Source organism: Oncorhynchus keta, chromosome 34 (genome assembly GCF_023373465.1).
Source record: "Oncorhynchus keta strain PuntledgeMale-10-30-2019 chromosome 34, Oket_V2, whole genome shotgun sequence".
Lineage (NCBI taxonomy): Eukaryota > Metazoa > Chordata > Actinopteri > Salmoniformes > Salmonidae > Oncorhynchus > Oncorhynchus keta.
In genome coordinates, this window is record NC_068454.1 from 52,381,236 (window position 1) to 52,496,155 (window position 114,920).

Consider the following 114,920-nt stretch of genomic DNA (forward strand, 5'->3'; position numbering starts at 1 on the left):
CCTGGGTCTCGACACCGCCCTGTGCAACTGGGTACTGGACTTCCTGACGGGCCGCCCCCAGGTGGTGAGGGTAGGTAAACAACATCTCCACCCCGCTGATCCTCAACACGGGGGCCCCACAAGGGTGCGTTTTGAGCCCTCTCCTGTACTCCTTGTTCACCCACAACTGCGTGGCCACGCACGCATCCAACTCAATTATCAAGTTTGCGGACGGCACAACAGTGGTAGGCTTGATTACCAACAACGACGAGAGGGCCTACAGGGAGGAGGTGAGGGCCCTCGGAGTGTGGTGTCAGGAAAATAACCTCACACTCAACGTCAACAAAACTAAGGAGATGATTGTGGACTTCAGGAAACAGCAGAGGGAACACCCCCCTATCCACATCGATGGGACAGTAGTGGAGAGGGTAGTAAGTTCCTCGGCGTACACATCACAGACAAACTGAATTGGTCCACCCACACAGACAGCATCGTGAAGAAGGCGCAGCAGCGCCTCTTCAACCTCAGGAGGCTGAAGAAATTTGGCTTGTCACCAAAAGCACTCAAACTTCTACAGATGCACAATCGAGAGCATCCTGTCGGGCTGTATCACCGCCTGGTACGACAACTGCTCCGCTCACAACCGTAAGGCTCTCCAGAGGGTAGTGAGGTCTGCACAACGCATCACCGGGGGCAAACTTCCTGCCCTCCAGGACACCTACACTACCCGATGTCACAGGAAGGCCATAAAGATCATCAAGGACAACAACCACCCGAGCCACTGCCTGTTCACCCCGCTATCATCCAGAAGGCGAGGTCAGTACAGGTGCATCAAAGCTGGGACCGAGAGACTGAAAAACAGCTTCTATCTCAAGGCCATCAGACTGTTAAACAGCCATCACTAACATTGAGTGGCTGCTGCCAACACACTGACTCAACTCCAGCCACTTTAATAATGGGAATTGATGTAAAATGTATCACTAGCCACTTTAAACAATGCTACTTAATATAATGTTTACATACCCTACATTATTCATCTCATATGTATATACTGTACTCGATACCATCTACTGCATCCTGCCTATGCCGCTCTGTACCATCACTCATTCATATATCTTTATGTACATATTCTTTATCCCTTTATACACACAAGTGTAAGGTAGTAGTTTTGGAATTGTTAGTTAGATTACTCGTTGGTTATTACTGCATTGTCGGAACTAGAAGCACAAGCATTTCGCTACACTTGCATTAACATCTGCTAACCATGTGTATGTGATAAATAAATAAAATAAAAATTATTTTTTTTATTCACTTGTTATTTTAATTTTTTAAACTCTGTTTATTAAGTTTTACACACACACACACACACACACACACACACACACACACCACACACCACACACCACACACCACAAAGCAATATAAATAATATACTCAACTAGAAAAAAAAATACAAATAAAAAAACAATAAAAAAATTGCTTTAAAGATACCATACTTTAGACAAGTTAAGCATACCAGGCAGAAGGCTACAGAGGTTAAAGGGCAATCTATAGTACAGGGAAAGAGCAAACACCTCACCATTGTTCCTGTAAACAGTCAAGTGATAAGGGTGGAGAAATGCAACCACTTACAGAGAGTCATGGCCACAGACAGACCATTCACTGGACATATTTTTCTTTACAATGCTTTAAAATAAAAAAATAAAATTATTATTCATGTAGGCGTGAACAAAGTGTAAAAATAACTGGGAAAAACAAGCTCACACTTCAGTCTCTGCCCGAGCAAGATGAACAAGGCATCTGCGGATCACAATCAATAAGCACATGGACCTTAATGCCCCCCCCCCCCAGCAAAAACAGAGAGAGGCTTCTCCAACCCTTAAGTCACAGACTTATTTTAGTATTAATTGGAATGCCATCAGAGGATGGACTGCTTAAAGTAAGACCGGAATGGAGCCCAAGCCTCATTAAACAGTTTGGGGTTCCCACATGAATTGAATTTGATTTTTTCTAGTTTCAGAGAGCACAACACATCCCTCACCCAATATTTATAAGATGGGGGAGCTGCCATCTTCCAGTTCTGTAGTATTAGCAGTCTAGCTAAAAGAGTTGTATAAGCAACAGTGTTCGACTGGATTCTTGATCGGGGGGTACCCATGGGCAGTACTCCAAAAAGGGGAGACGGATCTATAACAGCGTCATATATATCAGAGAAACATTTAAATATTAATTCCCAGAAACCTGACAGTTTATGACAGCCCCAAAACATATGCAACAGTGTGGCTGGTTCCTCTTTACATCTGACACAGGTAGGATCAAAATCAGAGAATATTCTTCCAAGTTTGGCCCCCGACCAGTGGATACGGTGAACCACCTTGAATTGAATGAGGCTGTGTCTAGTGCTAAAAGAGGACGAGTGCACCCTGTGCAGCACAGATTCCCAGGCGTCTTCCCCAAGTTCCTCCCCCAAATCCTTTTCCCATCGAGTCTGTAAAGGCACCAAAGAAGGGTTCTGTAAGTCATGAATGATTGCATATACATCTGAAATTGCGCCCCTAGGAAGCTTGTTCAGCTCCAAGATGCTCTCTATAGCTGTATTCGCAGGCCTATTGGGAAATCCAGGTGTGTTAGCCCTGACAAAGTTTCTAGTCTGGAGATAGCGGAAAAAGTGGGATTGGGGAGATTGAACTTTTCCTGCAGCTGAGAAAAAGAGGCAAATATATCAAAGAAAAAGTGCACTCGAAGAATTATGTCACGGGGCCTCTCCCCATCCCGGGGCTTTGGGCGCAGCGACCGGTGGGCTCGATCAATCAGGGGCTTTTCATCTAAGGCAAGAACATCCTTCAGCAGCCCCGAAACTAAATCCGTGGCTCGATGCATTTCCACGGACTCTGGGACTGATACAAGTCTCAGATTATTGCAGCGAGAGAATCCCTCTAGACTCAAGCAGCTCTCCTTCACCTTTTTCAAATCCGCAGCTAGGCGTTTAACTTCAGCCTCCAGGGATGTAGTTAAATCGGAGACATGTAGTGTGTGACGCAGTTGTTGTTTTGAGTATTGTGATTTCTGGCACAGTCTCGTTCCGCAGGATGGTTAAATCTGCTTTTAAAGTATCAGAAACCTCCTGTATTCTGGCCTCAATCGTAGCAACCACCTGTGTTTTCATTTCAACTATCTCAGAGCGTAGTAGTTTGATGGCCTCGAGAATGTTAATTTCAGCTCCGCCAGGCCAAGCCGCGCCCCCGGGCCCTCAGACTCAGGAGAGGGCGGTGATGAGAGCGGATCTTGTAGGCCGGGTTCTCAAAGTCATGCTTTTGGCCTTATGTTTGGTCGACATGCTGACATTCGGAAGCAAAGTAGTCTTGTTTTTTACAGAAAGGGATCACCAAATTAATATTTGAAAATAAATACGGTTCTGCTGCAGAATTCACATAAACTTTAAGAATACCACGGGAGCAAACGGAAAACACGTCTGTCGCACATGGCGTCCCCTACCATCCCTGTGACAAATAAATTTGATTTGAACAGTTGATGTTGAGATGTGTCTGTTAATTGAACTCCGTGAAGCATTTATTTGGGCTGCAATTTCTGAGGCTGGAAACTCTAGCGAACTTATGTATGTAAATGTAAACTTATCCTTTTCCTGTGGTCATCCTCACAAGAGCCATTTTCATCATCGCGCTTGATGGTTTTTGCGACTGAACTTGAAGAAACTTTCAAGTTCTTGAAATCTTCCGGATTGACTGACCTTCATGTCTTAAAGTAATGATGGACTGTGGTTTCAATTTTCTTATTTGAGCTGTTCTTGCCATAATATGGACTTGGTCTTTTACCAAACGCATTAAGAAAGAAAGAAATTCCACAAATTAACCTTTAACAAGGTACACCTGTTAATTCAAATAACATTTTATTTGTCACATACAAATGGTTAGCAGATGTTATTGTGAGTGGAGTGAAATGCTTATGCTTCAAGATCTGACAGTGCAGCAGTATCTAACAGGTAAGATCCTTATTATTCTCTATGTTTGGTTAGATCAGGGTGTGACTCGGGTGGGAAAGTCTATGTGTTCTATTTCTTTGATTTTGGCCGAGTATGGTTCCCAATCAGAGGCAAGCTGTCTATCGTTTGTCTCTGATTGGGAATCATATATAAGTTGTCATTTTCCTTTTCGGTTTTGTGGGTTCTTGTTTTCTGTTTAGTGTTTTTCACCTGACAGAACTGTGCGCTTTCATTTTCACTTTTGTTTGAGTGTTTTTGAATATTAAAATCATGAACACTTTCCACGAGGAGTGGACATGTGAAGAAATCCTGGATGGAGAAGGACCCTGGACGCGGGCCGGGGAGAATCGCCGTTCAAGGAAGCAGATGGAGGCAGCGAGAGAGGAACTGTGACGATATGAGGAATTAAGTCATCGATGGAAGCCCGAGAGGCAGCTCCAAAAATATTGTTTTGGGGGAGGCACACGGGGAGATTGGCGGAGTCAGGGTTTAGACCTGAGCCAACTCCCCGTGCTTACCGTGGGGAGCGTGTGACCAGGCACCATGTTATGCGGTGATGTGCACTGTGTCTCCAGTGCGCATTCACAGCCCGGTGCACTCTGTGCCAGCTCCCCGCAGTTGCCGTGCTAGAGTGGGCATTCAGCCAGGACTGATTGTGCAGGCTCAGGCCTCCTGGTCTCCGGTGTGTCGCTTTTGCCCAGGATATCCTGCACCAGCTCTATGCATGGTATCCCCAGTTCGCCAGCACAACCCAGTGCGGCCTGTGTCAGCTCCCCGCACTTGCCGTGCTACAGGGGGTATTCAGCCAGCTCTACGCTCCAGACCTCCAGTGCGCCTCCACGGCCCAGTATATCCTGCACCAGTATGTCTTCTCAGTCCGGTGAGACCTGTTCCGGCTCCACGTATGAAGCCTCCAGTGATGATCCATGGCACAAAGCCTGTCACGCCCTGACATTAGAGATCCAATGAGAGCCGTTACACTAACAAATTCCACAACAAAACCTAATACACACAATCTAGGGAATGGGATGAGAATATATTCTATAAAATATATGGATGCGCAGTGATAGAGGGGCTAAGATGCAATAGATAGTGAAGGATACAGTATATGCATATGAGATGAGTAATGTGAGATATGTAAATGTTCTTTAAAAAGTAGCATTATAAAAGTGACTGGTCCATTTATTAAAATGGCCAATGATCTTGTCATGTCTCGACTATCATTAAATGTGAAGACTGTATATTATCAAATCAATAATCGATGTGTATTTTAATTACGCCATTAAACATTTAACAAGGAAGTCGGGGCACCACGGAAAATGTGTTTATCGTGCCAATTTCCCAAAATATAACTCTTCAGATGTTCTTATCAAAACAGTTGCTTATTAATGAATTGTATTACCTCAGTGTCATTACTGAACGTTGCAAACCCTTGGATATCTGCACGAACCGTAGCATAGAATCATGAAGCAGCAAAAAAACAAATTGGCCTCATTTATTTTCTAAATAACTTAATCGATCACGGAATTACTTAAAACACACACAATTAGTTCATACATGGGTTACTTAACATGACGCAAAAAAAGTCCCGTAGCGGACAAAACTGATATGACTGTCGGAAGTTTACATACACTTAGGTTGGAGTCATTAAAACTCGTTTATCAACCACTCCACAAATTTGTTGACAAACTAGTTTCGGCAGGTCGGTTAGGACATATACTTTGTGCATGACACAGGTAATCTTTTGAACAATTGTTTACAGACAAATTATTTCACTATCACAATTCCAGTGGGTCAGAAGTTTACATACACTAAGTTCATTGTACCTTTAAACATCCTGGAAAATTCCAGAAAATTATGTCATGGCTTTATAAGCTTCTGATAGGCTAATTGACATCATTTGAGTCAATTGGAAGTGTACCTGTGGATGTATTTCAAGGTCTACCTTCAAACTCAGTGCCTCTTTGCTTGACATCATGGGAAAAATCAAGGGAAATCAGCCAAGACCTCAAATAAAAAATAAAAAAAAATTGTAGACCTCCACAAGTCTGGTTCATCCTTGGGAGCAATTTCCAAATGCCTGAAGGTACCACGTTCATTTGTACAAACAATAGTACGCAAGTATAAACACCATGGGACGATGCAGCCGTCATAACGCTTAGGAAGGAGATGCGTTCTGTCTCCTAGAGATGAACGTACTTGGTGCGAAAAGTGTAAATCAATCCCAGAACAACAGCAAAGGACCTTGTGAAGATGCTGGAGGAAACACCTGACAGCTGGGAAATGTACACATTAAGAGATATAGTTGTGTTTCCTGTCCTTCATGAGATCACCAAATTAAACACTCGACATGACTGTCCCTTAAGTGTCCACGGACCGTTCCCACATTCTCAAAAATATAAATATTGTTTAATTCTCCCATTTTTGGGGATTAGGAGATTCTCTCCCTCAACGAGACCCGTAATCTGCTCAATACACGAAAGCCAAAACACCGGTACTCACACAACCAACGGGCAATGGAACAACAATCGACAACCCAATGGTGAAACAAAGGGCATTTATACAAATACAGTCAGTGGGAATGGGGACCACGTGTGCATAATGACACAGTTCTGGATGGATCCTTGATAGACATTTCTAAGTGACCCTAAATGTTTGAATGGTAGTGTATGTATGTAAAGCTGTGTAGTAAGTAAGGCTAGTATTACTAAAGCATCATTTTAGGTGAACAAAAAAAAAAATCCATACCAGCAGTGGCCAACCTTGCGCTACAGATGCCTGATCTACTGGGTGAGCAATCAGTCAAATTTATTTATAATTTTTTATTTATTTAACCTTTAACTAGGCAAGTCAGTTAAGAACAAATTCTTGTTCACATCAGTAGATGTCACAACGTGCTATACAGAATCCCAGCCTAAAACCCAAACAGCAAGCAATGCAAATGTAGAAACATGGTGGCTAGGAAAAACTCCCTAGAAAGACAGGAACCTAGGAAGAAGCCTAGAGGAACCAGGCTCTGAGGGGTGGCCAGTCCTCTTCTGGCTGTGCTGGGTAGAGATTAAAGGAGTACATAGCCATTAATTCCAGATTATTCTTCAATATGTTCAGAAGGTTAATAGATGACCAGCAGGGTCAATAATCACAGTAGTTGTAGATGATGCAACAGGTCAGTACCTCAGTTGGCTTTTCATAGCTGAGCATTAAAGATGGTCGAGACAGCAGGTACGGTAGAGAGAGAGAGAGCGAGCCAAAAACAGCAGGTCAGGGACAAGGTAGCACGTCCGGAGAACAGGTCAGGGTTCCATAGCCGCAGGCAGACAATTGAAACTGGCGCAGCAGCACAAACGGGTGGACTGGGGACAGCCAGGAGTCATCAGGCCAGGTATTCATGAGGCTTGGTCCTAGGGCTCAGGACCTCCGGGAGTGGAGGGAGAGAAAATTCAAGGGAGCATACTTAAATTTACACAGGACATAAGACAGGAGAATTACACCAGATATAAACAGACTGACTCTAGCCCCCCAGCACAAACTATTGCAGCATAGATACTGGTGGCTGAGACTGTGGGAGGGGGACACCGTGGCGCTATCCAACGATAACCCCGGAAAGGGCCAACTAGGCATGATATAACCCCACCCACATTGCCAAAGCACAGCCTCCATACCACTAGAGTGATAAACAGACCACCAATTTACTACCTGAGACGAGGCTGAGAATAGCCCACGAAGATCTCCACCGCACGAGCCCAACGGGTCGCAATACCAGACAGGAAGATCACATCAGTGACTCAACCCACTGAAGTGACACACCCCTCCTAGGGACGGCATGGAAGAGCACTAGTAAGCCAGTGACTATGCCCCGTAATAGGGTCAGAGGCAGAGAATCCCAGTGGAGAGAGGTGCACCAGCCAGCCAGAGACAGCAAGGGTGGTTTGTCACTCCAGTGCCTTGCACCTTCGCACCCTAACAGGACAATGAGTCTCACATTGATAGGCAGACCATTCCATAAAAATGTAGCTCTATAGGAGAAAGCTCTGCCTCCAACTGTTTGCTTAGAAATTCTAGGGACAATAAGGAGCAGACTTCTGTTCCACCCCAGCAATAGCACACTTGATTAGGTTTGATGAATTGAATCAGGTGTGTTATAGCTGGTCTGAAACAGAACCCTGCACACCCAGCAGATCTCCAGCAAGGGTTGGCCTGCTCCAACTGTAATAGGTGTATACATTGTGTGATGTTTAACTGTATTTTTGTATACAACATGTGCTAACATGAGACTCAATCATGGACACTCTTACTGACCGTTGTGGCTGCTTCACATGATCTATTGTTGTCTCTACCTTCTTGCCCTCGGTGCTGTTGTCTGTGCTCAATAATGTTTGTACCATGTTGTGCTACCATGTTGCAAAAGTATCTATATCCACAGTAAAATGAGTCCTATATCGACATAACCTGAAAGGCCTGCTCAGCAAGGAAGAAGCCACTGCCAGCCAAAACCAGCCAAAATTCACCCAACTAATTGTAGGAAGCTTCTGGAAGGCTCCCTGAAATGTTTGACCCAAGTTTAAATAGTTTAAGGCAATGCTACCAACTACTAATTGAGTGTATGTAAACTTCTGACCCACCGGGAATGTGATGAAAGAAATAAAAGCTGAAGTAAATTCTCTACTATTATTCTGACATTTCACATTCTTAAAATAAAGTGATGATCCGATCCTAACTGACCTAAGACAGGGAATTTTTACCAGGATTAAATGTCAGGAATTGTGAAAAACTGAGTTTAAATGTATGTAAACTTCCGACTTCAACTGTATGTACAAGAAATGTAATTAAATGCATTTCAAATGCAATGGAAAGTGGCAGGTTATGTTAATTAGGTTAGGGTTAGGGTAAAGCTACAATGCACACCGACCAAATCAGGTAGCCTAACCGAATCAGGTCATGACAAATAATCATGAACATCAAATTGATACTTACTGTCACGGGTTTCTTCCTGGGAAGGAGAGGAGGACCAAAATGCAGCGCGGTAATTGTCCATGGTTTTTAATGAGAAAACCTGAACTCATAACCAGAGTAACAAAGAGAAACCAGTCCCAACACAGGAAACAACCACCCACAAAACCCAAAACAAAACAGGCTACCTAAATATGGTTCCCAATCAGAGACAATGACTAACACCTGCCTCTGATTGAGAACCATATCAGGCCCAAACACAGAAACAGACAAACTAGAAATCCAACATAGAATGCCCACTCAGATCACACCCTGACCAAACAAAACATAGAAACATACAAAGCAAACTATGGTCAGGGTGTGACACTTACAATGCAGATTCCTTAACTTCCTGTGTCCAGACTCACAAATTGACAGTTACCCTGTGGATAATGCAGAGACAGAGTCAGTAAAACAATTCCACACCAGATGAAGAATAAGGTGTTCATGTTCAGGAACTAGCTAGCTAAATTATTCGAAAGACTAACTTACATTGGCTGGGGTCTCTCCATAGGGAGTTCATATTTGCCCTGCTGTGGATCCTTATTATTTTTTAGCTATAAATAATCTAGCTAGCTAGCCTAGCTACAGTGCATTCTAAAAGTATTCAGACCCTTTGACTTTTCCCATATTTTGTTAAATTACAGCCTTATTTTAAAATGGATTAAATAGTTTTCCCCTCATCAATCTACACACAACACCCCATAATGACAAAGCAAAAATAGTTTTTTAGACATTTTTGCAAATTTATTAACATAAAAATAAAACTGATATCAGTTTACTTTGTTGAAGCACCTTTGCCAGTGAATACAGCCTCGAGTCTTCTTTGGTATGACTCTTCAAGCTTGGCACACCTGTATTTGTGGAGTTTCTCCCATTCTTCTCTGAAGATCCTCTCAAGCTCTGTCAGGTTGGATAGGGAGCATCGCAGCACAGCTATTTTCAGGTCTCTCCAGAGATGTCCAATCGGGTTCAAGTCCAGGCTCTGGCTGGGCCACTCAAGGACATTCAGAGACTTGTCCCAAAGCCAAAGCCAATCCTGCATTGTCTTGGTTTTGTGCTTAAGGTCGTCGTCGTCGTCGTCGTCCCCCCTCTGAGGTCTTGAGCGCTCTGGAAAGGTTTTAATCAATGATCTCTCTGTACTTTGCTCTGTTCATCTTTCCCTCGATCCTGACTAGTCTCCCTGCTGCCACCACCGTGCTTCACCGTAGGAATGGTATTGGCCAGGTGATGAGCGGTGCCTGGTTTTCTCTGGACGTGACGCTTGGCATTCAGGCCAAAGAGTTCAATCTTGGTTTCATCAGACCAGGGAATCTTGTTTCTCATAGTCTGAGAGTCCAATAGGTGCCTTTTGGCAAACTCCAAGCAGGCTTTCATGTGCCTTTTACTGAGGGTGGCTTCCGTCTGGCCACTCTACCATAAAGGCCTGATTGGTGGAGTGCTGCAGAGATGGTTGTCCTTCTGGAAGGTTCTTCCAACTCCACAGAGGAGCTTCGGAACTCTGTCAGAGTGACCATCAGGTTCTTGGTTACATCTCTAACCAAGGCCCTTCTCCCCCGATTTCTCAGTTTGGCCAGGAAACCAGTTCTAGGTTGGGCTGTCAGCTCATTCTCCAAACACAGAGTTCTAGGCTAAATAAGTAAATGGGTTGACATTATTTTGGAGACTAAATAAACTGGTAATTAGCATAGGCCTTACTATTCAAACACACTGCAGTGAATGTTGTATTGGACATAAAGACTTACCAATTTCGATAGGCCCCATTTCTTAGCCTGGTTTCCAGTCTGTTTCTGTTCTATTGCCAACTCTTTATGGAATGTTTAGCTTCACAATGACAACAGAGTAGGCTAGAGGACCACAATGGAAACAACTCGACTAACCTGTTCCCCGCACATTGACTCAGTACCTGTACCCCCTGTACATAGCCTCCTTACTGTTATGTCATTGTCAACTTTTGTTTATTTAGTAAATATTTTCTTAACTCTATTTCTTGAACTGCATTGTTGGTTAAGGGCTTGTAATGGGCATTCCACGGTAAGGTCTAATACAATTTGATTTTAAGTATTTACTTTTTTGTGTGTATATAATCATCACCACTGTAGGTATATGTAAATGCCTGGTTTAACATTTTCATGTATTTTAAATGGTAAAATCACATTTAAAAATCGATTCAAATCAAGAGCACAAACTGGGACCATTTCTCGATTGGACCCATAGACTATCACTAGCCTATAAAATATAACGGCTAAGCCCCATAACCTACTAGACGTACTCATACAACAATTCCACCACTTGATGGCGCTGTATACCACATGACCGAATGAATGCATGTGACCACATCAAGAGGAGGGGTTTGAATGTGACAATTTAGTACAATTTAATACAATGTAACCATCTCAAGTGTCCAAGTCAACTGACTGCAAAACCGCAGACCAACTTGTTTACCAGCACTCGTTTCAACTGCTCACCACAAATGCAACACGAACGGATATCAAATGGGAGAAAACAGATTGTCAACAAAACGGAACCGCTGAGGGGACAGGGCCAGAGAACAGTCGTATGAGGTGCGTAAGCTCGTTGGGTGTGCATGATCAGGAGAATCTTACTGCATACGTGGTTTGGGTGGTTATTAAATGAGAAGTGCATATTTATACCGGGAAATATGTTTTGGGTTCAATTCGGAGACTAGGTTTATGCGGTCAGGACACTTTGGTGAGACCGGGGTTTATCCCAAATACCCCGTGTTTTTTTTCTCTCTCGGCCGAACGATCCGCTGCCTTGTTGCTAGGAAACGTTTGACAGCTCTGATATTTAAGATGGGATGACCAAGGCCTGCGGACTCCTCGGCTGAAACGGGCTCAAGCGGCACTGATTAAATACTCACCACCGCCGGCCTGCTTCTATTTAATCTACCAGCGCGTACTTTTCATGCGATGTCAATTGTAGGCTACGTTATCCATGTATAAACATGGCCATATAGTGTTAACCATCAAACATCGTTCAATTCGCGAGTCATGGATGGACATTATGTTTGGCAATAAAATATGGTACAGCAAAGTAGGTTAGCATATATCCAACCTAGGCTACTTGTCCAAAGCTTGAAAAACGAGAAGTGGCATTTTCACTGGAGCAGCATAAAAGGCAGGTATTGGACAGGACAGATGTGTAATGTGGTATCCCGTCACTCTCTCTCGTTCTCTTGATTCCTATGGTCATGCATCTGAAGGTCACTCCGTGAACCAGTGGTGTAGACAGAAATCTATTGGTGCCAGGGCCAGCAAAAAAATGTAGGTGGGTGGGCCAAAATTGAGGCACTCAGATAATCATTAAATTATCACAAATGCATAGCGTATCCTACATTAATGTAATCGATCGCACACAACAAACCATCTGACGTGATTTCACATTACAGGCCAAATAGTATTGTAGGCCTTTGTAAATCCATGACTCTTGCATTTTAACATGATTTATCAATGATTTGATGGCAATGCAAGGACATGTACCTCCTGCAATGCAGCATGGGCAGCCAAAATTACTATCTCCACCCTGTTGCCACATGGAGATGTGCCCTTCCACATTATTCCGAGCAACAAAGCTGAGCTCTCTTGGACAATGTTTCCCTAAAGAACAATCCCTTTGATATTCACCCCCAGCTGATGTACGACCTAGTACACTTGAAAAAAACAGGTGTCAACATCTTTGCTAGGAAACTGAAAGAAACTGCTCTGGGACAAAGCAAAAAAACAAAATAAGAGGAACTCTGCCATACATGCTCCAAGATCATGACCATCAGCCACCCAGAGAGACCAGCACCACTTCACCCTACACAATCGGGCCCCATCCAGAGAGGCCAACACCAGCCCGCACCATTGGGCCCCTTCCAGAGTGGACAGCATCCCTTACCTCACTACCCACCCATGCTAACAGGAAAACACCCTGGTCAGAAGAGACCAACAGTCCAGCAAGGCATCTATGCAGAAGTGTCACCCTGCTGCAGCTGAACTTAACCAGATAAGGCATCTGCTGAACATTATCTGCAATAAAATCAGAAATAGAATTTGTTATTGTGAGAAATACAATGATTAGAAATATAGCGTATTATAATGATTTCAGTTTTATATAAGCTACCCAGGAAAGGGTTTTATTTATATATATATATTACTACACAAACAACATAAGAGGATAAAAAAACAAAATAATAACAAGAAAAACTAGCAAACGGAATAATAAAAAATAAAAAAAAGTACCCTAAGTAAAAGCAAAGCTAAAAAGGTGTCCCTTTTAAATGTGTCCACAGTTTCAGCCCCCATCAGATTCTCTGGCAGGCTATTCCAGAGGCTGGGGGCATAGTAACTAAGGGCTACCTTTCCATGCCTCTTGTTCCTAGGCTTTGGGATAGCTAAAATGCCAGTGCCAGAGGACCTGAGCTACCTACTGGGTACATAACTCAAAAGCATGCACAATTGTGTGATGATTTAAAAACCAATTAGAATCATCTTAAAATCTATTCTAAAATGCACAGGCAGCCAGTGCAGAGACTTTGAAACCAGTGTAATGTGTGTAGCATTCTGTATGTTTTGCAGTTAACCAATGGCTTTCTTGGTTAGACCAGACAGGAGAGCATTAACATAGTCAAGCCTGCTTGTAATACAATCCTGGATGAGTCAGAAATGGCTCTGGTGATACAGAAATGGAAAGCTGTGTATCGTCTAGGTAGCAGTGAAAATCAATGCCATGCTTTCTGATAACGCTGCCAAGGGGTAACATACAGTGGAAGTCAGAAGTTTACTTACAGCTTAGCCAAATACATTTAAACTCAGTTTTTCACAATTCCTGACATTTAATCCTAGTAAAAAGTCCCTGTCTTAGGTCAGTTAGGATCACCACTTTATTTTAAGAAAGTGAAATGTCAGAAGAATAGCAGATTGAATTATTTATTTCAGCTTTTATTTCTTTCATCACATTCCCAGTGGGTTAGAAGTTTACTTACACTCAATTAATATTTGGTAGAATTGCCTTTAAATAGTTTGACTCAAACGTTTCGTGTAGCCTTCCACAAGCTTCCCACAATAAGTTGGGTGAATTTTTGCCCATTCCTGCTGACAGAGCTGGTGTAACTGAGTCAGGTTTGTAGGCCTCCTTGCTCGCACACACTTTCTCAGTTCTGCCCACATATTCTCTATAGGATTGAGGTCTGGGCTTTGTGATGGCCACTCCAATACCTTGACTTTGTTGTCCTTAAGCCATTTTGCCACAACTTTGGAAGTATGCGTGGGGTCATTGTCCATTTGGCAGACCCATTTGCAACCAAGCTTTAACTTCCCGACTGATGTATTAAGATGTTGCTTCAATATATCCGCATAATTTTACTTCCTCATGATGCCATTTATTTTGTGAAGTGCACCAAACCCTCCTGCAGCAAAGCACCCCCACAACATGATGCTGCCAACCCCGTGCTTCACGGTTAGGATGGTGTTATTCGGCTTGCAAGCCTCCTCCTTTTTCCTCAGAACATAACGATGGTCATTATGGCCAAACAGTTCTATTTTTGTTTCGTCAGACCAGAGGACATTTCTCCAAAAAGTATGATCTTTGTCCGCATGTGCAGTTGCAAACCGTAGCCTGGCTTTTTTTATGGCAGTTTTGGAGCAGTGGCTTCTTCCTTGCTGAGCGGCCTTTCAGGTTATGTCGATATAGGACTTGATTTACTGTGGACATAGGTACTTTTGTATCTGTTTCATTCAGCATCTTCACAAGGTCCTTTGCTGTAGTTTTGGGAATGATTTGCTCTTTTCGCACCAAAGTACGTTCATCTCTAGAAGACAGAACCCGTCTCCTTCCTGAGTGGTATAACGGCTGCGTGGTCCCATGATGTTTATACTTGCGTACTATTGTTTGTACAGATGAACGTGGTACCTTCAGGCATTTGGAAATTGTTCCCAAGGATGAACCAGACTTGTGGAGGCCTACAATTCTTTTTCTGAGGTCTTGGCTGATTTCTTTTGATTTTTCTCATGATGTCAAGCAAAGAGGCACTGCGTTTGAAGGTGGGCCTTGACATACATCAAAAGGTACACTTCCAATTGACTCAAATAATGTCAATTAGCCTATCAGAAGCTTGTAAAGCCATGACATCATTTTATGGAATTTTCCATGCTGTTTAATGGCACAGTCAACTTAGTGTATGTGAACGTCTGACCCACTGGAATTGTGATACAGTGAATAAAATAAAAAAAATCTGTAGCAACTTCAGAGGTAAGATAGCATTTCTTAATAGTGCATTAATTATTACCCTGAGCTATGGGCAACAAGGTAGTGAAAAATCCACTGTGGTGATCAGATAAAGCAACATCAACAATAGAGGATATGTCAATAGAAAACCCCTTTGGTAATAACCAGGTCCAGAGTATGGCCACGGTTATGGGTGGGCCAGGTCACTTGTTGGATAAAGTCCACAGAGTTCAAAAGATTTATAAATTCAGTGGCCTTGAAGTCAGTCTCTTTGTCAACATGAATATTGAAATCACCGTCCGGGTTAGGCGAGGGTTTGACAGGGGAAGCTTTACTTGGCTCATCGTGCTCTAGCAACTCCTTGTGGCAAGCCGGGCGCCTGTAGGCTGACCTCGTCGTCAGTTGAACAGTGTTTCCTCCGACACATTGGTACAGCTGGCTTCCGGGATTAGCGAGCAGGTGTTAAGAAGCGCAGTTTGGCAGGTCATGCCTCGGAGGACTCATGACTCGACTTTCGCCTGTCCCGAGCCCGTTGGGAAGTTGCAGCGATGAGACAAGATCGTAATCACGAAATTCTGATGGTGTCGGAAACACCAGGAAGGTTGAAGATGGCCCAAGACCCTTCTGTCTTGAGTCAGCAACCTCCTGAACTGTGGTGGCCATGGGGGAAGGGTGCCACTAGGCGGCCACCGGCTGGTGGTATACTCCCAGGATCCGTGCTGATTCCCGGGGCTGGTAGGTCCGTCTCAAGTGGGCCAAAACTTTGATAGCTGGATTAGATCTTCTCGGATAGATGAAGGGTGGCCAGACTGCCTTACCTATCTCCTCTGCCTTGCGAGTGTCCAGTCTCACAAGAGCTGCAGAGTTGAGCTTAACATCTATCCGTTGGATTGGGGCAGATCTACTCCACCCGACTCAACAGCTTTGCTATAGGAGGCATTCATAACTGAGATTCGGTTTGCCTGGCCTACAGCAAGGTTGTGTACTTAGAAAGCAGGTTATCCTTTTCTCGCAGCCCAGCGAGCAGTCGGAGGATCTCTTGGGAGTGCTCGTCCTCTTTTTCTGCTTGATGGTGGTGCATATACCATCACCATCATTAAGTTTGCTGATGACACAACAGTGGTAGGCCTGATCACCGACAACGATGAGACGGCCTGTAGGGAGGAGGTCAGAGAACTGGCAGTGCGGTGCCAGGACAACAACCTCTCCCTCAATGTAATCAAGACAAAGGAGATGATGGACTACAGAAAAAGAGGACCGAGCACTCCCCCATTCTCATCGACGAGGCTGCAGTGGAGCAGGTTGAGAGCTTCAAGTTCCTTGGTGTCCATATAACCAACAAACTAACATGGTCCAAGCACACCAAGACAGTAGTGAAGAGGGCATGACAAAACCTATTCCCCCATAGGAGACTGAAAATATTTGGCATAGGTCCTCAGATCCTCAAAAGGTTCTACAGCTGCACCATCGAGAGCATCCTGACTTGTTGCATCACTGCCTGGTATGGCAACTGCTCGGCCTCCGACTGCAAAGCACTACAGAGGGTAATGTGTATGGCCCAGTACATAACTGGGGCCAAGCTTCCTGTCATCCAGGACCTCTATACCAGGCGGTGTCAGAGAAAGGCCCAAAAAATGGTCAGTCTCGAGCCACCCTAGTTATAGACTGTTCTCTCTGCTACCACACGGCAAGATGTATCGTAGTGCCAAGTCTAGGTCCAAGAAGCTTCTAAACAGCTTCTACCCGCAAGCCATAAGATTCCTGAACAGCTAATCAAAGGTCTATTATTTGCATTGCCCCCCCCCCTCCCCCTCTCCCTTTTACGCTGGTGCTACTCTCTGTTATTACCTATGCATAGTCACTTTAATAACTCTACCTACATGTACATATTGCCTCAATTACATTGACTTTGTACCGGTACCCCCTGTATATAGCCCCGCTATTGTTATTTACTGCTGCTCTTTAATTATTTGTTATTCTTATCTCTTACTTTTTTTGTGTTGGTATTTTCTTAAAACTGCATTGTTGGTTAAGTCCCAGCCTTAAAGGCTAACCGCGTCTCAGAATCCATAGCAATAACTTTAGCTATGATTTAAGAGAACTATTTCATAAAAACAACAAACCGAGTGTAGACAGTACACTGTTCTGTTGCGTGCACTGATTATGTATGTAGCCTCAAACAAAGTTCATGAAATTAGTCATTTGCTAATCTTAGATAATATCAATATTTAGTGTGAGACATTTCCGAGACTCACTTTTACAGCACCTTCGATGATATAGCAGTAGGAATACAAAGATATAACATCTCTAAAATGTCTACGGGGGAGGTGTTGCTGTATATATTCCGAGCCATATTCCTGTAAAGCTCAGAGAGGATCTCATGACAAAATTTAAGTAGAAGTGCTGTGGTTGCAGGTTCACTTGCCTCATCTGAAGCCTCTTCTTTCAGGCTGCTGCTATAGGCCAACAAGTGCACCAAGCGTTCAAGAGGAACTGTGACTAATAACTGTAACATGACCCAGTTTAATCACTCAACCAACTAGAGTCTATTCTAATAGTGTTGGATCTGTGATATGATCAAGCGGATATCTTCACCAATGCTACAGAGCTTTGCTCCAAAGTGGGTGATAGTGCACAAGTTCAAACACCACAGGGAACTGTTTCTGAGGAACAGGGGCATTCAGTGGCTCCAGGAGAGGGTGATGGACTCTCTTTCAAACACCCGACCCACTCCTGTGCCCTCAGAGCCAGCTCCACTGGGACACGTCTCACCTGTGTCTCGTGGGACACCAGGAGTACGGCGCAGATCACAGCGTAGTCACACGGCTCCTGACAGACCGACGCTGTAGTTGAGACTCGGCGACTCATGGTGTTTTTGAAAAGCAGACATAGTTGAAAGAAAAATGTCTTGTCTTTGTTTGTTTACAGTTGCAGTCACACTAGCACACGTTCTTAAGTATTGTGAGGAAAAGAAAAGCAAACACTGTTGTTGTTGACTTGTATGCTTAATTTCAATCCCCCTGCGAGTAAAAAATACATTTAGGGGAGAGTAGTGGTATGGTGTGGACGCTATATAAATAATTCCTACTGAGTAGGTGGTGTACTTAACTGAAGTATAGTAGTATTACTATTCATGGGAGCATGGCTATTATGGACACGTGTTTACCTGGCTGTGATGTCATCACCCAGAGTTGGCACAGGATTAACCTCATGTTAGGTATATCGCTCTCCCGTTTTCTACCGTTTGTACACGGCTGTACCCCTTTATTTTGTAGCTTGCAAGAAAAGGCAATGAACATTGAAATGCGTGTGGATAATCAATGAACATTGAAATGCGTGTGGATAATCCTTGAAATTTACCACAATTATTATTCGGTTATATGGTCAGGTGAAGCAAAGGAAGACTATCATGCTGCAGCTGTCTCAAAACAAAGCAGCACACCCTGCCCTTAACTGCACACACAGAACTAACATCAACTGCACACACAGAACTAACATCAACATGCATGATAGTCTTTCATGGTTGTAGAGAAATTGACTACTTCTATTCTAGTCTTTTTAAGAAACATTTGTGAGTTCAAAATGCCTAACCACTTGTATAATCTATTTACGTACACTTCAAACATATTTACGTTACATTCGGAAAGCATTTGTTACGTTACAGCCGTATTCTGAAATGTACTAAAACACTATTTTTCCCTTATAAATCTTCACACAATAATGACAAAGCAAAACAAATGTTTGCTAATTTATTTAATTTAAAAAACTGAAATATCACATTTACATAAGTATTCAGATCCTTTACTCAGTACTTTGTTGAAGTACCTTTTGCCAGTGATTACAGCCTCAAGTCTTCTTGGGTATGACGCTACAAGCTTGGCACACCTGTATTTGGGGAGTTTCTCTCATTCTTCTCATCAGATCCTCTCAAGCTCTGTCAGGTTGGACGGGGAGCATTGCTGCACAGCTATTTTCCAGTCTCTCCAGAGGTGTTCAAGTCCAGGCTCTGGCTGAGCCACTCAATGACATTCAGAGACTTGTACCGAAGCCACTCCTACGATGTCTTGGCTGTGTGCTTAGGGTCATTGTCTTCTTGGAAGGTGAACCTTCACCCCCAGTCTGAGATCCTGCTTCAGAGAACTCAGGACTTCATCATAGATCTCTCTCTACTTTGCTCCGTTCATCTTTTCCTCGATCCTGACTAGACCCCCCCCGTCCCCGTCCCTGTCGCTGAAAAACATTCCCACAGCATGAATCTGCCACCACCATGCTTCACCGTAGGGATGGTGCCAGGTTTCCTCCAGATGTGACGCTTGGCATTCAGGCCAAAGAGCTCAATCTTGGTTTCATCAGACCAAATAATCTTGTTTCTCATGTTCTGAGTCCTTTAGGTGCATTTTGGCGATCTCCAAGCGGGCTGTCATGTGCTTTTTTTCCCTGAGGAGTGGCTTCCGTCTGGCCACTCTACCATAAAGTTCTGATTGGTGGAGTGCTGCAGAGATAGTTGTTCTCCCATCTCCACAGAGGAACTCTGGAGCTCTGTCAGTGACCATCGGGTTCTTAGTCACCTCCCTGACCAATGCCCTTCTCCCCCAATTGCTCAGTTTGGTAATGCGGCCAGCTCTAGGAAGATTCTTGGTGGTTCCAAACTTCTTCCATTTAAGAATGATGGAGGCCACTATGTTCTTGGGGTCCTTCAATGCTGCAGACATTTTTTAGTACCAATCCCCAGATCGGTAACCTTAAGCATTTTTTTGTTGTGATGATGATGATAGGTTATACTCTTAAGGCTGGATTTATGCATTTTTTTCCAATGCTACATTCATTTGGCAGACCTAACTTGATTCACCCTCTTTCTAAACGGCCTAGTCTGAGAGGCCTAATCATATTTGTATGAACATTTTGTTAACGCCTAGGAGATGCATTCAGGTAATGAACTCTTTATTATGCGTCAACATTTGAATATGATTACAATTATTTGTCAATCATTCTTGAATTTGTTAGGCTATACAATTAAGTAGATTAATGAACTGATACATTCATACATTACTTGTATTTTCTAAATGTTTTAACATGATAGGATGTATAATAGAATGCAATTTCTATGTGAATGTTTATGAATGTTAATTTGTGTATTAATAATAATACAAAATAATCAGAAAATCAGTCTGAAATCGAACATTTCTCCTATTGTTCATGTCCATATAGCCTAGGACAATGTGGTAAAGTACTGTTATTCCTTATCCACTTATTGTATTATAAAAAATATAAAAAATTGCCTCACTTTTCTGGGAGGGAATTCCATTAAACAGTGAATCAATTTTGTCTGGCCTTATTTATCTAGGCAAGTCAGTTAAGAACAAATTCTTATTTACAAAGACTGCCTACTTCGGCCAAACCCTAGTCCGGACGACGCTGGGCTAATTCTGTGCCCCCCTATGGTACTCCCAATCACGGACGGTGGTGATACAGCTTGGAATTGAACCAGGTTATGTAGTGACGCCTCTAGCACTGAGATGCAGGGCCTCAGACCGCTACGCCACTCTAGAGCCCTATATATAGATTTTTTTTTTCTTTACATAGTTGAATGTGCTGACAACAAAATCACACAAAAATGATCAATGGAAATCAAATTTATCAACCCATGGAGGTCTGGATTTGGAGCCACACTCAAAATTAAAGTGGAAAACCACACTACAGGCTGATCCAACTTTGATGTAATGTCCTTAAAACAAGTAAAAATGAGGCTCAGTAGTGTGTGTGGCCTCCAGCTCCCTACAATGCCTGGGCATGCTCCTGATGAGGACAACTCCTGGACAGTCTGTGGTGCAACGTGGCGTTGGTGGATGGAGCGAGACATGATGTCCCAGATGTGCTCAATTGGATTCAGGTCTGGGGAACGGGCAGGCCAGTCCATAGCATCAATGCCTTCTTCTCCACGGCGTCTCCAGACTCTGTCACGTCTGTCACGTGCTCAGTGTGAACCTGCTTTAATCTGTGAAGAGCACAGGGCGCAAGTGGCGAATTTGCAAATCTTGGTGTTCTCTGGCAAATGCCAAACGTCCTGCACGGTGTTGGGCTGTAAGCACAACCCCCACCTGTGGACGTCAGGCCCTCATTACCACCCTCATGGAGTCTGTTTCTGACCATTTGAGCAGACACATGCACATTTGTGGCCTGCTGGAGGTCATTTTGCAGGGCTCTGGCAGTGCTCCTCCTGCTCCTCCTTGCACAAAGGCGGAGGTAGTGGTCCTGCCTCTGGGTTGTTGCCCTCCTATGGCCTCCTCCACGTCTCCTGAGGTAGTGGTCCTGCCTCTGGGTTGTTGCCCTCCTATGGCCTCCTCCACGTCTCCTGATGTACTGGCCTGTCTCCTGGTAGCGCCTCCATGCTCTGGACACTACGCTGACAGACACAGCAAACCTTCTTGTCACAGCTCGCATTGATGTTCCATCCTGGATGAGCTGCACTGCCTGAGCCACTTGTGTGGGTTGTAGACTCCGTCTCATGCTACCACTAGAGTGAAAGCACCGCCAGCATTCAAAAGTGACCAAAACATCAGCCAGGAAGCATAGGAATTGAGAAGTGGTCTGTGGTCACCACCTGCAGAACCACTCCTTTATTAGGGGTGTCTTGCTAATTGCCTATAATTTCCACCTGTTGTCTATTCTATTTGCACGACAGCATGTGAAATGTATTGTCAATCAGTGTTGCTTCCTAAGTGGACAGTTTGATTTCACAGAAGTGTGATTGACTTGGAGTTACATTGTGTTGTTTAAGTGTTCCCTTTTATTTTTTTGAGCAGTATATATTTATATATATTTACATGTATATTTATATATATATTTATATATATTTGTGTATATATATTTGTGTGTGTATATATATATATATATATATATATATATATATATATTTTTTTTTTATTTTTATATATGTATATATATATATTTTTATATATGTATATATATATATTTATTTATTTATTTATATATAAGAGACAGGTGGACTCCAAGTTGTAGAAACTTCTCAAGGATGATCAATGGAAACAGGATGCACCTGAGCTCAATTTCGAGACTCATAGGAAAGTGTCTGAATACTTTTTGTAAATAAGGTATTTCTGTTTTTTATTTTTTATAAATTTGGAAACATTTAAAAAAAATGTTTGCTTTGTCATTATGGGGTATTGTGTGTAGAATGCTGAGGATTTTTATTTAATCTATTTTAGAAAAGGGCTGTAAATGTAACAAAATGTGGAAAAAGTCTAGGGGTCTGAATACTTTCCGAAGGCACTGCACATACCCCACCGGACACGCCACTACAGGTTTCTTCACGGTCTCCAAACCAAAAACTGATTTAATGCATCGCTTAGTTATGTAATGAGCCATATCATCGTGGAATGCTCTGCCACAAGAGGTTACTTGGGCAAAAAGCAAGTTTAGCTTAAAAAATTTAACTGTAATTTAATAATTTAATAATTTAACTGTACTGCATATAAGAATATGTGTATACACTGAGTGTACAAAATATTAAGACGCCTTCCTAATTTTGAGTTTTTCCCCTCAGAACAGCCTATATCTTTGGAGCATGTACTCAACAAGGTGTCGAAACCATTCCACAGGGAATGGGATACTGGCCCATGTTGATTCCATTGCTTCCTACAGTTGTGCCAAGTTGGCTGGACATCCTTTGGGTCGTGAACCATTCTTGATACACACAGGAAACTGTTGAGCATGAAAAACCTAGCAGCGTTGAAGTTCTTGACACAATCAAACCGGTGTGCCTGGCATCTTCTACCATTCCCTGTTTAAAGGCAGTTAAATCTTTTGTCTTACCCATTCACCCTCTGAATGGCACACATACACAATCCATGTCTCAATTGTCTCAAAGCTTAAAAATCCTTCTTTACCCTGTCTTCTCCCCTTCACCTACACTGATTGAAGTGTATTTAACAAGGGACATTAATAAAGGATCATAGCTTTCACCTGGATTCACCTGGTCAGTCTAAGTCATGGTAAGAGCAGGTGTTCGTAATGTTTTGTACACACAGTGTATATGAGTAGTGTGTACATTGTATTTTTGTTGTCTCTTGGTGACTTTCTTGTAACTCTCTTGTTTTTACTTAAATGTGTATCTCTCTTTTGTTCTTGTCCGTTACTGCTCTGTAGTTTGTCATGTATTTGTATGTTTTATGTGGACCCCAGGAAGAGTAGCCGCTGCATGTTTAGTACCTCATTGGAGTCTTACTAATCTAAACATGCAACCAGACACATAATAAATCATAGGCCTAGTTGAATTAATGAGACTGAGACTAGAACATAATGCCCTGATATGACTTGGCAACCTATCAGATCACTGGCTCGGCGACCAGGAGATAGCAGGCTAGATGGCCACAAACGTAATCATGTAATCACTGTCACGGAGGCCAATCAAAGTAGATCAGGTTTGCGTTAGGTTTCATGCTGCATATTAAACAACATCAAATGAACCGCTAATTCATACATATAATAGGTCATACTGTATAGACTACAACAGTGGCCAACAACCTTTTCTTAGTTAAGATCACTTTCTTAGTCAAAATGCAAGACAAGTGCAATTCTCTGCAGGGCGCAGGGGATCATGTGCGCCTACAATGTATTGTGTGACATCAATTAAATGATCAATGGCCTAACTATGGTGCGTGGGCAGAGAACCACAGGGAAAAGTTATATTTCCAATCAAATTTGCTGTGGGCTTGTGGTAGCTGCTGTAGACACAGCGATCTAAGCTATCTGATTGGCCAGCGATATGCCTACAGGTGCACCTGATTTTGCTCTCTGGGGAGATGAAATGATTTAAAAGAGATTTTAAAGAGTTTGTATCTTCAGACAAAGAAAATGGTTCAAAATGGGAACACTTCACCTCCCCGGGATGCAGGGAAACTGAACAGTGAAGATTTTAAAAACTCTTTATGGAACAGCGGGGACTGTGAAACAACACAAACATTGGCCCAGATACACACACACATGATAACATACGCACTATACATACACATGGATTTAGTACTGTAGATATGTGGTAGTGGATGGAGTAGGGGCCTGAGGGCACACAGTGTGTTGTGAAATCTGTGAATGTATTGTAATGTTTTAAAATTGTATAAACTGCCTTCATTTTTCTGGACCCCAGGAAGAGTAGCTGGGGTCCATAATACATACAAATACAAAAATTTTCCAATGGAACTCTAACCTCTCACCATTGATATTTGTGCGTCTAACTTTCTCACTCATCCTTATTCACAATTCATTCTGGACTATCCGTAATCATGGTAGCATCCACATTAACGTAGAGGTGTTTAGAAATATATTCTATTCTTAGCCACAGAGTCTCAGTTGGAAGCCCAGGTTGTGGTCTTTCTTGGCTGATGGCTAATTCACGCAGCGTCTTCGTCATTCTATTCATTAAGCTGAAGTGCCTCTCAGTTTCAGGTTGACTTTCAGTCTGCTTTGTATTAGGGGTTAGCAGTAAGTTGATTGAAATGTGCCTTCTCTGTTTCTCTTTCCAGGCTAATGCAGGAAGTAACTGCAGCCCTCAGGAATCACAGAATACTGTTCCACCTCTTCTCTCCTTCTCTGGGAGCATGCCATCTGAACCTTGTGTCAGGTAAATCTGTAAACTGGTGAATCTGTACACGCACATGACCACAAGTGAAACACACACACACACACACACACACACACACACACACACACACACACACACACACACACACACACACACACACACACACACACACACACACACACACACACACACACACACACACACACACACACACACACACACACACACACACACACGCGCGCCCACAGCTCTACAACCGTTTCCAGCATTTTGTAATCGGGTGTGAGATTCATTTTGCCCTTCGAGAGTTTGCAATGCCATCAGCAGTGTTAGCTCACCCCATATACTACAGTTAACTAACCTCTGACCAACCTTAGTTTGGCAACCTTAGTCTGGCCTGAGCTTCAGTGGGGCAGCATGTTGGCAGGTGTGGTAAGAGCAGTCAACCCCCCCCCCCTCCACACACACACACACTTCTCTGTCAGATTAGAATCATGACTCTACCTCTCAGCCTGTGGCGACCTGTTCCTCATTCCTGGGCTATTACTCTGTCAGGCCACACACACTGTAGGTAGAGGGGCAGGCTGTTCCTCAGGGCCTTGTTAGGGAGGAGCAGCCCGTTGACAATCTTGAACTACAGCTGCTGGGCCTTAGAGATGGCCAGCAGGGGGCTCCAGTGCTTCACCACGAACCCTGATAACACACACACACACACACACACACACACACACACACACACACACACACACACACACACACACACACACACACACACACACACACACACACACACCAGTCTTGTGTTCGCATACCTTCAATAGTATTTAGTTATTTGTAGTGACAGACCAAACTGCAAACAGGCAGAAAAAGGACTGACAGCTAGTTGACTAATAAACAGACATATGAAATGGACAGCTAGGAGAACAAGATATACAAACAAGGAGATTGCGGCAGGAAGCCTAGCGATTAAGAGTGTTGGGCCAGTAACGAAAGGTCGCTGGTTTGAATCCCTCACTTGAATAGGTGAAAAAATCTGTTCATGTTCCCTTGAGCAAGGCATTTAACCCTAATTGCTCCTGTAAGTCACTCTGGATAAGAGCATCTGCTAAATGACTGAGATGAGACGAGAGACAGAGATATTCCCACAGCCTTGACTGATATCTCTCCCTTTCCCTCACTCTCTCTCCCGCTCCTTTCTTCCCTCTGTCCCTCCCTCCCAGTGGGCAGGAGCTGGTAACAGACCAGAGGCTATGCCAGTCCAAGTCTCACCAGGACTCCGTCCTCTCCGCCCTCAACCAGCAGAGGAAGGATGGCCTACTCTGTGATGTCACCCTGGTCGCCGGCGACCAGAAGTTCCACGCCCATAAAGCAGTGCTGGCGGCGTGCAGTGATTACTTCCGGGTGAGTTTGGGCCTGGGGAGGACACTACACTCTTAGAAAAAAATGTTATTTGTCTGTCCCCATAGGGGAACCCTTTGAAGAACTCTTTAGCTTCTAGGTAGAAGCTTTCCACAGAGGGTTCTACATGGAACCAAAAAGTGTTCTACCTGGAACCAAAAAGGGTTCTCCTATGGGGACAGCCGAATAACCCTTTTTGGAACCCTGTTTTCTAAGAGTGTAGTTTCAAGTTGTATTGTCACGTGCACAAGTACAGTGAGATGCCTGTCTTGCAAGCTCTTTCCCAACAAAGAAATAATCACTAGTACTATAAATTAGAACAAAAACACACGAGAAATAGAAATAATAAGAACAGGAGAAAGTGAGTAAGCTACATACAGGCTCAGTTCCAGGGTCAGTGCCAATACCATACAATGTACTGGATACTGGAGTTGTAGGGGTAAATATGTATAGGGTGTTAGGTGACGAGGCATCAGGATATATGATAAACAGAGTAGCAGCGGCGTATTTGATGATTGTTTGTGTGTGTAATGTGCACGTGTGTATGTGTGTGTGTGAGCAAATGAAGCGTGTGTGTGTGTGTGTGTGTGTGTGCATAGAGTCAGTGCAAAAATAAAAAATAAAATAAAAGGGTCAATGCAGAAAGTCCGTGTAGCCATTTTGTTAGCTATTTAGCAGTCTTATGGCTTGGAGATAGAAGCTGGTCAGGAGCCTGTTGAGGTCAGACTTGTTGCTCCGGTACCGATTGTGATGCTGCAGCAGAGTGAACAGTCTATGGCTTGGGTATCTGGAGTCTCTATCACACACCGCCTGATATAGAGATCCTGAATCTCAGGGAGCTCGGCCCCTGAGTGATGTACTGGGTGTTCTGCACCACCCTATATAGCACCACGCGATCGAGGGTGGTGCAGTTGCCATAACAAGCAGTGATGCAGCCAGTCAAGATGCTCTCAGTTTGGCAGCTGTATAACTCTTTAAGGATTTGAGGGCCCACGCCAAACCTTTTCAACCTCCTGAGGGGGAGGTGGCACAGTTGTTCCATCTTCTTGACTGTGTGCGTGGACCATTTTAAGTCCTTTTGGACACAGAGGAACTTGAAGCTCTCGACCTGCTCCACTAGTGCCCTGTTGATGTGGATAGGAGCGTACTCGCCCCCTGTTTTCTGTAGTCCACAATCAACTCCTTGGTCTTACTGTCATTGACGGAGAGGTTGTTCTGGCACCACACTCCTCCCTGTTGGCCTTCCCATTTTCGCCGGTGATCAGGCCTAACCCCGTCATGTCGTCAACCAACTTGATGATGGTGTTGGAGTTGTGCATGACCACGCAGTTGTGGGTGAACATGGCGTACAGGAGGGGAGTAAGCACACACCCCCTCCTCTACTCCGTGTTCAAATGTTGTGGGTTAGCATGGCGGAGGTGTTGTTGCCTACCCTCACCACCTGGGGTCTGCCTGTCAGAAAGTCCAGGATCCAGTTGCAGAGGGAGGTGTTCAGTCCTAGGGTCCCATGCTTGGTGATGAGCTTGAAGGGGACTATGGTGTTGAATGCTGTAGTCAATGAACAGCATTCTCACGTATTCCTCTTATCTAGGTGGGTGAGGGCAGTGTGGAGTGCAGTTGAGATTGTTGGGGCTTTATGCAAATTGGAGTGGGTCAGGGGTGTCTGGGATGATGGAGTTGATGCGTGCCATAACCAGCCTTTAAAAGTACTTAAATCAAATTGTATTGGTCACATACACGTCTTTAGCCGATGTTATTGCAGGTGGTGATTGTGATACAGGGTGGTCGTCTTTGTGGCAGGTAGCCTTAGAGTTCTTAAGAACAGGAATATTGGCAGTCAGCTTGAGATGTGGGGGTTACAGACTGGGACAAGGAGAGGTTGAACATGACTGTAAATATGCCTGCCAGCTGTTCTGTGCATGCTCTGAGAACACGTCTGGCAATACTGTCTGGCCTGCGATCTCGGTGATCGAGATCACCTAGTCCTCTGGGTGGGCGGGGGCCCTCATGCACGGCTTGGTGTTTTGGTCGAAGTATGTATAAAATGCATTGTGTTCGTCTGGTAAAGAGGCATCGTTGGACAGATCACTGCTGGTTCTTCCTTTGTAATCCGTAATGGACTGTACAGTCATGGCCAAAAGTTTTGAGAATGACACAAATATTAATTTTCACAAAGTCTGCTGCCTCAGTTTGGATGATGGCAATTTGCATATACTCCAGAATGTTATGAAGAGTGATGAGATGAATTGCAATTAATGCAAAGTCCCTCTTTGCCATGCAAATGAACTGTATCCCCCAAAAAACATTTCCACTGCATTTCAACCCTGCCACAAAAGGACCAGCTGACATCATGTCAGTGATTCTCTCGTTAACACAGGTGTGAGTGTTGACGAGGGCAAAGCTGGAGATCACCCTGTCATGCTGATTGAGTTTGAATAACAGACTGGAAGCTTCAAAAGGAGGGTGGTGCTTGGAATCATTGTTCTTCCTCTGTCAAACATGGTTACCTGTAAGGAAACACGTGCCGTCATCATTGCTTTGCACAAAAAGGGCTTCACAGGCAAGAATATTGCTGCCAGTAAGATTGCACCTAAATCAACCATTTAACGGATCATCAAGAACTTCAAGGAGAGCGGTTCAATTGTTGTGAAGAAGGCATCAGGGCGCCCAAGAAAGTCCAGCAAGCGTCAGGACCGTCTCCTAAAGTTGATTCAGCTGCAGGATCGGGGCACCACCAGTACAGAGCTTGCTCAGGAATGGCAGCAGGCAGGTGTGAGTGCATCTGCACGCACAGTGAGGCAAAGACTTTTGGAGGATGGCCTGGTGTCAAGAAGGGCAGGAAAGAAGTCACTTCTCTATAGGAAAAACATCAGGGATAGACTGATATTCTGCAAAAGGTACAGGGATTGGACTGCTGAGGACTGGGGTAAAGTCATTTTCTCTGATGAATCCCCTTTCCGATTGTTTGGGGCATCCGGAAAAAAGCTTGTCCGGAGAAGACAAGGTGAGCGCTAGCATCAGTCCTGTGTCATGCCAACAGTAAAGCATCCTGAGACCATTCATGTGTGGGGTTGCTTCTCAGCAAAGGGAGTAGGATCACTCACAATTTTGCCTAAGAACACAGCCATGAATACAGAATGGTACTACCAGATTCTCTGAGAGCAACTTCTCCCAACCATCCAGGAACAGTTTGGTGACAAACAATGCCTTTTCCAGCATGATGGAGCACCTTGCCATAACTAAGTGGCTCGGGGAACAAAACATCGATATTATGGGTCCATGGCCAGGAAACTCTCCAGACCTTAATCCCATTGAGAACTTGTGATCAAGAGGTGGGTGGACAAACAAAAACCCACAAATTCTGACAAACTCCAAGCAGTGATTATGCAAGAATGGGCTGCCATCAGTCAGGATGTGGCCCAGAAGTTAATTGACAGCATGCCAGGGCGGATTGCAGAGGTCTTGAAAAAGAAGGGTCAACACTGCAAATATTGACTCTTTGCATCAACTTCATTTCAATTGTCAATAAAAGCCTTTGACACTTATAAAATGCTTGAAATTATACTTCAGTATTCCATAGTAACATCTGACAAAAATATCTAAAGACACTGAAGCCGCAAACTTTGTGGAAATTAATATTTGTGTCATTCTCAAAACTTTTGGCCACGACTGTAGCCCCTGCCACATGCGGTGGGTGTTGGAACCTGTCTAATAGGATTCCACCTTGTTTTTATTTTGTCCTGTTGCTTGTTTGATGGTTCCCGCGGAGGTCGTAGCAGGATTTCTTGTCCTCAGCCATAGTCTCTGGGTTGGCTGCAACCTTGGTGTTAATCTAGGGCTTTTGCTTGGGGATCTAGGGCTTTTGATTGGGGAAGCAGCGACCCTTCACTGCGGGGACAACATTGGTGATGCATTTCCTAATGAAGCCGGTGGCGGAGGTGGTTAGTTGTCGACGGTATCTGCAGAGTCCGGGTACAGTCAGCGCTAACAAAGCAGTCCTGTAGCATAGCCTTTGATTGATAGGACCATTTATCTACGGAGCACGTCACGGGTATTTCCTGTTTGAGCTTCTGCTTGTAGGCAGTAGTATAGAGTCATGATCTGATTGCCAAACGGGGGATGAGGGAGGGCCTTGTATGCTTGCTTGTGAGTAGAGCAACCCTGGTCTAGGACTTTATCAGCCCGAGTGGCAAAGGACACGTGTTGATGTAAGTTGGGTATTTATTACCGGTCTTAATGACGCAGAATTAAAATCACCGGCAACCAAAAAAGCAGCTTCATGGTTTTCTGCTTGTTTATAGTCTTGTCCAGTTTACATGGCAGCTTGTTGTTTTTCTTTTCCTGAGGTGGAATATATGCAGCAGTCATGATAACAGCTGACAACTCTCTCAGGTGATAGAATACCTGATTGTTAAAAGTCTTCTAAGACGGGTGAACAACGCGTCAAGGTTTCTACTGGGCTAGAGTCAGCACACCATTTGCTGTTGATGAAGAGTCATACCCTCCCCCTCTAGGATTTCCCTATATGCAATGTCCTGTCCGCTTGGTGAATGGAGAATCCATTGAGTTGGATAGCCATGGGGGGTATCTTAACCAAGAGCCATGTTTCAGAAAAGCAGAGAATATTGCAGTTCGAGGGTCCTGTTGATATCAAATTCACAATTGGAGGTCATCCATCTTATTATCAAGTGTCTGGCAAATAAAATGGAGGGAAGAGGTGGCCGGTTATCCCTGCACCTAAATCTTGGCAGGACTCCCTCTCTCCTGCAATCTGTTTCGTCTTGGGTAGCCTGAAAATTGTGTCGGAATTAAACTAACAGCCCAGGGCAGATGAGTTGAAGTTGAAGCCAGAATTGAGGTTAGTAAATGCCGATCTGATGTTCAAAAGTTATTGTCGATCATAAGAACTGGTAGCAGATACATTTCATCAAAAAAAGTCAAGATAAACGCCAAAAGAAGCAAAGTTGGGTCAGAACTCGAAAGACTTACAGTATGACGCTATCTTCTGTGCCAGTATGTAATGTCAGTGTAATGTGCACATCTGGCTTCGGAGGACATGGAACATATACAGTACAGTCCGCATGCACAGTATATCTACACAGTATATCTACACAGGATATCTGCACATACACTATATATACAAAGTATGTGGACACCCCTTCAAATGAGTGAATTTGGCTATTTCAGCCACAACCGTTGCTGACAGGTCTATAAAATCGAGCACACAGCCATGCAATCTCCATAGACAGACATTGGCAGTAGAATAGCCTTACTGAAGAGCTCAGTGACTTTCAATGTGGCACCGTCATAGGATGCCACCTTTCCAACAAGGCAGTTAGTCAAATGTCTACCCTGCTTGAGCTGTCCCGGTCAACTGTAAGTGCTGTTATTGTGAAGTGGAAAAACGCGAAATGGTAGGCCACACAAGCTCACAGAACGGGACAGCCGAGTGCTGACCGCCAACTTTTGGTCATGTAGGTCCTTCTGTAGCACAGTTGGTAGAGCATGGCGCCAGGGTAGTGGGTTCGATTCCCGGGACCACCCATACGTAGAATGTATGCACACATGACTGTAAGTCGCTTTGGATAAAAGCGTCTGCTAAATGGCATATATTATTATTATTATTAGTGTATATTAGTCAATCAAGCAAACCAGCTTCATGAGATCACCTGGAATGCATTTCAATTAAAAGGTGTGCCTTGTTAAAAAAAAATATTTGTGGAATTTCTTTCCTTCTTAATGCATTTAAGACAATCAGTTGTGTTGTAGATAGCCCTAAATGGTAAAAGAATAGCTCAAATAAGCAAAGAGAAATGACCGTCCATCATTACTTTAAGACATGAAGGTCAGTCAATCTGGAAAATTCCAAAAACTATTAACGTTTCTTCAAGTGCAGTTGCAAAAACCATGAAGCGCTATGATGAAACAGTCTCTCATGAGGACCGCCACAGGAAAGGAAGACCCATAGTTACCTCTGCTGCAGAGGATAAATTAATTAGAGTTACCTGCACCTCAGATTGCAGCCCAAATAAATTATTCACTGAGTTCATGTAACAGACACATCTCAACATCAACTGTTCAGAGGAGACTGCGTGAATCAGGCCTTAATAGTCCAAATGCTGCAAAGAAACCATTGATAAAGGGCACCAATAAGAAGAATAGACTTGCTTGGGCCAAGAAACACGAGCAATGGACATTAGACCAGTGGCTTTTTTGAAGAATATAAAATATATTTTGATTTGTTTTAACACTTTTTTTGGTTACTACATGATTCCATATGTGTTATTTCATAGTTTTGATGTCTTCGCTATTGTTCTACAATGTAAAAGTTCAAACTTTTTGACTGGTACTGTATATTTTTTAAATGATCTGAGAAGCACGACAATGCATTGGCAGGGCAATTCAAGCAAAGCCAATATGCAGTGATAAGCTTTTGGGCCTATAGCCTACTGCGAAAACCTCGTTACGAGGGAACTGTGTTGAATAGATTCATGTTGAAAATCACATTTGCCGTAAAAAAACAATAAAAAACAATAATAATAATCCCCATGTGAAAATCATTGGGCCGGCCCCATGTAGTTGTTTGGTCGATAGGCTGTTTGGTCGACCGAGATTTCTTTAGTCGAGACATCTGTCTGATTCGCGCATGTCTCAGTGGACTACTCCATTGCGGAGGCCACAGGGAAGGAACAGTCCATCACTTCTTAAACGTGTATGGTTATATTATAAATAATGGTGTAACACTAATAAACCGAATAATAATATTTTTTATAACATGAGCTTTCTGCCGCGTTGGATATGGTCGTTGTCCGTGATTATGAAACATCGTCTTCAGTGCGCGGTAGAATTGGCGCCGATCCCTATGTTGCCATGTGCATAATAGCAAAATGAACCAGCATATTTGGATTGAGGACAATGGCAGAGGCATCAGCGTCAGAGACGAGGAAACAGCCCTTGCCTTAAACCCTATTCATATGGGATTAGTTTTACTGGGGGTGGTCGGGTAATGTAATTATGTACACAAGCACAAAACACCACATCTGTCATTTTCTTTGGTCTACAATAACTGATTTGATCAATTGAACAAAGTTGCTCTGCATAGCCTATAAATGAAGGGCCCACATGTATCAACTTTCTCAGTGAATGCTTTTGTTCATATATTTTTTTGTGCGTATGAATTGAATAATGCATCAATAAAAAAGATATAGCGCCTGTAGCGCCTATTTAATATCCTAATGATTATGCTGTTAATAGATCGCAAATCAGCATACAACTGACTTAAACGTTTGGAAATGATGAAAGTTCACTTTCGCATCCATAATCTTAACTCATCTCATGTGCAAGTGCACTGTTTAGCTCACTTCTGAAGGCTGGGGGCATTTAAGACGTCTACTGGGGATCGCTAAAATATTCGAATGATTATCACATTTCCTCAATTCAAATATTTAGGCGACACTATACCGAAGATGGTTTGGTATGGTTTAGAAACTTGGGAACCAAGCTCGAGTTATCACTGTAGCTCTGTTATCACCTGGACTTGTTGAAATATCTTAGCCTAGAGAAAAACCCTCCAGGGTATAATAATATGTAATGTCATTATCAATAGTAGGCTTTGTATAGTAGCCTTGTATAACCACCATCAAGCTGTAGACCTAAGAGCACGTCCTGTTTAGACGAAATACCGTAACTTACTTATTACTCTTATATTTCAATATATAGGCTACTGTATTAATCAATCAGTCATTTGTTCATGGCATCACACAGCATAGGAGACATTCATGCTTTGAAATGCAATTGAGCATTTAAGTTTTCAAATTAATAACATAAGGGAGCTTTGGATAATTAGCCTAGACAATTTAATACTTTTTAAGTTTTAGAATGCATGCAACTGTTTTTAGTCTACTGACAATAACAGCCACATATGCATCTAAATCAGGCCTTGAATGCAGAGCAACAGGCCCAACCCCCACTAATACACCCGCCTAAGCCCCATCCTGCGACCGAAGAGATATATATCAGATGCTCAGCATGCTCTGCTCACACCTACTGTAATGATCCGAGCCTAAACCACACGAAAACAACACTAGACACTGTGGAACACAAAGCTTTTACTATCTCATCCTGGAATATACAAGGTCTGAGGTCATCTGCATTTGGCCTAAAGAGCAGGAACCCAGACTTCATCAAAGAAAATGGAAATACAGACATTGTCATCCTACAAGAAACATGGTATTTTACATCTGGCTAGAAATGAATAAGGAAATGATCTCAACAGAGAAAAATCTCCTTGTGTGCTACCTATATCCCCCCCAATAGAATCCCCATACTTTAACGACAACAGCTTCTCCATTGAAGAAGGAGGAGATAAACCATTTGCAGGCCCAGGTACTAGTCTGTGGTGACCTAAATACCAGAACTGGACAAGAGCCTGACACCCTCAACACACGGGGACAAACACCTCCCTCACATGCCCCCCTAAACACAACGACAACAACAAAAACGTGTCACAACTCCTGCAGCTCTGTCAGACTCTGGGTATGTACATAGTCAAAGGTATGCTTCGAAGGGACTCCTATGGTAGGTACACATATAGCTCATCTCTTGGCAGTAGTACTGTAGACTACTTTATCACTGACCTTAGCCCAGAGTCTCTGACTGAACGCTCTCAGGTCAGAGCAAAATCATACTCTACTTGAACAGAGCTTTGCTCAATCATGAGGCATCAAAGCCAAAGGAAATGAATAATATTAAGAAATGCTATAGATGGAAGGAAAGTTAGGCAACAACAAATTCAATCCCTTCTAGACAATTTCCTGGACAAAATGTTTCACTGTAATAGTGAAGGTGTAGACTTGGCAGTAGAACATCTAAACAGTATGTTTGACCTCTCAGCTTCCCTATCAAATCTAAAAATGTCAAGCAGACATCCTAAGAAAATTAACAACAATGACAAATGGTTTGATGAAGAATGCAAAATCCTAAGAAAGAAATTGAGAAACCTATCCAACCAAAAACAGAGACCCAGGAAAACTGAGCCTAGGCCTTCACTATGGTGAATCACTAAAACAATACAGAAATATACTACGGAAAAAGAAGGAACAGCACGTCAGAAATCAGCTCAATGTAATTGAAGAATCCATATAATCTAACCACCTCTGGGGAAAACTCTAAACAAAGAGTTCTGTCTAAAACGGAGATGTATGGATAAACCACTTCTCCAATCCTTTTGGCTCTATAACAAAGTGCAAACATCAAACACATATACATGAACAAATACAAATCTTAGAATCAACTATTAAAGACTATCAGAACCAACTGGATTGTCCAATCACATGTTATGAACTACAGGACAAAATACCCTCCAACCCAAAAAGGCCTGTGGGTGGATGGTATCCCGAATGAAATTATAAAACATAGAGACCACAAATTCCAATTGGCTATACTTAAACTCTCTAACATCAGCCTCAGCTCTGGCATATTTTGGAACCAAAGACTAATCATCCCAATCCACACAAGTGGAGACAAATTTGACCCCAATAACTTCTGTGGGATGTGCGTCAACAGCAACCTTGGGAAAATCCATTGCATTATCATTAACAGCAGACTCGTACATTTCCTCAGCAAAAACAATGTAATGATCAAATGTCAAATTCGATTTTTACCAAATTACCGTACAACAGACCACGTAGTCACCCTGTTCAGCCTAATTGACAATCTAACAAAGCAAAACAAAGGCAAAGTCTTCTCATGCTTTGTTGATTTCAAAAAAGCTTTCAACTCAATTTGGCACGAGGGCCTGCTGTACAAATTGATGGAAAGTGGTGTTGGGGGAAAAACATACGACATTATAAAATCCATGTACACAAACAACAAGTGTGAGGTTAAAATTGGCAAAAACCACACACATTTCTTTCCACAGAGCTGGGGGATGAGATAGGGATGCAGCTTAAGCCCCACCCTCTTCAACATATATATACCAATGAATTGGCGAGGGCACTAGAACAGTCTGCAACATCTGACCTCACCCTACTAGAATCTGAAGTCAAATGTCTACTGTTTGCTAATGATCTGGTGCTTCTGTCTCCAACCAAGGAGGGCCTACAGCAGCACCTAGATCTTCTGCACAGATTCTGTCAGACCTGGGCAATGACAGTAAATCTCAGTAAAACAAAAATAATGGCCTTCCAAAAAAGGTCCAGTTCCCAGAATCAGGAATACAAATTCCATCTAGACACCGTTGCTCTAGAGCACACAAAAAAAAACATACCTCGGCCTAAACATCAGAGCCACAGGTAACTTCCACAAAGCTGTGAATGATCTGAGAGACAAGGCAAGAACGGCCTTCTATGCCATCAAACGGAAGATCAAATTTGACATGCCAATTAGGCTAAACATACTTGAATCAGTTATAGAACCCATTGCCCTGTATGAGGTCTGGGGTCCGCTCACCAACCAAGAATTCACAAAATGGGACGAACACCACATTGACACTCTGCATGCAGAATTCTGCAAAAATATCCTCTGTATAACGTAAAACACCAAATAATGCATGCAGATCTGAATTAGGCCGATACCCGCGAATGATCAAAATCCAGAAAAGAGCTGTTCAATTCTACAACCACCTAAAAGGAAGCAATTCCCAAAACTTCCATAACAAAGCCAACACCTACAGAGAAATACACCTGATTTTATTAATTGTTCAGCAGTCTTACGGCTTGGGGGTAGAAGCTGTTGAGGAGACTTTTGGGCCTAGACTTGGCACTCCGGTACCGCTTGCCGTGCAGTAGCAGAGAAAACAGTCTATATACTGAAGTCTCTGACAATTTTATGGGCTTTCATCTGACACCGCCTATTATATAGGTCCTGGATGTGAGGAAGCTTGGCCCCAGTGATGTACTGGGCCATTCACACCACTCTCTGTAGCGCCTTAGTCAGATGCCGAGCAGTTGCCGTACCAGGCGGTGATGCAAACGGTCAGGATGCTCTCGATGGTGCAGCTGTAGAAACATTTGAGGATCTGGAAACCCATGCCAAGTCTTTTCTGTCCCCCGAGGGAGAAAAGGTTTGGCGTGCCCTCTTCACGACTGTCTTGCAATGTTTGGACCATGACAGTATGTTGGTGATGGACACCAAGGAACATGAAACTCTCGACCCTCTCCACTACAGCCCCGTCGATGTTAATGGGGGCCTGTTCGGCCCACCTTTTCCTGTAGTCCACGATCAGCTCCTTTCTTTTGCTCACATTGAGGGAGAGGTTGTTGTCTTAGCACCACACTGCCAGTTCTCTGACCTCCTCCCTATGGGCCGTCTCATCGTTGTCGGTTATCAGCAAACTTAATGATGGTGTTGGAGTCGTGTTTGCCACTCAGTCGTGGGTGAACAGGGAATACAGGAGGGTCTACTGAGGGGCCCCAGTGTTAAGGATTAGCTTGGCAGATGTGTTGTTGCCTACTCTTACCACCTGGGGGCGGCCCGTCAGGAAGTCCAGGATCCAGTTTGAGGGAGGTGTTTAGTCCCGGAGTCCTTAGCCTAGTGATGAGCTTCGTGGGCACTATGGTGTTGAACGCTGAGCTGTAGTCAGTGAATAGTATTCTCACATAGGTGTTCCTTTTGTCCAGGTTAGAAAGGGCAGTGTAGAGTGCGATTGAGATTGCTTCATCTGTTGGGCCGGTATGCGAATTGGAGTGGGCCTAGGGTGTCCAGGAGGATGCTGTTGATGTGAGCCATGACCAGCCTTTCAAGCACTTCATAGCTACCGACGTGAGTGCCACGGGGCGGTAATCATTTAGGCAGGTTACCTTCGCTTCCTTGGGCACAGGGACTATGGTGGTCTGCTTGAAACATGTAGATATTACAGACTCGGTCAGAGAGAGGTTGAAAATGTCAGTGAAGACACTTGACAGTTGTTCCGCGCATGCTTTGACGACACGTCCTGGTAATCCGTCTGGCCCAGCGGCTTTTGTACATGACATGTGGTTGTCCCAATCCCCTATAGAGTAGAGACTGCGTTAGCTATGGAAACACAATTTACCTAGAACAACACTAGTGCTTACACCCCAAAAATACCAGTCCTAATAAAAAAAAAGGGGGCAGGAGTATCCTCTGCTCTGAGGTTGTAGTGGTGTGACTGTAGCCTGGTCCCATCATGTCAACTCCCTCGCATGACAAGGTGTGGCATGAAGGCGCAAACAAATTGGTACCCAGGCTAGTGTGATTTAGGAGTCCTTGATTATTTTAGTTGTGAATTAAAGACATGACTAATCCATCAGCCTGCCGCTTCCCCTGTTCCTCCATCCCTGATCAATGGCTCTGCCAACATCTCATACTGTGACACCAATCAATTGCTTTGATTGGGGAGCACCCGGCATCAGGCACAGCACAGCAGGCTCGGGGCCAGGCGACTGCTCTCTCTAGGGCTTCGATTTCACTTTGTCTTTGTTTGTGTGTGTGTGTGTGTGGGGGTGTTCATGCAGTGTTTCCCAGAAAAAGATCAGGACCAGGAAGTAACCAGTCTGTGTGTCGGATAGTGATAAATATAGCTTGTAAAATGGGTGTCAAAGAAACACATGATCTCTACGTAATCTCTATCTCTACGCAATGAACTCTATGGATAGGCCAAGAGTGAGCTTTCAACTGGAGGGCAGTTGCTGTGTAAAATCACATGCTAGTTCTTGTGCTTTCAACCCCTTGGGGGGGTTGTCTCCTGTCTGTGTAACGGATGTGAAACGGCTAGCTTAGTTAGCTGTGGTGCGCGCTAAATAGCGTTTCAATCGGTGACGCCACTTGCTCTGAGACCTTGAAGTAGTAGTTCCCCTTGCTCTGCAAGGGCTGTGGCTTTTGTGGAGCGATGGATAACGATGCTTCATGGATGACTGTCGTTGATGTGTGCAGAGGGTCCCTGGTTCGCGCCCGGGTATGGGCGAGGGGACGGTCTAAAGTTATACTGTTACATCTGTCTGTCTGTTCGTTTCTGTGTGCTGATCAAGCAAAATAACTGTTCTCTCTAAGACAATGGGCAATAAAGTATTTTTTATTTTTTTGCGGAACAGATGGGGGTGTAAGTCAGTTGTGCTGTAGCCTATTCATAGCTCAGGTTTGCTGTGCCTATGTCTCAAAGGTGTGTGTGTGTGTGTCTCTCTCGGTCTGTCTGTCTGTGTGTGTTCTCAGGCCATGTTCAGTCTGTGCATGGTGGAGAGTGAGGCAGATGAGGTGACTCTTCAGGGAGTGACCAGTGTGGGACTGAAACATGCACTAGACTTCGCCTACACAGGACAGGTGAGTCTACAGTAGCACCTTCATCTACAGCTAGCCACCCCACACATGTCCTCAAGTCACACACAGGCACAGAACTGTACACACAAACATATCTCACAACTATCCAGGCTTACACTAACTAAGAGTGACAGTTTCCAGCTTTTCATTAGCTGATTAAAGCTATAGCCCAGCCATACTGGCGGATCACGGTCCTGATAATTGACCCCTAGGGTGCCCCCATTTGATTTAGTTGAGTCACTTAGGTATCATATGAACGCACATAAAACATGACAAAATGTATAGAATTGCAGGAAATTTGCTTTAAAATGCTGAAGTTTTCTCTCCGCCAAGGAAAGGGATGTGAACAGTTTGAGCATTTTGGGGTCATGCGAGTCGCGATGTGGGGGTTTGTTACTATGCCGATAAATGACAATATCCTCCTGGACCGTTGCCATCTAGTACATTTGTGTGAATGGACCTTCTTAAATAGTGGTTGAGTCCACCTGCTATAGCCTATACATGGATGTGATATCTAACCTAGCCTGATCCTACAGTATGCCAGTGACCCCCCCCTCCCACTCTTTCTCCTTCCTCCCTCTCTCTTTTGCCTATCTCTCTTGCCTATTTCTCCCCCCATCTTTCTCTCCCTCTCTCTCTCTCTGCGGTGAGGAGTCAGGAGATCTATGCCCTGTGGCCCAGCAGTGAGAGGCTGGCTAGCTCGTAATTATTCCTAATTGCATTTCCACAGTGGAAATGAGCAGGGGGGAGTTGTGTTGATGTAGGTCAGCAGCTGGCTGCTGGTCCGTTTCCGTCTGCTGAGATGATGAGACGTGAGCAATATGCTTATTTCAGTAAACAACCACAGAGCTAGTTGCTGAAATCCACGGGCCACATGTCAGGGACCATGGGGTTAGCAGACATGCTGTTGCTATATAGTCTACACTGAGAGGACGCACACACGCATATTATAAATATTAGTCATACTTTTTATTTGATGTTGCTAAGATCATGTATTTTGCATGGCAATGACATCGAAATGTGGTATATATCACAGCTGTAAGAAGGATAACTGTGTGTGTGTGAATAACAATGTATAATACCACTCTAACTGCAATGTAATGACCCTTTTTAAATTCATGTTTTATAGACATGGAATATAAAGTGGGACACACACATGTAGTCTATTGAAGAGCACACAGCGCAAAGAATGCCTCTCAAATGCTTTCAGTAGCACATGAGTGAAATCACATTAGTGTGAAATGCTATTGCACACATAAAAAACACGCCTGTCCTGAGACCACAGTCACACACCCACACACATGAATCAGCAGCATTATATAAAGTGACCACTGGTCCCTGAGGGCTTCTGTCATTTGGTTGCATCCCAAATGGCACCCTATTCCATACATAGTGCACTACTTTTGACCAGAACCCTATGGGCACTATACAGGGAATATGGTGTCATTTGGGATGGAACCTGTCTGTCTGGGGAGGTGAGCAGTGTGTGAGGTGGACAGGACGTGGTCTCACTCAGGTCCTCTCCTCAGATAATGCTGGAGCCAGGGGTGATTCAGGATGTTCTGTCGGCAGGAAGTCACCTTCAGCTGCTGGAGCTGCTCAGTCTTTGCTCACACTACCTCGTCCAGGTGAGGAGTCAAGACAGACATGGACACACACACACACACACACACACTCACATATATTACATACACGCACATAGTCATATACAGTAGTACAGTCAAATAAGCACATACGTATCACACACCCACACCTACACTGGAATTTCTTGTGTATATGGAGGGTCTACTCTCCACATGTCCAAGGTACTTCCTAACAACACAAGACCACACATTAAACCCCCCCTGTCACTACCAGTATGATACATTAGCATGGCTGTGGGCAAACCGTTACATCACCTTATGGTCAACAGTGCTGTCATACACCGTCTGCTGGTAGAGAGAGAAATGGACACTGTGTTGCACACCATTGATTTCACTGCACTGTCCCTATAGACATGCTCACTGTAAACACTGTATTATACAATTAGATAGCAGCTGAAGATGCAGAGAAAAGACCCAGGTTAACATAAAATATAGATTCACTAGCTTTCTATATGTATTTTGTCTGTATGAAATTGGGTATTGAACAGGTTATTTTTTTGTGTGCGAGTGTTTGTTTGAGGCGATTACTCAGAACCATGCAGTTTATTGCACGTGGTCCTGCTTACTGCCAGCAGATGGCAGTCTTATTCCACTCTCGATCTCCATGTTCTGTTCTCTTGCCTCCTCTCCTGTTCTCTCTCTTACTCTCTTACTCTGTGTTCTGCTTGAATAACAATGTGGTCTCATCTCCAATAGATTCAGTGGTATATAAACTGCAGTTCAAAAACACCCCAAGGAAAGTGTGTGACCCAGAGTGTGTGTGTGTGTGTGTGTGTGTGTGTGTGTGTGTGTGTGTGTGTGTGTGCGTGTGCGTGTGAGGGATACTCAACTGTATGTCTGTGTGTGCTACTGTATGTAAACCCCCCCCCCCCAAAAAAAATATAAATAAATGAACAAAAAACCTGTACTTGTCTTTTCCTGCTACTTTATTGTGGGAAGATCGGGAAGACTGCGGGAAGATCCCGCAGTCGTCGCTGCTCAACTCCACTGAGGTGGTATATATCTTGGCGTTTTAGAAACTCTGCTACGAAATGACTCTAATGTAAATGTATTTACCTTGTGAGTCTGTACCTGCCGATGTGTCCACAACAGGAGCTGAACAGTGTTAACTACCTGGACCTGTACCGTGTGGCCGATCTGTTCCACCTCCCTGCTCTGGAGGAGGCTGTGGTCAGCTTCCTGGTAGAACACCTGTGTGAGCTGCAGCAGAGCCGCCAGGAGGAGGTGCTGCTGCTCCCCTACCGCCTCCTCAGGGAGGTGCTGAAGAGCGACCGCCTCACCTCCCTCAACGAGGAGGAGATCTGGCAGGTACACTGCACTGGCTCCTCACAGTCACACACGCACGCACACAATGGAAGGAACACACATGTTCGCAAATGCATGCACATATACAGACACATGCACGCACACACACACACTATATATGCACACCATAAACCCATGCAGACTTTGATATACTACATCACACAGTGTGTCATAAAACGTCAACTGGGCAACATTCATTGCCTTCACCAAAATACACTCTTTATATTTATGTATAGGAGTGAATAGGAAAGGAAGGCGTGTGTGTGTATATATGGAGTGGGGGGGGCTATGCGTTTCGACTGTTCATTTGCACCAATCAGGCCCCCCTCTCCACCTCTTCTCTCTCTCTCCCCCCTCTCTGATTAGGCCCACCGCGGCTTCATCAGCGCCCCAATCACCCAGCTGTCACTCCGGCCGCCCGTCTGATTGAAAACAATCAGGCCTCTGATGGCACAATTACCCTGACCCTTTAGCCAGGCGATGCTGCCATAATCAGACCCCGATTAGGCTGCTTTGGGCCTCCTTCACTCTGCCGAGGAAGGTTAATTTGGGCATCCGCCCGAAAAAACGCGAGGGCGCCAATACACAGCCGATATAGTTTGCCCGTCAATCATCGTCACACCGACTACTCTCAGAGTCTCACGCTGCTCTGGAAATCACATTTTCTTGGGTCTTTGTTTTTTTTTCTCCCCCTTCTTTGCGCGTTTGTCTTTTCTCTGGTTGCTCTCTCCTTCTCTCTCTATCTGTCTCCCTCTTTGGGGAAGAGGGGAGGGTGGGGAAGTTGATTTATTCTCTGCCCCGAGGAAGTTCTCTGATCCAGCGTGACCTTCACAGTCAGCCTACCGGAGCGCACACACACACCCCTCTGCCACTTCAGAGGTGGGAGGAGGAGGAGGGAGAGAGCGGGAAAGAGAGAGAAAGGAGGAGAGGGGTGTAGATAGCAAGACCGAGAATAGGACAAAGCAGAGAGTGGAAAGGTGGGGGGGGGGGGTGTAAATACTGTTGTGTTAATACTGTTGTGTTGGCATAATTTTAGGATGAGAGAAAAGGGAGTGGCATTGACAGTAGTAGGACAATATATACAGTGCATGTGGGAATATGTCTGCTTCTATGTAAATGGTGTTCTGGTGTGCTGTTTGTACAGAATATGGTTTGAGCGCATCTACAAGCCAGTGTAATGTTTGAATAGGATTTCAGTGTGTATCTAGTGTTCCTGCGAGTCAGGAGGAGGTGCTGACAGTGAACCGCTCCAGCTCAGTAATCTTGCTGTGCTGTAATAAGTTCCCTGTCTCTGTACTGATTGTGTTGAAAGCCACTTTGTTTCCCTGATAATGGTATCAGTGATCTTCAGCCATCTCGCCCACATTCACACGCCACCGCCGCAGCTAAACAGCCTCCGATTGCTCTCAAGTTCAATTAAATCCCCCCTCTGCTTCTCTCCTCTCCCGGTCCTCAACAAAGGAATGTACCGGTGGATATTCATGATGTGTGTGCGTTTGTATAAGTGTGTGTGTGTACGCGCGTTTTGTATAAGTATGTGTGTATGCGTTTTGTATAAGTGTGTTTGTGTAACACACTCGTCTTGATCTTGCAACACTGCTCTGTAGGCATTTAGAATACTAATAAGTATGAATCGCTTCCCTCTGTCTTCCTCTTCCCCCTCTCCTCTTTAGCTGGTGGTGTGCTGGTTAGAGCATGACTGTCGGTACCAGTACACCGAGGACCTGATACAGCACGTTCGTTACGGCCTTATGGACGTAGCCGCCCTGCACCACGTGGCACAGTGCCACCCGCTGGTCCAGTCCAGTGCCACCGCCGCCGCCCTAGTGGACGAGGCTCTAGAGTACCACAGTGCCACCTACGCCCAACCCCTCCGCCAGACCGCCCACACCAAGCCCCGCTTCCAGTCTCTCACCCTCTACATCGCCGGCGGGCGCAAGCGCGAGGTGAGCCGGGTACGGGAGCTGCGCTACTTCAACCCGGCCGCCCAGGAGACCGTGCGCGTGGCCGGGTGCTCCAATTGGAGCGAGCTGGCGCCCATGCCCGCCGGGCGCAGCCACCACTGCGTGGCCGTCATGGGTCACTTCCTGTTTGTGGCAGGCGGCGAGGTGGAGCATTCCACGGGGAGAACGTGTGCAGTGAGGACCGCTTGTCGGTACGACCCCCGGGGGAACCGCTGGACGGAGATAGCCTCCATGAAGGCGTGCAGGGAACACTTTGTCCTGGGGGCTCTGGGCCAGTACCTGTACGCGGTGGGGGGGAGGAACGAGCTGAGACAGGTGCTGCCCACCGTGGAACGCTACTGTCCGAAGAGGAACAAGTGGACCTTCGTCCAGTCCTTTGACCGCTCGCTGTCCTGCCACGCCGGCTGTGTGGCTGACGACCTGCTCTGGGTCTCAGGTACACACACACCCAGATGGAGAATAGAGCAGAACAGATTGAACACACACACACACACGCCCGCCCGCCACCTGTGCGTAATACTCTTCTCTGTTACAGGTGGAGTCACAAACACAGCTCAGTACCAGAATAGACTGATGGTGTACGACCCAGAACAGGTAATTGAAGAACAGATAATACAGAGAAATAAGCCAAAAGCGAGACAAATGCCATCAAAACATTTAAAAGCGTGGTTTCAGAACAGTTTCTGTTTGTGTGATAGCTGAGTAATGCGCTTCTTTACGGCAACTTTGAGGATGTGTGTTTGGGTGCGCACGAGACAGGGGGCCCGTGCGCAAGGGGGAGTGCAAGAGGTAGAGAGGGAGAGCAAGAGGGAGAGCAAGAGGGAGAGCAAGAGGGAGAGCAAGAGCGAGGAAGGAAGGAAGGGAGAACAACAGAGAGCGAGCAGGAGGCTGAGAAAGTCTCATTTGTATTCACCGTGGAGCTACATTCACCTGCCAGGAACACCAACCCCCCCCCCACCCAACACTACCCTCAACAGATGGCCACCCGTCAGCTCCTACCAGACATACGCGATTGCGCACATACACACACACACACAATCGCTCAAGTACACACACAAACATGGTCACGTACGCTCACCCCCCCACACACACACACACACACACATACAAAACAACCAGACACACTTAGTCAAATGTGCACAGTCGGATACATCCGTGTAAAATGGAGAGGGTGAAGTATATTATAAGGAAGGGGGGCGAAATCATGAGGAGGAATCATAGCCCTGGTGTCACATTATTTATCCAGCACTGAATATACATCAATTACCCAAGCAGGGATACGCTAAAATATTAATACATCTATTCAACATCTTCCCACTGTCCTTTTCCCTCCCCACCTTCTCTTTCTCTCACTCTCTGCCCCCCCTTCCCCTCTCTCTCTGACAGAACCAGTGGCTGGCCCGCAGTCCCATGCTACAGAGGCGAGTGTACCATGTCATGGCCGTGGCGAGAAGGCAGCTGTATGTGCTGGGAGGAAATGACCTGGACTACAACAACGACCGCATCCTGGTCCGCCACATCGACTCCTACGACATAGACATGGACCAGTGGACCCGCTGCACCTTCAGCCTACTCACGGGTGGGTGGGCTGCGCATACACACGCTCATGCATACGCACGCTCATGCACACGCAGGCAGGCAGGCAAACACACACACACACACACACACACACACACACACACACACACACACACACACACACACGTACGTACTAGATCACTGTCCTCCTTTTTTTCCCTTGTGACTCTCCACCCCTCCCGACTTGATTCCCCGTGAAGTTGTCAAATAAGTTCAAGGTGAAGTCGGAAGTTATTTTCTGAACTTTCCCAACGCACCCTGTGTCTCAGATGACATTGAGTCATCTGGCCTCTCTTTGGCACAGTGAATCATTGTTTTCGCTCTCTCCTCTCTATCCTCCGCAGGTCAGAATGAATCTGGAGTGGCAGTCCATGATGACCGAATCTATGTTGTCGGTGGATATTCTATCTGGACCAATGAGCCCCTAGCGTGTATTCAGGTGAGTGACCTTAACCGATTTAAGTAACCTGAAAAATTGTCTTGTTAAACTATGTTGTACATAAATCATTTATGCATCGTTTTTAAAGGTATTTTGAATGCTCTTATAATCCATGATGAGGAAAGAGGGTATTCATAGCAAATGTTATCTTACTAAAATCTCTTATTATTTCATGTATTTGACTTTTTTATTTATTTAACTTCCTGTTGTCCAGGTGTTGGATGTGAGCACGGAGGGGAAGGAGGAAGTGTTCTATGGACCAACTCTACCGTTCGCCTCCAATGGAATAGCAACGTGTTTCCTTCCTGCCCCATACTTCACCTGCCCCAACCTCCAGACTCTACAAGTGCCCCATCACAGGATAGGGCCTGTCTAACACACTAATATAGACTACAGTAAATGTCTACATAGATACATCATGCAGCTCTTATGGACATACAACTATGTAACACAAAATAACTAATTTACAACAACACCACTCCCCCCTCTCTTCCTCTAAATGCATTCACACACTATTGCCACCCAGAAAAGATTACCCATGTCTTCCCCAGTTTCAGGATCCCAACCTAACCACTCCCAAGTGCAGGTGTCACTGCCCATCCTTGACACTACCCATAAACTGAACAAAAACGTGGCCCTGTATGAAAGGAGGGTCCTCAAGGACATTGAGGAGGTTCCCTATTCAGCTACCCTGTGATGATGGACTGATCTTCCATCAGCTGCAGGGTTTGGGTCAATTCCATTTCAATTCAGTCAATTCAGGAAGTAAAACAGAAATTCTGATGACAATTTTGCTCATTGAAAAGCATTGAGAATAATAGATATTCGATTGGAATAATATATCCCGAACTGCCATAGAATTGACCCCAAACCCTGCTCAGATGACTGGTTGAAATAAAGGGGCTGCACTAGTCAATGGTGCAGAACAGGAGATCGCAATGCTGGAGCACTCAAGGAGAGCAGAGCTCTCTACGGAGTGAAATGGCTCCCTCTTTTACTAATGCCCTCTAGGGCTATTGGCACTCTAACTAGCTGTACTTACTTACTACTTACCATAACCCATCTACTCCATACAAAGCCAATGGACCCATCCAAGGTAATTTCAACTGAAACCGGTTGTGTGAACTGTGGACCCAATCTTACTCTTTTCTTGAGCGTGTGTTTTCTATTCAAGCTCAGGATTTAAGACTGTTTAACAGTTCAATGAATGTCTGACCACTGTTATCATACAGTGCATATACTCAACATACTGTGTGTAGGAGAACATAAGCTATGTGTTGCCATTTTCAAAACGTCTTGTTTTACTTTGAGCAAAAAAATAAGACAAAAGTAATTCTGTAACTCCACCAGCCTCCAGCAGTGAGAGGAAGTGTGAGAAAAAAAATCATGTCTTGTTTTCAGAATAAAGAGGTACAGTACTGTATCAATAAAGCCCATAAATTGAATCGAGCAAGTTAATCCGCTGTATTTTCTTAGTATGAAATAGGGGAGTGTTTAAAAAAATACATGTTTTGCTTTTGGGAGGGTTGTTTTTCTTTCTATTGGGCACAGGGGAGGGTAGTGTGCTTTTTCCCTGGTTTACATTCTCCCCTTTGCAGGATTTACTATATCATTTATTCTATCCTTAGGAAATGGTCTCATCTGCTTGCACGCACATCCCCTATTTCGAGGTGTTTTGGTACTTCCCTTATGCAGTACGCTTTTCCACACACTTAACTATTATTATAAACTGGGTGGTTCGAGCCATGAATTCTGTTTGACTGACAGCCATGGTATATCAGACCCTATACCAAGAGTATGACAAAACATGCTCTAATTACTTGGAAAGTGGTGTATAATAGCAGTACGGCACTTTGGGGATTGTGATATATGGCAAATATACCACGGCTAAGGGCTGTATCCAGGCACTCTGCGTTGTCGTGCGTAAGAACAGCCCTTAGCCGTGGTATATTTGCCATTTACCACACCCCTTATTGCTTAACTATACCACAGGTATACAAAACACGAATGATACCTGCTCTTTCCATGAGACTGACCATGTGAATCCAAGTGAAAGCTATGATCCCTTATTGATGTCACTTGTTAAATCCACTTCAATCAGTGTAGATGAAGGGGATGAGACAGGTTAAATAAGGATGTTTAAGCCTTGAGACATGGATTGTGTATGTGTGCGATTCAGATGGTGAATGGGCAAGACAAAAGAGCCTGTGAATGGGTTTAGGTGCCAGGCGCAGCGGTTTGTGTCAAGAACTGTGATGCTGCTGGGTATGAACAATGGTCCCCTACCCAACTTGACAACTGTGAGAAGCACATAATACCCATAAAAAATGGAAACGTTTATTCCGCCATTTATTTGTCATATCGTGAAGTTTACAATTAAATGCAATTAATTGTGAGGTTTTGAGAGCCGTGTAATTCTCGGACAAGGAGAGATTGATCAATATATTCGCCTCAATCTAATTATTGATAAACATGACCTCGGTCCGAGAGATTTGAGCTGTTATCAAAACGCCACGTCACGTAAGTCTACACGAAACAAAGACCTTATATGAAGTAGTTCTGAAATCCCAGATGGAAAAATGGATGGTGAAAAAAACGATTGGAACCATTTCCTGGGTTTTATGACTCGTACACAATAGGCTAACTAGCCATCATGACACACATATAATCATTCAAAGCTGCACCAATATCCAATATAAATCCACATGAAGAGGAAGAGCTGATAGGAAGTGGATAGGCCAGGTGCATCAATAAGCATGAAAGACGAGACACGCAGCTCAAAAAGCACCCCTATTGATCTTGTTAAGGGACAATGCAATTATCCTACCTAGACTATAGTAGCCTACAACACCACAATGCAATGAATATTTGTTTTCAGGTAGGTACAAAATTCTACTATAGGCTGCGGTGAAAATGTAATTTGAATAATGGCGCAAAAGCCCCGTGATTTGAATGTTTCATTCCATTTGGATAAGTTGTGAGTCTACTCTCGACAGTTTATAAGGTCGAAAGGTACAGTAGCAGGTCAGTCTGTCTGTATTTCTACTTCTGATACTGAGACGCGCTGTCTTGTTGCGGATAATCGTTTTCGCATATCGTCCTATAATAATGGGACTCTCAGCAGGCCGTTATTCAGGAAGGCTCAACACATGCTCTGCCTCCTCTCTGATCTGAGCAGCTATTCTAGGCTCGTCTAGAATCGTAACGCTTCAGTATAGCCTAAATGTTTGTCATTTTACTTTTACAATTTATTAAATTACCGTTTATATGTGGCATGAACACACAACCAATGACAATGTTTCAATCTGATTACTTCAACGTGGTGCATTGGCACAGTAACCCGTTGGTGGATCATTCGTTGCATATATTTAATAGAATAATAGCATCACCATTTTAAAAAAAATCAGATTTCCAGGCCTCTCGAATGGCGCAGCGGTCGAAGGCACTACTGCTTCGCAGTGCTTGAGGTGTCACTGCAGACCCAGGTTTGATCACAGGATGTGTCACAGCCGAGCGTGACCGGGACACTCATGGAGGCAACGCACAATTGTCCCAGCGTCGCTCGGGTTAGGGGAGGGTTTGGCCCGTCGGAATTTCCTTCTCCCATCGCGCTCCAGCGACTCCTCTGTTGGCGGACCGGGCGCCAGCTTGACAGTGTACAACAGACAGGGAGAATGAGAATGTCCCGTAGCCCTGCGTGGCATCAACTGTGCCACAACAGCATGCTGACATGGAAATAGTCAATATGCACATCTATAAACACATGGTTGCTATAGTTATTTATTTTTTGGTTTCTAAACATTATTTTGAGTTAATTCTATGAGGGGGGAGGGTATCCAACAAGTAACCTACAGTACAAGGGGAGGGTCATGTGAAACTATGTTTTATGTTGGGGGAGTGCGTTTTTTTTATGACAAGATCGACCAGGCATGAAATTCTGACAAAATGAAGCCTGATTGCATGAAGATTGCAAAGGAAAAAGGGAATGGAAAGAGCAGAAGTAATCTTTCGGACTCTGGCTGTATCTTGATGAGGGATACAGTGTTAGGAAAGGAGGAGGATTTCTGCCTGTAAAGTTGGGCCAACAAAAGAGTGCATGAGCATAAAGAGATCCTATTTGTCTACTATCGGTAGTTACTATCACAACATGGAAGAACAAAATATTATACATTTATCTCTATGCATCACACACTCGTTCCATGCCTGTGAAATTAGGAAACAGAAATACAACACGAGCACTTCCACATTATCTTATTTCATCACATTTACTTTATTTCGTAACACCTTTTTTGAAAAATATTTCAATATGAAGATGGAAACTTGACCATAAATTATGATCTATATCACCAACAGGACAATTTCTATACATGATGTACATCTATACATGAAGCCCAGTGGTGTTGAGGTCAACAGCATGGTGACATGGTTCTGGGGGTCAAGGGTCAGTCCTCCTCCAGGCTGATGATCTCCGCCTGACCACCGTCCCCCAGCAGAGTCAGCAAATTCCTGTATGCATTCCTGTCACACATGCAGAGACATTGAGTGAGTGATGTCACAGCACATGATCTAGTATATTTCATACAGAGTTGACTGTGTCACTGAACACTGTATAAATACGGTGCATTCAGAAAGTATTCAGACCCCTTTACTTCTCCCCCCCAAAAAATTACAGTACAGCCTTATTCTAAAATGGATTTTTTTTTTTAAATTCTCTCAATGTACACACAATTCCCCGTAATGACTAAACAAAAACAGGTTTAGACATTTTTGTAGATAAAAAAAAAAAAAAAAAAATATGAGTACTTTGTTGACACACCTGAGTGGGAGGCCCCGTGCATAATTGAGCAAGAGGACAAGTACAGTAGAGTGTCTGTTTCCTCCCGAGAAACTGCCCGTTCCATGATCTCGCCTCACGGTTGACAAGTCCTCACAGAGTGGCTTTTGATCCTGGACAACACCCTTCGCAACTCATGCCGGTGGCCCGAAGGTTCAGCATCCGCAGAGTCACCCTGCCTCACACAGTTGACAAAACATTGAGACTGGTGTTTTGCTGGTTACTATTTAATGAAGCTGCCAGTTGAGGACTTGTGAGCCCGTCTTTCTCAAACTTCCCAGACTTTCTAATGTACTTGTCCTCTTGCTCGTTTTCCACTGGCCTCCCAGTTGAAGCTCCTCTTTCTATTCTGGTTGAGGGACACCTCATTTGTGCTGTTCTGTGAAGGCAGAAGTACATCCACCTCTGGCCTGCTTCCCTACCACTGAGATCTTCAGCCCAGTTTCTTTGTCAATTTCTCACATGGAATAGCCTTCATTTCTCAGAACAAGAATACAGAAGAAACCCACAAATGCTGATGTAAAATATGCTCACTTATTGTAAAGTGGCCAGATACTCAACTAGTCTAAAAACAGATGCCTCAGGACCAGTTTTATTGACAAAACATTCTTTAATCAAACAACAATTGAAACTTGTGAGGGTTTTCTAATGATCAATTAGCCTTTTAAAATTATAAACTCATCTGGATTAGCTAACACAATGTGCCATTGGAACACAGGAGTGATGGTTTCTGATAATGGGCCTATGTAGATATTCCATTTTAAAAAGAACTGCTGTTTCCAGCTACAACTAGTCTAAAGGAGGACATTTACAAAGTAAACAACAATATTTCTGATCAATTTGATTTAAAATTATAAAAATGGACAAAAAATGTGCCATTAACACAGTTTTTCTTTCAAAAACAAGGACATTTATAAGTGACCCCAAACTTTTGAACATTAACACATTTCACAATTTGACATTATAAAAATGGACAAAAAAACACACAAACACACATTTCACACACCAAACACACACACACACACACACACACTGCATTCAGAAAGTATCCAGACCCTTTCCCTTTTTCGACATTGTTACATTACATTACTCTAAAATTGACTAAATTATTTTTGTGTTGGGGGGGGGTTATTAGTGATGTGGTTTGATATCTGGCATGTCATACACTGGCTTCATGGTTTTATGACTACTGTAAAGCATTTCAATAGAATCAACATTTGGACGAAAGTCCCATTCCCTATACTTCAGATGTTTTCCCCATGTAGGCAAACACGCAATTTATACCGTGCGATAAAGATTCCTCGTGGTGTGTGTAGACGTAGTGTTATAATCAGGTCGGGTGACAAGATTCTCTGAGGGGAAACTGATTTTTTTTTAAAGGCATCCAAAAAAAGGCAACAGTACTTAGTTGTTCCGCATCTCTCCAAATATAAATTAACCTTAACAAATAGGATTATGTCTAGGTTAGGTTAGACTAGAGACTGGGATACAGTCAGGTTTAAAACTCTACCTCAGTGTGGTGTTCTTGCCCAGTCCTCTCTTGTGTTCTGTGTTCCTCAGACTCAGCGACAGAACAGGGATCAGGACCTGGACCACATGACTGTCCAGAACAGCTATCGTCTCCAGAACACTGTACACCTGTCTGTCATACAACCCCTCGTTCTCCTCCACAAAGGACCTGAACACACAGAACACAGTAAGACAGAGATACTGTAACACCAATGTATATGCTTTATACACACAAAGCGCCGCAGGATATGTACATTTCTAACCGTGACGGTTCAAAAAAAGCATGGCTGCCCTAGAACAGCGTCGCGCGTTCAGCCGACACGAAGCGGAAGGAAATGTTCTGAACAGAGTGAAACAGGGAAGCATTCCACGAACTTGTCCGACGTCTGAAAAACGTTTTTGCTACGGTGTACATTAATAGACACCACCTAAGCGCTGAATGCAGAGAGAAGGAAGAGTAAAGGCCACGGCAGTTGGTGTCGCTCACCGTAGGACAGTGACGGTCTGGTCACATGGTGCACCCCCTGCGGCGGCCGAACATCTCTCCACCACCAGCTGCAGGGCCTCTGTACTGGTCCTCCTCACTGTTAACGCACAGCTGCTTTTAGACTGGTTACCACACGCACATTGCACACACGAAAAACCTAGAAGAACCCCCCCCCCACCCATAGCAGCAAGCTCGTTCGGCATATTGTTCACAAATAGGATTACTGCGCGTACGCGTCTTTCTATGTGTGGACTCTCACCGTGAGGCTCGTTGACCAGCTTCAGGCAGCGGAGCAGAGAGGGGAGGGGCATGGTGAGCAGGGCGGGGTCACTGTCATTGTTCCGTCTCAGCAGCTCCAATAGGAAGGCCAGGACCGTGACCAGGCGGGGAGGAGGGGCGTTGCCTTTGAAATGCAAGAAGTTCTCACTATGGAGACAGAGACAGACGAAGGTATGACACAGAGCCATGTCATGTCTGGCCATTTGGTAGATGTTCATAGGTGGATTAGGATGAAGTTGTCCTGAGACACTACTCCAAGGTCAGTTTGGCTTCGCATTCCCTTACCTACTTATGTGGGCAGGGTTAACTCCTCCTGGATCTGTGCCTAAGAGCAATCTCTACCCAGAGCGTCAGAACCCTACCTGATCACCTGCAGGATGCTCCTTCTCAGTGCTGCCCCACGCGGGGTGGGCGTGGCCTCGCAGGCCGCCAGCAGCACCGGGTGATTGGCTATGGCCCCAACCGATGGCGTGGCAGGCAGGAAATGGTCGAGGAACTTGGAGATGACATCCCGGAGCTGTTTCTTCAGGTAGGCACCCTGAGACTGAGACATACTGGTTGCTATAGACAGACCCTGGAGGGAAGGAAAGGAGAGACGGAGAGAGAGGTCAGTTCGTATACTTCTGGATTTTTCTTTCCTCCCCTCCAACCCTGCTAGTACGTTCAGAAGCGTCAAAACAATTATTTTTGTCAGAAGTATTCAAAGTGGGAGTGTGTGTGTGTTGGCGGGTGTGTGTGTGTGCGGGTGTCTGTGCATGCGGCCCACCTGCAGGTAGAGGGGCAGGCTGTCCCTCAAGGCCTTGTCCAGCCCGGACAGAGAGTTAGGGAGGAGCAGCCCGTTGACAATGTTGAACAGCAGATGCTGGGCCTTAGAGGTGGCCAGCAGGGGACTCCAGTGCTTCACAACGCACCCTGAGAACACACACACACACACACACACACACACACACACACACACACACACCAAGGATGACAGACATTCAATGTGTTTGAGGCGATAGGCTCGAAGCAAGTCGCTGGGCAGAATTGCTAACCCTGATCATATCCTGATCCTCGTAAACACGCCGATTCCTTCTCATCCAATACCAAATTAACCTCTAGCAAATATATCTTCTATGCCCTTGTAGAGATCTGAAATATTTGGATTAGGTATAAGCAATATGGCCATAGCTCCACCTTATACCTATCCAGTCCTTAGAGATTCACACACCAGCCTAAGGGGATAGGGGCAAACCTCAGTGATGCATACACCCACCCACAGCCCAGTAGACCAGCAGCAGCCCCTCCTGAGGACTCTTATTGACCAGGTAGTGTTTGATATACTTCATGATGTCCCCTGTGTAGTCCAGAGCACGGGTGACCATGGCAGAACGCTCAGACAACACCTGCAGCCCACTGTACACACGCCCCACAGCCTGAGAGAGGAAAATACAAAACGACAACGTATTTAAACTGTCTTTGTATGGAAATTCGGACTTGCCTTTCAGCGTATGCTGTTGATATACATGTTAATGCCAAAATAAAGGAAACACCAACATAGTGTCTTAATAGGGCATTGGGCCACCACAAGCAAGAACAGCTTCAATACTTCTTGGCATAGATTCTACAAGTGTCTGGAATTCTATTGCAAGGATGCGACATCATTCTTCCCTGAGAAATTCAATTTTTCAAACTGCTGTATTTTGCAAATAAATTAATTAAAAATGCTACATTTTGATTTTCTGGATTTTTTTTCTCATTTTGTCTGTCATAGTTGAGGTGTACCTATGATAAATTACAGGCCTCGCTCATCTTTTTAAGTGGGAGAACTTGCACAATTGGTGGCTGACTAAATACTTTTTTGCCCCACTGTACTTGCATGTATCGTGCATGTTGCAAATATCTTTGTGCACATGCGTGTGTGAGATGACAAGCTACCCTGTGTGTGTGACGAGGTGTGTGTAGTACCTTGATGAACATCTCCAGAGCAGACCTGGGAACGAGCTTGCTGCCGGCTCCAGGCTGCAGCCCGGCCCTCTGCAGTAGGGAGTCTACCTCAGGGAGCCTTAATACGAGCCTAGTGAGCTCCGACAACTGCTCCTCCAGAGCCCTGCCTGGAAAAAGTCAGTAACGCATCATAAATAATCACACATGCCACTTAGCAGATGTGTAAATGCAGTCCTTGGATAAACATGTTTACCAATTCTGATCCTTTGCCCGATTTATTGGCAAAATATCTGATCTGATTGGGCAAAATATCAAAATTGGGCTGCCCTAAATGCTGGCCATTTTTAGAATGTGTATCAGTAATATAATAATAATATATGCCATTTAGCAGACGCTTTTATCCAAAGCGACTTACAGTCATGTGTGCATACATTCTACGTATGGGTGGTCCCGGGGATCGAACCCACTACCCTGGCGTTACAAGCGCCATGCTCTACCAACTGAGCTACAGAAGGACCCCTTATGGGAACTGAACCCACAACCTTAAGTGTTTCTAGCGCCACTCCTTCCAACTGAGCCACACATATACACACTTACATCTCCATAACAAAACACTGAAATAAACTTACAGAAATACACATACTTAAAAAGGGGAAACTAATGGGAAATTATCATAATATGGTAATAGACCAGAAGTGTAAGTGTAGTGTTTTAATGTGGCCTAACTTACTGAGGATGTCTTTCCATGGCTGACTGCTGAACAGAAACCAGTGAGGCCTGGCCAGTGTGTGCACGCATGACTACGCATCTTCGGATAAGAGCGTTTGATATAAATGGTCGGATGTCCAGGGTTCTAGGTTGAGGTTCTGTACCTGCTCTGCTGTCCGTGCCATCTGGGTTCTTGTGGATGTGCTGCTGCAGAACACAGCGGAACCAGGCTCTCACAGACAGGGTCTGGGCTGAGCCCGACATGGAACCTCCACAGCCGGAGCTCACTGAATACACCAGCTCACTGTGGAAGAGAGGTCAGCTTGACATAGAACAAACAACAAATATGTTTAAGGGAATCACAAGTTAGAGAAAGGTGAGGCACAGAATTTATAATCTTAATTAGTTATTGTTTGGGATGCGAGGTGATTTGAGGATCAGTGATTCTGTGCAGTCTGACCGCAATGTAGTGGATCTCAATCTCTACAGTCGTGGCCAAAAGTTGAGAATTACACAAATATTAATTTTCACAAAGTCTGCTGCCTCAATTTGTATGATGGCAATTTGCATATACTCCAGAATGTTATGAAGAGTGATCAGATGAACTGCAATGCAATTAATTGCAAAGTCCCTCTTTGCCATGCAAATGAACTGAATCCCCCAAAAACATTTCCACTGCATTTCAGCCCTGCCACAAAAGGACCAGCTGACATCATGTCAGTGATTATCTCGTTAACACAGGTGTAAGTGTTGATGAGGACAAGGCTGGAGATCACTCAGTCATGCTGATTGAGTTCGAATAATAGACTGGAAGCTTCAAAAGGAGGGTGATGCTTGGAATCATTGTTCTTCCTCTGTCAAGCATGGTTACCTGCAAGGAAACACGTGCCGTCATCATTGCTTTGCACAAAAAGGGCTTCACAGGCAAGGATATTGCACCTGAATCAACCATTTATCGGATCATCAAGAACTTCAAGGAGAGCAGTTCAATTGTTGTGAAGGCTGCTTCAGGGCGCCCAAGAAAGTCCAGCAAGCGCCAGGACCGTCTCCTAAAGTTGATTCAGCTGCGGGATCGGGGCACCACCAGTACAGAGCTTGTTTAGGAATGGCTGCAGGCAGGTGTGCGTTCATCTGCACGCACAGTGAGGCGAATACTTTTGGAGGATGGCCTGGTGTCAAGAAGGGCAGCAGAGAAGCCACTTCTCTCTAGGAAAAACATCAGGGACAGACTGATATTCTGCAAAAGGTACAGGGATTGGACTGCTGAGGACTGGGGTAAAGTCATTTTCTCTGGTGAAATCCCTTTCCGATTGTTTGGGGCATCCGGAAAAAAGCTTGTCCGGAGAAGATAAGGTGAGCGCTACCATCAGTCCTGTGTCATGCCAACAGTAAAGCATCCTGAGACCATTCATGTGTGGGGTTGCTTCTCAGCCAAGGGAGTGGGCTCACTCACAATTTTGCCTAAGAACACAGCCATGAATAAAGAATGGTATCAACACATCCTCCGAGAGCAACTTCTCCCAACCTTCCAGGAACAGTTTGGTGACAAACAATGCATTTTCCAGCATGATGGAGCACCTTGCCATAAGGCAAAAGTGATAACTAAGTGGCTCAGGGAACAAAACATCGATATTTTGGGTCCATGGCCAGGAAACTCCCCAGACCTTAATCCCATTGAGAATTTGTGATCAACCCTCAAGGAGGCGGGTGGACAAACAAAAAGCCACAAATTCTGACAAACTCCAAGCATTGATTGTGCAAGAATGGGCTGCCATCAGTCAGGATGTGGCCCAGAAGTTAATTGACAGCATGCCAGGGCGGATTGCAGAGGTCTTGAAAAATAAATATTGACTCCTTCCATCAACTTCATGTATTACCAATAAAAGCCTTTGACACTTACGAAATGCTTGTAATTATACTTCACTATTCCATAGTAACATCTGACAAAAATATCTAAAGACACCGAAGCAGCAAACTTTGTGAAAATGTATATTTGTGGCCAAAAGTTTTGAGAATGACACGACTGTATGTTCCACCGGAGCAAGGCTCTGCACAGATGTGCTAAGGGAGGCTCACATGATAGATAGTAGCTTGGAATGCAAAGGTGATTTGTAGATCAATGATTTTGTGCAGCACCTTGTTCAGAATGATCCTTTCGGATGTTTGCCACCACACATGGTTCATATTCATTAGTGCACTCCGTAGCAAAGTGTTTTGCAACAGAAAATAAAAACAAGCATTCCTATTGGACAAGTTCAGACCCTGCTTACTAGGGTAATGTACTGGAGTAATGTTACCTGTTCTGGAGCAGGTGGGGTAGGTAGCGAGTCACTAGCAGGGGGTGAAGCATGTCGTCCCAGCTGAAGCACTGCATGATGGACTGGATGGGGTTGGGCTGGAGGTCTTGGGGGGCAGAGCTAGGAAGGTCAAAGGCCAGCAGTGTAAATCCTGGAAAAGAGAGTCAACATTCATACCATGTTAAGGTAACTACCGTGGAAAATATGTTTGAGAGAGTCATACTATAATGGAAAGATTTTTCACTGCATGGTCAAGACAAAGCAAAGATGCAAGATGTTGAGAGTAAAAGAGCTGACAAGAGAGCACGAGAGAGCGCAAGAGAAACGTTGAGACAAAGGCAGACAGTGTATATTATCTTATGAGAAAGACAACTGTTCATGTGTGCAACCCAGTGCGAAATTGTTGTACACACTCATTTATCCTCCTCCCTCCCACTCTCTCCCTCTCTCAGTGTGAGCCTCTGACCTGCGGCAGCATCAGCCAGTTGGGCAGGAGGGGTGTTGGAAAGGCGCAGGCTGCGGAGGAAGGGGAAAAAGTGGGCCCAGAGAGCTGTTGCAACCGCTAGGTGGCGGTCTTTACCCACGCTGGCACTGGGAGGAGGCAGCCAGGCACCGGGGGGACATGCCGAGTGGCCAGGCTGGACATTGCGCTGATGGACCCTCCTGTAGGACACACATACACCAATAACATCATTATTCAACAGAACCACAGCATCTCCCTCTCCATCATACCACCTCTCCACCTCCATCCCTATCTATACTCCACTTCCTTCCTCTTTCACATTCTCTCCTTCCTCTTCCTTGCTCTCTCACTCTTCCCATCTCTGGGGGTATTAGGTCATGCGGTGCAGTGCCGGGTAGAGAGGAGCAGGGCAGGGCAGATCCCCTGTACACAGACTGGGCTCTGGCTGCTGTGTCTGCCTGGCCCCACGGCGGCTGGCATTAGCCCAGATAAGCAGCTGAAGGAGCTGTAATCTCATTTAGACTGAAGATGATCCTCCTGTCCCCTCATTCGCCCGGATGGAGCGAGGGATGGAGGGGAGGGAGGCAGGGGTGAGTACTGGCACTCCCTCAGCTCCCCACTCGTCTCTCTCACACACACAGACACACACCTCTGCCTGCGCCTTCCAGCAAGGTTGCATCTAATCCAGAGAGAGCCGAGACAATCGATTAGAGTCTGAATTCATTAGCCTCGTTACTACGGCGGAATGGGCCTTTCACACCCATCAAGGCTCATTGTACAAGACATAGTCAGAGACCCCCCTTAATCCTTCCCACTGCCGCTTCTTATAGCTGTACACACACACCATTAGAGACCCCACTTAACCCCTCTCCCAAATGCAGCCACTATCACACACACACACAGACTGACTTGCCACTCGGACAGCTGATGAAACTGTGGGTTTGCACAACCGATGAATGTCTGCACAAACTCTCAGAAACCGTCTCAGGGAAGCCCATCTGCATGCTCGTCGTCCTCACCAGGGTCTTGACCAGACTACAGTTCGGTGTCGTAACCGACTTCAGTGTGCAAATGCTCACCTTCGATGGCCACTGGCACGCTGGAGTGTTCTTCACGGATTAATCCCGGTTTCAACTGTACCGGGCAGATGGCAAACAGCGTGTATGGCGTCGTGCGGGCGAGCGGTTTGCTGATGTCAATGTTGTAAACAGATTGCCACATGGTGGTGGTGGGGTTATGGCAAATTTGAATGCACAGAGATACCGTGTCGAGATCCTGAGGCCCGTTGTTGTGCCATTACTTCATATTTCAGTATGATAAAGCACGCCCCTATGTCGCAAGGATCTGTACACAATTCCTGGAAACGGAAAATGTCCCAGTGCTTCCATGGCCTGCATACTCAGACATTGAGCATGTTTGGGATGCTCTGGAATCAACGTGTATCACAGCGTATTCCAGTTCCCGACAACAACCTCTGGCAGTCTATGGGGGTGCCACATGGTTCAATTCTCGGGCCGACTTTTCTCTGTATATATCAAATGATGTTGCTCTTGCTGCGGGTGATTATTTGATTAACCTCTACGCAGACGACACCATTCTGTATACATCTGGCCCTTCTTTGGACACTGTGTTAACAAACCTCCAAACGAGCTTCAACGGCATACAACACTCCTTCCGTGGCCTCCAACTGCTCTTAAATGCTAGTAGAACGAAATGCATGCTCTTCAACCAATCGCTGCCCGCACCCGCCCGCCCGACTAACATCACTACTCTGGAAGGTTCCGACTTAGAATATGCGGACAACTATACATACCTAGGTGTCTGGCTAGACTGTAAACTCTCCTTCCAGACTCACATTAAGCATCTCCAATCCAAAGTTAAATCTTCACTCATGCTGCCAAACATACCCTCATAAAACTGACTATCCTACCGATCCTTGACTTCAGCAATGTCATTTACAAAATAGCCTCCAACACTCTACTCAGCAAATTGGATGCAGTCTAACACAGTGCCATCCGTTTTGTCTCCAAAGCCCCATATACTACCCAACACTGAGACCTGTATGCTCTCATTGGATGGTCCTCGCTACATATTCGTCGCTAAACCCACTGGCTTCAGGTCATCTTTAAGTCTTTGCAAGGTAAAGTTCCACCTTATCTCAGCTCACTGGTCACAATAGCAACACCCACACGTAGCACGCGCTCCAGCAGGTATATTTCACTGGTCATCCCCAAAGCCGCCTTTCCTTCCAGGTCTCTGCTACCAAAGACTGAATCACTGAAGTTGGAAACTTATATCTCCCTCACTAACTTTAAGCGTCAGCTGTCAGAGCAGCTTACCGATACCTGCAGCTGTAAATAGTCCATGCAACCAACCACCTACCTGCCTCATCCCCATATTTGTTTTTCTGCACACCAGTATTTCTACTTGCACATCCTCATCTGCACATATACAGTTGAAGTCAGAACTTTACATACACCTTAGCCAAATACATTTAAACTCAGTTTATCACAATTCCTGACATTTAATCCTAGTAATAATTGCCTGTCTAGGTCACTTTATTTTAAGAATATAAAATGTCAGAATAATAGTAGAGACAATTACTTATTTCAGCTTTAATTTCTTTCATCACATTCCCAGTGGGTCAGAATTTTAGATCCAAATACTAATTGAGTGTTAGCATTGCCTTTAATTTGTTTAACTTGGGTCAAACGTTTCAGGTAGCCTTCCACAAGCTTCCCACAATAAGTTGGATGAATTAGAGCTGGTGTAACTGAGGAGTCAGGTTTGTAGGCCTCCTTGCTCACACACGCCTTTTCAGTTTTGCCCACAAATGTTCTGTAGGATTGAGGTCAGGGCTTTGTGATGGCCAATCCAAGACCTTGACTTTGTTGTGCTTAAGCCTTTTTGCCACAACTTTGGAAATATGCTTCGGGTCATTGTCCATTTAGAAGACCCATTTGCAACCAAGCTTTAACTTCCTGACTGATGTCTTGAGATGTTGCTTCAATATATCCACATAATTTTCCTTTCATCTCTAGGAGACAGAACGAGTCTCCTTACTAAGCTGTATGAGATCAGGTCTTGGCTGATTTCTCTTGATTTTCCCATGATGTCAAGCAAAAAGGCGCTGAGTTTGAAGGTAGGCCTTGAAATACATCCACAGGTACATCTCCAATTGACTCAAATGATGTCAATTAGCCTAACAGAAGCTTCTAAAGCCATTACATCATTTTCTGGATTTTTCCAAGCTGTTTAAAGGCCCACTCAACTTCGTGTATGTAAACTTCTGACCCACTGGAATTGTGATACAGTGAAATAAGTGATAAGTGAAATAATCTGTATGCAAACAATTGTTAGAAAAATGACTTGTCATGCAAAGTAGATGTCCTTACAGACTTGCCAAAACTATAGTTTGTTAACAAGACATTTGTGGAGTGGTTGAAAAACTATTTTTAATGACTCCGACCTAAGTGTATGTAAACTTCCGACTTCAATTGTATCTCTCCAGTGTAAATTGCTAAATTGAAATTACTTTGCCACTATTGGCCTATTTATTGCTTTACCTCCTTACTTCATTTGCACACACTGTATACAGATTTTTCAATTGTGTTATTGACTGTAAGAATGTTGATCCCATGTGTAACTGTTGTTTTTGTCGCACTGCTTTGCTTCGTCTTCGCCAGATCGCAGTTGTAAATGAGAACTTGTTCTCAACTGGCCTACCTTGTTAAATAAAGGTGAAATAAAAAAAAATAAATAAAAAAAAATATCCAGCAACTTTGCACAGCCATTGAATGAGAGTAGGACAACATCAACTATATGTGAAGGAGATGTGTTGCACTGCATGAGGCAAATGGTGGTCACACCAGATACTGACTGGTTTTCTGATCCAGCCTCCACCTTTTTTTTTAAAGGCATCCGTGAGAAACACATGCATATCTGTATTCCCAGTCATGTGAAAGCCATGGATTAGGGTCTAATGAATTTAAATAAATTAACTGATTTCCTTATTTGAACTGTAACTCAGTAAAAATCCTTTTAAATTTTTGCATGTCGCGTTTCTATTTTTGTTCGGTGTAGTTAAGGCATACCGTAACCTACACCGGTTGAATGTGTTTGTTATTGTCAGCTCATCAAAGGGGCACTGTCTACAGTGGCTCCATGTGTAGCAAACAACATAGATCTTTAAATCAATGCAAAGTTGAATTTAAATTATGGAATTAAGTTAGTTAAATGATAAGGAGTAGGCTACAATGAGCAACCATCAGGTAGGCTGTTGTTTAATCTAAATGGAGTTGAAGACAGCAAGCCAGTTCCCAAGCTTTTTCTCCCCAATTTCGTGGTATCCAATTGGTAGTTATAGTCTTGTTCCATCTCTGCAACTCCCGTACGGACTCGGGAGAGGCGAAGGTCGAGAGCCGCGCATCCTCCGAAACCCAACCCAGCCAAGCCACACTGCTTCTTGACACAATTCCCGCTTAACGCGGAAGCCAGTCGCACCAATGTGTCAGAGGGTACACCTGACGACCGTGTCAGTGTGCATCGCGCCCAGCTGGCCACAAGAGTCGCTAGTGCGCGATGGGACAAGAACATCCCTGCTGGCCAAACCCTCCTCTAACCCGGACGACGCTGGGCCAATTGTACACCGCCCCATGGGTCTCCCGGTCGCAGCCAGCAGCCGGCAGCAACAGACTCGAACCAGGATCTCTAGTGGCACAGCTAGCACTGTGATACAGTGCCTTAGACCACTGCACTACTCGGGAGGACCAGTTACCAAGTTTTTTAAACATTTTTAGATATTTTAAATACTATTTGGATATCTAAAAAAATGTAATATTATTGTAATAGTGAAAATATTTAAAATACCCATCCATAAAAATAAACAAAAATTGCTTCTCAGCAAAGAGCAATTTTGCAAGGACTGTCTGAGTGAAGAGGGAAAAACTGAAAACTAGCAGTTATTGCCTGAGAGGTTTGGAACTCTCTTTCTTATTGGTCTATTAACTAATGTAATTAGGCAGGCCAAAACGGGCTGAAATTTCAGGTGGTATCTTCAAACAGCTCTTACACTATACGGGCATTTTCATTATTTTTCACAATTACAGTATTTTCAAACCTCGGTGTGGAAATACATATAAAACACAGGAAAATTATGTTTATGATTGCACTGGGCATTAAATAATGACAAGGGGAAAACAACTATTGCCTCCCACCACCCCCATAATGCCCATCCACTGCTCCTTAAGAGAGCAACTCAAGGGCCAATGGAGGGCCAAGGTGTAGGGACGTATAGGGTCTAGATACGGAGGAGAGCACTTCATTAAGATCTCAGATAATTGTCCACCACCCGCCCCCCAATATAATACTGAATGTGTACCACTGAGACCTCACACACCCCCTCTGGCAACACAGGGGTCTCAAGCTCCCACGCGCAGGATCATGGGACGGAATGAAATGTGAGGAATTAGCCTCCTGATTGGCTGTTGGGCGGGCGGCCGGCCTTGGCGACGGCCATCCGAGTCAGTGGTTGTCACACACACACACACACACACACACACCTCTCTCGGTCGCAGCCTCTGGCAGGATAATTCTCTTAATGTGTGCAGATTCCGCTCTGCTCTTAATAAACATAATGACGGCGAGGCACAATTTGCCGGACTACATAATTACCTGTTAATTGTGTCACTGAAAACGCATTAAATCACAGAGATACCAAGTACTGCCAGGAAGGAGAATTAAGCTTCATTTGGCAGGACGAATTCGAGAAAGCGTTTTTTTATTTAGTTAAATGGGTCAGCATGATCTCAGCCATAACACTGTCCCCTTTGAGAGTTTGTGCAAATGAGTGCCCTCCAACCCCGAGATATGAGATGGGGAAGTTTTTTGAATTAGTGAAGCTAACGAGATATGCCGTGTTACGGGACCCTGGACTGAAATAAGAGAAGAGCACACTTTAGTGATGGTGGAATAATCTACAGTTACATATAAGGATTTTTTTAAACGATATATATCGCATCGACGATATCGCAATATTACTTATACATCGTATATATGCACTTAATTATTGTGAAACCGTATCGTGAGGCCCCTGGCAATTCCCAGCACTAGTGCACTTAGTGTTTATGGGAATGTGTGCATGCATACACAGGAGAGTCAAAGCAAGCACGCACTCATATAAGTTATGAGTGAGGATTGTTGCAGGCTGGCAGCTTACTGCTACATTAGCGCTGACTCAGGGTAATCCAAACTGAACAATAATACAACACTGTAGTGGTCCGGTCCATTCAGACAGCACCAGACACCCTCTCCCTCCTGACGCCACTGTCCTACCCTTTCACTTCTTCTCTCACCAGACCTGTTACACCTGTGCCTTTCTCTCTAAACCTTTGACCTCTGATCGGGTTGTCCGTGTAACACACACCCGTGTCCCGCTGATGACCTCACCCAGACTCGTCTCCACTCCAAACTCACGACCTGCCGCTATACCCATGGTGACCGCACTGGGGCCCCTAGAGGCCGTAACTATACTCAAGCCTCTGCCAACACCTGCTGAAGGTGACCTGGGGGCCACAGGGTCCCAAGAGACAGAGAGGGGCCTCCATACACAATGGATGGGCTGGGTTTACCATAGGGATGGAGGGGGGACAGAGGACGGCACAATCCTGCCTTTGTAGGTGTCAGTACAGGGGCCTGACTGCCCCGTTTACTGCTTCTAGATCTCAGCATTGATAGGTAGGGCCAAGAGTTTTTTGACATGATCATGCCAGCAAAAACTCCAGGCTCTAGTTCTAGGGTCTAATGCCTGAATACGTCAGTCTGTCCGTCACTCCGTCTGTCTGCTCGTCAATGTGTAGAGTGTGTGGGCATTTGTGTTACGGGTGTCTCAGTGAGTTGCTGAGTGTTTGTCCCCCCTCCCTCACCGTAACTCCCTCAGCACGATCTGCAGAAAGCCCAGGGTAGAGCTCAGCTCCGACTGGCGGCAGGCAGGCAGCAGCAGACCGAACCCCTCGTTGAGTAGCTTCTCCTCCGACAGACCGAGACTTGCGCTCGTCTCAAACACCTCGGCCACGCCCTCTAGGTAGGACCCCAGGGGGCCCCAGAGGGCCAGGCGGCGAGACGGTTCTGTGGTCTTCAGGTAGAACTCCCTGGCTGTCTGAGAGAAGGAGGCGGCCAGCCAGCTAGCTTGGGCCCCCACGTCAAGGCCCCTCTCCTGGAAGAGCAGTAAGAGAGCCAGCTGGCCCCTCCACACCAGGCTCCGCTGGGCAGGGGGGGAGTCCGGAGGGAGCAGGCCCAGCAACTCACAGGCCCGGCCGGCCACGTCCTCCAGCTCGGCCTGCCGGGCCACCACTACGAACAGCAGCAGGAAGTTCATCAGCCCAGCCTCGGATAGTTCCTGCATCCGCCGCTGGTGGAACTTGGAGTACACCCTGGAGAGGCACGCGAGAGAGAGATGGATGAGAAATAAGGGACATGAGTTCCCATTGGTCATAGTAAGATGACGAGATAGTAGTGTCACAGTTCAAATAGAGTGTGTGACATATTATTCATCTTTCACTGATAATTTGCATTGCTCTAGATCAGACTGCACCGCCCAAACCAAAATTCAAGTCTTCAAATGTTTATTGGTAGATCTCCCCACCAGCACCTTCCTCCATCACTCCTTCTCTGGTGCTGATGAGAGGCGTGCCAGGTGTGTGTGTGTATGAGAAAAACACCAAGCGCATCATTGTTAAATCCTACGAGCACCGTGAACCAATGCCTTTAGAGATCATGTCAAATGTCAGACACTCAGCAGTAGGCACACAGTCACCCACTCTGCAGTCAAACCAATCTACTGCAACACCAGTTAGAGATCAATAACTATCACACACACACACCACCCGGGGCTGTGGCGGTCATGAAATTTTGGCAGCCAGTGATTGTCAAGCAAATAACTGCCGGGCTCACGGTAATTGCCCGTTAATTTAAATAAACACATTTAGCATCTCCTGGCTTTCATGCATAGCCTACAAGCCACTGATGCAGACCTTTGGAAAATCTACAGTACCAGTCAAAAGTGTGGACACACCTACTCATTAATTTCTACATTGTAAAATAATAGTGAAGACATCAAAACTATGAAATAACACATATGGAATCATGTAGTAACCAAAAAAAGTGTTAAACAAATCCAAATGTATTTTATATTTGAGATTCTTCAAAGTAGCCACCCTTTCCCTTGATGACAGCTCTGCAAACTCTTGGCATTCTCTCAACCAACATTTATTTTTTTAAATTGTACCTTTATTTAACTAGGCAAGTCAGTTACAAACTGCTTGGGATAGGGGGCAGTATTTTCATGTTCGGATGAAAAGCGTGCCCAGAGTAAACTGCCTGCTATTCAGGCCCAGAAGCTAATATATGCATATTATTAGTAGATTTGGATAAAAAACACTGACGTTTCTAAAACTGTTTGAATGTCTGAGTATAACAGAACTCATATGGCAGGTGAAAACCTGAGAAGAATCCAACCAGGAAGTGGGAAATCTGAGGTTTGTAGTTTTTCCAAGTCATTGCCTTTCGAATATACAGTGTAAATGGGGTCATATTGTCTTTGGAACCTTGTTTCAGGCTTCTACTATGAAGGGGGAGCAAAAAAGAGCTGTTTGACTAAGGGGTCTGGCAGAATGCCTTGAGCTAAGTCACGCTCGCAGCCGTGAGCGCGAGCTGCGTTCCTTTTCATTTCTAAAGACAAAGGAATTGTCCGGTTGAAACATGATTGAAGATTTATGATAAAAAGATCCTAAAGATAGATTGATTCTATACATCGTTTGACATGTTTCTACAAACTGTAATAGATTTTTTAAAAACTTTGTCTGGACTTGCCCGCGCCTTGTGAATTTCAATTGGTGAACTAAACGCGCTAACAAAACGGAGGTATTTGGACTTAAAGATTAACTTTATCGAACAAAACAAACATTTATTGTGGAACTGTGATACCTGGGAGTGCATTCTGATGAAGATCATCAAAGGGAAGTTAATATTAATAACGCTATTTCTGACTTTTACTGACTCCATAACATGTCGGGTATCTGTATGGCTTGTTTTTGTGGCTTAGCGCTGTACTCAGATTATTGCATGGTGTGCCTTTTCCGTAAAGCTTTTTTGAAATCTGACACAGCGGTTGCATTAAGAAATGTATCTTTAATTCTATGCATAACACTTGTTTGTATCTTTTATCAAACTTTATGATGATTATTTCTGTAAATTGATGTGGCTCTATGCAAATTCTCCAGATGTTTTCGAGGCACAACATTACTGACCATAACGTGCCAATGTATACAAATGTTTTAATATAAATATGAACTTTATCGAACAAAACATACATGTACTGTGTAACATGAAGTCCTATGAGTGCCAGCTGATAAAGATCAAAGTTTAGTGATTCATTTTGATCTCTATTTCTGCTTTTTGTGACTCCTCTCTTTGGCTGGAAAATGGCTGTATAATTTTCTGTGACTAGGCGCTGACCTAACATAATTGTATGGTGTGCTTTCGCTGTAAAGCCTTTTAGAAATGGGACACGATGGCTAGATGAACAAGAAGTTAAGCTTTAATTTGGTGTATTGCACTTGTGAATGTATGAAAGTTAAATATTTCCCAAAAATATTTTTGGAATTTTGCGCTCTGCCATTTCAGCGGATGTTGTCCAGCCTAGCCTAGCCTAGAACAAATGGTTATTTTCAATGACGGTCTAGGAAGTGGGTTAACTGCCTTGTTCAGGGGCAAAACAACAGATTTTTACCTTGTCAGCTTGGGGATTCGATCTTGCAACCTATCGGTTACTAGTCCAAGGCTCTAACCACTAGGCTACCTGCCGCCCTATGAGGTCACCCGGAATGCATTTCAATTAACAGGTGTGCCTTGTTATAAGTTCATTTGTGGAATTTCTTTCTTTCTTAATGTCTCAAACACAATCATTTGTGTTGTGACTAGGTAGGGGTGGTATATACAGAAGATAGCCCTATTTGGTAAAATATCAAGTTCATATTATGACAAGAACTGCTCAAATGAGCAAAGAGAAACGACTGTCCATCATTACTTTAAAACCTTTTACGGCTAGGGGTTCCACTAGAGGAACGTTTCGACAACATCCTGTGAAATTGCAGGGCGCGAAATTCAAATGAAATTATTAGAAATATTTAACTTTCATAGAATCACAAGTGCAATACACCAAAATACAGCTTAATTTCTTGTTAATCTAGCCACCGTGTCAGATTTCAAAAAGGCTTTACGGCAAAAGCAAACAATGCTATTATCTGAGGACAGCACCCTATCAAACAAACACATGACAATCACATTTCAACCCGCCAGGCGCGACACAAAACTCAGAAATAACTATATAATTCTTGCCTTATGTTAGAGCCGATTTGGACATATTTGTATAAAAGACTAAACATACGGAGCTCCATGTACATTTGTGTAAATATATTAATGTATATGATGAAATATTAGGTACCTACCTTTATGATTTATATTTACCTGATTGAGATATATTAATTTGTTGTTAGTTAGCCCCCCCCTCTTGCCTATTCATTGTATTGTGGTAAGTGTGTTAGGATAAAGGCAGGAAGTTGGGCCTTCGGGAGAGGGAGTCCTTGCTAGATGCGGGAGCGGTAGTTTTTTGACCATACAGACAGGTCATAATATGTATTTTCCATATCAAGTATTCTATGCTTTAAGTTGATAGGAGAATCATTTATTTGTTAGATATAAGAAGAATAAACATTTTTGTTGCACCATATCCCCTGGATGTCATTGAATGTTTGGCCGTTTGGAAACCTTGAGTGTGGACTGTATGCGTACCAAACAACCCCGCTTCAGGCTTGGGCAGTGGCTATGGTAAAGACGAAAGGAAGCCACTACATTCAAGTCAATAAACTCCATGAAGGATTACTATCGGAAGGAATGTTCTATTTGTAATTGCATTCGGATCGTAAGGACAGCTCGCTTGGAAGGATTTGAACTCTGAGAATTCGCCAGCCGTGAGAAACCACTGCGAATGAATGAGCTGCCCTGTTCAATGCGATCGTTTGATCATGCATATTATGGAAGCGCAAATGTGCTTTTAATTGGAATGTTTAATAAACTTGGGAATGGAATTCAAAACACAGCGTTGTGAAAACAATTAAGAAGTTTAAGTTTGGGAAACACTGAGATCCTACGCACAATGTAGCCTAATCTTATGTCTAATATTTGGCCTAACGTGGAAATGCAATGCATCAACGCAACGAATGCAATCTAAGGATCTAAAGATACTGCGTGTTTAAACTTCATTAAAGAGACAACTTATAATGGGATGAAATGTTTAAAACGCATCTAAAATGCCGTACTTGCACGTGTGCAATTCAAAATGGGTCAATATGCTGAAATGGAGGACTGTGTTTTAAAGCATTAATGGAGGTCTAAAGGGGCATTACGTTTAACAATCAAAAACCAACAACTGTATCATTGTAAATTGAGTGAACTAAAAGTGAATGATGGAGGATGAGATCCCAAATAAGACTCCACTGGAGAGGGCAGAGGAGCATCTAAATTCACTCTATGCAGCCCGGAGAGACAAACTTGGAGTGTGTACACGCAAAATGAATGAAATAAAAGCCCTTCTTGTTGATGGAGGAAACATTGAAACTGTGGATGAGTCTTGAAGCATTTCATGCTGTTCTCAATGACTTTAAGAATGCTCATGATTCTGTGCTAGAGCTGGTCACAGAGGAGGAACACGAACAGGAGAGCATTAACTATTATCAACCAAGAATGAGAACTTATGAACATTTCCTGAAAGAGGTGGAAATATGGAAAAAGGCTTCAGCCTAATCGAGCCACTTTGAAGATCTTCTGTCTCGTGCAACATGACTACAAAATATCTAATAAATTACCTGTAATCTTGGTCCAAACATTTCAAACAACTTTCCAAATACAACTTTAGGTATTTTTAAACGTAAATAATCGATCAAATTTAAGACAGGATACACTGGGTTCAATAGTGGATAAAATGAAAGTGGAGCAAGCTCTCAGGTCACACGCCCCAAACACAACAGTACACTTGGCTGTACACCCAGATAGGAAATGGCTACTTCGTCATTTCTCAAAGGAAAAACAACCAATTTCTAAAGACTGTTGATATCCAGTGGAAGCCATAGGAACTGCAAGCAAGTGCCTTAAGAAATCTAAATCCACATAGAAAACACATTGAAGGCACTGTCACCTCAAAAGAAAATCCTGGATGGTTTGTCCTCTGGGTTTCACCTGCCAAATAAGTTTTGTTATACTTATACAGACACCATTTTAACAGTTTTAGAAAATGTAGAGTGCTTTCTATCCAAATATACCACTTATATGCACATCCTAGCTTCTGGGCCTGAGTAGCAGGCAGTTTACTTTACTGTGAAGAACAGTAGGAACTGGTGACACTTGTGATTTATTTAGAATTCTAGGCACACTTCACCAGCACGGCTACCACAGCCTTCTGCAGCAATACGCCATCCCATCTGGTTTGCGCTTAGTGGGACTATCATTTGTTTTCAACACACCTCCAGGCTGTGTTAGGGCTATTTGACCAAGTATGAGAGTGATAGAGTGCTGCATCAGATGACCTGGCCTCCACAATCACCCGACCTCAACCCAATTGAGATGGTTTGGGATGAGTTGGACTGCAGAGTGAAGGAAATCTTGTTTCTCATGGTCTGAGAGTCCTTTAAGTGCCTTTTGGCAAACTCCAAGCAGGCTGTCATGTGCCTTTTACTGAGGAGTGGCTTCCGTCTGGCCAAACTACCATAAAAGGACTGATTGGTGGAGTGCTGCAGAGATGGTTGTTCTTCTGGAAGGTTCTCCCATCTCCACAGAGGAACTCTGGAGCTCTGTAAGAGTGACCATCGGGTTCTTGGTCACCTCCCTGACCAAGAGTGTGCAAAGCTGTCATCAAGGCAAAGGGTGACTACGCTGAAGGAGACTGGTACTGTATATGTTTGATTTGTTTGACACTTTTTTGGTTACTACATGATTCCATGTGTGTTATTTCATAGTTTTGATGTCTTCACTATAATTCTACAGTGTAGAAAATAGTAAGAATAAAGAAAATCCTTGAATGAGTAGGTGTGTCCAAACTTTTGACTGGTACTGTATGTGTGAAATTAGTTTTGATTTAGAATGGACTATTATCACGCACCGGTCATCTATGCACTTAAATAGCGAATGGAGGACCCTTTTCCCGTGGTTCATTTTCATGCCAGCAAGGTCGGCTATATTCCTGTTGTAAAGTGAAGCGATGTGCTAAATATTAGGATAAGTTGAGAAATAAATAGAGGCCTTGCCTATAGAAAGCTGATGAGATCCTCTTTTTAAGAGGCCATCAAAACGATGTCCTCACGCAATTGCATAGCCTATTTTGAGCTCTCATTAAGTGTTTGATTTGATTTTCAATCACTTTTGCATTGATGTCAGAGTGAATCGAGGTACAATAGAGTGCTGACGACCAGGCAGTTAGTAGCCTACCAAACTTGCTAATGACCATCAGAGCTTGGAGAAGCTTAGTTACCGTGACCGGAATTTGACTGCGGTTATGACTCGTGACGGTAATATGGTCACCGTAACAGCCCTAACCATGACTGGTTCTAAAGTTCTGCTACATGTTACACGGAGAGAGAGTGAGAGGAGGAGAAGGAAAAAGGTGAGGAAGAGAGGTGTATGGATGGTATTCATGTGGCAAAAACCTAAGGCAGGAAGAGAGTGAGAAGAAGGGAAAGATGAGAAAGAGACAGAAGGTACATTTCTAATTTTTTATTTAACTAGGCAAGTCAGTTAAGAACAAATTCCTATTTACAACGATGACCTAGGAACAGTGGGTTAACTGCCTTGTTCAGGAGCAGCACGACAGACTTTTACCTTGTCAGCTCAGGGATTCGATCTAGCAACCTTTTGGTTTACTGGCCCAACGCTCTAACCACTAGGCTACCTGCCTAGTGGTTAGAGAAAAGGAAAACAGCAGTGGGAAACGGATTTATAGCTTGTCTGTAACAGGTTGGGAGGCTTTTTCCTGTGTTTTCTGTCTGTCAGACAAACAGTCCGTCTGTGTGTTTGTTTATCCTGGACAGCTTTTTCCAGAGGTGAGCAGATGCTCAAGACTCCCGGCATAAGAGGTCAGCGCTCTCCCAGTCGATCCCATTAATGCAGCCACCACAGGCCTCCCACGGAGCCAGCGGGAACGCTGCCGGAACGCTGTAAGCACGCCCGGCTCTTCTCGAGGGAACTGGAGCAGAGAGAAAGGGAGAGGGGGTGTTCTAATCTGGACCAGCCCCAGCCCAGTCCGGTCCCTGCCAGCAACCTTCCTGCCGCTGCCCACCCCCATCCGTGCTGGAAACCAACACTGCTTCGTTAAGGGGAATTAACCGCCATGCTCGTTAGCTAATTAGCCTTCATGTCTGCGGAGCGGCTGAGCACGTTCCAGACAGTGAAGTCATTAGGCGGACTTATCCTCCTCGCTAGCGCCCAGCCGGGCTCGTCCCAGGCCACGTTCTGAGGTTGGGATCCATGGGCTTATTGTCTTTGGTCTCCCCCCGAAAGAGGAGCCATAACTGGGGGAGTTTGGGAAACAGCTGTGGGTTTTATGTGGGACTAGGCTGGTCTCTACTGGGAGGAGAGGAGAGGCAGGTGGAGGTTCCTCCTGAGACACCTGCTCTCCCTGGGAGTCTGAGCAAATAGCAAAGCATCAGAGAGGGGCTGTGCCACACCTGGCAGGCACACACACACATGCACAGACACGTCAAGGCACAGAGAGTCGTGTCTGTGAATGTGGACTCACCTGTATTTCGTATCAACATAATATTGAAGTAAACTAATTTAGCTCCATTTAAAGAGTACCTTAGGGGTATAACTGGCCTCCTTTTCTGTACCCCATCCCTACACACACACGTGCGCCTCACCTGCCCTTGATCTGCCTCCAAGGGGCGCCGCCTGCGTTCTCCTGGGCCAGGTAGAGAGCCAGCACTCTGAGGAAGATCTGAAAGGAGTTGGCTGAGCGGTACAGCTGGGTGTGGCCGGAGGAACGAAGGGGGGAAGGGGAGCAGCAGCTTCGGGCCTGGTCCAACAGGGCCAGGGGGGTTCTGCTCACGCTGCCGAGCCCCGACACCCCTAACCAGGGCACTGTGAACAAACCGCTCTGAAGGGAAGGGGAGACGGAGGGGAGAATGTAATTGGGATATTTGGGGGGGATTAATGGGCACATAACTCTGCTGTATATAATAGACATAACATCTCATACACATCAAACATACTGTACATGACATATAGTCCATGTTTTAGAGTGGTGTGTTAAGAGGTATTCTTTACCAGGTTTTTGCTGTAGTACTCCCAGAGTGTGGCGACAGTACCATTGTTAGGTTTCCATAGCAGAGACAGACTCAGGCAGCAGTGGACGTGCATTCTGATCTGGTCCTCCTGTAGCGCTCTCTGCAACACACACAGATCAATCAACAAAACAAATGATAACTGTACACAGAAACCATGCACCCATCCATAACCCATATCCCCTTTGCGCGAGAGCCTACCTTGGGGTTACAGGTGGACTTGAGCAGCTCACACACAAACTTCCAGTTATCCTCCAGCTGTATCTGTGAGACCAGAGCATTATATTACCAACAAAAACATACAGTCTAATACGCTTGGGCAAGAAGTCAAAACTGCAGGGGATGCAATCGGGACAAATCAGGATTTTGACCGTTATGGAAGACACATTTCAGAAATTCAGCTATATCTGATTAATCAGGGGGGGAAATCACACCCCTTTACAGTTTAGGACATCCCTCCTTATAGCCCCCTAATCTCAGGTAGATTACCCCGTTTTGGAAGGCCCCGTTGCGGCTGTATTGTCCCAGCTCAGCCAAGTGAGTGACAAGCCACCAGGTGAAGCCCAGAGGGTCTTTACAGTGTGTAGGGAGCACACCGTACTGCTCTGCTACAGGCTGGCCACTGATCAGAGACTGCAGCAGTGTGTTCATGTAGTTCCAGAAAGACTGGGGGAAACACACACACACATTTGTAAATACAAACACTATGTCAAATTTGATTAATTGCAGATAAAATCCAAATGGTCACTGAATCATAGAGTTACACCAAGTGTGAACGTGTGTATGTTCACCTGTGTGTGTAACACTTTGCTCCTGTGTTCCAGTAAGTGTATAAGTAGTATCCACAGCTCTTTGGTGCAGGTGCAGTAGTAGTGATGGCTGGTCAGGGCCTCAGTAGGCCTTACCTAGAACAGAGGAGAGTTAGGAATACCCTCGGAAGAGGCTACCAACTCTTACGGAGATGTAAATGTTGCCTGTAGGTTTTAAATTACCTATCGATTTCACCCTTTCCAGGCAGTATTATAACCATATGAAAAGTTGTTAGGAATTTTATTTTTTTGGTTTTTCTTCACACCCAACTCTTAGACACAACCACATTGCTTACATCCGCCATGACAGGCTCATTGTCCACCCTTCTTCACAGAAGCCTGGAAGGGATGAGAGAGCCACGCCTATGGGTTCGTAGCTTCAACCCCGCAGCACCCACACCAATTGATTAATGGACTGCTGAATGTATTTTTATTTTTTTGTACCTTGCTTTGTTTGCTCTTTTCACTATTATGTCCATCTCTGATAAGCTACCAAGGAAAGGGCTGAAAATAGCCTATATTATATGTAGCCTTAGGAATAAGGTTCAAGACATCAATAACTTGCTAACATCAGATAACATTCATATACTAGCTATTTCTGAGAGTCACTTGGATAACTCATTTGATGATACAGCAGCAGCAATACAGGATATAATATTTATAGAAGTGGCAGAAATGCTTATGGGGGAGGTGTTGCTGTATATTCAGAGCCATATCCCTGTAATGTTTACAGATCTCATGTCAAGTGTTATTGAAGTGTTGTGGTTGCAGGTTCACTTGGCACATCTAAAGCCTTTCCTTTTAGGGTGTTGCTATAGGCCACCAAGTGTGAACAGTCAGTATCTAAATAATATGTGTGAAATGCTTGATCGTGTATGTGATGTACACAGAGAGGTCTACCTTCTTGGGGACTTGAGTATTGACTGGTTTTCATCAAGCTGTCCGCTCAAGAGGAAGCTTCTTACTGTAACCAGTGCCTGTAATCTGGTTCAGGTTATTAATCAACCTACCAGGGTGTTTACAAACACTACAGGAACAAGATCATCCACATGTATCGATCACATTTTTACTAATACCGTAGAACTTTGTTCTAAAGCTGTATCCGTACCCATTGGATGCAGTGATCACAGTATAGTAGCTATATTCAGGAAAGCCAAAGTTCCAACAGCTGGGCCTAAAATAGTGTATAAGAGATCATACAAAATATTTTGCTGTGACTCTTATGTGGATGATGTTAAAAAATAGTTGTTGGTCTGATGTGATTAATAAGGAGCATCCAGACCCTGCAGTTGATGAATTTATGAAATGTCTTCTTCCAATTATTGATAAACATGCACATGTTAAAAAAACTGACTGTTATAACTGTTACGCCTCCGTAGATTGATGAGGAATTGGTTCAAAGAGGATGGGGCAAAAGGAGTGGCTAATAAGTCTGGATGTACATCCAACTGGCAGACTTACTGCATATTGATTACTTAATTGGCAAAGTGGTCAACAACGAACTGTGAGCCAAGAAAACAATTAATGAAAAGAAAAGAATTGCATGTTTTAATTTTGTAAAGTTAGTGTGGGAGAGGTGGACAAATTATTGTTAGCGATCAATAATGACAAAACCTGGCATTGACAACTTAAGATGGAAAGCTCCTGAGGATGGTAGCTGACTATGGACACTCCTATCTGTCATGTCTTTAATCTGAGCCTAGAGGAAAGTCTGTCCTCAGGCCTGGAGGGAAGCCAAAGTAATTCAACTACCCAAGAGTGGTAAAACAGCCTTTACTGGTTCTAACAGCAGACCTATAAACTTTCTGCCAGCTCTTAGCAAACTGTTGGAAAAAACTGTGTTTGACCAGATACAGTGCTATTTCTCTGTAAACAAATTAACAACAGACTTTGAGAATGCTTATAGAGAAGAAGGGCACTCAACATGTACTGCACTGACACAAATGACGATTGAAAGAAATTGATAAGAAGAAGATTATGGGAGCTGCACTGTTAGATTTCATGCAGCCTTTCATATTATTGACCATAACCTGTTGTTGAAAAAAAAACTTAAGTTATATCGTGGATTCAGAGCTATCTATCTAACAGAACTCAAATGGAAGCTTATCTAATGTCAATCATGTAACGTGTGGTGTACTGCAGGGCAGCTCTCTAAGCCCTCTACTCTTTTCTATTTCTACAAATGACCTGCCACTAAACAAAGCATGCATGTCCATGTATGCTGATGATTCAACCATATAAGCATCAGCAACCCCAGCTAATAAAGTCACTGAAACCCTTAAAGAGTTGCAGTTTGTTTTGAAATGTAGTAATGAACCAGTAATGAACTGGTCCTGAACATTTCTAAACCTAAGAGTATTGTATTTGGTAAAAAAATAATTCCCTACATTCTAGACCTCAGCTGAATCTGGTAATGAATGGTGTGGCTGTTGAACAAGATAAGGAAACTAAATTACTTGGCATTAACTGTCATGGTCAAAACATATAGATGCAATGGTTGTAAAGATGGGGTGAGGTCTGTCCGAAATAAAGAGAAGCTCTGCTTTTTTGACACCACACAGAAAAAAGCAAGTTCTGCAGGCTCTAGTTTTGTCTAATCTTGATTATTGTCCCGTCGTGTGGTCCAGTGCTGCACGGAAAGACCTAGTTAACCTCTTCAACCTATGGGGGCGCTATGTCATTATTGGATAAAAAACGGGCCCGTTTTAAGAGCAATATTTTGTCACGAAAAGATGCTTGACTATGCATATAATTGCCAGCTTTGGAAAGAAAACACTGACGTTTTCAAAACTGCAAAGATATTATCTGTGAGTGCCCCAGAACTGATCTTACAGGCAAAACCAAGATGAAACTTCAAACAGGAAATGAGCAGGATTTTTGACACTGTTTTACTATCGTCTCCTTATAAGGCCGTGAATATGCTGTGAACGAGCTTATGCGCTCTGCCATTCGTCCAAGATGTCTGCAGCATTGTGACGTGTTTGTAGGCATATCATTGGAAGATTGACCATAAGAGACTACATTTACCTGGTGTCCCGCCCGGTGTCCTGTGTCGAAATTATTGCGTAATCTGTAGGTCCATGCACGTTCCATTTCTTCAGAAGAGAAAGTCAACTGCCACGAAGGATTTATCGTCGATAGATATGTGAAAAACACCTTGAGGATTGATTCTAAACATTGGTTTGCCATGTTTCTGTCTATATTATGGAGTTAAATTGGATAAAAGTTTGCGTTTTAATGACTTAATTTTTTTTTCTTACCCAAACGTGATGAACAAAACGGAGCGATTAGTCGACACAAATAATATTTTTTTGTAAAAACGGAACATTTGCTATCTAACTGAGAGTCTCCTCATTGAAAACATCTGAAGTTCTTCAAAGGTAAATGATTTTATTTGAATCCTTTTCTGGTTTTTGTCAAAATGTTGCATGCTGAAAGACAGGCATAATCCTATGCTAGGCTATCAATACTGTTACACAAATGCTTGTTTAGCTATGGTTCAAAAGCATATTTTGAAAATCTGAGATGACAGTGTTGTTAACAAAAGGCTAAGCTTGAGAGCAAATAGATTAATTTCATTTCATTTGCGATTTTCATGAATAGTTAATGTTGTGTTATGCTAATGAGCTTGCGGATAGATTTACACAATCCTGGATAGAGGTTTTTTTCATAACTAAACGTGACGCAGAAAACGGAGCGATTTGTCCTAAACAAATAATCTTTCAGCAAAAACTGAACATTTGCTATCTGAGAGTCTCCTCATTGAAAACATCCGAAGTTCTTCAAAGGTAAATGATTTTATTTGAATGCTTTTCTGGTTTTTGTGAAAATGTTGCCTGCTGAATGCTAACGCTAAATGCTAAATGCTACGCTAGCTATCAATACTGTTACACAAATGCTTGTTTTTCAATGGTTGAGAAGCATATTTTGAAAATCTGAGATGACAGTGTTGTTAACAAAAGGCTAAGCTTGAGAGCAAATAGATTAATTTCATTTCATTTGCGATTTTCATGAATAGTTAACGTTGCGTTATGGTAATGAGCTTGAGGCTGTAGTCACGATACCGGATCCGGGATGGCTCGACGCAAGAAGTTAAGATGCAGCTAGCCCAGAACAGAGCGGTACATCTTGCTCGTAATAATTGTAATCAGAGGGCACAGTCCCCAAATCCAAAACAAATTCAAGAAAGCATACAGTATTATAGAGCCATTATTGCATGGAACTCCGTTCAATCTCATATTGCTCAAATAAACAGCAAACCTGGTTTCAAAACACAGATGAAGCAACACTTCACAGCACAACGCTTCTCCCCTACTTGACCTAGATAGCTTGCATGTATGCATTGATATGTAGGCTACGTGTGCCTTAAACATTTTATTATTTTTACGTAGTTTTGTCCTTGAGCTGCTCTTGTCTATTAATGTTCTGTATTATGTCATGTTTCATGTGTACCCCAGGAAGAGTAGCTGCTGCTTTTGCAACAGCTAATTGGGATCCTAATAAAAATACAACAATACACCACCCACCCACAGAGAGATGGGAGCACAGCGTCAGCCATAGTGTGGCGCCCCTGGAACATTCTTAAGGGGTTTACCTCAAGGCTTACTCAATGGTTAGTGTTGTTAAGGAACACAACACACACGTATAACCCCATGCACAGTACCTTGCTGTATTTGCCCATGGCCATGCCTGTGAGGTCAGAGAGCAGGTTGCAGAGATGCTCCTCAAACAGGCTGTTGTTGGTCAGGTTCTCCCCTGTCAGGTTCACAAACTGGTGGGCGTACACCACCTGACCTGCAAAGGTCAAACAGACAAATAAGAATGCAGGAGACCTACAATGCACTGACAATACCAGCCTGACAACACCAGCCTCAACTTATTTTATTTTTCTCTCTCTTCATATTGTGTATTTCAGATCCGTTTTCGATTTTTACAGTACTGCATATGAAATTTGTTTTGCCTTGGAAGATTACCCTACGATAGGTTAGACGAGATCCTAAATAACAACAAGAAAATCAACACATACCTTGCATCCTCTGCCCCAGCAGGTGGAGAATGTCCAATACTGACCAGTGGATGTCCAGGTGGAGGTGTAACAAATGCCAGGAGGGAGGAAACAGCTGAGGGGAGACATACACCCTGGTATGCTTTTACTGTATTCACCAGACCTGGGTTCAAATACTTTAAAATATCTAAATTACTTTCACATACTTATGAAATGTAAAGGAACATTTTATGTATGTGCTTCTCTAATAATGTAACTAATTGAACGAATCCTCACTATCTGCAAGTTGGCAGTACGCCCAGGCCCTTGATTTGAGAACAAAAGATATCTCAGTTTCAAGGTTTCCGCCTAGACAAGAAGCCTCCTGGTGTTGCCTCGTAGGGTCTGTCACATGCATGACCCAGTATTGGTCAGTCACGTGAATGAAGCAAATGTTAATGATTCATTAATTATGAATGATGAATAAGCTAAATCATGCAAATATAACTTGTCTGCAGTATATTAGAGAACTAACGGGACTTCCCAGGTAGAGCTCCTGATCGACATGTATACTTGGTGAATTGATTTGGTTGGAACCTCTCCAGGGCGCTGATGATAAAAAATGATTCATTTAAGATTGACTTCGAGTGTCCCTGTGTAGAATTTCCACAACAGAAGTAAGTATTGAGATATATTTTCTTTGACAAGACAAGTAGTTGAATATTTTCATGTATTTGGAAATACACTTGGAAAGTATTTGAAAAACTTAAATCCACTGACTCAAATACACTCTCATGCATTTAACCCAGGTATTTGAAAATAGCCTTTGAAATAAGTATTTGAACATACTGTCAAATTGAAATAAGTATTTGAACATACTGTCAAATACAATTTGGCAGACTATTTGTTTTTTACATTCAAATACTCAAAATAAAAAGAATTGTTTTTTTGGCTGTGTATTTGAATATTCTGTGTATTTGAATATTGAAATACACAGAAAAAGTAAATTAAATACCAGATACTCAAATACACATATTTGAACCCAGGTCTGGTATTCACTCACAATATTCATGCTTTTTGTGTGTGTGGGGGGGGGGGGGCTACCTTGCCCTGGTGCTGTATGGTGAGGGCACTCTGGATGTTGGCTGGCAGGTCTTTGAGGCGCCCTATGAGGAGGGTGACCCCAAAGAGCTCCTCCAGCAGAGCAGAGGGTAGCTGAGCCTCCAGCTCCACATAGGGGTGACAGGGGCCCTCCTCCAGGGAACAGGTGGGCTCCAGGTACCTGCAGGGTGCAGAGGTCACATAGGGAATCACATAAAAGTCAGGTGTCAGACCTGAATGCTGATCCTTTGACCTTTTAAACAAAAAACAAATCCGTACACTGTTTTACTGGAACTAGATATGTATATGCCTAGTAAATATAGCCTATGTCCTAGGCCAGGAACAGTCAGTGAGAATCAGTAATAACTGACCAGCAGCATTACCTGTATAGGAAGACTTTGACATATTGGAGAAACAGCACACATTGTTGCCTAAGGTCTTCTGCCTCATAATGGAGGCTGCTGGCTTGGCCTGAAACATAGCATTGTCAAGTACATACAGTACAACGAAAACAGTACAAGATTTCCCCATTACAACAACCCAGAAAAAAAAAATACAACTACCACCATACCAAATCTAATCACTTCACACTTGGTTATTACCACAAAGCTTTATCAAATGTCAACTTATGAACTCCTCACAAAACCATGAGCAGCAAGGTACACATTAAGTTAGCTTACCAAAGTCATGAGAGCTGGACTGCACCAGGGTCTCTAATTTAAGAAGCTTTTGCCTGAAAGGTGACAACAAATTTTGACATACCGACTTCAAAACCCTGAGAATGAGAGACAGTGAGGAAGTTCTACATAGTCTGAAATAAATGAATGACACTCCACATTATCTGACTGTATTCCCACCTGAACAGGCCAAACAAAAGCTTGGTCGATTCCACCAGAGCGGTCTCTGTCACCCATGGGAAACCAAAGATATCCACTGTGTCATCTTCGTAGTCTGCAGGGGCTGGGGCCAGACGTAACAGCAGCCTATGGAAGACAATAGTAACTTACTGCTGCAGCCTAAAAGACACTGAAGACAGGGAGTTTTCCCTCAAACAATATTGTCGGTAATGATTCTGTTGTATTATAACAAGGTCAACATATTATTTCTGTCCACTGTTGTCAGCTGTCCAATCTGACGATTGTTCGCGTTACTATGCGTCACATTCGGTATGCAAGTCCCACCTATTTCCTGGATCATGTCCTGTTATTGAATGGCCTTCAAGATTATATTGTCAAATTCATGAAAACACAGTAATTTAAGAAATATATTATATTTGTATTAGTGGATTAATTTACTCAATCAAACAGAAATCTTCATGAAAGGCATCAGGTAGAAGTCAATTAATCCACAAATACTAATATAATTTTACATACATCTTAAACAACCACTTTTCTATTAATTTGATTTTATATTCTTGAAGTCCATTCAAAAACACTGTGGGACACAATTCATGAAGTAGGCGGGACTTTCCTTCTGTATTTACCATGACAAGTACCTAATGTAATGTCTCTTTACTCTTATACAGTAGATTATACACTGAATAAAGGAGTACTGAGGAGTATTTCTGAATGTAATAATTCATTTAAATTGACTGATTTCCTTATATGAACTGGTACTCTGTAAAATCTTTTAAATTGTTGCATGTTGCATTTATATTTTTGTTCAGTATAATATTAGCCTGCCAAGATATGCCTTAGCAGTGTGCTCATAGAGACGTTACCGTTTCAGGGAGCCCCTGCCAATATAACCGTCAGATTGTGGGGTGTCATCCCGACCCGGGTCAGATGCACAGGAGAAACAGGGCGGCAGGGCTGGGGTCAGATCACACTGGCTTTCCCCTGCGAAGGGTGACACCGGCGGGGTCAGCGACTGGCTGATGTCCTCTTCCATTGTCTTCACTTTAGAGAAGCGACATTAAAGACACAATCTGTCATTTCAACAGTCTGGCCATGGCACTTTGGTTGGGAAGATGAGAAATAGGGCTGGGGAAGTGTACAATTCATAGTTAGAGCTTACTGTTAGTAAGTTACGTGCAGGGAATGACAATCAATGTTTTATCAATATAATCGTTTTTGAAACGATACAAATGACAACATAAACAATTAAACAACACATCTATAAAAACCTACACGTAGTTAGCCAAGTTAACCTTGTAATCTTACAGGGCTAATGTTGGCCAACTTCTAACGTTACTTAGCTAGCTAACGTTACAGTTCCCTGAAATACTAACGTTTGATTTGTATAACTAACTCCTTGTTCTATCTGCGCCGTTGTTCACTACCAGTAGCAGTTACTCTGAGTCTTGACTTTATGCCCTACCGGGAATAACATCGTCAAAAACACCTACATTAGCAGCAGTGTTGAATAAACTGCAGTTACACCATTAAATGAAACGCCAAGTAAAAAAAAACAGCTTGGTGTGGTTAACAAGCTAGCTTAAATCCAGATGAAATCCTGGAATCCTTTCTGAACGCTCTGTCTGGTGTTTTCACTTCCGCCTGTCTCTCCCGCGCAAAAGGAGCACACGAGCAACGCATGCGCAAAGTCGGCACTGCGACCGATATCTCCGGGATAATTGGTCCGAAGTTCTGTCGAGAGGAGTGACGTAGCTGTTAAATTGTAGCAAATACGTTACAGTTATCATTCGATTGATAAAAAAAAACAAGATTACAAAATAATGATACGGCTTTATTTTTGTACATTTTATTTCACCTTTATTTAACCAGGTAGGCAAGTTGAGGACAAGTTCTTGTTTACAATTGCGCCCTTCGCAAGATAAAGCAAAGCAGTTCGACACATACAACAACACAGAGTTAGTTACACATGGAGTAAAACAACCATGCAATAGAAAACTAAGTCTATATACAATGTGAGCAAATAAGGTGAGATAAGGGAGGTAAAGGCAAAAAAAAGGCCATGGTGGCGAAGTAAATACAATATAGCAAGTAAAACAATGGTAGATTTGCAGTGGAAGAATGTGCAAGGTAGAGATATAAATAATGGGGTGCAAAAGAGCAAGATAAATAAATACATTATGGGGGGAGGTAGTTGTTTGGGCAAAATTATAGATGGGCTATGTACAGGTGCAGTAATCTGTGAGCTGCTCTGACAGCTGGTGCTTAAAGCTAGTGAGGGAGATGTGTTTCCAGTTTAAGAGATGTTTGTAGTTTGTTCCGCAGAGAACTGGAAGGAGAGGCGGCCAAAGGAAGAATTGGTTTTTGGGGGTGACCAGAGAGATATACCTGCTGGAGCACGTGTCACAGGTGGGTGCTGCTATGGTGACCAGCGAGCTGAGATAAGGGGGGACTTTACCTTGCAGGGTCTTGTAGATGACCTGGAGCCAGTGGGTTTGGCGACGAGTATGAAGCGAGGGCCAGCCAACGAGAGCGTACAGGTCGTAGTGGTGGGTAGTATATGGGGCTTTGGTGACAAAATGGATGGCACTGTGATAGACTGCATCCAATTTATTGAGTAGGGTATTTGAGGCTATTTTGTGAATGACATTGCTGAAGTTGAGGATTGGTAGGATGGTCAGTTTTACAAGGGTATGTTTGGCAGCATGCGTGAAGGATGCTTTGTTGCGACATGGGAAGCTAATTCTAGATTTAACTTTGGATTGGAGATGTTTGATGTGAGTCTGTGTAACAGTATAACTTTAAACCATCCCCTCACCCATACCCGGCCGCGAACCAGGGACCCTCTGCACACATCAACAACAGTCACCCACGATGCATCGTTACCCATCGCTCCACAAAAGCCGCGGCCCTTGCAGAGCAAGGGGAACCACTACTTCAAGGTCTCAGAGCAAGTAACGTCACCAATTGAAACACTATTTAGCGCGCACCACCACTAATTAGCTAGCCGTTTCACATCCGTTACACTCACCCCCCTTTTGACCTCCTCCTTTTCCGCAGCAACCAGTGATCCAGGTCACGGCACCAATGTAACAGTATAACTTTAAACCGTCCCCTCGCCAGGCGTGAACCAGGGACCCTCTGCACACATCAACAACAGTCACCCACCTTACAGAGCAAGGGGAACCACTACTTCAAGGTCTCAGAGTAAGTGATGTCACCGATTGAAACGCTATTTAGCGCGCACCACCGCTAAGTAGCTAGCCGAGAGTTTACAGTCTGTCAGCTCAGATTTGAATTTGCAACCTTTCAGTTACTAGTCTAACGCTCTAACCACTAGGCTGCCCTGCTGCCCCAGCACTGAATTAGCCCATGTCATCTAACATTTTTATATTGGTAAATTAGTCTAGTGGCCAGCTATCTAAATGTAGTAATCATGGTCGAATTACCATCCGAGGGCCCCCATTGATTTTGTTAGTCAAACTCATTCAGATATCATATTAAAAACAACAAATATTTCTCTCCACCCTATGACAAATGTGTAGAATTGCAGAGAAATTGCAAAAACATATCTGTCCCATGGCAAAATGTGTAGAATTGCACAAAATTAACAAAAACTTAAAAAACAACAACAGGTAATTGTTTTCTCGCAATGTGGTTTGGTATGGTGGGGTCGGGGGTTATGCAGATGTGGATGCAGTGACTGATATAATTGCCCCCTAGCTGCCTCTTATTAATCCACCATAATATTGTCCTGGAAACGGCATTGATTTGATAATTATTAGTTATTATTATTGCATTATTTAGTGCAATTTATTATATAGGGATACTGTATTGCCCCCTTGGTGCAGGTCGGGGGAAGCTGGGCGGGTTGCTGGAGGCCTGGTGATGAGGCTGAGGCTGGAGCGAGAGGGGTTGAGACAGGGTAAGCAGGTCCGGAGGGAATCCAAGGGAGTAGTAGAGTGGGGAATCTAGGACAGAGTAGCAGGATGACGAGACATGGGACAGGAGACAGGGACCAGAATCAGATCGGGCAGAACTGTAGCGGAGAAGATATCAGCGTCAGGCAGGGAAACAGGATCTGAAAAGTAACAAATAGCTAGAAGCGTAGACTGACTGAGCAGAGATTACGATCTGGCAGCGTGGAAGTGGCAGGGCTGAGTATTTGTAGAGGTCTTGATTATGGAACAGGTTGCAGCTGGTGGGTGTCTGCTCTGACTCCAGCACACCTGTCTCTGCCCACACAATCACAATCACACACACACACACACACACACACACACACACACACACACACACACACACACACACACACACACACACACACACACACACACACACACACACACACACACACACACACACACACACACACACACACACACACACACACACACACAGGGAGAGGGAGAGGGAGAGGGAGAGGGAGAGAGTACTGGGGGATGCATAGAGAAAATGCATATTGATGTGGAAATTAGTTGAGGCAACTGATAAGAGTGTCTCCTGAGTGGAGGAAGCTAAACTGTTAGCAGCACGCTGACCCCCATTACGGCGCTGCTAACAGCTTAGCTTCCTCCACTGTTTAACTACCCTATGCTGGACTCGAACCAAATATCCTCTGTTTTACAACACAGGTAACCGTCCTCCTTGACACTGTGCAAACCAATTGAGCCATACAAAAGGGACCCCTTGGATGGCTCCATCGACTACATTTCAAGACAGGTGTGGAGGGAGCTTAGGGTACATTCTTAACTCCGTTACATTCACCCCTTCTAAACTCGCTAGACAGCGAGCAATCCCGACCGTTGAGAGAAGGCCAACTGTCGATCCGGGTCACGTCACCACCGTAACGGGGCTCAGCATGCTGCTAAAAGCATAGCTGCCGCCACTGTCTGACTGCCCCATACTGGGTTCGGTATCAGGTTTAAAGGTAAGACCCAGATGCAGACTGTGTCGGAGTAACAATGTTTATTACAGCAACAGGGCAGGCAAACAACTGGTCAAGGCAGGCAGGGGTCAGTAACCAGAGTAATGGGGGAAAGGTACTGGATGTGATGAGGCCTGGGTCCAGGATGTCCCTGGCGGGGACCCAGCACCTCTCCTCCGGGCCATAACCCTCCCAGTCAACCAGGTACTGGAACCCCCTGCCCCAAGGTCGAACCTTCAAGAGACGCCTCACCGTGTAAGCCGGTTGGCCCTTGATGAGATGAAAGAGAGGGGTGGACCTGGAAACAGGAGACAAAGGGCTATGAGACATGGGTTTAACTCTGGACACATGAAAGGTGGGATGTATACAAAGGGTACGGGGCAACAGAAGATGGACAGCAGAGGGGCTAATCATTTTGGCAATGGGCAACGGGCCGATAAACCTGGGGGAGAGCTTGCGGGATTCCACCCGGAGGGGCAGATCCTGGGTAGATAGCCATACCATCTGCCCTTGTCGTCGATACCAGGAGGTGGTCTTGAGGAGGGCCGACCGGGCTCCTGGGCAAAAGGAACATTGGGCAGAATGAATGCCAACCTCTTCCTCCTGCTCGGGGAAGAGCAGGGGCTGGTACCCCAGGGAACACTCAAAAGGAGACAGGCCCGTGGCAGATCAGGAAAGGGTGCTGCGGGAGTATTCCGACCCACACCAGCATTCCATAGATCCAGCTTGGAAAACACAGTGGCCCTCTGGAGCAGCTCGGAGGCCGAGGAGATGAGTGAGAACGGGTAGCGGTTCTTCACTGTTATGTCATTGAGTCCCTGGTAGTCGATGCATGGGCGCAGGGTCTTGTCCTTCTTCTCCACAAAGATGAACCCTGCGCCGGAGGGAGAGGACAAAGGACGTATAAATCCTGCAGCTAAGGAGTCCACAATGTAGGTGTCCATGGCCTTGGTCTCCGGTCCTGACAGCAAGTACAGTCATGCCCGGTCGGAGTGTTGAACACCTCCTGAAGGTCCTGGTACTCCGCAGGAATGGCGGAGAGGTCCGCACCTTCCGAGCCCCAAGGAAGACGCCCCAGGGCAGGTTGAGCTGACTTCAGACACTGGGCGTGGCAGAACGTCCTCCAGCCCATGATGGCACCAGTAGACCAGTTGATGAGGGGACTTGATGAGCAAGAATTGAATAGTCTCACTGTGATTCCCTGACATCGTAGTTTGATGGGAGTGGTAATATGAGTGACCAGGCATATTGAGTGCCTGTCCAGTGCTCTAACATCCATGGGAGTGGAGAGGGGCCGAGTGGGGATGTTCAGCTCGGAAGCCAGGATAGCATCCAAAAAACTCTCATCGGCCCCAGAGTCAATGAGAACCCAGGGAGATTTAGACTGGCTTCCCCACAGCAGAATGGCATGAACAGGGGTGTGAGCAAAGGAAGCATATGACCCACCAGAGTACTCGCTCCTACCAGTGAGCCTGATCTCTTTAAAGGACAAGAGGACACAAAATGACCAAGAGTCCCGCAATACAGACAACTCTTTGTGTTGATCCTGTATTGCCATTCCCCTGGCGATAGCACAGCTCTACCTCGTTGCATAGGCTCGGGAAGCGGTGACTCAGCCGTCTTCGGCGACTCTCAGGGAAGGTCGGGAAGCCTCGGGTTCTCTCGGCAACTGGGACTTCCCGGGATGATTCCTTGGGAGGAGATGGTGTTGCGTATCTGGCCTGGGTCTGCTGGGTCAGGCATGGCTCATACTATCAGGTTTGAAGGTAAGACCCAGATGCAGACTGTGTCGGAGTAACAATGTTTATTACGGCAAAAGGGCAGGCAAACAACAGGTCAAGGCAGGCAGGGGTCAATAACCAGAGTAGTCGGGAAAAAGAGAGACTGGGGAGAAGCATGAGCTGAGACGAAAACTGCTGGTTGACTTGACAAACAAGATGAACTGGCAACAGACAACAGAGAAGACAGGTATAAATACACAGGGGATAATGGGGAAGATCTGGGGTGACACCTGGAGGGGGGTGGAGACAATCACAAAGACAGGTGAAACAGATCAGGGTGTGACACTTGGGGGATCTACAGATACTGTTTGTCATGCTCAAGGAATGAGCAGCATTGTTTTTTAAAATGTTTACAGCAACAAGCCTGATGTCTACAGTAACAAGTCTGGTCTACAAGTTAACATCCTGGCAGTGCTGTGTGACCTATAGCCTGACCTGTGAAAATCATGTCCAATTCTACCATGAACTCTCTTTAAAAAAAAAGCTTTTTAAAAAAAGAGTCCCGTGTAGTTCGTACCTTATAATGACTTAGCATAATGAGCTATATTTTCCTTCATTTGGTCTCCTCCAAATAATATCTCCTCATTGTATTGAGCATAGTGGTAGTCACTTACTGTTATCTCTGCTTGATCAATTAACCTGGAATTTTGTGGAACTCTGCTTGATCAACTAACCTGGAATTGTGTCATGTTAAAGGGAAACAGTAACTGTTTCTTGGAAATAAAGTACTTTTTCACTTGTTAGTGAACTGACGTCCTCCTGCAACCACCATGGGAGACATGTGGATGAAAATGCATGTTGACGGAGAAATGAGTTGGGGCAACTGATGAGTGCGTTCTAATATAAATAAAACTGTTTGTCTGCGTGACACATATTACACAGGCTATGGAAACAACCTCATGCTATAGCTATAACTGTGTGGGTGTGAGTGTGAATCCCAATATCCACAGTCATTTATGTGATCAGCATAAGCATAAAAGAGAAAATTAACCCACCATAATTTTGGATTACTCCTCACCTTACCAAATAGTTATGTCAAACTGATGTGTAACAACACAACACCCCTGCCAAATACTCTCTCTTCTACTTTCAACAGAGAAGGAAGTGTTTGCAATGGAAGTCTAATTTAAATATCATGCCCAAATCATCTCAAAAATATTTTTGGGCATGTAAGCAATATCAATGAATCAGTCAAGCCTATTTATAAGCTCTTTTTACATCAGCCCGATGTCACTAAGTGCTATACAGAATCCCAGCCTAAAACCTCAAACAGCAAGCAATGCCGATGTAGAAACACGGTGGCTAGGAAAAACTCCCTAGAAAGGTAGGAACCTAGGAAGAAACCTAGAGAGGAACCAGGCTCTGAGAGGTGGCCAGTCTGGCTGTGCCGGGTGGAGATTATAACAGTACATGGCCAAGATATTGAAACGTTCATAGATGACCTGCAGGGTCAAATAATAATAATCACAGTGGTTGTAGAGGGTGCAACAGGTCAGCACTTCAGGAGTAAATAAATGTCAGTTGGTTTTTCACAGCCGATCATTCAGAGTTAAAGACAGCAGGTGCGGTAGAGAGAGAGTCGAAACAGCAGGTCTGGGACTAGCACATCCGGTGAACAGGTCAGGGTTCCATAGCCGCAGGCAGAACAGTTGAAACTGGAGCAGCAGCACGACCAGGTGGACTGGGGACAGCAAGGAGTCATCAGGCCAGGTAGTCCTGAGGCATGGTCCTAGGGCTCAGGTACTCTGAGAGAAGAGAAAGAGAAAGAGAATGAGAGAGATAATTAGGAGCCTACTTAAATTCACACAGGACACCGGATAAGACAGGAAAATACTCCAGATATAACAGACTGACACTAGCCCCCTGACACATAAACTATTGCAGCATAATTACTGGAGGCTGAGACAGGATGGGTTGGGAGACACTGTGGCCCCATCTGACTATACCTACTTTGCCAAAGCACAGCCCCCACACCACTAGAGAGATATCTTCAGCCACCAACTTATTACCCTGAGACAAGGCCGAGTATAGCCCACGAAGATCTTCCCCACGGCACGAACCAGAGGGGGGCGTCAACCCGGACAGGAAGATCACGTCAGAGACTCAAGTGACGCATCCCTCCTAGGGATGGAATGGAAGAGCACCAGTCAGCCAGAATCCCAGTGGAGAGAGGGGAACAGGCCAGGCAGAGACAGCAAGGGTGATTCTTTGCTCCAGTGCCTTTCCGTTCACCTTCACACCCCTGGGCTAGACTACACTCAATCATAGGACCTACTGAAGAGATGAGTCTTCAATAAAGACTTAAAGGTCGAGACCGAGTCTGCTTCTCTGACATAGATAGGCAGACCATTCCATAAAAATGTAGCTCTATAGGAGAAAGCCCTGCCTCCAGCTATTTGCGTAGGAGGCCTGCGTCTTGTGACCGTAGCGTACGTGTACTGTAGGTACGTACGACAGGACCAAATATTAATATATTTAAACATGATTTTAAGCTTTACAAAAACATAAACAATGCTTACATGTCCTTTGTTTTCTGGGGTGGTTATTGTAATCTCAATAAGGTATTTATATGTCATATTTGCCTGTATCAAGGGGAATATTTCAATAGTTGAAATTACTAATGAGTGACCTGAAATCTTACAGATTGTGACTACTCTTGGTCACTACCTGACTGTCACTTCTCTGTGCTCTATGGGTGTTTCTGGGAGCAAAGGCATAGAGGAATGGATCCAAGCTGCGGTTGATGAAAACCAGAGATCCATCAATCCTACAATTATCCTCCCAGAACACTCTCAGAGCCTTATTCTTTTCCAAGATGGCTGTCACTCCCAGCACATTCATGACACGGTGAGGAGTCCATAGAACGATGAAGGGCCCAACGATGAGGCTCACGAATCGGGTCGTCCTGGGGCTTCTGAAGAAAGCAGTTTGGATCACCCTTTGCCGGAGGCGGATATAGGCTGTGGCCATGATGAAGAAAGGAACTACAAACGCCAGGAGATTCTGCAGGAGCAACACAGCCACCAGCTCAGCGTCTGATGCAAAATCATACTTGCATCGGACCCATCCATTTATCACCGTCCTTCTCATCCCGCACCATTACCCCATAAGGGATGGACCCCAGCTGCCCCAACACAGTACAACCAGTAGCCCCCTCTCCTTTGCCACTCCCAGTCTGGCCCAGCTGTAGAAATGCACTACCTGGAGGTAGCGCTGGATGCTCAGAAGTGTGACAGTCAGCAGACCAGTACAGATACTGCAGTAGAAAAAGTATATGTTGAGCTGACAGAGCACTCGACCCAGGCTCCAGGTGAAGACTAGGTTGTAGATTCGCAAAGGTAGGGTAAAGATGCAGCCGAGTTCAACATCAGTTTCCGGCTCAAACTGGATAGATCTTGGTCCGACGGAGGACGACTATAACTGCAATCTTTCTGGGAATACCGAGCAGGCAGTACAAAGACAAGGCCACGCCAGGAGGCAGACCCCAGAAGGAGGCATTAGAGGTGGAGTTAAAGGTGGAAGAGTTAACTTGTTCCATTTCTACCAGTAAGGCAAACTGACCGGTCAACTGGCTCTCAGTAAAGTGAAACCCAGATATGTCACATGGGGTAAAAACCTAGCAATATTTTCTGAAAGTTCGCTAATTGTAATTGCAGAAGCTCGCAATTGCAGAATTGATCAAACCACAGTTCCATGGGTTAAGGTTCTCCAACCCTATTTTCCATTAAGTATGTAGGATTCCGTGTTTTTAAATCTACCCACTGGTTCTGAAACGGTACAAAAATGCAAATGCTTTCCTAATGCATCGGTCACATGCCAGTATTTTCAGAGCAATAAACAATGTAAGAATTCCCCCCCTGTTTACTATGTTTTATATATATATATGTTTTAAATGTCATGCCCTATCATCTCAAAATGATTGTATACTAAGTCACTGAGCAACACAATCCATTTAAGAGATGATTTCGGGAAAGGAAGCATGCTTAACAGGGGAGCTACAGATATGTTGTGCACAAGGAATGAGCAGCATTGTTTTTTAAAGTATTTTAATTGTAATGAGTACAGTAACACGTCTGGTCTACAAGTTAACATCCTGGCAGTGTTGCGTGACCTATAGCCTGACCTCTGGGAATCATGTTCAATTCTACCACAAACTCCCTTTAACGCTCTTTAAAAAAATGAGTCCCATATAGTTAGTGCCTCATAATGTATTTGCATAATGAGCTGTATTCTCCTTCTTCATTGGGTCTCCTCCAAAATAGATCTCCTCATTGTGCTGAGCATAGTGGTAGTCACTTTTATCTCTGGTAAAGCCCTGTGGCCTCTGCTTGATCAATTAAACGCCTGAAAGGCCTTTCTCCCCGGGCCCTTTCATCCTTCCGCCTGGGAGGGATAGAAAGTTATCAGTCTTTCCAAGCCGATATGCAGGACGGAAATAAGTAGTTTGTCTCTAAAAATGTACAGGTGCTTTATCAGCGTCGCAGTAGGCCCCCAGGCCGCATCTGCATTCGGTTTGCTGCTGCCGGTATGCCATTTGCTCCACGACCTATCTGGCCCCTTGTTCAGCCTGCCTGTGCCTGGGGCCTGCTGACATAGGGGGCGTACTGTACGGCTCGGCTCCTCCAGCTCCACACAGGGATTGACTAGGGCTAAGTCCCCTGGCGATGTTATTGATTTCAGCTAGGGTATTCTTACTGTAGATTGGGCCTGAGTGATGGTGTAGATTTGAGGAGCAGTGTGGGTATCCGTTTTCATATGGCTGACTGTTGAGTGTTTTGAAGGGAGCTGATGTGAAAGAGGATGTGAAGGAGGAAGAGCATAACCCGAGCAATGTGTTCATCATTGCTCAGTGAATATAGAGGGATACATCGAAATGGCAGCGATAAAGAACAAACATTTTTAAAAAATGTAATAGTCTAAGTAAGCTACTCTTTTAGGAAATGTGAAGCTAAATTATTCATTTAGGTAACCATTTCTTTCTAAGATTTTTTGTTTGTTAACGTGAGGCAGCAACAGTTCAGACTCAGTCAGAGGTTCAGATTCAGTCAGGTGCGAAACATCTGTATATATTTTACCGTGCAGGCGGTGAAGAAGGCTGGATCCAGATGGGTTATTTACAAAATATACAGTATGGACAGTATATGAAAAATAATCACTTTTCTTGTTACCTCAAACACAGGGAAAAATGGGGAAAATGCCCATAAACACACATCTGAATTGTATATGGCAGAGCTGTATACATGCATGTTACCTGACAAGCAGCTCTCCCAAAATAAGGAGAACGAGGAAAGGACCTGCCTAACCTGGCATAAACCATTCTCGCCTTTACAGGTGTATTCTCAAGGAACAGGGCAGAAATTTGACGAATTGACTTGTTGGAAAGGTGGCATCCTATGACGGAGCCACGTTGAAAGTCACTGAGCTCTTCAGTAAGGCCATTCTACTGTCAATGGTTGATTGCATGGCTATGTGCTTGATTTTATAGCCGAATCGACTCATTTGAAGGGGTGTCCACATACTTTTGTATATATAGTGTATCATTCTTCCCTGGGAAGTCCTTATGGCTTCCCTGCAGTCGATACGTCTAAAGTCTCCTATACATCCTTTAAAGGCCTAGTGCAGTTAAAACACGTGAATATCCTGTGTTTTATATATATTTCCACTCTATGAGGTTGGAATAATACTGTGAAATTGTGAACATTATTATAAGAGCTGTTTGAAAAGGCTACGTGAAATTTCAGCCTGTTTAGGTGGGACGGAGTTTTGGCCTGCCTGGTGACAAATGAGTTAATAGACCGATAAGAAAGAGAGTTCTTAATAACCTCTCTGGCAATAACAGCTAGTTTTCAGTTTTCCTCTCCCCACTCAGACCACTCCCAGACAGTCCTAGGGAAATTCTTGCTTGAAAAATTGCTCTTTGCTAAAAAAGCGAGTTTCAAACAGTCACAGAAATGATTTGACATTGAAATAAACATGTCTGCATTGGACCTTTTAGGCTCTGTGAACAGGTATGGGTTATAGCAGTAACTCAATGTAAAACCGTGAGCCCCGCACAATGGTGGCGCAAGTAAAGAGGATAGATAGAGGGATGGCATAAAAAGGCCGATAAAGAGCTGGTTTTGCATGAAGATTAAAGTCCACGTAAGGAGAGTGCTGTGTTTCTGCATTCGAATACATTTGCATTAAGGCCAAGAGATTAAATGTGTGGGAAGAGTGTGTGTGAAAGTGTGTGTTTTCATGCTCTGGGCTCTTATGCCAGAGTTCTAACCCGGTGCAGCATACGGGGAGAGACCAGTGAAGGATCAGACTCGGACACTTTCTGCAGCAGCAGGTGGGGGGGGTATATATACTGTACGCTACGCTACATCCACTCTTTGCATGTGAATTTGGGAAGTATTTGGGTCTATGTTGAAGGTTTGCTATTATTAAATGTTCCAGTATAATGTTATAGACCTAGGGAGAGGTTGCTGGGTCCTGTTACTAACCGTGCTCCTGCATTGTCACAAAGCCATAGACATTGTCACATAATATGACAACTTGCGGACTATGGTACTCCGCAAAAGGAATTCGCTGAAGGGGAACTAACATCTACACTATATGCTTGTGCTTGAATTAGGTTGGGTTGTTTCAGTACATTTACAGCAATAATTTGGCTAGTGGATTATTTAAATCTACACCACGCCTCTGACAGAGGATTTATACCTTGTTATACGTATGTACGAGCCTTTATTATGTCTTATAACAACACTTATGTGTTAGGTCTCGCTACGCATAACATCTTCAACTGTCTCAAATGGGCTGTTCTTTAGTCCGAGATGACTATAAGCCATTATAAAGGGGTATTGCTCAAGTCTTACAATGCATTATAATGTTATTCTCACTTAATAACTCATTAAGTTGAGCTGGTCAGGCTCAGGCAGGCACCTTCTTTTGCTTTTAAAGCAACAAATAGGAAGGACTTAACTTTCAGTTCTATTGGTACTATCGGTCTATTTCTGTTTCTGTAGCTGGATGGCCCTCAGGCCTGCATTTCCCCAGTCACACCCTCTCTGAAAGCGGGCATTATCATGCAGTGGTTCCCCTATTTATCTATTTCATCATGCTGGAAAGTGATTGTTGAATTTCAATACATAACTGATCATGTAATTACATTTAAGTCATTTAGCAGATAATAATGTAATTATTTATTGACCTCGACATTTTCCTGTCAAACTTTACTTACTCTTTTTACCCTTTGACCTTTTGATTTTGTTACAACATTTTGTTATTCTTTGGCTATGCAGTATCATAGCGAGTAAAAATGGCAATGCATGGTGCTGGTTAACAAACCATAATGATGTGTAACTTGTAAACACTATTGATTTTTTAATTGAGGATTTAGAAATTTAAGCTAAAATGCCATAGTTGCTCTCTCACAGTAACTCGCCTCAGGCTTTAACTTGGCATGAGTAAACCATGTTTCTGTGCATCTGTATGTTTGCAGGGCCTTGATGGACAGGGCGGTGATTGTGCTGCTGACTGTATGCTGCCTGATGCAGGGGCCTCTAGTGACCACAGGGAGGCAGCCCGGCACCAAGCAACACTTCTTCTATGCTGTGGAGATGGATGGAGGCACCAGAGCTGCACGAGCCCTGGCCGAGCAGCACGGACTACAGTTCATATCACGGGTCAGTGCATATTTAAAACCTGCCTTTATTACTTCATCCTATGGGCCTGCAATTTTCATTCTTTAAATCAGTTTTACTCAGGGGCTTTTTGTCGGGAGATGTGTGAAAGTGCTGACTTCCATTTCCATTTGAGGATATCTGACTTTCATCAAATTACAGCGGGCTTTCTGAATATTTCATATCTGATCACAGACTCCCTCTCACCCGCATACCCACACGCACGCCCACATGCACGCACGCACGCACACACATACACACACACACACACACACACACACACACACACACACACACTCACTTTCACTCTTACCTCTTACCGTCACTGGCCAACCTTGGAATCCTATACTAAAATTTGACAGAAGAAATCCAGTTGAATGTCTTTAGAAATTATTAGGCCTATATTGGCTTCCATTTTATCTATTGTCTTGTCGTCCGTCCGTCTGTCTGTATGACTGATTCGTACCATATCAGTACTGCCTTCTGTAAAGTGTCTAGGCCTATTATTCAGAGTGTTTGTGTAGCTGATGTAACGGAATTTTAGGGGACGTGAGATTGAGTCAAGTTTTGTAATTGTGTGGCTCAGTAGATTCTGTATGTCAATGCGCCAAGATATTCCGTTTTTTTTTTTTGTAGTTTGAGGTACAGTGTTAGTGTTGTACAGTATATGTTGTTTCCAAGTTCTGGTTTTGCCTGGTCAAACTATTGAAGGAGAGGGTGAGAGAGTGCGAGGTTATTGATAAGTGATCAGAGACGTGTCCTTTGCCCTGGTGGTCGACTCCCTAATGGTCACCCTGAGGACGTAAGCACATCTCAGCCTTGGCTCTGGCCGCTGCTGCCTGGATCATGAATAATACATTGAGTTGACCTTTATCAGGAGTTTATTGGACAGTGCCCCTCCATCTTGAGCTCACACACACACACACACACACACACACACACACACACACACACACACACACACACACACACACACACACACACACACACACACACACACACACACACACACACACACACACACACACGCACACGTGTATATGTAGCCTCTCTTCTCAGGTATTAATCTTGAGCTCATACACACACACGGGCGCATACACACACACACACAAACGTACATGCACGCACACACACACACACACACACACACACACACACACACACACACACACACACACACACACACACACACACACACACACACACACACACACACACACACACACACACACACACACACACACACACACACATATGTAGCTTCTCTTCTCCCTCTCTTTTGCTCTCTCTCTCTCTCTCTCTCTCTCTCTCTCTCTCTCTCTCTCTCTCTCTCTCTCTCTCTCTCTCTCTCTCTCTCTCTCTCTCTCTCTCTCTATTTGTGTATCTTATAGTCTCAGCAATTTTGGACTCAGCAACAGAGGAACGCCAAGCCAACCATGTCAGGTTCCTGTAGCTCCTCCAATCTGCTGACTGGCCTGTTTTACCTGTCGCCACAGGCTGATGCTAAATGTCAATGACATTAAATCCCTTTGTTAAGTCAAATCCAATTTAATTGTGTCACCGGTGATTTGCTCATTGCATGCATACAATATTGTGTATCAAGACCGGCACTTCACAGTTGACTGTGATATTTTTGAAAAACATTGAAGTGAAATGAAAAGTTTGACAGCACGGCAGGCTTTTGGAGGAGGATATCTGCTTCTGGCATTCCAGTGGTAATATTGTATGAACGGAAAGGGAATCAAATGTCTCTTGACGCTAGCACTCAACATATTGGTGGTCTCTTTGATTTTAGTAGTGCTCCTAGGAGAATGTCATCAGGTTTCTGTGCATTGTATTGTACTGGTTTGACATATTCATTTCAACTGGGATATGACAAAAAAAAGAAGCAGCGAGGTAAGAACAGAGACAGCATTTTTGACATTATATATTTTACAACAATACACTATAGGTCTCTTTATTTTGTTAGGCGCACTCTTCAATAGTGTATAATACAGCGTAGCAGACAGGATTGTAGTCATTCAGGAAGTAAACGGACATTTCCAAATTCTAGCTTCCCTTATTGCTTTTCAGTGGCTGAATTTTTAAAATAAGAATGAGATTTTCTGTTTACTTCCTGAATTGACTGAAAAGCAATATTGACCCCCAACACTGATAGCAGAATATTCACCTTTCTATTTGGGATTTGATTTGATTTATTGACGGTCACTGGGGAGATTCAAGAGGACACTTTGCAGTTTGCTGTCCAGATTTCTCAGCTCTCTTCTTCTTTGGTCCGGATGATGATGGCCGTGATTAAGCGTCATTATGTTGTTTTTCTCTCACCATACTGTACGGCTCCCAGATTTTTACCTGAGCAGTCATTTCAAAAGGGCCTTTCAAGATTCCTCTCATTTGAAGGGCGGTATTAAAACCTTCACCAAGCCTGTACTTTAGATGTCTGAACGTCAGAAAATCTTCAGTTGAGGCGCGGTGAAAATATAGAACAGGAAAAAAACACATTTTAAGTTCGTTTTAGTTCTCTCAAGAGAGGATCAGGATGTGAGTTGTAGTATCATAAACTCCCCCTCATGCATGTGTTTGTGTGATACAGGTATTCTTCGAAACCCATGTAGTATACGATTGCAGTTGTCCATTGTTTATAATTGTGTTGTGTAGCCTTTTGTGTGTGTGTGTGTGTGTGTGTGTGTGTGACAAGAGCACGCTCAGACAGGGTAGGTAATAGCAGACATTACTGGTGTGAGGTTTCAGACATGGAAAACAACAGGATCGTTCTCAACCGCTTCACACGCACGCACGCACGCACGCACGCACGCACGCACTCACACACACACACACACACACACACACACACACACACACACACACACACACACACACACACACACACACACACACACACACACACACACACACACACACACACACACACACTTCTCATGGCCCCCGGCAGGTGTGAAAGCTAGTCATGCACACACACACACTCCCCTTAATCTCTTCATGCTCATTTCATTACACAGAACATCAGACTGACTCAAAATACTGTACAGGCTTAAGAGCCCTCGCACTCGCATGCGCAAATGCATTCTGCATGTGTATTTGCAAATGTGTCGTATCATGTTATGCCCTATTTGTATTACTGACTCTATATAGTGTGTATATGTGATAGTAGTATATATGACCGTGCGTGTGGGTGGTGTGTGTGTGTGCCTGTGGGTGCGTGTGTGTTGTTATTGTGTACTCTGAGACCAGGAAGTCCCTCCACTCTACCCAGTGGTGAAAGGCCTCCCAGAATTCCCCTCTCTCCAGTGATGTGGAATACTGCTGCCAGATTACCATGTCATTACCATACCATTACCATAACATTACCCAAGCACAGCTTGTGTTAGTGTCTGTGGACATTGTATCAGCTCATCAAGAGATTCAACACCCCCCCCTCCCATGCCTATTTTAGACATAACCTACCTTCCACCTGTCTCTCTCTACCAGTCATACATGTACTCTTGAGGTGTGTTTTCGATCTGAGTAAAGCACATGTAATTGATGTAGAGAACTGGATTTACTGAGCTAAATGAAATCAGAGGGCTCAGAGATCAGTTAACTCGGCTGTCATACACGGTTAAAACTACCTTTGAACAGGGCTTAGTCTGTATATTGTACCTCGTTTAGAATCTCAATATCCTTTCAACAGAAGATACAAACCTGCGAGTTACAGACTGACCAGTCATTCTAGCGAGCGTGCGATATCAAACCAGGACATGTAAAATGCGTACTGCAGACAAGCGTAAATGCTGCTTACATGTGCTGATGCAAATACAACATTGACAGTATCTGGCTAAATTATGAGAAAATTCTGGTAAATACACAAATAAACACATTCTATAAAGGTTTCAAAGTAATGGACACGTAAGTCTCCTGAACGGTCTCCATTCCTGAAGTGTTCATATGCATGCTGGCTGAAATGCAATGACCAGGTTTCTGTATGGCATGGAATAGACTCCAAGGCACAACTCTCTTTCCTCTCCCTCCTCCATCCACCTCTCCCTCTCTCCTGTGTCCTCTCCCTCCCTTTGCTCTTTGTCCAGGGCACTTAGGGGCACACGGAGGAACACCAATACTCTAATGGCTACGAGTGAGGCCCCACTCCATTAGTTAGAGGGCTGAAGGTTCACTCTCTCTTTCTCTCTCTCTCTCTCTCTCTCTCTCTCTCTCTCTCTCTCTCTCTCTCTCTCTCTCTCTCTCTCTCTCTCTCTCTCTCTCTCTCGCTCTGTTTGTGTGTGTGTGTGTGTGTGTGTGTGTGTGTGTGTGTGTGTGTGTGTGTGTGTGTGTGTGTGTGTGTGTGTGTGTGTGTGTGTGTGTGTGTGTGTGTGTGTGTGTGTGTGTGTGTGTGCGTAATGGAGGCAGGTGATAGCCATGGCATGAGGGTGGGCACCGCTGCACCAGCTGCACACTATAAAAGGCACCGTGTTTATGTTGATTCTACTGACTCGTAACTCCTCTCCCACCTGTCCTACTCATGCCTCACTCTCAGCTGTAAAGACAGGGAGGAAAAACAGACAGACACAAAAAAAGAGGCAAAGAGTAGTCTCTGTGGAAGATGTCGATGCCAGTCTCTCCCTTCCAGGTGGGAATGCCAGGGAGAAACGAAGGACGAGGAGGAGGAGAGAGCAGAAATTACGTTGGGTGCTCTCTCTCTCTCTCTCTGCAATGACCTGGTGCTAATGCTAATGCTAACCTTCTAATGCTAATATTAGCCCTAATAGGGTGTAGGAGCAGAGGGTGGATTGGACCGGATGGGACACTGGTCTGGGGTCTCCATTGGGGACGGGCCAGGGAACAAAGGAAGCCTTTGATGCCACAGCTATCCCTCCTCATCAGTTCAAAGGGATATTCTCTCATTCTCTTTCTCAATCTCTCTTTCCAGCTCTCTCACCCAGGTTAAACACAACTGCCCTACTCTCCAACCCACCTGCACCACTCTCTCTCTCTCTCTCTCTCTCTCTCTCTCTCTCTCTCTCTCTCTCTCTCTCTCTCTCTCTCTCTCTCTCTCTCTCTCTCTCTCTCTCTCTCTCTAGGCTGAGATGATGTATGGCTGCAAAGGCCACATGTTGGCCGTGTGATGGATTAAAGCACTTTGTAGGAAAATGACTGAGAGCGCCTCAGCACCCCCGAGTCCAGCCTTTAATAAAACTCTCTTCCATATTGAAATGGAGAGAGGAGGGGAGAGAGGAGGAAAGAGAAAAGGAGAGAGAGGAGAGAGAGAGAGAGAGAGAGAGAGAGAGAGAGAGAGAGAGAGAGAGAGAGAGAGAGAGAGAGAGAGAGAGAGAGAGAGAGAAACGCACAAACACATTTACTCACACAATGCTCACACAATGCACTCACACAAAGGCTATGTGGAAATAGACTTGCAATGAGAGATATTGCTGTAAAGACCTTTTAGCATAGGGGGTTTAACATTGTTATAATGGTGATATTTAGAAGAAATTAGACTTAAATAAATGCACTGAAAACTAAGACATGCACTAACTTTATTTAAAAAATGTTTTTGTTAGATGAAAGTCGTTTTTTTATTGTGCGGTGTTAAAGTCATGTAATGGTAATTTTGATTCGTTGGTGGGTTAATCATGGTCAGTGTATTAGCGCTGTTAATGGTACTCTATTCAGATTGGTCAGTGTATTAGCATTGTTAATGGTACTCTATTCAGATTGGTCAGTGTATTAGCGTTGTTAATGGTACTCTATTCACATTGGTCAGTGTATTAGCGTTGTTAATGGTACTCTATTCACATTGGTCAGTGTATTAGCATTGTTAATGGTACTCTATTCACATTGGTCAGTGTATTAGCGCTGTTAATGGTACTCTATTCAGATTGGTCAGTGTAAGGAAGCATGCTGTCTTCCTCTGCTCATCATTTATTGTTCATCCAACCACAGGCAGAAACGAATTAATATTTCACCACTGTGGATAAGCAGTGTGAGGAGGACTCTAGATTAGTGGGCGATATAAAGATGCTTGAAAAACACTACCACAGTACTACCCTTCCTTCTGTGGTAGCAGCAGAGCAGACTTTCATCTAAAACACCTTTGTCCAACTACATAGCCCAGATTTCTCTACCAACCATGAGGCCAACAAGACATCACTGCTTACCCCACCTACCCCGTCCAACATGGCATCATCACCCCCCCCCCACCACCACCACCACCACACACACAATCTTTCTCGCTCTCTCTACACACAGATGCGCACACACACACCTGGTCGTATCTCTTAGTTATGGCTTCTATTGGCTTCCACAGGCCTAAACCCCTGTAGAGCAGTAAGCATACACACCAGCTGTCTCTCTCTCCCGCCACACGTGGCTCTTGCACACTGCCTCAGTGACTCTTGATGTCTCTGTTTGTTTTTGTTATTCTTCCACGCCGTCCCATCCCTTCCTCTGTCTTTCGGAGGCTGTCAGTGGGAGTGGCTCATGCGGCTTGTTTGATAGATGTGTCATAGAGCTGTTTAAACCCATCCTATGGCGGATATAGGATGCATCCCTATTCCCTTAATACTGCACTAATTTTGATCAGGGTCCATATGGCTCTGGTCAAAATGAATGCAATATAGAGGGAATAGGGTGCCATTTGGGACGCAGACTTAGAATGGAGGCGGGCATAGCTATAAAGTCATAGATAGGCTGCTACGCATCAGTGTATTATGACCTGTTAACTCAAAGACATTGACTTGTAGCCCTTTCCTGCACTCCAATAATCAAATTGCCCTCTAGAGGCCTCATGGGTGGAATGTTATTTATATATTTCATAATTTCATGATTAATCAAAAACCTGCCGAAAATCCAGTGTTTCTATGTCAAACGGTTTCGGTTTCTTCTGTGATGTATACAAAGTGTATAATATTGAATGCAAACTCAAAATTGAATAAACTTTCTCCTCTTTATCTGACATGGTACAGGTGCCTTCTTTTATTTAAGCCCATAACCGTGAGGTGTGAGCTGTATACTTTTGTTTCAAAATTGATTTGTTTTAGACTACCAAGAAACACTTGATTCAGGCCACTGCAGTAAAAGGTTAAAGGTTAGATGGTGTAGTGTAGTCACTGGGTTAGTGCAGATTTTGATTGACAGGTAACGATAGCAGGCACAACATGCCAGTTGCATGGTACAGATATAGCATCTTAATTTGACCAGTGTTGTCGCAGAGGTAAAATAATCCTGCAGCAACAGGAAATGTGAATATATTGTGTGGATTATGATTAATGGACGTTCATGTAAGGGTTAATACCTCTTCGTTAGGGCAAATCAAGACCGGCATTTTAAAGTCGAAATTGCAGACTTTAGAATACTTTTTTAAACCTTGAATACACCACAAAGTGTGCATTTCCTGTAGTGCAGAAAAATGTGATAAGGCGACAGGGTGATCAAATCAAGGTCCTACACCGGTATGTTGTGATGCATATGATGAGCAGTGACTTCAAGCTTTGATCAATGCACACGCATAAAGAAGCATATCTTAAGGACGGTTTCGATACCTAAACTCTACGTAGATAAACACAAGCAGACACGCTGTTACACGCACATGCACGGATGCACAGACGCATGCACACACACTCAATTAAGGATTCCTTTTTCTGTCCATTACGCAATGTGAATATTTCTTTCCCCCTTGGTGGTCCTTATTGCAAAAGGCCACTTCCATAAATTAAAATTAGATTTTTTTCAGGTTTTAAAAAAGCAACATGTTTTCCCTTCAGTTTTTTAATCTCCCTTTCTCTCTTAAAAGAGGGACTGGCAGAAATAGGTGCTTCTTTTCATAGCTCAGAGAGGTGAAGTGCTCTGTGAACTAGGATCAGAGTGTGAAGGCTGAGAGGTTGGTTGGATGGCAGAGATCAGTCCTTGGCCATCACCCTATGAGAATAAAGGATGTAGCTTGTGTTGTATTAATATACAGTACGCAAACATCAAGGACCCAGGCAGTTCCAAGACCACCACTATACTGTGCGGCTTTACACCACTCAATACAGAGCTATCAATATCAGGCTATCGAGTCAACGCATTATTTTGATGACTCCAGACCAAAACACAACCTGAAGCTGGACTGATACGTTGGCTGATGGGTTATGAGATAAGCTGGCGTGTTAACACATAGAGAGGGTTGTAGGGACAGAGGCTTTGTCTGCCATGATTAGTGTTCTCTCTCATTGGTGTGCGTGTGTGTGTGTGTGTGCGTGTGTGCGTGTGTGCGTGTGTGTGTGTGTGTGTGTGTGTGTGTGTGTGTGTGTGTGTGTGTGTGTGTGTGTGTGTGTGTGTGTGTGTGTGTGTGTGTGTGTGTGTGTGTGTGTGTGTGTGTGTGTGTGTGTGTGTGTGTGTGTGTGTGTGTGTGTGTGTGTGTGTGTATAAGGCAGGCCTTATACTTCCACACTGGAGGACATGAGTGAAGGAGTGGATAATTGATAGTGACAATTCTCTCCCCGCTTTAATTGCTGGTGGAGAATTAGATTACCTTTTCAAAGTGCCTTCATTAGCAGGGGGAAGATCCAAACCAACTCTAACTCTGATTGTCCTCGTATTGTTCTCCGCTGAACCTGCCCTGGCAGGGTGGCTGTGTTTACTTTGGTGGGATTGGGTAGGGATGTTTTGGTGGGAGTCATCAGGAGATGGATGCAGTCATTTTGTGTCATGTAGGTTGGCTTCTGTGTTGTGTGTTCGAGTACAGCACCATCCTGAGTCAGAAGCCCAGCTCTATACCCTATCACTAGCCCCAGTCATACCCAGCCCCAGTCATACCCATCCATATCCGTCACTATCCCCATCCGCACCCCCAAATCTATCCCCATCCCCATTGATCCCTATCCCTATTTCTCATCCCCAATTCTATCCCCAGCCCTAGTCATCCCCATCCTATAGTCTCAGTTCACTCACCGGCCCCAGTCAGCTCCACCCGCAGTCCCCGTTTCCAGCCTGCCTCCTACTGAGTCTAATGGAGTGTGCAGGAGCCAGGGGAGTCGCATGGACTCAGTACAGCTCAGCTGGGATCAGGACTGCCAGCATTATAAACTTACCGTGTGATTATTGTCAGAGCGGGACTCTGCTGCCCGGGGGGTCTGCACTGACGGGTACTGTGTCACTGAGTACAGCCAGCCTGGGAGGGCAGGAGGGAGGAGGAGGAGAGAGAACGGAGGGTAGAGAACTCTGACTGAAGAGGGAAAAGAAAGCAGAGGGAGGGAAGGCTGAGATGATACATGATGTGGGAGATAAAGAGAGCACGTAGGGGGTGATATATAGAGAGAGGAGGATAAGAATAGTGTGAGAGAAGAAAAAGAGAGGCAATAGGGAAATCAGGGAGGGAGAAAAATGTTGAAGAAAAAGGGATGGGTGGAGAGAAGGAGAAATTAGAGGAAATTGTTAAGCGTGCAACCGTGTGCTGTGATATTGTTTCTCTCTCTCTCCATCTTCCTCTCCCTCTCCCTCTAAACGGTGGGGATGTAGCCTGTATCTGCCAAGGAAAAGGAACTCAATTTGAGACAATTTACTCGGCAGTCTCGGGCCTGATGTACCTTGGGGACAGAGAATAGGAGAGAATGAAACTGAAGGAAGATAGAATCAGCAAGAGACACACACACACACACACACACACACACACACACACACACACACACACACACACACACACACACACACACACACACACACACACACACACACACACACACACACACACACACACACACACACACACACACACACAGTCCCCAAATACAACCCCCTCCCGTTCAAGGCACACAATTGCCACAAAGTAGATTTCACTTAGTTAGGTCTCCCAGGCGAGTCAAAAGGTTTGAGTATATACGGCTTGGAAATGAAAAGCCTGGGATTTGGCCAGATGAAATGTGGGCTATTGGATTTTAGCACCACCACCTCATTGAGCAATTCCACTACAGAGACAGATGGTCAGGGTAAATGTCGAAATCATGTTGTGGAAGGGGTCACAAGGGTTGCAAAAGAGTATCTTCATGATATGCTCTCGTTTCTCCACTTAGCTCAGGTGGAATAAAATCATAAACCTCTACAACCCTCTACGTAACTGCAACTTCGGAAAAGAGGTCCTAAACCGCATACTGTGTATGGCTGCACTAGACATGAATGTAGCGATACTATAGTCAGGTGCTAGCATAGCGTTTGATGGTGTGGTTTTTGTTTGTTTGTGTGTGTGTGTGTGTGTGTGTGTGTGTGTGTGTGTGTGTGTGTGTGTGTGTGTGTGTGTGTGTGTGTGTGTGTGTGTGTGTGTGTGTGTGTGTGTGTGTGTGTGTGTGTGTGTGTGTGTGTGTCAGTCAGTAACATGTCTGTGCTCTATCCAAACAGATAGGCAACCTGGAGGGCCACTTCACCCTGAGAGACAGCAGGGGGCGCCCTGACAGAGCTACCCTGGTGAACACCCTGGCAGAAAGAACAGGGGTGAGTATCTACTGCACTTCAGGTAGAATATTTAACCACTGATCTAGGGTCAGATAACCATATCCCTAATCCTAACCATCAATGGGATGATAGAATAGCTGCCCCCATATCAGTGGTTAGAAGAAGCTATTACCAACTCCATCTGCTATGAGCACAGAGAGACACATAACACCAACAGTGCCTGTGTTGTATCCATACTGTATATGCATACATTATAGTGGGGTTATATGTTATGTGGTTATATGTTGGTTTAGTGTACACTGTCTGTAGAACATGGTAGGAAACTGATGTGAAACAAGAGTAAAGAGAAACTATTCCGCTTTTTTTTCGATGTGGTTATTGGATATACTTACCTACCACGGCCCTGTTCGAAGCGAATTCACACCAAAGCATGAGTTTTAATTTTACGCAGCATGTATATGTAAATGAGGGCTCATTTAGTTTTTTCGCTAGTGCTTTAATCAAGCCTAGTGTTGATGAGAAAAAAGAGAAAGTGTGTGTTGATGTTTACCTCTTTGGTACAGAGCCCCCCTAACACCTCCGCCTCCTCCCCATCCCAACCCTTTTGTACCACCTCCATCACCCCATCCCCGCTCTGCATAACCCTCCGAGCATGCAGCCTCCTCACACCGAGGCGTTGCTAGGGCAACTGTCACCCGCGGCGACATCCCATGACAGCATGGGGCGACTGGAGGGGAGAACGGGGCTGTGGCACATCCTGTGTCCTCTCTCTAAAGTCGCCTCTCTCTTTCTCCCCTGTAGACCTGGCCCTTTACCAAACCCTGCGCCCCTATCACACTCGTCATTCACTGTCCTGACCCCTCACACACACATGCACGGATGCGTGCAAGCACACACACACGCTCTCACGCATCCACAAACAGACATACACATTTACGCACAACACACACACACACACACACACACACACACACACAATACCCCCTACAGCAGAGAGAAGATCCTCTAACTTTTACCATCTGAATCAGACTCCGTGTGATTAATTGAAGTAATTTATGCACAATCTCTAGTGACTCCCATGTATGCTTCATGATTTCATTAAATTGTAAGTTTAATTACTTTTCTAGCATCTTAACTTTAGGTGAAAATGAATTCACACTCTGAAATATTGCATATTTGGTAATGAATCTCAAACGTAATGGATGGCACAAATAATGTTTTGTAATCATGAAACATTGCACACAGAAATATTGCGTGTTTACGTTGTACCACCGTGGTAGTTTCCTTGCTATAACCCTCATTATACAGGTATATTGTATTTGCATTACATTTACGTTCTCCTCTCCGTTCCCATTGGTTGGGGGTTGCCGTTTAACCCGCCTGTTCAGAATGTACTATGGAGTGGAAATACAGCTCTGACATCACTCTCTATAACATGATCACCTATGTTTAGGAGTGTGAGACCTAGAACTCCTGTTTCAGACTAATATAATCTGCTTAATTGTATTTTGGAGGGGTTTAAAAACAGTCAATATTTGAATAGGTTTATGAGAGACTTTTATTTGTGTGTGTGCGTGTGCGACAAATATAATTGGTGTGCTACCTGGGCTGTAGCCAAGGCCTGCTGCTCTGCTCTACAACCCCTGAGCCTCAGCTTTTCTCTGACTTGTTTTCAGCTCAGTTGACAGCGTCCAGTGGATGTGTCTACCAGTATAATGTACGTGAGCTCCATGGGGCTTGCATCTTTATTTGATAGGATTGGTGGTTAGCCTAGTCTGGTTGTCAGTCTTGGGGTGCCAACAACAGACCATTATGAAATGCAGAAGCAGTCCCAGAAGCAGTCAACCAATGTAGACCATCTTGAGTTTTGAGTTGAGTCTTATTTCATGTTTAAAGCAATAAACTGAGACACAAGAAATGTATAGTAAGTTATACTATGACATCCAGATGGCATAGAGATCAGTGAGTCTGTGGATGTGATGTGAGGTCAATGTGGGGAGATTGTAAACAGACATTATCTCTCTCAGAGAAGAGAGAGAGAGAGAGAAAGAGAGAGAGAGGCATGGTGGAGGAATGGTCCGTTGTGGTCCCCGCGAGGGAGTGTGGGTTTGTCACCATGTAATCCCGACTCATGCAGCCTGAGCAAAGCAACAATTAGCCATTGTGCTAATTACACTGCTAATTATATGATTACCAAGCCCTTGGAAAGCCGCTCATCACAGAGATCTTAGAGGTCTGAGACAACACGCAGATAAGGCCTCAACGTACGCACACACGTGCATGAACAGCACACACTCACACCTGCACACATAAGCGCGCACACACACACACACACACACACACACACACACACACACACACACACACACACACACACACACACACACACACACACACACACACACACACACACACACACACACACACACACACACACACACACACACACACACACACACAGAGACTGGCTGACTGAGTCTGCTGTGCTGAGTGTAGCTGCTAGGCTAACTGCAGTGTGAGTGTGAGCCTTCAGACGCTCTGACAGTAATATCATTTCCCAGTCTTCAGAGGGCATATCTGTGTGACGTAAAACAGAATGAGATCAGACTCTCTCTCTCTCTCTCGCTTGCTCTCTCTCTCTCTCTCTCGGCTCTATGACACACACTCTTGATTCACCTGTCTCAGCCATCTCACCTGGATCACGCTCCCTGGGGGAACACACACACACACACACAGACTGATTCTCAGAGACTGAACTCCACAGTGACCTTTTACGGAGCGTCTCAGACACAGACCCCCCACCGGCTTTTGACCTACACACATGTTACTGCTAGTGAGGAATGAAAGAACACACACACACACAAAGGCACACACATGCACACGCACACTCCCAGTGTACATCCAAATCACCCCCAGTGCAGAACACACTAATACACACTACTAATACACTACTTCATTGGTGCGAAACCTGAAAGATGTCAATAATGGAGCAAACGCAAAAAAACAGGATTTGAAGCTATAAATCATTTGTTTACAAATACCCCAGTCACAACGAAAGTAAAACAAAAATATTTTTAGGTGCTTTTTTCTGTGGTAAAGATAAGGTCATTTTTTAAAATGTAGAATTCTTTTTACTAATCTCATTAAGTTAAATCATATAATAAAAATGGAATATATCGTTATTAAATTACAGAAACATTACACACTGTGGCTTTAATATTCCTTCATTTATACACACATACAACACTGTATGTACTCAAATACAGCTGACTCATGTACACACACTGTAAATAACAAAAATAGCACACACTCAGAATAAGGATGGTGTTCTGTGTCTACAGTGTTTCTCTTTGATGATTTCCCTGCCGTTTCAACCTCATTGTTGTGTAGAGGTTTGATTTGGCTTCTGATTCTAACGATACCCCACAATACTCTCCTCCTCTCCCGCCCTTCCCCCTCTCCATGCTCCTATCCTCCTCCCAAGGATGGAAAAACATTTGATTTATTTTCTCTCTCTTTCTCTCCAACCTCTCTCTCTCTCTCTCTCTCTCTCTCTCTCTCTCTCTCTCTCTCTCTCTCTCTCTCTCTCTCTCTCTCTCTCTCTCTCTCTCGTGTTGTGTGTTTTTTTTAAGACTCCAGTCACATCCGCAATCCCACGGCCCTATAAGGAGCTTTCACGCTTTTTGGTTTGCTTTAGATGTTTAATACCCCTCTCTTTTGTGTCAGGGAGCTGGAGAGGCGTTAAGAAGCGCTGATAAACCCACTTAGATCCCTTCCTGGCCCGTCACCCCGGCCTGCCAGGCCGCTTTAGCAGGGAGCTGATCTGTGACGGCCTGCCACTCAAACTGAGAGCTTCTGAAGGCTGACACAATAGAGTGAGCAGCACACAGGGCCTTGGCGGAGGGAGAGATGGAGGGAGGAGAGGGAGTCTAAGAGGAGAGGGGAGGGAGGGAGAGATGGAGGGAGGAGAGGGAGTCTAAGAGGAGAGGGGAGGGAGGGAGTGGGAGAGGGAGTCTAGGGGACTAAAGGTGCAGGGAAAGAAGGCGAGAGGGGGTAGAGTGTATCTTCCTTATCCCTCCCCTGTCTTCCACCTTTGCCCTCTTCTTTCTGCTCTCCATCCTTCCCTCTTTCTCTCGCCTCTGTCATATCCTCTAACCTTCGTCCTGTCCATTTGCCTCTCACATTCAGCCTCACTCAATCTCCATTTTGTCTCCCACTCTGGTCCATCCTCCCTCTCTTCATTCTCCACCTTTCTTTCTCCCTATCACAGCCTCATCCCCCTCTCTGTGTTTTCCCCCTTCTCTCCCTCCCTGTCTCTTTGTCCGTCAACCTCCCCCTTTCCTCTCCCATGTCTCTGTGGTCAGGCTGTCAGTGAGGGAGAGGATGGAGAGAGGAGAGAAGGAGGGAGAGGAAAGAGGAGGAGATAGAGCCCAGTGGCGTGCGTCTAGGCGTGGGGTGGCAATGCTAGTGGTAGCGTTGGCGTGCGACCCCACTCCGCTTCGCCATAATGGGCTGGGGCAGACAGACAGACAGCCGGCAGAGTGACAGGGAGCGGGGTGATTGACAGGGGCACACTGGCGCTAGCGCCCGCATCCCAGGGGGCCGTGGGGGGTAGTCGAGCCCGAAATGTCAGCCGTGATATCTGCGCAGTTCCCAGTGTCTGCTCTGCCCGTATCGCACGGCTGCAGCTGGCTGCCATCGCCCGCCCTCACTCACACTCGTTCCTGCTCTCTCTCTCTCTCTCTCTCTCTCTCTCTCTCTCTCTCTCTCTCTCTCTCTCTCTCTCTCTCTCTCTCTCTCTCTCTCTCTCTCTCTCTCTCTCTCTCTCTCTCTCCTTCACTCTCTCTTGCTCTGTCTCTCTCTCTCACTCATTCCCTCACTTTCGCTCATTCCTGCTTACCTTCTGTCCCTCTGTCTTCCTCCCTCTCCCACCTGTTTATCATCCCTCTCCCTCTATCTCCTTCTTCCTCACACTTTCTCTCTCGCTCTCTCGCTCTCTCGCTCTGTCTCTCGCTCTGTCTCACTCTGTCTATCACTCTGTCTCTCACTCTGTCTCTCACCCTCTTGCTGCCTTTCAGAAACACACATACTCTCTCAACCAGTGTGTTTATCATAGCTGTCTCCTCATCTCTTTCTCCATTAATCTCTCAGTCTCTCTTTCAGCCTCCCCTGTTCTCTCTCCATCTGGCCACACTTCATTGTGATTTGGAAAATGTCAGCTTCAGGTGGTCATCTTTTGTTTTGAACTTGGGTTTGCATTACAATGGCTCACTTTGTGTTCTCTATGTGGTAGAGCGAGAGAGAGAGAGGGAGGAAGAAAGAAAGAAAGAAAGGGATTTTTTTTCTGGGTATAGAAGCAATAGGCTTTGTTGTGTGTGTGTGTGTGTGTGTGTGTGTGTGTGTGTGTGTGTGTGTGTGTGTGTGTGTGTGTGTGTGTGTGTGTGTGTGTGTGTGTGTGTGTGTGTTGTGTGTTTGTGTGTGTGTGTGTTTTTTTATGTTTGCGAATGTGTGTGCGGGTTTGCGAATGTGTGTGTGTCTGTACAATGTGTGTGTGTGTGTGTGTGTGTGTGTGTGTGTGTGTGTGTGTGTGTGTGTGTGTGTGTGTGTGTGTGTGTGTGTGTGTGTGTGTGTGTGTGTGTGTGTGTGTTTGTGTGTGTCTGTGTGTGGTGTTTTTATGTTTGCTCATGTCTGTGCGGGTTTGCGAATGTGTGTGTCTGTACAATGTGTGTGTGTGTGTGTGTGTGTGTGTGTGTGTGTGTGTGTGTGTGTGTGTGTGTGTGTGTGTGTGTGTGTGTGTGTGTGTGTGTGCCTGCATACATGTCATTGCTGGATGATGAATGCATTGACTGTGGAGGGGTCAGTGTCACAGACTGCATGGTCAATGGCCCACGTCCCTGGGGCGGAACGTGAGTGAGCCTCCCCAAAGACTCTGAATCTGCCATTAAGACACATGCACACACACGGGCACACATGCATGGACACACACACACACTCACGCACACTCATACACACACGGCTCCCCTGTGAGTGTGCCGTTAGGAGCTGGCAGGCCCAGGTCCTGACAGAGAGCGATTAGCTCCCTATCATGTGTATTGATCACAGTGTCCTGGCTGGTCCTCTCTGGGAGGGGAGGTGCTAGGTACAAGGGCACATGTCCAATCAAATGGCCATTATCTCTCTGTGTGTGTGTGTGTGTGTGTGTGTGTGTGTGTGTGTGTGTGTGTGTGTGTGTGTGTGTGTGTGTGTGTGTGTGTGTGTGTGTGTGTGTGTGTGTGTGTGTGTGTGTGTGTGTGTGTGTGTGTGTGTGTGTGTGTGTGTGTGTGTGTGTGTGTACTAGTAGACTGAGGAGAATGAGTGTGTATGAGGAAGTGGGCAGCACTGCTCACTTGGCTAAGCTGTGATGGCTGGCTCGGTGAAGGACATAAGGGATTGGGAGTGGTATTTGCCAACAGAGCACCAGGGGTGTGTGTTTGTGTGTGTGTGGGGGGGGGTTGGAAACATTGTTTAGATTCCCAACCCCCTGTCTCAACCTAGCGCATGTCTCCCAGTTTCCTCATTGTTTTTCCCTGTGGGGATACAGACGTTGTTGCTGCTATTGGAAGCCTTACAAACACACGCACAGTGGCAGGTGTCACTGATGGCAGGAATAAGGGTACCTACCTACCTACACTGTCAGAAAACTGTAATTTATACGGTCATTTGGGGTATTGTCAATAGTAAAATACTGTGAAACGTTTTACTGCAGCATACTGTAAATTATGGTGATTGTGGGGAAATGTGGGTGGAGAAATAATTGCTGTACTTTGAATGGTACAGTAATTCCATTCTACAGAATACATTACCGTAACGTATTTTTGGAGCGCCAAAAACCTTTTGACAACTAGTGGATGCATGGTATTGTCGACTCTGGCTCATTCACATATTTTGAGTCGTGCCTTGAAAGAGGCTACATTTGCGCTCGTTAGTGAGAGTGCTGTGCCAATTTAACTAGTATGTGGTAGTAGTGCCCCGTTAATTTAAAATGTATTAGGGACAGATTGGAGTGGCATCAAGTCTGAAACATTAAATTGTTGAGCATTTTGACGTATTTTTTCGGTCTGATTTGCCCTGTAGTCGCTGACATCTTGGAAGCCTTTGTTAAGGTCTCTAGAAGTGCATGTGATATAAAATAGCAAATATTCACATAGGCCGAAATGTGTAAACAAATGACCTAGCAGCCAATCTACTTGCACCAATCCTATGTAATTACAGTAAAATACTGCGAAATACAAATCTCATCTCCCCTCAATTAATTCCATTCATCCATCCATTCATTCATTCATTAGAATTACAGTAAAATGTGACTTTTTTACAGTATAATACAGTCAATTCTACGGTATTGTACTGTTTGCTTTTACACATGTACTTGCTTTTATACTGTATTCAGATTACAGTAGGTGTACTGCAATATGAATTACATTAACTTACTTGCCTTTTTGCTAAGTTACTGTCAAAATCACTGCAACCCCAAAGACCTCAGTCTTCTAGGATGGCACTGGCAACTAGATGTTGTTGGTTGCCGCTACAAAGTCCTTACTTATGTAGGTACCCATATATTTATCCAAATAAAAGTGTTACCTACTCAGCTGTGGCATGTTGCTAGTTTTTAATACAGACCGGTGAATGGGCTGACTGCCCCACATCCTCAACCTGTCTGTGTGTGTCTACAGTACCTGGTTGTGGGGCCTGTGCCAAGTTTCCCATTCCCCTCCACCCAGGTCCATTCAGCAGTAGGCAATCATTCACACACTCCAGCCAAAAAGAGGACACATTTTCAAATGGACATGTGAATTAGAGGAATTCACTGTCTGTAGGCGTCTCGCATAGCCCAGTTGTATCTGTTGTTGTTGTTATTGAAAGTGTGGCTATTGTTGTTGTCTTTGTTGTTGAAGAAAACTCTGAAAAACACTCTGGAAAATGTAGCTTCTCTAATCAACATTATGATGAAGCCTTGCATGGTTTGTCTATAATTGTTATTCAAGACTTGAAAAGCCATACACATACATTGTTTGCCATGACTTGTCCTTTCAATGTTTCGTGATATGTGTAGATACGTCTTT

At 44.5% G+C, this 114,920-nt stretch overlaps 3 protein-coding genes and 1 long non-coding RNA gene across 8 annotated transcripts in view; 2 read left to right on the top strand and 2 right to left on the bottom strand.

Moving 5' to 3' along the window:
* Window positions 1-6,826: 6,826 nt before the first annotated feature.
* On the bottom strand, window positions 6,827-9,086 carry LOC127915141 (uncharacterized). Its single transcript, XR_008090305.1, has 3 exons — window positions 8,954-9,086; window positions 7,154-7,394; window positions 6,827-7,026 (listed from the first exon to the last, which is right to left on the bottom strand). It is a non-coding gene; the product is annotated as an uncharacterized LOC127915141 (long non-coding RNA).
* A 2,208-nt stretch (window positions 9,087-11,294) lies between these two features.
* Window positions 11,295-47,845, top strand: LOC118367263 (kelch-like protein 32). The gene is made up of 11 exons (XM_035750534.2): window positions 11,295-11,532; window positions 24,739-24,836; window positions 26,018-26,198; window positions 39,363-39,470; window positions 40,997-41,095; window positions 42,203-42,418; window positions 44,089-44,815; window positions 44,915-44,973; window positions 45,766-45,958; window positions 46,302-46,396; window positions 46,611-47,845. Exons 2-11 carry the CDS (start codon window positions 24,814-24,816, stop codon window positions 46,770-46,772), a joined length of 1,863 nt encoding a protein of 620 aa, XP_035606427.1. The 5' UTR covers window positions 11,295-11,532; window positions 24,739-24,813; the 3' UTR covers window positions 46,773-47,845.
* An 883-nt stretch (window positions 47,846-48,728) lies between these two features.
* On the bottom strand, window positions 48,729-83,730 carry mms22l (MMS22-like, DNA repair protein). 5 transcript variants are annotated; one of them, XM_035750539.2, is made up of 25 exons: window positions 83,527-83,730; window positions 82,900-83,161; window positions 82,037-82,162; window positions 81,860-81,912; window positions 81,563-81,650; window positions 81,183-81,360; window positions 80,121-80,214; window positions 79,758-79,888; window positions 75,077-75,190; window positions 74,775-74,951; window positions 74,487-74,549; window positions 74,269-74,388; window positions 73,863-74,098; window positions 65,823-66,329; window positions 58,903-59,099; window positions 58,437-58,587; window positions 56,304-56,443; window positions 55,453-55,598; window positions 54,761-54,920; window positions 54,272-54,417; window positions 53,868-54,079; window positions 53,486-53,652; window positions 53,227-53,323; window positions 52,741-52,908; window positions 48,729-50,914 (listed from the first exon to the last, which is right to left on the bottom strand). In XM_035750539.2, the coding sequence occupies exons 2-25, from the start codon at window positions 83,067-83,069 to the stop codon at window positions 50,839-50,841; spliced, it is 3,717 nt and encodes a 1,238-aa protein (XP_035606432.1). In that variant the 5' UTR covers window positions 83,070-83,161; window positions 83,527-83,730; the 3' UTR covers window positions 48,729-50,838. The 5 variants fall into 5 exon arrangements, with proteins under 5 accessions (XP_035606432.1, XP_035606429.1, XP_035606431.1 ...); XM_035750536.2 differs by having other exon boundaries at window positions 83,410-83,730; XM_035750538.2 differs by having other exon boundaries at window positions 82,900-83,077; window positions 83,527-83,729.
* Window positions 83,731-94,959: 11,229 nt separating this feature from the next.
* LOC127914898 (neuroendocrine convertase 1-like) overlaps window positions 94,960-114,920 on the top strand; it is an 80,469-nt gene continuing 60,508 nt past the window's right edge. The window contains exons 1-3 of the mRNA XM_052492652.1: window positions 94,960-95,072; window positions 96,225-96,408; window positions 106,768-106,860. Of these exons, the coding sequence (XP_052348612.1) occupies window positions 96,232-96,408; window positions 106,768-106,860 (270 nt within the window). The 5' untranslated portion in view covers window positions 94,960-95,072; window positions 96,225-96,231. The remainder of the gene's footprint in view (window positions 95,073-96,224; window positions 96,409-106,767; window positions 106,861-114,920) is intronic.

What these genes read in the sequence shown, in the direction of transcription:
- LOC118367263 (XM_035750534.2), top strand. Translation starts at nt 24,814, where the DNA reads ATGCCATCTGAACCTTGTGTCAG. An exon ending in ACGAGGAGGAGATCTGGCAG is followed by an intron (nt 42,419 to 44,088) that starts GTACACTGCACT and finishes TCTCCTCTTTAG; the next exon opens with CTGGTGGTGTGCTGGTTAGA. An exon ending in CGACCTGCTCTGGGTCTCAG is followed by an intron (nt 44,816 to 44,914) that starts GTACACACACAC and finishes TCTCTGTTACAG; the next exon opens with GTGGAGTCACAAACACAGCT.
- mms22l (XM_035750539.2), bottom strand. Translation starts at nt 83,069, where the DNA reads ATGGAAGAGGACATCAGCCAGTCGCTGACCCCGCCGGTGTCACCCTTC. An exon ending in GCTGGGGCAGAGGATGCAAG is followed by an intron (nt 79,889 to 80,120) that starts GTATGTGTTGAT and finishes TGACCTTTGCAG; the next exon opens with GTCAGGTGGTGTACGCCCAC. An exon ending in CTCTGGAGATGTTCATCAAG is followed by an intron (nt 54,921 to 55,452) that starts GTACTACACACA and finishes TTCCTCTCTCAG; the next exon opens with GCTGTGGGGCGTGTGTACAG.